The sequence below is a fragment of the Nannobrachium achirus genome (genome assembly GCF_963921795.1).
Source record: "Nannobrachium achirus genome assembly, chromosome: 16".
NCBI lineage: Eukaryota > Metazoa > Chordata > Actinopteri > Myctophiformes > Myctophidae > Nannobrachium > Nannobrachium achirus.
In genome coordinates this window covers 9237718-9352457 of record NC_137823.1, presented here as the reverse complement: position 1 = coordinate 9352457, position 114740 = coordinate 9237718, and the positions used below count along the sequence as shown (strand labels likewise).

Genomic DNA, 114740 nt, shown 5'->3' with positions numbered 1-114740 from the left:
CACCCACCTTGGTCTGCCATCAGAATAACCAGGGGCCCCAACACTGTTCAGGGATCTACTATTAGAATAACCAGGGGCCCAAACACTGTTCAGGGATCTACCATTAGAATAACCAGGGGCCCCAACACTGTTCAGGCCTCTGCCATCAGAATAACCAGGGGCCCCAACACTGTTCAGGGCTCTGCCATCAGAATAACCAGGGGCCCCAACACTGTTCAGGGGTCTGCCATTTGGATAACCAGGGTCCCCAAGGGGTCACAGTAGCACAGTGGCTCCAATACAAACCAAACTTGTGCAAACACTGTTCAGGGGACTGGCATGGTTTAATGCTTTCTTCTGTATTCATTTATTTTCATGCCATACGATGTTTGTATCTTCATCTCATGTTCTTAGTAAACACCTGTCATTCTTGAATGTATTCTCCTATCAAATAGATTTTCTTTCCAGCCAAGAATTAAGAGTCATGTGAAATGTGAGTTTCATACGCAGTACATGCTGTATGCTCTGTATCAGTTATATTGTGATGAAAGCTAAATAAACAAGTTAAATATCAATATCTTGTCATCCTTGATGCTTTTAGACATGATTTTTTTTTTCATAACAGTTTCCTGCTTGCTCCTCTGTGTCGTTCCAATTTAAACTTGCAAACTTTACTCTCAGGGTTGGACAGTAAAATATTACAATGTGATATTTTTATAGGAACTCACCAAACGCAGAAACTCAAACACCAGAACTCAAAGAGACATGGATGAGCTAGGCAAAGACTTTACTAAACAGATTATCGCCAGTGTCCAAAAAATACAAATCAAGTAAATACAAATTGATACACCATTGATACTGTCCACCACTGACTGACAGGTCATCATGCTGGCTTTAGGTGGACATTTTGGTCATCTTTTGGCCCGATGTACAAAATGAGTGGACAATAATATTACCATAAACACACAAAGAGATGCTGTAGCCCCGAATGACCTGTAACTGAAGGTCCATTCGGTTGAGCACTCTCATTTTTATTTTTTTACTAGTACTAATTGGTAATAAGTGTCATACACATTCTGATGAAAACCTGGTGAGTTAACATTCAGTAATTATAACAAACCAAACCGCCTGTTCTGTTGTATTGCTCAGCATGTTTCTTCACTATACTGTCCATGCCAAACAGAGACAAACTTGCTTCCAAGATCATCGGACTTCCCACAGATATGAACAATAAGGCTATCACACGCTTAGCAGCACTTAGCAGCACTCTCTCAATAATAAATGACACTGATCATCCTCTGTCTCGCTACTTCCACGTCATGCCATCAGGGTGAAGATACAGAACCTTGAAGTGGTTTCACAAGGTTGGTTTTAGCATAAAAGTTATGTTCAGTCTGTTCTGATAGAAGCGGAGATGTGCATGTTTGTGCGGCGCAATATTATTGATTGAGTGAAGACTTTATTGTCAGTTTGCATATAAAGGTACAGTAGAGTTCAGTACAGTAATAGGACAGTACAGTTCACTGGTACAAGGTCAACTAAAATAAAACTGCTCTGACGTCACTTTGACGTACACTCCGTCTCTATTTCTAGAGAGACAAACAAGAAGGCAGCACAAACTGACTTTCCACACATGCGGTACGGCCTGATTTAAACCTGCTGCTGTCAGGTCTATCTAAACAAGAACCAGTATTCCCGCATTTGCACCGAGGGCACCTTCTAGAGAGGAGAGGGTGTTCCCACTACCCACCCACAACAAACTGATTCCCCTGTCCCCAGTGTCTGCTAGCTTCTCCTGGACCGTTACACGATGGCTTCCGAGTCGTCTTTCCCAGAGGATCTCTGCTGTCCCGTGTGCCGCGGCCTCTTCCGGGACCCCCTGGTCCTGTCGTGCGGCCACAGCTTCTGCAGGGTCTGCCTGAAGGGGCGGTGGCGAGGGAAAGGGACCCCGGTGGCGAGGGAATGTCCCGTCTGCGCGACGGTCCAAGCGCCGGGCCTGCGCCCGGCCCGCAACCCGGCTCTGAAGAAGCTGTGCGTCGCGGCGAACCAGAAACTAAGTCCGAACGCGGATGCCGTCAAGGAGGAGGTCCAGAAATCACAGAGGAAGAGCTTGCGGGGGAAACTGAAGGCGGCGCTGAGCGCGTTGAGGTCCGGCTTGAGAGGATTCTTCGGTCTCGACGGGAGGGAGAGGAGGACGGAACCGCCGCCGCCTCCGAGAGAGGAAGAGGAGAAGAAGACGACGGAGGAGATCGAGCCGAGGATTCAGCTGACGGAGCAGAGCCGGGCGACGGAGAAGAGCCCGTTGGGGGTGGAGACCATCGAGGATCTGAACATGGAGATCTCCACCATTTCGCACAAAATCCGAGTCATGGAAGAGAAGTTGAGGGGCGAGAAGGCCTCGCCCGAGGACGGTGACGGAGGGATCCCGGCGATGGCCGACCCACCGGCGGTACCCGGCGACGGAGAGGATGAAACGACTCCGCCCGGGCAACAAGGCGACATCAAGAGCCAGGTGGTCGAGACGCTGTCTCGATTCCGCTCGCGCCGCCGACGAGAGCAACGAGCGGCTAAGCAGATGAGCGACGTTGATGGCGGCGGAAATCGAGCGGAGGCCGACGTGGAAGCCGCGAGATAAACGGGCACCGAGCACGAGAAGACAACTAGGAAGATGCAATTGGAAATTGCAAGCGTGGTTGCCGAACTCTAGTTCACCCAAACAGATAGGGGGAAAAGGATGACAGGATGCTGACCAGGCTGTTTTTGAGTGGTGAAAGGCGCTCCCACGTTTCACTTTGTGTGTATCAGCCAAAAACATTTATGAGCACAGACGCGTAGAGCAGAGCTCAGACGTGTGCTTTAATTCCTTCTTGATTAATCTGTGCTGTTTTTTTCCCACGCTTAATGAGATTAACTCAGAAATAGCACCGCTTACTTTGCACTAGGTGTGATTTTTATTTAATCTCTAGAGTAACCCCAAAACCCACAATAGTATAGAAACGTTTTCTGATTGGATAATATAATGAGGATTAGTCAAGCTTCATGTGACATCACAATATATCATTTACATAAACAACCACTTATTACATTGAACCAGCATTGCACCTTTTTCTAGTAGTTATTATTTAGGGCGACTTCACTGTACACAAAGCGCCGCTCTCACTATTAGACTCCAGGACTTTCCAAGTGCATATATATGTTTATTTTTCATTTTTCAGTGACGCACCACTTTCCTGATTTGTATTTGTTATAGACTGCCGTTTGATTATGCACGCACGAACGCACGGGCACGCATAGTCGCATACACACGTTTTCCTCCAGTTCTTTTTGTCGTTCAGTTTTAAGGAGTCTGGAATTGCTATTTAGCGTGTCGTTTTGTTTTATTAAATTTTTACTTTTGCTGATTAACATGCCTGCACATTTATAAAAAAAAGTTCCACAAAGCACTTTTGAAACGAGCCTCAACTGCAGATACAAACAATCCATCAGTACAAATACAATTTACATTTGTGTTGTTTATTGTTTGTGGGAGCTGGACTTTTGGTGCACATTCGTAACACCATTAGACAGAGAGAGGTTTTTTATTGGTGGGAACCAGTTTAAATAGACCGGGAACACAAATCTGTGTCATGTTAGATTTGAACCACTTTAACCCTTATTTTATGCTTTAGCTATTGAAAAATAGCACAGTGTGCAGCTTGTAGATCTGCTATTTTAGAAAAATCATAAAAAACTTGTGCATATCTTTGAATATAGGCCATACATGGGCAACTGGCGGTCTGGGGGCCACATGCGGCCCCCACCTTCACTTAATGCAGCCCGCAGGTTAATACCAGACTACTGATATATTATTGATTTCAGCTGTTACAATTCCTAACATGACCTGCTTTAATTACATCATATTAGTAGCTTAATGACTAGTATAGTAATATTAAATTACTTAATTGTATAATTAATTGTATTTTTGTATGTCCAATGTATTTGTATTTAAGTTCATGCAGTTAACATGAGTATATAACTAAATGTGTTTGAAATGAAATCAACATGTTACATTTCAGGATTCCAATAAAAAAAAATAACAAAACATTATTCAGGATTCCAATTCAAAAGAAGCAAAAAATAGCCAATCTACAAGCTCAAAACGCATCGCAACGTGATATGTTTTGAGCTTGTAGATCTGATATTTTTGCTTGCTTTGCTGTATGAGATATATGACAAAGTAGGATGTAGCAATATGCATTGTGGCCCTCTGCTTAATCCTGGTAATTGACATTATTGAAACGAAGCGGATAAAAGTGCCAAACTTTTTTTGAGGCTTCTTTAGGACCTAATGATGGATTTTAGCCTTGGGTACCAAACTTTATTTTGAAAATTACCCATATCCATATCAAGTTGGGCTCCCATCGACTATACAGGAGGAAAATACCCAGAAAGAAATCTGCTTTAAGTAGGAGGTGAGGGGTCTAACTAGGGGTTTGTCATGATTCTGAATCCATTGCAAGCATTTGTTTTGCACTAAAAACGTTCCTTGGGCTAGAAATTGCCCCCAAAAACACCCAAAAAACTGTGAAAAGTGATGACTCATCACTAAAACATCGTTTTGCGGGTCCCCATCCGGAATCAATGGGGGTAAATTTACTATAATACAATTTTTGTCTTTTGCCTTAGAATGCGACAAATACAAACAGAATATTATTGAACTCAAGTCTCCATGGCGTGAGTAATCAATACAAAAAAGGTCATTTTGGGGGTGAACTACTCCTTTAAATGCAGGGTTCACTCTATGAGACGCCAGCTGTCTGTGGTAGGCTAGATTGGTGCAAACTGCCATAGCTGGTGGCACAACACTAAAATAACATCATTGAGGATAGGCCTTCATTTTATGTTTAAACCACTCTATAAATCTATGAATGTCACAATTTATCTCAGCAGCATGTCTGCTAATTAAAAAAATATATAAATAAAATAAAAACACAAATGGGTCCCGACCATAGGTCCCTACCCACTGTTTGGGAAACAGTGATCTAGAGAACGGATAGCCCCGCCTCCTCCTGTTCATTCGCACGTGTGTACAAGCACCCGGAAGTACTCTCTTGTTCTGGGAGACTGTCGAGCAGGTGTTGTAGTTCGTTTGGATTTGGCTCCACACTGAAAGAAAACTACAAACATGGCGCTTCTTCTCCGTTCCCTGAGCAAGTATAACGTTTCTGGGTTTTGCAAGTAGCAACACTAGGTTTTCCGCTGGCCTTCAAAATAAGATGAAGAGAGACAACAGGCAAAACGTTGATCACAATAACAATTCTTCTACATTCTATAATTGTGTAGACTTCTGGTAAATTAAGTGATGCATACATTTATTAATAATTTAACTCTTGAGCGCGTAAAATGAAACCAAACTGACTCGGGCCGCTACCCATACCCAAGTAGACCTACCTGTCAAAATACTTTATAAACGTTAAGGATGTCCATAATTACAACACCAGAGGCAGCGCCACAGATCACTTTCAACCCAGAGTCAAAACCAACAAAGGGTCAAACTCGTTCTTTTGCTCTATAGGGTGGGCCAAATGTAGTTCTAAGAGCGGCCATTTCTTGGGTAAACACAGCCTTACACAGGTGTTCTGATTAGAGTATAGCATTAGTTCTATGCAATCAAACAATTGAAACACCTGTGTTTTGACCCAAGAAATGGCCGCTAAGGACTACAATGACGTAGCCGCTGGCACACACTATACCACCAAAATGTGGAAAGCCTTACCGAAGGCCATAAAGGAGTGTGGATCCCTATAGCATCCTTTAAAATTGCCCTGAAAAACCACTTACAAGCAGCAGCCGTTCGCAACTGGTAAAAAAACAAACCTAGCCCAGCCCTACCCTCCCCTGCCCCTTGTTTGATTGGTGTCAGGCATAATCGCCTATAACATTTTCGCCAGGTCTTTTCGCGGGGCACTTTTGCCGTGGAGGAGAGTCTTTTCACCTACCTGTCTGAGCCATTTCGCCTACCCTCAATTCTGCTGTCAGACTGTCCATGTTTTCATATTATCTCTTTGTCATTTAAATATTATAGTGACTGTGACAGTGGTGTTACATGTCAAACCTACACACGGCTATCCTATGCACTCCACACATAAATACAGAGCTATTGGAATCAGGTGCGCCCAAATAATTAATTAATCCATGTCCCGATACTATACATTCTTTTGGTGCAGTATTGAACAGTATTGTAAAATGAACAGTGTTGTAGGTCTATTATTGTTTTAACATTAGGCTGTACAAAATATATATGTAGGCTATTAGCCTATATAGGTCTATATAAGATATGCTACACCTAAATAGCCTATAGAATCAACCTTGCCTGTCAACAGGCATAAAAAACTATTTTGCCATTTTTTAGGAATAAAATGTGATGTAATTAATAAATGTCAAGTAAACTGTTAGATTCACTTGACACCACTGTCACAGTCACTATAATATTTAAATGACAAAGAGATAATTTGCAAACATGGACAGTCTGACAGCAGAATTGAGGGTAGGCGAAATGGCTCAGACAGGTAGGTGAAAAGACTCTCCTCCAAGGCGAAAATGCCAGGCGAAAGGACCAAATGCGTGTAGGCGAATATGTTATAGGCGAAAGTGCTGGTGACTTACTGTTTTCTTTTTTTTGTTCTTTAATTTTATTTTATTTACATATACTGCATAGTACTGTGTTCTATTCGTATGTCATTCAATGTTATATGAGATACTTAAATGGTTATGTGGAAATAAGCTTAGTCTTTTCTAGGATCTCCTTTTAGTAGACCTTGTACCAGTGAACTGTACCGTCATGAAACTGTACCTTTTCCTATGCAAACTTCTAATAAAGTCTTCAATCAATCAATCAAACGGGTCCGTTTGGTTTCATTTTACACTCTAGGGTTTAAGCTCTATAAGGGTCCATTTGGTTGTACCATTTAGCTGGGGACCACCTGGACCACCAGTGTGTGTATAGGCCTATTGTTATTAAAGGAGTTGTTCACCTCAATGTTTTTGTATTTGTCGCATTCCAAAGACATATGGCTTCGTTTAAAATCTAAACAAATCTGGATTTTAAATGCTTAATTTGTATTTTATTTTATTTTTGTCTTAGGAATGCGACATTTGGGGGTGAACTACTCTTTTAAAACATCTATTTTTACACAGAAACGTAGATAATTTGAGATGAATGGCTTCGTTTAAAATCTAAACAAATCTGGATTTTATGCTTAATTTGTATGTATATATATATACATATATATATATATATATATATATATTATTTTTTATTTTTTATTTTTAATGTGCAAATCATGTGAAAATCAATAGTTCAGGGACACTCTTATTCTGAAGAGACAGATCCGTTGCCCCCGACCGGAAGTCTTAGTGTTGCCAAGCGAACGCTGTTTGTTTAAGATAGATAAGAATTCTAACAGAGAGAAGAAACAAAGAACCATCATCACTATGTTTACTTTAATTCCATGTGTTTTAAAACCTCAACCGAACCGAGGAGGAGAAGAAGACCTTTGAGCTGAAAGATCTTCCAGAATGGAGGGTAAGTAAGTAGACCTTAAAGTTCAACCGTTATGCGTAAACTGCACAGTCATAGAGTAAAGCCTAGTGGTGGCGAGAGGTTAACTGTCGGTTATAACGGCTCAGAGAGAGGCTTAAACCTAAACCCGAACATTGAGTTAGAAGTTACAGCGGCCACAAACTCACAGCGCCTCGCTTGTAGATCAGTGTTAATTCACTCGTTACATCCTATAATGAAGACAATGGATATGGTGTCCAAACTGTCCACGTTGGAAACAGAACACTAATGTTATTTGGGGTTTTACAGTTGAGGTTGATGCGTTGATCATCTTTCAATATAGCTCGTTTTCAACTCTAAAACATGTTGATTCACTCATTACATTACATTACGAAGACAATGGATTGTGGTGGGACTGGGAGTGAACTTTTGTCCGTTACTGCGCGTGCTCCCAGTGGGAATGACGTATAGTGCACCCAGTGAGACACTTGGCCAGATAACAAATACACTGGCCTTATATAACCCCACATTCACACCTTTACCAAGCCAAGCCGACTCATGCATCATGTCATGCTCCATGTGTGAGTAGGCTATTGGTGTCTGTAGCCTAGATAAGCATCGGCATCTAGGCTACTGCATAAAACATTGAAAGACAGACGGATAGAGCAGAGCACTTTGCATAGGATTACATCAGTAACAAAAGCAGAAAAGAAAATAATAAAAAACAGGGCGATAAAAACAACAGACAGGGTCTTAGTCTATTTACAAGTCTTGAGTAGCACTAGCAGGCACCCGAAGGTGACTTTCAGACCAATTTTGAAGGAGCCTAGGGATTTGCTCTCCTTAATAAGGCTTGTAATGTGGAAGTTGGTCTATTGCAGGAGAACGAATTAGAGCCTAGTTTAATGTTAAATCTGGGTTGAACATGATTAGTGGAGCTGCCTCTGGTGTTCGTGAACATCCTTGACCTTTAAGAAGTAGTTTGTCAGGTACATGGGTATCTTGGAGGTGACTGTATCTTGTACACCAGACCCACTGCAAGATGCTGTACTCTGTCAGCTACTTTGAGCCACCCCACGCTTTCGTGGTGATGATCGGTGAGGTTGGTCCGAGGAGGAAGACCAAGCACGACCCTCAGTCTGCTTTATAATAATAATCACGTACAAGACATCTTATTCATAGGGCTGCCACGATTATGACATTTTACATGGCGATTAATTTTCACTCAAATAATTGCGATTAACGATTTAATTGCGTATTTGTCGTTGACAATTACATTTCTGTTTGGCTTGTAGGCTTTGAAGTTGCACATGGTAGATATGACACATAACCTACATATACAAAGAAATGACTGACATATTTGACAACTTTATACTTAAAAAAGAACATTGATAGTGGAAATAGCTGATCAACAAGCTCACAACGCGTCGCACCGCGACGCGTTGTGAGCTTGTAGATCTGCTATTTCCACTACTTTTTGAAAGTGTTTGAAACTATATTAACATGTCTCAACGATTATGACGATTATGCAAAATAATTGCGATAAATAATTGCGTTTAGACGATTGTGTAATAATTGTGACAGCATGCTATCCTTTTGTTTTGTGTAAAGACAAAAGGGATTTCCTCATCAAGAATCGGGGGACTTTGGTCAGAAACGTGAAGAACGTGGATGCCATCGTTGACGAGCTGGTCGGGTGCGGGGGCTTGAACGGCGAATCGGCCGCCATCGTCTGGGCACAGAAAACGGACCAGGATCGCATGAGGAGGATCCTGGACTTTGTGAGCAGCAAGGCCTTAGCAGAGCTGCTGTTCAACGCCCTGCTGAAGCATCAAAACGATGTCATGATGGAAATACCGACGCCTTCGTTTGACACCTTCTCTTGGTCAGGTAAAAAAATCACACTCGTGTGAACTGAGCGGTGGAGGCTGCGTGTGTGTGTGTGTGTGTGTGTGTGTGTGTGTGTGTGTGTGTGTGTGTGTGTGTGTGTGTGTGTGTGTGTGTGTGTGTGTGTGTGTGTGTGTGTGTGTGTGTGTGTGTGTGTGTGTGTGTGTGTGTGTGTGCGCGCATGCCTGTGTGTGTGTGTGTGCCTGACCTGAACAACAGCGCCCCTCCCTTAAAGGGATATTCCACTTTCAACAGGGAGCAGTGGTAGGGCTTCTCTCCACATACAAACCCATTGTAACTTCAAACTCCATTTTATCCATGATAGATTCATTAAAAACACACATTATTGTTTCTGTTGACTCATAATACCTTCCTAATACGTGAGCAGGTTTTTTCGATAACTTTTTTCATTTATTTTTAATAATTATTTGGAAAAATGGAAAAAATGAAATACAAAAAAATAATTATTAAAAATAAATGAAAAATGTTATCGAAAAAACACAGCCTGCTCACATATTAGGAGGGTAGTATGAGTCACCACAAAAAATAATGTGTGTTTTTAATGAATCTATCATGGTTAAAATGAAGTTTGAAGTTACAATGGGTGTTTGTGGGGAGAGGCCCTGGGCCTGGAGGGCCTGGTAACATTTACATCAAATATCTAAATATTCAATCAAGCTAATTAAAAACTGTTCAGGGTGTTCATAAAAGCCTGATTAGATGATAGAATTACCAAAAGTTTTTTTGAAAGTGAAATACCCCATTAACATGTGTGGTCAGAAAAGGTACTGCAGGCTACATACAGACAGACAGACACGGATGGACGGACGGACGGACGCATACCCACACACACGGCCACGTATAGGAGACGGTGTGACCACCGCTCAAAAAGAAAGTGCCGGGTGGGTGAAGGGGTGGGCAGTATAACCGATATGGCAATACATTGCGATGGTTTATTTGCCAATACTGTATCGATACTTCAGGCCGTAGTATCGCGATACTTTGAGGAAAATAAAATATGCTCCCATGCATAGGAACCAATGGTAGAAGTCCGGTCCTGAGCGGAGTGTACTATAGTAGCTACTTCCCCTTCCCACGGTTCTCGACAAAATGGCTGCGAACGACGAAAACAACATTAGAGCAGCGCTCTCAGCTTTTAAAGCTGATCGCAATAGTATCGCAATAGCATCGTATCGCAAAGATTCGCAATATATCGTGATACTATTGCATCGTGACCCAAGCATTGTGATACATCCCTTTCAGCAATTTAAGGGTTAAATCACGTTCATTTGACATCTTATCCGTAACCTGACGTCAGGTTTGAATGTGGTTTCCTGGGAGTCTAAATGATTTAACCCAGACGTTGTTTCTATGTGATTTAAACATCTTCATTTAGCCGTTAGCGGCCGGCGAAAGTAGTGAAAAATTATGGCAGCCAGCAGGGTTTAAAATAACTATTTCTTGCTTCTGAGAGCTGTATCCTACCTGGACCACCATAACCGATCGAATTTGTAATGCATTCAGCCGTTATTTTTTGACACAGTGAGTTGTCGGGGTTCGAACTTGGGAAGTCCTGTTAATGAAAATTGCGCGCTACCGCTGGACCACGGCAACTGCTTCAATTTGTAATGTTTTCCAGGACTATTAGTAGTTGACTGCCCCCCGCTGTTCGTTTTGGGTTAGTGCATGTTTGTTGATAGAGCAAACTAACCTCATGAATAGCTATTAAAATGATTTTATATTATTCAATATTCATTGAATAAGGGTGGGGGCAGTGCATGGTTTGGGGAGTGTGTGTTTGCACATCAAATATATGTAAAGTCTGATAGTGTGGATCACAATTATTTTTTATGTTTAAGGTACTGACCACCAGCCGAGCATCGCGGGATAAGTGCGAAATGCCTTTATTTAACACTTAGCCTTTTCAAAGGACTAAGGTCTATCAGACGTCTTTTAAACGAGTCTTAGACAGCAAACTGCTCAGTGGGTGCAAACTGCCATTATTAAGGTATAATCGAGAGATACACTCATTTCAACCTATAGCATCCAATAAAGAACAACAAGATAAAAATGGAAAAATACGTTATGGTCTAAAAATGGTTTTCATCAAAACGTTGATATATGGTTCAAGTGAAAACGCCAAATGACGGCTAAAACTAAACAAACTATTTTAATACCAATACCTCTTAAAAAGCATTTAGTCCAATATTTGACAATCAAGAGTGCAAATTAAAGCTGTTTTTTATAAGCAACAAGTATGGAATAATGCATATAATTCGATCAGCTAGAATTGGTCTAAAGAAAGACCAAAAATAGACCGGTGAAATTAGGTCTTGATATAGACTAGACGTATAAATCAGGTTTTGTGCTCAGTGGGATATTGCATCGCAAGATTCTTGCCAATATCCACCCCTAGGTGGTGCTTTGTTGGACTGCATGATTCATTGAAAGTATGAATAGTTTTGATTTGATGTCTCTCAGTTATGACATTGTCATGTTATTTGGTCAGCTGTTGCTTACAACATTACACACAGATTTTAATAAAGGACAACATTGTTTTTTTTTACAACAAGGGTTCATATTTTAGAAAAGAAAAGATGAGTGTTAAAATGTTTTCGTTTACTGTTTCCATCATTTTAGGAATTGTAACGATGTTGATTTCAGTGGGTGGGTGCATGCATAAGTAAATATGTATTTTTAGACACAATAAGCCCATTCCCAAGATGCACCACAATCTTTCATGGGCATATGTGACTTATGGGGGCTGGTAGTGTCACTGTGAATAGAAATAAAGAAACCGACATATTTGAAAAATACATATTTGGCCACTTGTACGCATGCCAACCACCCACTGAAATCAGAATTCTTCTTCTTTTCACTAATTACTATCTAAAACATGAACCCTTATTATAAAAAAAAAAGACAAAGTTGTCCTTTAAAAAACTCGTTGCCTGCCACAGGACGAGTTCCCAAACCTTTTTAGTTGAGACCCAAAAGAGACATTAATTTGACGTTTGCCCGGGACCCGAACTAGTGAAAACAGCAGATCTACAAGCTCACAACTCGTTGCTTTGTGTTGCGTTGTGAGCTTGTAGATCGGCTATTTTCCACTATCTCTTAAACATTTATTTTCTAATTTATGGAATTTCATAGATTTGGAAAAAGAAATAATTGCAGTTGTTTTTAATTCATGAAAGACTTTGCTTTTTTGGAAATGTTTTTCTGAAAATGTTTTGAAATGATAATAATTCCAAACAAAATTTAGGGCTAAAGGGACCCCATAACTTATGTGTCCGTGACCCACAAATGGGTCCCGACCCAATGCTTGGGAAACAGTTATTTCCTGATTCCCCTGCACATCACCTGACACCTCGTAACGGAACAACAAAAGCTTCTCCTTTTTTTTAGGAATTATGAAAATGTAAATGAGAACACTTTAATACAGGCGTTCACTTCTCTCTTCCACAGGACCTCCTGAACCAAGGGTCACATACAGCCTTTCAGTTCCAGGTACAGAACCACTCTCTTCTGCGTGTGCGGGTTTCCCAACTGGTCTGAGGCCCTAAGCTAGATGCAGAATAGATATTCTAGTTTAGGGCTTGACTCATATCTTTGCTTCTGGTGGTCCCTGGCTGGAACAAAATGTTTTGAGATGGGGGTCCGCGGCCAAATACATATCATTTTGGGGGTCCTTGACATGACAAAGTTTGAGAACCTTCTGATTAGAGTTCTCAAATTCTGCCCGAACCCGACCATACCCGAACCCGACCCGACATTTAGGGTAGGGTAGGGCCTAAAATGTATGCTAATTAGTCAGGCTGGGTAGGGCCTTGGGCTCAATGAAAACATATAATATTTTTTTATTATTATTTCATTACAAAATTCTTTCCAAACCCGACCATACCCGACCCGACCCACTGTTTTCGGGCCGGGTAGGGCCTAAAATGTATGCTAACTAGTCGTGGCCGGGTAGGGCATCGGGCCGGCCCAGTTAGGACCGGGCCTTAATTTTCAGGCCCCTTGAGAACTCTACCTCTGATATAGCAACATACATTTTATTCAGAAAACTGTTATGATTTAGAAGACATTTATAGAATCGGCCTATGTCAGTGGTTCTCAAACTTTGTCATGTCCGCGGACCCCCGGAATTATAGATATTTGTCCACGGACCCCCATCTCAAAATATGTTGTCCCAGGGACTCCCAGTAGCAAGGATTTGAGTTACAAAGGTTTGCTTTGAAAATTATATATTCTAAGATTTGCACACATTTCCATGGTTTTCCGCAACAAGCTTGTAGATCTGCTGTTTTTCAGTGTAAAATAATTCTGGGTCTTGGGTTAAAGATGGGGTGCCACGATTTTTTTTCTCTCCTAAAACATGATGATCAGGTATTATGATTATACTAGGAGGAAGATTTTTTTTCCAAAAAAGTGTACAGAACGAGTTAACTCATTTACCGTCTTTTAAACATTGACTGAAGGGGTGAATTGCCGCGTTGTCCTTAACGTGGGGACGTGCGTGCACATCGTGCACCATCTGTGCACGGATCATGTACCAGGCGAGTGTAGACCCGATCACAGCTTTCAAATTAAAAAAAAAATCCGATTGAAAAAAGACCTTTCCATCGCTGAGCTCTGTCTGCTACTGTTTACATTGAAGCTAATGCGTATCCGGTCAGGTGTCCCGCCCCCACCCCGGTGGTCCATTAGAGTAATTGTGGCGGAGAGAGTCGCAGCCCCAGCCTTGAAGCCTCAAAAAGTCTAGTATCTCCCCCGGACCAAAGAGATGAAGTGGTTAAGATATTGGACTTTCACACGAAGCCGGGTGGGAGGTTCGGATCACCTCTGTTACATTGGTGCCGTGACCCGGATCCGGGCTTCCCCGTAGGAGGAGGTCAAAGGGGGGTGAGTGTGGCAGAGAGAGTCGCAGCCCCAGCCTTGAAGCCTCAAAAAGTCTAGTATCTCCCCCGGACAGAAGAGATGTCTCTTCAGTCTAGTGGTTAAGATATTGGACTTTCACACGGGAGACCCGGGTTTGAAGCCGGGTGGGGAGGTTCGGATCACCTCCGTTACATAATATTAACATCAAAGACACATACAAAACAGTAAAAGTACAAAACTATGGCACCACCTCTTGAAAATGTAAATGAGAACATTTTAATACAGGGTTTCACTTCTCTCTTCCACAGGACCTCCTGAACCAAGGGTCACAGACAGCCTTTCTGTTGCAGGTACAGACCCTCTCTTCATAAGATATCCATAATTATTTTACAAAAACAGAGTATTTTTGTTGCCCTTGCACAGCTTGCAAGTGCAACGTCGAGGCAGAAGTCTGTACTAGCCCAATCAGGGACCAACATTTCTGGCAACGTCATCATTAACAGCCAATGAGGGACCAGCATTCCTGGTGATGCCAGTGGTGATGTCACTGGCATCGCCAGTGGTAATGCCATTGGTGAGCGTGCCTCACCACTTGAGCACAAGTACTTGTGCACAAGTCGCAAGTTGGCACCTCGACAGAGTGCAGTAGTTTAAATATGTAAATACAGGTAATATGCGAATATACATGTCCATTTTCATTCCCCTTATCTCCAGACTTCATTGACCGGCACTGGGCCACCTTGGTGGAGAGTGTGAGGATGGTGGAGTCCATCCTGGATCTTCTCCTTGACGAGGGGGTCATCACCACAGAGGCCTTCCAGAGGGTCCTGTCTAAGCGCACCTCTCAGGAGAAGATGAGGGAACTCCGTAGATACCTGAACTCCAGCGCATCCAGAGACATGTTCTACAAAGCCCTCCAGGAACTGGAGCCGTTCCTTTACGATGATCTGTAAGTAATTCAAAACATTTTCCGGTTTCAAAGGTTGGCTAAGGTTCAAAATAGTCTCACGTAGACAACTATTCCACAATCTGAATGCTATATAGAGTCTGGAACGACAGCTCCTGAACGGCGAGTATTGGAAGTAGCCACTGCTGCACGGAACTGTAGTCCCATTTTAAACATAATAACAGAAGCACACTAGCACACAGAGTCATTATAATGAACTGTAGTCCGATTGGAAACATAACAGAAGCACCCTAGCACAGATAGTCGTTCAAGCGGCATATTCCTGTTATGCGTTTATAGTTTAAGAAAACATTTGAAATAACCAGTGATACAGTATAATATTTAGGGTTGGTAGATTTTAGCATGAAAACTACTTGAGCTTGCAATAAGTTTACTGAGTGCAATAGTCAGGAGTACAAAATACACTGTGTCAACAAGAGGTCGCTTATTTGCATAACTCCCCTCCCCCTCCCTGGCCGACCTGTACAGCTTCCGCTGTCTCAGGAAGGCCAACAGCATCCTCAAAGACCTATCTTGTTTGTAACTTGTTTATGCAAAGATGACAAATACAGTTTCATTCATTCATTCATCCCTGGGTATTTCCCGGGCACACACATTATTGGGTCTCCCATGCCCGGGCATGGGAGACCCAATAATGTGTGTGCCCGTAAATGGTTCATGCCACTATGCCAGGTAGTGTAATAGCATTACACCACACTAGTACACACGGATAGTAAAACATATATTTCCTCTCTCAGCAGGTCTCCTCAGTCTTCTGCTCCACTCAGTGTATCATCACACAACAGACATCCTCAGTATTCTACACAACCAAGTGCAGCACAGCCCAGAGCAGCAGCTGAACCCATCCCAGGTCAGTGCGGGGTCCACCCTATGTTCCCCAGGTTCTATGTTCCCCACTTACCCTCCAAAAAGGTTCTATGTTCCTCAGGTTCTATGTTCCCCACCCACCCTCCCCACAAAAAAGGTTCTATATTCCCCTCTCAACCAAAAACAGGATCTACTGTATGTTCCCCACAAAAAAATGTATGTTGCCCACTCAAATTCAGGAAATGGTGGGACATCTTGCCCAGGTGTCCAGATATCTCCACCCCTAAGTTCCCACTCGTCTATGTGCCCACTCGTCCAAATGCCCACATCCCTATTGCCCAGATGTTCAGGTGCCCACTCGTCCAGATGCCCAGACATAACAAAAGTATGGTGTCCAGAAGTGCCCCCTGTCCCACTAGTATTCTAGAATGTTTCCTGCATTTTTGGATAAGTGGGGAACATAGAACCTTTTTTAAGTTGAGCGGGGAACATAGAACCTTTTTTGTGGGCTTAAGTGGGGAACATAGAACCTGGGGAACATAGGTACGGTCCCGTGAGTGCTGTTTGACTATAAATGGAGATTCACATTGAGTAATTTTTTTCAGTCACTGAACATTTATTTCTATTTAAAGGACAACTTTTTTTCTTCTTCATAGGGTTCATATTTTAGATTAGAGAAAAGAAAAGATGAGTGTTCAAATATTTTCATTTACTGCTTTCTATTGTTTTAGCGATTTTAACGAGTTTGATTTCAGTGGGTTGGCATGCATACAAGTGGCTACTGTAAATATGTATGTTTAGACACAACAAGCCCATTCCCAAGATGCAGCACAATCTTGTAGTGTTAGCGCTACTCAACCCGCGGCCCGCGGGCCGCATGCGGCCCTTTCCGCATGTCTGTGCGGCCCGTCATGATCTAATAAAAATATAGTTTTTCTATCGAGTGAACGCAGCATTTCTCAGTGTGTATCGGTACAAATTGACGGCTGAAATCATGATGTATCATTCGCTCATTTCGCTGAGTGTCTGGATCGGTAAACTCCACGGCTGTATCGTTTTTTTCATGTAGTATTTCATTCTATCCTATGTTTCCGAGGCACATTGAATGCACCATCTCAGCCCCCTCCCCAAAAGCCAATCTTTAACGCAGGTCGCCACAGTGACAGCACTCTCGGACATTCATTCTGCAGGCAGGCAGACAGTGCAGAAGTGCACACAGACGAACTAGCTATGCAGCAGCAGCCGCACAGGTTAAAAATGCAAGATTAGCAGTACAGTAATTAGCGTTATAATAACATCCATGATTGTCCGCTGCGCTGATTGTTGTCACAGAGTAGCACAGCTGAGTGTAATCAACGGCCGATTCTTGGCGAATCTCCGACGGTATTGATTGAGATCATTTTGTTAAAGAAAGCTTCTGCGCTATATCTGCACACACAAAACAACAATGTTGCTGGGTGTTGTAGGACTACTACTTGCGTTTAAAACAAAGTAGTTTTCACTGTTTTACAACTTTCCTGTTGAGTGTTGATGCAATGGTGCAACTCCCTCTTTCTCTGCTGCTGTTCTGTTCTGGGAAAGAAGCCTAATTTATACTTAGCAGTACAAGGGTGTCGCACCTAAAATAGGAGACCTACAAGCTCACAACGCGTCGTGGATGCGACGCACTGTGAGCTTGTAGGTCTATGTTTTTGGCTAAAATGGCATAATCTTGGATATTATTATAATATAACAAACCAGGGAGTTGTTTTTCAGGTGAAGGACCCCTTAGTTGAGAGAGATATAAAGCAGGGACCCTCACTGTAGGCTAGTTATTATAGCCTACTGTAGGCTATTATATAAAACTGTATCACACAAATATTTGGCAGCCCCCCCTGTAATAACCTGAGGATTGGGGTCCCTAACCCCCAGTTGAAGACATGTACTAATAATGATATAGGCCTACTATATGATTAGTAATCAAACAATTCTACAATAGCAGCAGTTGGGTTGTTAGACCCAAAATGTGGCTGTTTTCTGTCTGTTTCCTTAATTATTAGACAAATTATTAGACAAAATCATTGTAAACGTTCAAAATGGGACCGTCATTTTTAGCTTGCGGCCCTTTGACTTTTGGCATTTTGCTGAGTGGCCCCTGAGCCATCTTAAGTTGAGTAGCCCTGCTGTAAATAGTAATAAAGAAAATTGGTGGCTTATTGCGTCTTTAAAAAATATAGGTATACATTCAGAGAGTTGCACACATTTCCGATTAAGATTTTTCAAATTACAATCTAAAATATGAACCCTTGTTATTAAAAAGACAAAGTTGTCCTTTAAAAAACTTGCCACAGTACGAGTTCCCAAACCTTTTTAGCTCGAGACCCAAAAGAGAAATTAATTTGACGTTTGCCCGGCACCCAAACTAGTGAAAACAGCAGATCTACAAGCTCACAACTCTCTATCTCTTAAACATTTCTTTTCTAATTTATGGAATTTCATAGATTTGGAAAAATGAATTGCATTTGATTTTAATTAATGAAAGACTTTGCTTTTTTGGGAATGTTTTCTGAAAATGTTTTGAAATGATAATAATTCAAAACACAATTTAGGGATAAAGGGACCCATAACATTTTTTTTCCGTGACCCACAAATGGGTCCCGACCCAGTGCTTGGGAAACAATTATTTCCTGACTCCCCTGCACGTCAGAGAGGCAGCCGCTCTTTCTCCTCGTCCCCGTCCGGATGAGGCGACAGACGGTGGACGAGTGTTGTGCGCATGACACATATTGACTCGAATATTTAGCTCCCTGGATGGGAAGTGAACCCCGGCCGTAGTGATCATAGCCATGCTGCCCTACCGACGGAGCTAGCGAAACCTGTCTAACGAAGCCTACTTTTTTTTGTGCTTTTATCTTTGACAACGTGGATTCTAACGACCACCTAACCCTAACCTTAACCTCAGTAAAACTATGCCTAACCCAAACCCTAACCTTAACCTCAGTAAAACTATGCCTAACCCTAACCCAACCCCTAACCTTAACCTCAGTAAAACTATGCCTAACCCTAACCCAAACCCTAACCTTAACCTCAGTAAAACTATGCCTAACCCTAACCCAAACCCTAACCTTAACCTCAGTAACTGCGTGAGACGCAGTGGGGGTGAGAATGTCTTCCCGTCCGTTCGTCTTCCTCATAGCCCGTCCTCAATCACTAGCTTCCCGTCCTCACTCGCCAGCTCCCGCTCACTCATCAGCACTCTCACATCAGCTCTCGCCGCTCACACATCATCTCCGTCCGTGTCCACTTTGTCGTCCGGGACGAGACGAGTGAGCGGCTCTTACTGGCACGTCACCTGACACCTCGTAACGGAACAAAAAAAGCTTCTCCTTTTTTTTTAAAGCTAGATGCATAATAGATATTCTAGCTTAGGTCTTGTCTTTGCTTCTGGTGGTCCCTGGAACAAAATGCTTTGAGATGGGGGTCCGCGGCCAAATACATATCATGTTGGGGGTCCTTGACATGACAAAGTTTGAGAAACACTGACATAGCAACATAGGATCTTTTTTTCCAGAAAACTGTTAGTACAATCGGCCTATATGAATGATTCTCAAACTATTTGTCTTTAAGGACCCCCAAAATAATATGTATTTCGCCGCTGACCCCCATCTGCACACTGCCGGCTGTTTCGTATTTATTTTCGGATCAGGGTTGATTTTTCCCAACTTTTCGCAACTGTCACTCTCTTCTCTCTCTCCTTGGCCTGAAAAATGCTTTTGAAGATTTTGGATTTCCAAAACGCAATGAAAAATATTTCTGGCAAATGTCATCATTAACAGCCAATGAGGGACCAGTATTCCTGGTGATGCCAGTGGTGAGCGCACCTCATGGCGCGCTCTGCTGGCGCACAAGTAGGTCATACATGGCCTACTTGTGCACAAGGCGCAAGTTGGCACCTCGGCAGAGTGCAGTTCTAGTTTAAATATGTAAATCGTTGTTGTCGAGTGGAAACCTCATGTCTCCCAGTTTCAAATTCTGGGAGATATGAGACAAGTTCTTTCGTAAAGTAAAGCCCTGCTTCATCATACAAGGCGGTCGCACAAAAGTAGTGAAAACAGCAGATCTGCAAGCACACAACGCCTCGCGGTGCGAGGCGTTGTGTGCTTGTAGATCGGCTGTTTTCACTAGTTTAAATCATTTTTAAAATGATAAATGCAAAACAAACGGTTTTGGACATACAAGGTTTTCACCCGACAACGACAAAATACATGTAATATGCAAATATACATGTCCATTTTCATTCCCCTTATCTCCAGACTTTATTGACCGGCACTGGGCCACCTTGGTGGAGAGAGTGACGATGGTGGCACCCATCCTGGATCTTCTCCTTGAGAAGGGGGTCATCAACACAGAGGCCTTCCAGAGGGTCTCGTCTAAGCCCACCTCTCAGGAGAAGATGAGGGAACTCCGTAGACACCTGAACTCCAGCGCATCCAGAGACATGTTCTACAAAGCTCTCGAGGAACAGGAGCCGTTCCTTTGCAGTGATCTGTAAGTAATTCAAAACATTTTCCTGTTATGCGTTTATAGTTTAAGAAAACATTTGAAATAACGCCCCAAAAAATATTGAAAGGAGACATAATGCTTCCCTTCCAGTAGTACTTGTTATCGCTACTGCACCAAGGGAGCGTCACATCCGCTTTAACCGGTACTCAACAGTCTGGCCACGCAAGACTAGGTTCAAAATAATGTACCTTCTCAGGCCATGGTGCTTTAAGTATTAGCATTCTAATGTATCCCTTTTCTCAATTCCCAAGAGATCCACCACACTTTACAAAAATATATATTTTGTTCTCCCCTGGATTTTAATTATTATGACAGGGATGTAGTTTTTTTCTTTTCTTTTTTTTCTCATTTATTTGTAATTTTTTTAATGTATTCGTTTTTAGTTTTTCATGGTGTTAATTTCACGCAAGGTGATATTCAAGGGACAAACATGTCTTCTGGAGTTTGTATCTGTTTTCTTGTCATGTATTGTTCATAAGCTTTGAATAAGTTACTGACTAATGTTTGATCCTAAGCAGTAGTACAGTATAATATTTAGGGTTGGTAGATTTATTCACAGTGTTGTGTAATCACTTAGAGGCAATGAAAACTACTTGAGCTTACAATAGGACTGTTTACTGTCAGGAGTACAACATACAGCGTGTCAACAAGAGGTCGCTTATTTGCAACTCCCTGGGTATTTCCCAGGCACACACATTATTGGGTCTCCCATGCCCAGACCTCCCATCACATGACATTAACCCTCAACTCGTTCATGCCACTATGCCAGGTACTGTAAAAGCATTACACCACATAACACACATCAAACTTATATTTCCTCTCACAGCAGGCATCCTCAGTCTTCTACTCCACTCAGTGTATCATCACACAGCAGACATCCTCAGTATTCTACACGACCAAGTGCAGCACAGCCCAGAGCAGCAGCTGAACCCATCCCAAGTGAGTGCTGTTTGACTATAAATGGAGATTCACATTGAGTAATTGAACATTTATTTTAATTTAACGGACAACAAGGGTTCATATATTAGATTGTAAACAGAGAAAAGAAAAGATGAGTGTTAGAATGTTCTTATTTACTGCTTTCTATCGGTTTTAACGAGTTTGATCTCAGTGGGTGAGGGCATGCGTACAAGTGGCTAAATATGACTTTTTAGACAAAACAAGCCCATTCCCAAGATGCACCGCGATCTTTCATGGGCAGATATGACTAATGGGGGCTTGTACGTGTTATTGTAAATAGTAATAAAGTATTTGGTTAGGGTTAGGGTTAGGGCTTATTGTGTCTTTAACAATATAGGTATACATTCAAAGATTTTTCAAATAAATAGCAGATCTACAAGCTCGCTGTGAGCGTGTATGCTGTCTGCTAATAGCTTATACTGTAGGCAACCTTGCCTTGACCAAGCCCTGCAGTGTCATCCTTGAGGGAGTTCCACTCCAAAAATGGGGGTCCTCCCTATGTTCCCCAGGTTCTATGTTCCCCACTTACCACCTAAACCTAACCTTAACCCTCCCGGTAACATGTCATTAGGTCGAACACCCTTTGGATCGACCACCAAACTCTAACCCAAACCCTAATCCTAACCTCAGTAAAACTATGCCTAACTCTAACCCTAAACCTAACCTAAGTAACCGTGACGCGGGTGATTATCTAACCTGCCGAGGCTCGCGGATTATCTATCCTGCCGGCGCTGTTCGACCCAACAGGAGTTCGACCTAATCTCAGTCAAAGTAAAGGCTCTTTTCCACCGGCAGCGATAACGATGACGATAACTATTTAAAAAAGTGGGTTTTCAATTGAAGTGGATCGGCAGCATCCACCCAACACCGATAAAGACAACGATAGCCGACAACTACATCGTTAGGATCAACAACGATGTGGTTAAGATCACAGTGATATGGAACTGGGTCTCTGACAAACAGCTCGCGATGCGCTCTGCGCGAGCGGCTGTTAATTGGCGCCTCTTCACATTGATGTCCGATAACTTTATCGGACATCAATGTGAAGGCATAATTATCGCTGTGATATTTTATGGCTATCGTCATCGTTATCGCTGCCGGTGGAAAAGGGCCTTAACGCTGGTGAATGCTAACCTGGTGAAATGCTAACGTGCCGACGCTGGTGAATGCTAAAGTTAGTTACTCTAAGAATCCTCAAAGAAAATGAGAAGACTTTGATACAGGCTAAAGTTCACTTCTCTCTTCCACAGGACCTCCTGAACCAAGGGTCACGGACGGCATTTCTCTTCCAGGTACAGATCCACTCTCTTCACATGATATCCTTTATTCCATATCATATACACATTGTTTTTTTTTATCAACTTCACCATCTTCAGACATCTTATGTACTGCCGTGCGTTGTGCTTCGTTTTGCGTACAGACAAACGGGACTTCTTCAAAAAGAACCGGGGGGCGTTGGTCCAGAACGTCACCAACGTGCGGGCCATCGTGGCCGACCTGACCAGGCGCGGGGCGTTCCACGCTGAACTGGCCGCCAACGTCTGCGCTGAGACCACGGACCAGGCGCGCATGAGGAAGGTTCTGGACAGCGTGAGCAGCAAGGCGCTAGCAGAACTCCTTTTCAACGCCCTGCTGGAGCATCAACGTGACGTCATGATCAGATTACTGCCTGACCAGTTCAGAACCGGCCGACTGGCCGTATGACGAGGGATGGGACGATATGAACATTTCATGTCACGATGATTGTGACAAAAGAAATCGCGATTTACGATATTATCGCGATAATCAAAATCCATTATCCTGGGGTGGAACATTTGCCAAAAAAACAGCCGATCTGCAAGCTCACAACGCGTCGCCTTGCGACGTGTTGTATCAATTACGGATATTATAAGTACCTTTTACCAAAGGATTTAAGTGGTACCAGAATATGCAGCTTGGCAAATAAAAGGTAAGTTGGTCCCAGTGCATGACGGAGGACGATATCACGATAAATAAAATCTCCACGATCTAAACAATAAATATCGCTTATCGTCCCATCCCTACATAGGACCAGTGGTGGAAAGTAACTGAGTAGATTTACTTAACTACTGGACTTAAGTACAATCTGGAGGCATTTGTACTTTACTTGAGTATTTCCAATTTCCAATACTTTCACTTCTAGTCCACCACATTTCGGGTCCAAATATTGTACTTTTACTCCACTACAATTATTTCACTACAAGCTCACAATGTGTCGCATCGTGAGCTTGTAGATCTGCTATTTTCAAATATTTTGTACTTTTACTTTTAGTACATCAAGTACATTTTGATGCCAATACTCGTACTTTTACTTTCGTACTTTTACTTTCTTACTGTTTTAAGTACATCTTGAATTCTGGACATTTACTTGTAACAGAGTATTTCTATATTGACAGTATCGATACTTTTACTTAAGTACAACATGTGAGTACTTGTTCCACCTCTGGTGAGTACTTGTTCCACCTCTGGCAAAACATAAAACAAAGTTGAAAGAGAGCGAGTCGGGCGAGAGAGACGATAGGAGACGTCGATTTGAGCAGCAGTATGTGAGAAGTAGTCTGAGAGTTGATTGAGAGCAGGCACAAGCCCTTTTGGTGCCTGACTCACAACTGGCTGTTGGGGCCCCCCCAACTGCCAGTTGAAACATGACCATGTAAGGTTATATCCTGGGACATATCTGACTAGTTTTATATATAGTTTTTATATATTTATCTGGCCTCTATCGGACCCTCTCTGATTAATCCAGGGCGTCCGTTTTCGTGGGCAGGATTTATGATGGTTGAAATCAGGTGATATTCTAGGCCAGATCTGACTAGTCATGGTTGGACTTGATCTGGCCCCAATGGAGACTCACTGATTGGTCCAGGTCCTGACCATTGGTCCAGGTCCTGACCGTGGAGACGTTACTGATTGGTCGAGGTCCTGACCATGGAGACGTCACTGATGCGTTATTTGGAATTGCGAGGTCTGGGCGGAGCCGTTTGTTTTCACATCCGTCGGCAGGTTAGTTACTGAGTTAGTTTTACTGAGGTTAAGGTTAGGGTTAGTGTTAGCTAACTCCCTAGCACCAGTTCAGCCAATCAAAAGCTTCCATGGGCGGGGTTTGCCCAGAACTCGGGTGCAATTCCAAATAACGTGTCACTGATTTGTCCAGGTCCTGACCGTGGAGACGTCACTGATTGGTCCAGGTCCTGACCGTGGAGACGTCACTGATTGGTCCAGGTCCTGACCATGGAGACGTCACTGATTGGTCCAGGTCCTGACCGTGGAGACGTCACTGATTGGTCCAGGTCCTGACCGTGCTTGCTGGGGAGCAAAATATAAAGTTGAAAGAGAATTTGAGAGTTGATTGAGAGTTTAGATGGTTGATATAGACTCATTAGATAATATATAGACGGAGAGATAGAGCAGTGTTTCTCAACCACTGTGCCGCAGACCTTTGGTGTGCCCTTTGAAAATTGTCAGTGAAGTAACAATTTAAGGACTTTTAAACCCTTTTTAATATCTTCAGAAAGAAAAGAAAAATAATACTGCATCATAATTAATCAACAAACTATATAAAAAAATGGCAAAACATTGGCCAAATTGTAAAATAACATAAGAGGAAAACATTTAGAAAATAGCCACACACCATATATGTAGGTGTGCCCTCTTAGATAGAGAGTTTAGAATTTAGATCATTGAGATTCAGAGTAGAAGCGAGGAGGAAGAGGCTAGTAAGGAGAGGAGAGGAGGTGAGGAGGAGCGAGAGTAGAGATTGTTGTTAGTTGAGATCCACGTCGTCTGACTGCTAACCATGTGGTGGATCGTTTATTGGGCTCTGTGTGACGCTGCCATGGCATTGTTCCGAAATCATCCCATTAGTCAGAATCTGGTGATGTTAACCTGGTGAAAAATGTATGTAGTGCTGCCACCATTATTTTTTACATTTTACATGACGATTAATCCTCACTCAAATGATTGCGATTATCTATTTAATTGTGTTTTTGTCATTGAGAATTACATTTCTGTTTGGCTTTGTAGGCTTTGAAGTTGCACATGGCAGAAGCTAAATATACCAAGAAATGACTGACATGTTTGACAACTTTATAGAGAGAGGGCGAGTCGCCTTTACTGACTTTATCCTTTAAAAAAAGAACATTGATGGTGGAAATAGCCGATCTTGAGCTTGTACATCTGCTTTTCACTATTTTTGGAAAATGTGAATAATTAACATTTCAACATGGAAACGATTGACAATCATGTCAAATAATTGTGATTAGACGATTATGTAATATTTTATGACAGGCCTAGGCTAGCTGATTGGTGCTCATGAACTGGTCCATAATCCATCTCAAACACCCTCAAAACAGAAGCATCCACGCCAGAGATACACTGTGCCACACTCTGCCAAACTGTGCTACACAGGGCGCTTTTCGTCCGACAAAGAACCGGTTCGGGTTCTTTCTCCTGCCTATGGGATGAACCAGAGGTGAGCTTTTCCACGAGGGAACCACCAAATCCTTGGTTCCTCTGGTTCAATCTGGTGGAAATGCAAGCCGCTTCGCAAGAACAAACCAAAGTTGCAAGAAAGTTGAATGGCACTGGTTCTTGAACCATGGTTCCTTTAGTGGAAAAGGAATATTGGGAATGATACAACTATTCCCAATATTTCACACACATTGTATGTATGTACAATGGGGGAAATAAGTATTAGATACACTGACAATTTAGCAGGTTTTCCCACTTCCAAAGAATGGAGAGGTCTGCAATTGTTATCGTATGTATACTTCAACTATGAGAGACAGAATCTAAAAAGAAATTCCAGGATATCACATTGTATGATTTTTAAATAATCAATTTGCATTTCATTGCAAGAAATAAGTATTAGACACGCCTACCAATCAGCAAGAATTCTGGCTCTCACAGAACTGTCAAATATTTTTTAAGCAGTCCTCCTATTCTACACTCATTACCTGTATTAATTCATCCTATTGACCCACATTTTACGTTGTTACGTTGTAACAACATAAAATTAGATTCTGTCTCTCATAGTTGAAGTATACATACGATAAAAATTGCAGACCTCTCCATTCTTTGGAAGTGGGAAAACCTGCTAAATTTACAGTGTATCTAATACTTATTTCCCCCATTGTATGTTAGTTTTATTAATTTTATGTATTCATGTTTGTGAAAATGCTGTACGCAGGAAAACAAAGAAAAAAAGAAACGTGTCTGAGACATGCCACATTTGAGATTTTGTTTTTTTTTACACACACAAGACCCATTTACTGAATGTCAGGTCTCCAGGTTTCCTTCAGAAAATGTATTTATGACACTATGCATGGAACATTAGGAGTGCACTAGGGTAGTGCTTCTCAAACATTTTCATGTCAAGGACCCCCAAATTGCCGGCGGACCCCCATTTGAAAAGATATGCCAGGGACCCTCCCATAAGAGAAGATTTCTACCGCTCTAGCAGTGATTTCCAACCATTTTATTTTCACAAACCCCCAGTTTGACACGCATTAGGCTATGGACCCCCCATTTAATGGTATTTCTATCTCTGAGACCCCAATCTATTATTGTCAAATCAAAGTTAATGTAACTCAGATAGCGTAAAAATTGAACCCAATGTGTTTCCATTTGTACACTCTGAGTTACAGAACTGTAAGGGTCCATTTGCTTCCTAACTATCATATATCTAGGGACCCCCTGGAAATCCCTCAAAGACCCCTGGGGGTCACAATGAGAACCAATACACTAGGACCGCTGTTCTAATGCCTCATGTTCCCCCATAACTCAGAGTAGAAATAATTTGTGTTATATGAACTCATTGTGTATGTCGACGGCAAAAATGTCCACCACAAGCCAGCATGGCGATGACCAATTATATTATATTTATTTTGACTGATTTTGATTTATTATTTGATGTGGTTCGTTTATTATTTATTATAACTTTGAAAAGTTAAATTTAGAGTTTGAAATCATGAAGTAAGGTTGAAGTAATGATGAAATACGTTTTATTCACATGGCAGTGGAAAAAGGCTGCGTAAAAGTGTGTTCAAAGTATGTTTCTCTGTGTTTTTAGTTTGAAAACGTCTACTGTGCCTGATGCCTGATGTCAGTGATGTCACTGAAGGAAAATTTAATAAAATAATCAAATTGATGTTCTCTTTCACAAACATGCATTTATCTCTGTTTCTGTCCTCAGACAGCTGTTGTTGGTGAAACCAAGCTGTATTCATCTACCAGTAACTAAAGAACGGAACATGCTAGAGACGCCTGATCAAAGTTAGCTTTGCGTAACCTAGAAAGCCTGGTGTTCGTTCACAACAGGCCGTTTGGTTTCCGCCTAAAGCGGAAACCACTAGAAGAAGCAGCGTCGGTTTGATTTGGCTCCCCCCGTTTGTTTCCTCAATCCCTATTAAAATGCTTGAGTAGCCCAGTGTAGTCTTGCCAGTCGCTACGAGTTGGACTAAAAGATGCATATATACCAAACACATTTTTTAAAAGCAAAACTACTCTGCATCAAGGAGTTTATTAGGTAGGCCCTAAAAGTATGTCCTCGAGCGTAGGGGAATATTTTGGGTTAAACTGAATCCGGTTTGATCTTTCTGGCAAATTATAGTCCTTTGAGTAATACAACATGACGTGTTGTGGTTTCTGCTCCAGACCGGTTACAACCCCGAAAAGTATAGATTGTGTTCGTTCTTTTCAGATATTTGGTGTTTACATATTCATAGCACAAAATAGTCTGTTATATTGTGCCTTTATCCAAGGTGCTATACATAGATTTTGCTTTACATTCACCGATTCACTCACATACTCACACACCGATTGCAGAGGAAACCATGCAAGGCAACAACCTGCTCATCAGGAGCAGTTAGGGGTTCAGAGTCTTGCGGGAGCCCAGGATCGAACTGGGAACCTTCTGGTTGCCAAGCGGCCACTCTACTCCTGAGCCCACCGCCACCCCTTCAACCTCATGTCTGTTACTATGTGTATATCCTATTTAGCTGCTATTTTATCTGACTCATATAACATTGCCTTAAAGTGTTAATATTATCTAACCTGCTTGTATAAAAGTGTATATTTCACTGCAGTCATATCAGGAATATTTGAATGTTTTCTTGTTCTTTCCTTCCATTTATATTCTTCTTCCCTTGCCTGAAAACGAACATGATTCCACACAATGTTTCCATCTGTAAAGGCCCATTCCCACTTGGCCAGATAAACAGATACAAAATATCTGTCTCCATTCAAGTGGGTGGTAAGATACAGATACAAATGTCTGTCACAGATATTTTTTTATCTGTATCGTACCATCAACTTGAATGGAGACAGATATTTTGTATCTGTTTATCTGGCCCAGTGGTAATGGGCCGTAACCTCCAATCCCTTTTCAAATGTCCATGGCCACAAATAGCTGGTCTACAAGCTCACAACTGGCTGCGTTGTGAGCAGATCTACAAGGTCCACACACGTGTTGTGAGCTTGTAGATCTGCTGTTTTGTTTTTAATTTGAAGTAAATGGGATTTTGAAACCTGAGAAGCCAGATAGGCTACCGTTGAAAATGAAAGGGGGGAGACGAACATGGAAACCTAAAGAGAACAGGCTAGGTATGGTAGGCTATATTACTCATATATTTAAAATCACGTTTAATATCAACCAAATAAACAAACAAATAAATACAATAGCATTGTAATTAGGCAATATGATTGGGGTCTTCCACGTTTTCAGGCCGGGGACCCCCAAACTGATGGGGAGATGGAGCAGGGACCCCCTACCACCTCGTAGGTTGGGGGGGTCGGGGCTACGACATTTTTTAACATGTAGCCTACAAGTTATAGCGAGCAGGGTGGCCATACCACTACCATTTCTAAACATACTACTTATTAACTGAGATCCAATGTCAATAATATCAACAATCTGTCAATTGCATAGTAATCATGTATTCAAGCTATTCAAAATGGATAGAATCATGATTTATTTTTTAACAAATGTGGAAAATGGCAACAAAAAAAAACTTTTTTTTAGCAACAATTTCGCGGACCCCCTGCAGTACCTCCGCGGACCCCCTAGGGGTCGCGGACCCCTGTTGAAGACCTCTGTGATGTAACATAGCCTACAGCCTACAGATCCTTCTAAAACAGCAGAACAAATCATTTTCTTCTGTAATAGCTGTAATATAATTCAAAATCTAAAACTTTTATTCTAGATACACCTAAAGTGAGATATTCAAAACGTTTTAGTTTTTATGTAGATTGTTATTCTGGAAAACCAAAATTCCATATATCTCAAAATATTTGAATATTGAGACCACCTCTAAACAAGGATTTATAATAGAGAAATGTCAACTTTCTGAAGTCAGAGTAGCTTGAAGTCCAGTGTGAGGTTTTCCCAATGATTTGGGGTGCTATCAGTCTTTTATGGATTGAGTACAAAGGGACCACAATTTAAACAGCCCAAAATCATTCTTGTGGTTTAAATCATTTTAGGAGACCTTTACACATGAACTGTACTGTCCTACTTTTTTCTTATGCAAACTTCTAATAAAGTATTCAATCTATCAATCAATTAAAAAAATCTGTGGTGATTAGGGGTGCTATCTATTTTTTTTAGAGGTATCTCTATAGCATGCCCTACTTGGAACTGAGTTTTCTTTTTAAGAAAATATATTTGACTATGATTGGGGCCACATAAATGATCATAATGTAGTGGTTATTGGAAGTGGAACATATAACATAAGTCTAAACTCTAACCCAATCTTATATTCTATATTCTGTATATCCACTTAATCCGTAGAGAAGGGGGAAAAACGTACAGATGATGATTATAATTGGTGGTATGTTTTTTACTCTTTAATATCCTAAAATACAAAAAAATAATAATAAAAAAAAAAGAAAAGGTTTTCATTTGATATCACACTCACAGTCACATTATGGGTTGCATTATAGGACTAATGTAGGCCTGTCTGTGTGTGGTAGAGTGGTGCTGCCATCTGGTGGCACAACACTAACACTAAAACTACAACATCAGTGAGGATCCATTGTATGTTTAAACCACTCTATAAATCTATCAATATCACATTAATCTCAGCAGTATGTCTGTTACTTTGAAACAAGTTAATTAAAATAGTGTTCGTGTTGCGGGCTTGTGTTGTGGGCATCTGTTGTAGACGATAAGTTGTAGACAGTTTTGTGGTCTGTTTACTAAAGATCTATTGAAGACTTTATTAGAAGTTTGCATAGGAAAGGCAAGGGTACAGTTTCATGACGGTACAGTTCACTGGTACAAGGTCAACTAAAAGGAGATCCTAGAAAAGCACTTGGCTTAATATTTACACAGGAAATTATAAACATTGAATGACGGATAGAACACAGTACTATGCAGTAGATAGGCCTATATATATATATATATATATATACACACACACACACACACACACACACACACACACACACACACACACACACACACACACACACACACACACAGTACTAGGTAAAAACAAAGAAGGGTCAGGGCCAGGGGAGGGCTGCCGCCTGTAAGTGTCAGGGCGATTTTAAAGGATGCCAATAAGGATCCACACTCCACAATCTAGAGATAGAACGGCCGCACCAGCACCTACTAATTTCAAGTTGCTCAGGAGCATCCAGATTAAGTACACTGTTCAGTCAGTGTTTCCGGGGGGCTTGGTCTGTTGTAGTCTTCTTATTATAACTCTATGGTTGGTTGTAGTTCGTTTGGAGCGTTGGCTCCATAGAGTTATAGGTTGGCTCCACTGAAAGAAAACTACAACCACGACGCTGCTCTCCTATTGGCCCATGCCCTGCCCGGAAAAGTTCAGCAACCTTTGAGTCGTTGGATTCTGATTCTAGAGAGAGACAAGAAAGAACATAATGACGACGATGTTTACTTTTATTTCACGTTTTTTTAAACCCTCGAGCTGAGGAGGAGAAGACATTTGAGCTGAACAAGATCAAGTGTCTTTAAAGAATAGCGAAGCGGGTAGGCGAGTAAGTAGACCTTATTTCAACTATTAACTCTGTTAACTAAAAGTCTAAAAAAGTGAAACTACTGTCCAGTAAAACTTTTATTTCCTTTTTTTTTTTTTTTTTGTCTGGTTAAAATCAAGTTGTAGTTGTTTCTTTATCTAACCAGGATAAGAATGAGAAGTCTTTTTGTGATTTTGGAATGTTTCCTGAGCACGGAAGATCACCCGCCTATTTGAAGTGAGCAGCACTAAGCTATCAGCAATAAGACTTCCGGTGGCCGATCTGTTCAGAATAAGAGTACCCCTGAAGCCATTGAAAAATCGACTAATTTGCACATGATATGCACATTTAGAATATAAGTTAAGCATTTAAACACATTCAACTCAAACTATGTTTTAGTTTAAAAAAGAAACGTTTTAATAGCATAAGAAAATCTAAATGGATAGCCTAAATGCTGTTCTCTGGGTTACAAATTGGGCGCTGGCTGGACAGGAGACGGCTCTTTGCGTCGGCACTTTGGACACACGCACCTGGGTAGTGGAGGATGAGACCAACTTTCTATTGTACTGCCCATTTGATCATGATTTAAGAAAACATATACACCTCTCTGGCTTAGCAGAGAATAAAAGAATACAGACAAGGTTTTTAAAGAATATACCCTTTAATTAGGATACTCATTGCTCTAATAACAGTGTGCACTTTCACTGGAAAGGAAGACATTACCATTTGGTGGGGTTACTTTAGTTTAATAATCACAGTTTTTATCAATTTACTGTGTGTGTGTGTGTGTGTGTGTGTGTGTGTGTGTGTGTGTGTGTGTACACTAATAATAGCAAACATTATTCAAACAAATCATGCAAAACTGTTCAATTAGTGCAATTAAACAGTGCACACTTTCACTGGAAAAGAAAACATTACCATTTGTATGTAAGGTGCACTGAAAGGTTACTTTAGTAGTTAGATTGTTGGTATAGAACAAAGTTTTAAAACTATATTTTTTATAGTTATAGTGCTCAGTGTGGATGGCCCTTTAGCCATGCTTATGTAGTGATGCATTTTGCAGCATCAGTGATGCGTTTTGCATCATATGATGCAAAATGCATCACTAGTACATGCTGAAATACTAAAATATCTCAAAACACAGACTGAACACAAAAAATAACTAGGATTGTGTTGATCGTGTCCCAAACAACAATAAAATAAGATAGGGTTGTCCCAGAGGTGAAGTGGCCCTTTAATGTAGAAATTATACCAATTATATTTTTATTTGAATGAAATACAATCACTGAATATACCTTTAAGGTAATTAGTAATAGTAACTAGGCCAGGTGTTGTGTATCAACAGCCAATTGATAGCTCTTCTATGGGATTACAGTAGAACGAATGTAATTGGAATGTAATTAGTTATGTTAAGTGGCTTTTAATAGGTTGCATTCCATGAATTTCAATCTGAAAGAACCTGGAAAATGTTTGAGGACATTTAGAAGTACACTAGTATAGAGACATACATCATTCATGCATTTTATTATATACATTGTGTCTTTTACAAAAAAAAAACATTATTTACCACAATTTTATTTTGAAGGCTGGAGCCTGGCTTATTGCTGCAAGCTCCCAGCCCGGAAACGCTAGTGCTGCTAACATCACAGAGCTTTGGCACCCCATATGATGAAAACATAATAAAAATTGTGTTATTCTTTAGTACTGGATTTGTGCTGAAATGTGCCGTAAATGTTATAATTTGTGCTGGTATCATTCTTTTGTTATTCTACATACCACCACTGTTCTGCTCCTATGTTCTACTATTAAATACTGCTGCTCTACATCTTTGAATCTCTTTCCATCTTTACTTCAGTCAGTAAAACCATAGATTATTATAAAGCCTGGTAGTGACACGAAGTTAACGGCACAGACAGAGAGGCTTAACTCTAAACCAAGCCCCTTATGGAACCATCTTTTTAAAATGCATTATTTTTGTCATAAACCGCAGCTTATTTCCGGGTTGTGTCTGTGGTGTCTGGCAGATTTGCCAAAAACATATTCCCCAAATCTATCTAGGTCGTCCTCAGACGAGCCCTCCATCGTTGTTTCCAGTCATCTCGGTTCTCCATACATCTGGCCAGCTCATTGGTGTTCTGTGTCCCTACGTCTTCCTTGAGTATGTCCACGTATGTTTTTGTGGGACGTCCTCGCGGCCGGTGCCCGTGTGTTGGCTCCCACAGTACCAATTTGCTGGCTGGAAGCTCCTGGTGTCTTTGATAGAATAGAAATAGAATTTGAATTTACCCATATTTGTCTTATGGATTTGTATTTTCAGATCGTTGTGCACGCTCCCTCTGGTGTTGTGGCTGTGTGGGTGTCACTAACTTTTTTAAGCGGGTACTGAGGGGATTGAGGGCAGATTTGCATTGACTCATTTGAAATTCATTCACATTTTTAGTTGTTTAACCCTGTCTTCAATGCTGAGCCATCTTAGGCTAGCAAAATGTGTGGGAGAAACCAGGGTCCTGGGCTCCAGATCGAGAAGTAGTTGAATCAGTTTGTTTTGGGAGGTTTGGAGCTTAGTCTTTAGTGGCTTTTTGATGTTGGAGTACCAGGAGGTGCAAGCGTAGTCAAAGTGGGACTGAATGCGGGCCCCAGCAAGAGTCCCGAGGGCCCTTTTGTTGACAAAAGTGGAAATTCTGCCCTGGAATCTTGTTCTTTGATTTATTCATCATTGTTTGCCATGCTATCCCCAGACAGGTATTTGTCAAGAATACAGCCAAAATAGGTAATTTCTCCCTTGCTAGAGATTACTGTATCATCAACCTTGACCTTGAAATGTTTATCAAAATAGTAGACTGCATTCATTTAGGCTCCTTTGCGTCTTAAGTGCGGCTGAGCTGTAGGCACAGGCTCACATAAAGCCAGACCCTGTTTGGGAATACATCAAATCAAGCACGATGTCCTATGCACCATGGATGGACATCCCCTTTTCAAAATCATGCAGTAGCCTTGCATTATGGCTTTAACTAACAGTTTCAGGAAAGGCATGAAAATGTACTCACGTTGGCTCTTAACAGATAGGTGGGCTTTCCATTATGTCTCCACTGAAGTAACGCAGACTGTAGTGTATGCAGTACAGTATGTCTGTTCGCAGAGTGTACCCTTTTCATCATTATCATTAGTGGCCAAGGCCACGAAGTGGCAAATGGCCACTTATTGATATTGGACTTTCCCATTATTATTATTCTTCCGCCACTTTTTCTCTAGCGGCTAGACCGTGCAGTCGCTTTTTACAAAACTCGGCAGTATGGCAGAGGACTATGCCAAACGGCTAAAACGCGAAGCTCGCAACAATCGGCCAAAGGGTGGCGCTGTTGGAAGCCTTTGAAAAATTCCAACTTTGAACAGGTAAAGCTCATGCTCTGTTTCAGATCCAGCCATGAAACCTGTATACACTTATGCGTCTCCTCATGCCGAACAACTTTTACACTCTGACTTTTGACCTCTGACCTTTACCTCTCCCACAATTTTGAATTATATGAAAAACAGTCAAAATCTATCTCCTCCTGGGATTTTCGCGTAACGTGCGCAAAACTTTTTTTACATGAACTTTGGACCAATACGGTCATCGCACAGCGGCCGGATTTCTTTTAAAGCGAAACATTATTTTTTAATAATTCACTGTATAATGCCGTTTCATGCAAATTATTCTTCTGCCTCTAAATCATACATGCAAAGTGACACGTTCATGGCATTTGGCAAATATGTAGAGGGTTAGTCCAAATATCACTGAAAGCAATCTTACTCCAATTGGCCAAAGGGGGGCGCTATACGAAGCGTTTGAAAACTCAAACTTTAAAGGGGCTTAAGTCATGCCTCGTTTCGTTTGAAGACATGCAACTTGCTTACACGCGCGCCTTGACTCAAGCGGAAGACATCTGTGTCTTTGTTAAGTAAGCTCCGCCCTTAGATTTTCCGCCATTTTGAGCAGTTTGTAAAACACTTAAACCCGCTTTTATTCCGGAACTTTCGCGTCACGTGCACAGAACTTTTTTTACATGAACTTTGGACCGATATCGAAAGATCTGTCACATCGGATTTTTTAAAAATTGAAACATGCTTTTTTAATAATTCAATGCATATTGCGGTTTTATGCAAATTATTCTTCTGCTTCTAAAACAAACATTTAAAGTAATATTTTCTCACTGTGAAGAGCTGTGCATAGTTCACCTGGTATGGTCTTTGTCTATCATTCCAGAGGTCCCCTGTTCAAGCCTTACCTCACGCATTTAAAATGCATTTCATAAAATTCTGCCGTGAAAATCCTGGTATTGCATCCAAACATGGCAACCCAACCAAACATGGCAACCTTCTTAAGCAAGGGTATAAATAGTGGTTGAGTTGTTGCCACTCCGCCCCCTCTCAATTTGTTTGGAAGCCGCATGCTGCTGGTTGCTGACTACAATTCTACATTCTGTGCCCATCTACTCAGTGGTGAGTTGCGATGGTTTATTGTCAATGGCTTGAATGGTTGGTTTGGCTAGTTTGATCTAGCAAAAAGGCATGGGATTTCCTCATTGTGCTAAAATGCTAGCAGTGCAAACAAATGCAGATCCACTGCTTGAGTTTTGATTATTCACTTAAGTGAATGTATTGAGTTTGTTTTGAATTATCTGATTTGATTTTGAAGTAATGACTGAGTTTCTTTATAAAGTAATGATGTTTGAGTGCATTCATTTATTCATTTATTGTTTCAAACCATGCAGGGGAAGCTCAGCCTCACACCTGAAGCCCAGCTGACAATCAGCTGACAATCAGTACCAGCTCCCAGATTGCTTCTTTGGATCCAAAGAAAGGCAGTGTAAGTGAGTTCATTATTCTGAACTGTGTGGAACGGGCGGATTGAACACCTATTCTCTACCTTGTGGCTCAACTGTAATTATTCTGAAGCTCACCTCATTTTTCTCTCCCTCCCCCACCTAGGCTGGCTGGAAGATAAATAGATAAGCTGCTAAGTTGATTATTGATGTGTTTTGAGTTCAATGGCAAGCTTGTAGATCAGCAGATTTGTCGACTTTATTTTGTTTTAAGCTTGTAGATCGGCTGATTAGTTGATTTTTTTTGTTTTAGTTGTTTTGCCTGTGAACTGAATCTAATTGTTTGGTTTTCAGAAAAACTACATTTCCCAGAATGCAGCAGCTAAGATGGTTGCTTGTTGGGCGTCGGCCGATTGAATCCATCTGAACAGAACAGTTTGAGCAAAACAATGCTGAGTTGAGGAGGCTGTGTGCTGCTCTGTTAACCGGTAAGACTGTTTGCTTGTGTTTTGTATAGTCTCTTTTACCGTTTTACTGTGTTATTTTGGTTCTATGGTTTACAGTGAGAATGTGTTTTATATTGTCAGGAGTGTTTAGTTGTGGAGGATTGCCTGTGTCCACTATTGTTTGGGGTGTGGCCTCATCTCTTTCTTTAATGTAAGCATTTAACTAAAGAGATGTGAGTATTATTGCGACTGTTAGGTCGCAGTTACTATCGAAACCTCCACCGGCTGTCACTCTGTCCGTGTGACATCATACTTTTGCCCTATTCATATCTCCGCTACCATTGCCCCTATCCATGCCAAACTTTGCTCACACTCCTTGGCTGCCTGATTTCTCATATGGCCCTCCAGCGCCACCATGAGGCCGATTCTTGCAAAAAAAAAAATCAACGCTGCTCCTACAGATTTTGGCCTAAAATCACGCAAATTGGATGGCAAATCACAACCTCCAAATCAGCAGATCTGTTGACTTTATTTTGTTTTAACTTTTGTAGATCGGCTGATTAGTTGATTTTTCTTTTTCTTTTTTATATCCAGGCCCTGTTTTTTGCATGTGAACTGAATCTAACTGATGGCTTTGTTTGGTTTTCAGAAAAAACTACATTTCCCAGAATGCAGCAGCTAAGATGGCTGCTTGTTGCAATCAGTTTGATTTGTCAGCACCTGGCCGCAACACAGCTTCTCCGAGTCAGGCAATCCAAATGTTTTTGCTCTTAACCACCGAGCTCTGCTTCACTGTGTAGCTGCATGGCTCTCGAAGGGACTCTTCCATCGAGCAGTAAGCAAAACTCCACTATGTTCTCCTCTGTCGCACGTTTGCTCTGTATTTTGCCACATTGCTAATGGTGGTTCTATCTGTTCCCATTGTAGGCAAATTAGGAGCTGCATCTGAATCTTGGAAGAGAAATGGCATGTGTTAATGGAAGCAACGGCATACTGTGAAACATGTGTTTCGAATGTAACCCCTGTTTGTTAAGTTCTGGAAAGAAGCATGTTTTGAGTTAAAAGCCCCAGTTTTGGGAAGAACTTTATTTCATGTTTTAGGGGAACGCCCCATTGAATAAAACAACGCTTATTGCGTTTTCACCTTGAGAACTGTTTCCGTGTGCTGGTTTGGGTTCAGACTTCACAATACTTAATGTTTAAAAACTTTATTTGAAGAAGTTTACTACCTGTATTATTTGAAAACATTGTGATTTAAAAGACATGCCTGAAAATGGCTAGGTTGTTAACCCTCTGTTTTGAAGGTTTACAACCTGATGACCAACTCTTCAACAAAGACAACTAATGAAAAAGTTGGAAAATCAAAAAGATATTGAGTTAAAACCTTGAGGAGTTCTTTGGAACTATTTTATGTCTGTTGCATATAGTCTTTTGCATACATGTTGTGTAGAGGTCAATTTGTGCTTTTACCAATAACTATGCCGATTTGTGTAAAATCGGCAGAGTCTCTGTCATTTACAGCGCCACCAGAAGGCCGAAAACGCATTCTTCGATATTACTCCTTCAGATTTTATCCGATAATCACACAAATGGGCACACAGTATCTCTACAGTGATGTAATCATGACAGATTTGTCCAATATATTCTATCTAATTGGCTAACATTGAATTCCAAGGTTTGCAGGATTGCTCCTTTTTGAACAAAATGTCTCAAACGCAGCCTGCTGTGTGAGATTTTGCACGCACATTCCCACTAGGCCAAGGAACAGATGCCACCCTTCTCACATTGGCCTGTTATAGCGCCACCAGCGGGTCAATTTTTGCAAAACCCATTTTTGGAACAAAATGCCTCAAATCCTGCATGCAGCGTCCGATTGCCGTGAAAGGCCCAAGAACACGTGGTACCCTTTTGACTTTGGCCTATTATAGTCACCACTAGGCCAAAAAAAACACCTGACCTGCCGGAGACCTGTTCGGAAGAACACTGCTTCTAGTTTTTCTTTGATTTCTTCTTTGCTTTCCCTTGATGCTTTTTTGCTTTCCTGCTTTTTCTGCCTTGGCCACTTTATCGCTGCTTGCAGCTATATTTATCCCTCTTTCTGCAATGGTCCAAAACAGAGCTACAACTAAGTGACACGTTCTGACAACTGGAAACCTATATGATCTAATACTGTAGGTTTATTGTTTAGCCTACATCAATAAGCCTCTCAAAACCAATTATATAGATGGCTTGTTACGACGCATAACACGTGTGTGTTGCCTACGCAAAAGAAATCAGAGATACAAGTATGATAGAAATTAATTAATGTTCCACAAGGATGAAGGATTTGAAGAGTTGACAAAGATTTATTCAAAGAGGCAGAAGTTGAACAGAGTAACAGCAGTAGTAGATCCTTTGAGGAGCAGGCCTCCTGGCCTCTCCTGTCAGCCCCTCCGGGCACAAGCCTCTCCTGTACCATTCTCATACAGTTCTTATAGTCCATTCTGACAGAGATGCTATTATAAACATGTTCTTATAAGGATGTGTACTAAAGATAAAGACAACATACAGATAGTTACACAGGGTACAGATTTGCTGACAGAGTGAGAGAGCAAGCATAGGTGGGGGAGAGAACTCAGCTGTTAGATTGACAGCTGCAGGTACATCTAAAAGAGTAAGTAGCCTTGTGAGATTCTTTAGACCACATACACATATTACACATTTGTAATACATTTGTTACACTATAAATATTTCTACCACATTCCATCCTTTTTCTTTTGTGAATGAATAATCTATTCATTTACATACAACAGGATATTTATAGAGTGCCAAATCAATAGACATTTCAGACAATTACATGTTGATATAGCAATTTATCATTAATTCACTATTCCCGACTTACGTTAATAGTTAATACTTGTGCATGACTTTTACGTGGATTAAAATCGTCTGGCTACGTTAATAATCACTTCACAACTTTTACATGCATGGTCAATCACAGTTCAAACTTGACTTGTACTTGGTATCTTATGTTTTATATAACATTACCAACTGGCTTGCTTGTTTGCACTGAAATATGAGAAAGTTAGAATTTAGTAAATGTGAATCTATATTTGTTTGTACTTTGAAGCTCTGTTTTACAAAATCAAGAGCCTGCATGCACTCCCGTCTGACTCAAGTGTTTTCCTAGAGAATATATTCGCCTGGTTACGGTCAATATGGGGGCCAATATGGGGGCCAATATGGGGACCAGGGGGTCCCCGAGGGGTCCCCCACGCTCGGGGACCCCCGCGGACCCCCTCGCAGCCCGAAAAAACCCGGCCGAAACGGCCAAACCCAGCCCGTCCACCGCATCTATAGCGGATACCCAAGCTCGAAAACGCTAAAGGCGCCTGCTCAACCGCCGTTTGGGCCTCGGCCTCTGTACCCACGGGACCGGCTCGCCGCCCCGCACGCGATGACACCACCGGGGACCCCCGCGGACCCCCAGGGCCGGCCCCAGGCCCCGAAAACCGGGCCTGTGGACCACTCTGGCCGGCGCCTGGCGGGCCTCCGAGCGCCACTGCCCGGGGACCACCTCCAGGGACCCCCCGGGGCCACCAGGCTCTCCGTTGGGCCTGAACGTAATGAAGCTAGCGTTTGTTTAACATGAGTGGTCTGCCATGCAAGTGGAATCAAGTATCCCAAGCCAGCTCAGGAGGGGGCGGGGTGAACGCGGCGGGGCGGAGTGAACGCTGTCGCTCAACCGCCGCGTTAACCCCGCCCACCGCCGCGTTCACCCCGCCCCTGGCTGACAGCTGCAATCAGGTGTGTCTCGGCCAGGTCAGGCCACAGCTTTCTCAAGTAATGTCTGAACAACACGCACTGCGACTTCAAACACGCAGTGCGACTTCAAACACGCAGTGCGAGTTCAAACACGCAGTGCGTGTTCAAACACGCAGTGCGTGTTCAAACACGCAGTGCGACTTTGAAGTCGCACTGCGTGTTTGAAGTCGCACTGCGTGTTTCAAAGTGGCACTGCCACTTTGAAAAAAAAGACAATAACACCAAATTACAAAAATGTTCCTCAAAAAGACAAAGTAAAAAAAACAAAACAAAGTCAATACATAAAAAAACAAAAACGTTCCTGGAAAAAACAAAACTAACACCAAAATACAAACTGGTTGCTCAAAAACAAAAAGTCGATACACGTCCCTTAAGGGGCTCCGTAGAGTGTAAAGTAGTGCCAAATCGGGGCAAGCGATAGGTACATGAAGTTAAGGTTGTGAAAATTGTGCTGAATTTTAGATTTTTGTGTGTTAACAATCGTGACAAACTGTAAGAAACACATTCATTCATTCATTCATTCATTCATTTTTTTAACACTGTTCCTCTCTTCAGGTTCACCATGATGACAGCTAAAGAAACAATATCCATGAGATCAAATCTCCACGGGGTAAGTAATTGATAGAAGATTAGATGGGGTGAACTATCCCTTTAACGTGACTCCACCAGGTGGGGTGGTATTGAGTAGCATGAACTGTGGTCTGGTTAGTTCTGGAGCATGTATTGTAGTGTACCATTGTGTATATTAAGTGCAAAACCTTGAAATCTGTCTTTTTCTGCTTTTCAGGATGATCAGTACAAGTTGACCAGCAAACCTACAGGACTCTGCGTGATCATGAACAATGAGAACTTTCACAAATCTCAACTAGCTAGAGCTGGAGCAAACCAGGATGCTGGTATGAATGTTTTTTGGATGCCATGGCACTTACTCTCTGCTCTTACTGTTGGCTGTTTGTAATGTTGGTCATCTACACAGGAGTGATTCTCAATCTTTTCAGGCCGCGACCCAGCAACTTGAACTGGGACCTCCCCCCACCCCACTCCCCCACCCTGATGGAATGTGGGAGTTGAGGCATTACATTCTGTTTCACTCAGTTCCATGGATACATATAGTGAAAATACCAGATCTACTGGCTCACAATTTCCGATCAATTACACATCCCATTAAGCCTTGAATTCATGGAGATGTTTTTTGTTTTTGTTGCATTCCTGAGCCAATAATTGATAGGAAATAAGTCATATTTTGGGTGAACTACTCCTTGAACCAGTTTTATAGTAGGTTGTTGATTACTTTTGATGCCGCAATGGTCTTTTTCTTAGAAGTCCTTCACTGTCCCCCACCCCCCCATGACTACAGTGGTCATAAGATTAGGGTGACCAGACGTCCCCAACACCCCAACTTCACCACAAAAAATTAGAAGTAAATGCTATGCTCTAATGGTAGTGTTTCTTTGGAGGCTGAACTAACTATTGAGTTGTGTTTGTTTGCTTGTTTGTTTGTTTGTTTGTTTGTTTTCCTGCCCTGTAGTTGATTTGGCGCGTACATTCAGCTGGCTGGGCTTCAGAGTGCTGCTGTATAAAGACCATACCAAGATCCAAATGGAGGTGACTCTGAAACTCCTGTCGTCTCTGGAGAACCCCGGTGAGCTAGTGAGGTACAGGGAAGATATGATATGGGAATGGATCGGAGACGAGTTCACCAACACCAATATCAACGATGACGACCTTCCGCAGCACGGAGACGCCTTCGTCTGCTGCATCATGAGTCACGGGGACAAGGGTGGCGTCTTTGGGACAGACATGGGCCGCCTCTCCATCGATGACATCACTGCGACGTTCAGTGGGGATAAATGCCCGCTCCTCAACCAAAAGCCCAAGGTGTTCTTCATTGAAGCCTACCAGAAAGAGATGGAGGGTCAGCCTGGGGGTCAAGCAGGCAGCCTGGGGGTCAAGCAGGCAGAAGATGACGGCGTGCCTTCTTGTATGGTCGTGGAGGCGAAGGCAGATATCCTGGTCGCCATAGCCACCGTGGAGAATCATGTGGCGAGGAGACACGCGATAAACGGGGCCTGGTTCGTGCAGTGTCTGTGTAAACGACTACGAGAGCTTTGTCCCAGGTAACTGTCAAAAATGTCTAACTACTGAAAAAAAAAAGAAAAAAAAACATGTGTTTTTATGTGAGTGGTTCTCAAACCTTTCCATGTCAAGGACCCCCAAAATTACACGTATTTGGCTCAAGGCCATAGTATTCGGCTTGCAAGTTGAAGCGATATAGGAAGAGACTTGAAGAGAAGGTTCATATGACTAAACCCACACTTTCTAAGGAATGCTAAGTCAAACTTGATCAACAATAATTATGTTTACATTTTCATACTTGCCTTCATTGCTGCATGTACTACTAGTTTAAAGTTGTTGGAATGTTCTAAGTGTGTGTGTGTGTGTGTGTGTGTGTGTGTGTGTGTGTGTGTGTGTGTGTGTGTGTGTGTGTGTGTGTGTGCGTGCGTGCGTGCGTGCGTGCGTGCGTGCGTGCGTGTGTGCGTCACAGAGGTAAAGACCTCATGACCATTCTCTGTAAGGTCAATGACGACGTGGTCAAGAAGGGGCCGATGGTTGAAGCTAAGACCACACTCAGGAAGAATCTGGTGTTCGCGCCAGAGACTGTCTATGCAGGTTTGTTACTGTGGCCTGATACTACCTAACGCATTAGAAACTGGGGACGATTATAGACTCAGTTCCATGGATACATATTGTGAAAATACCAGATCTACTGGCTCACAATGCTTTTTGAGCTTTTGATCTGCTATTTACACACCTTTTCCCTCTTTAATTGACTATTTGGTCAATCTTTAAAAGAGTAGTTCACCAAAATAATAATAATAATAATAATAACAATAGTTAAGCCGTACACGATAGGGAGTTCCAATAGACAAATATAAGCCTCGTGTACAATATAGGCTCGAAGTACACGCAAGCGTACACGCCCCCATAGTTATAATGGGGCGTGTACGCTTGCAACAGGGTGTCGTGTACGGCACCTGTGCCGACTACAATTTCCCAATGGAGGGCAGCAGAGAGCCATTTGTTGAGATCTAATAGGCCAATCCACATGTTTTACAGATCTAATTGGCCCATCCACATGATTTGTAGATCTAATTCCATCAGCAGTTCCATACCATGATTTGTAGCTCTAAATCCATCACCTGTCACATCCACATGATTTGTAGATCTAATTCTAAAACCAGTCACATCCACATGATTTGTAGATCTAATTCTAAAACCAGTCACATCCACATGATTTGTAGATCTAAACCATACCACAATTTGTAGCTCTAAATCTATCACCTGTCACATCCACATGATTTGTAGATCTAATTCTAAAACTAGTCGCATCCCCATGATTTGTAGATCTAATTCCATCGGCAGTTCCATACCATAATTTGTAGCTCTAAATCCATCACCTGTCACATCCACATGATTTGTAGCTCTAAATCCATCACCTGTCACATCCACATGATTTGTAGATCTAATTCTAAAACCAGTCACATCCACATGATTTGTAGATCTAATTCTAAAACCAGTCACATCCACATGATTTGTAGATCTAAACCATACCACAATTTGTAGCTCTAAATCTATCACCTGTCACATCCACATGATTTGTAGATCTAATTCTAAAACTAGTCGCATCCCCATGATTTGTAGATCTAATTCCATCGGCAGTTCCATACCATAATTTGTAGCTCTAAATCCATCACCTGTCACATCCACATGATTTGCAGATCTAATTCTAAAACCAGTCACATCCACATGATTTGTAGATCTAATTCTAAAACCATTCACATCCCCATGATTTGTAGATCTAATTCCATCGGCAGTTCCATACCATGATTTGTAGCTCTAAATCCATCACCTGTCACATCCACATGATTTGTAGATCTAATTCTAAAACCAGTCACATCCACATGATTTGTAGATCTAATTCTAAAACCATTCACATCCATATGATTTGTAGATCTAATCCATACCATAATTTGTAGCTCTAAATCTATCACCTGTCACATCCACATGATTTGTAGATCTAATTCTAAAACTAGTCGCATCCCCATGATTTGTAGATCTAATTCCATCGGCAGTTCCATACCATAATTTGTAGCTCTAAATCTATCACCTGTCACATCCACATGATTTGTAGATCTAATTCTAAAACCATTCGCATCCACATGATTTGTAGATCTAAATCCAACGGCAGTTCCATACCATAATTTGTAGCCCTAAATCCATCACTTGTCACATCCACATGATTTGTAGATCTAATTCTCAAACCAGTCACATCCACATGATTTGTAGATCTAATTCTAAAACCATTCCAATCCCCATGATTTGTAGATCTAATCCATACCATAAGTTGTAGCTCTAAATCTATCACCTTTCACATCCACATGATTTGTAGATCTAATTCTAAAACTAGTCGCATCCCCATGATTTGTAGATCTAATTCCATCGGCAGTTCCATACCATAACTTGTAGCTCTAAATCTATCACCTGTCACAAAGGCTCTGGTGGGCTGTTTTGGGCTCTGGTGGGCTGTGCTGGGCTCTGGTAGGCTATACAGGGCAGTACTGTAGTATAGCCTAGACATGTTCATGTAAAACTATTGGCCGTGTACACTAAGGCATGTAGAAACTAGGGCCCGTGTACACAGTGGATAATCACATCAACGAGGAGCTACAGGACTGGCGGGAGCCTTGAGCAGCCCGGTGGAGACTGCTGGAGTCTGGTGCAGTCCTGTGCACCCTGGTCTGGCCTATAATAGCCGGATCAAGCCTACTGTAGGCTAGTGAAGCCATCTAAGCTCTCCACTTCCCTAATCTATTCTCCCACTGTGCTGGACTTGGATGTGCTGGGCTGTGCTGGACTCTATCAGGCTCTGGTGGGCTGTTTTGGGCTCTGGTGGGCTGTGCTGGGCTCTGGAAGGCTATAATAATGGGCTCTGGTGGGAATTAGATCTACAAATCATGGGGATGTGAATGGTTTTAGAATTAGATCTACAAATCATGTGGATGTGACTGGTTTTAGAATTAGATCTGCAAATCATGTGGATGTGACAGGTGATAGATTTAGAGCTACAAATTGTGGTATGGTTTAGATCTACAAATCATGTGGATGTGACTGGTTTTAGAATTAGATCTACAAATCATGTGGATGTGACTGGTTTTAGAATTAGATCTACAAATCATGTGGATGTGACAGGTGATGGATTTAGAGCTACAAATCATGGTATGGAACTGCTGATGGAATTAGATCTACAAATCATGTGGATGGGCCAATTAGATCTGTAAAACATGTGGATGGGCCTATTAGATCTCAACAAATGGCTCTCTGCTGCCCTCCATTGGGAAATTGTAGTCGGCACAGGTGCCGTACACGACACCCTGTTGCAAGCGTACACGCCCCATTATAACTATGGGGGCGTGTACGCTCGCGTGTACTTCGAGCCTATATTGTACACGAGGCTTATATTTTTCTATTGGAACTCCCTATCGTGTACGACTTAACTATTATTATTATCACAGTGGCTTTTTCCTTGACCTTTCGAGTTAGGAGTGTCGTAGAGACACGAGACCGGGTTTGTTGGATTCAGCGTCAAAAAGTAAGTCAGAATAAGTGTATTTTATCCGAAAGAATGTGTAATCGTGTTGGTGGCGTGCAAATTTCGTGTCTTTTTCGCAATCGTAAAGGGTTCAAATTGTCGGAGAGACACGAAACCCATTCCATCGGATCAGGCATCCTTCAAATATGAAAAGTGTTTCCTGCGTGAAACAAACGTTTTTTTTTAGATTTTTTTATTGATTTTAAGGACAAAAATCCGGGTTTCGGTGTCTTTTTCGCAATCGTAAAGGGTTCAAAGTGTCGGAGAGACACGAAACCCATTCCATCGGATCAGGCATGCTTCAAATATGAAAAGTGTGTCCGGCCTAAAACAAAACATATTTTTTAGATTTTTTTGTTCATTTTAAGGACAAAGGGCCCGTTTTGACGCCTAAAACGACCCTTTCCCTTGACCGTTCGAGTTAGGAGTGCCGTGTACACAGGATCTACAGAGCTGGCTGGAGTATGGAGCAGCCTGGTGGAGTCTGGTGCAGTCCTGTGCACCCTGGTCTGGCCTATTCAAGCCGGATCCAGCCTACTGTAGGCTAGTGAAGCCATCCAACCTCTCCACTTCCCTAATCTATTCTCCCACTGTGCTGGACTTGGATGTGCTGGGCTGTGCTGGACTGGACTCTATCAGGCTCTGGTGGGCTGTTTTGGGCTCTGGTGGGCTGTTTTGGGCTCTGGTGGGCTGGGCTGGGCTCTGGTAGGCTATACAGGGCAGTACTGTAGTATAGCCTAGGCATGTTCATGTAAAACTATTGGCCGTGTACACTAAGGCATGACTTCTATGTAAACCATACTATATGGACAGTTTTTTTCTGCATGTCACTATGATGGAAAGCATCTTCAGCCTCACAATAACCATATTGAGTTACCACATGATTTTGTGTGCACGCCACAGCCAATAGTTTTACATGAATATTTCTAAGCTATAGTACAGTACTGCCCCATACAGCCTAACAGAGCCCAGCAAAGCACAGCACAGCCCACCAGAGCCCAATACAGCCCACAGGAGCCCAATAGAGCTCCAGCACACCTAAGTCCAGCCCAGTCCTGCCAAGTAGGAGTATAGACCAGGGAAGGGGGGTAGTTAGATGTCTCCACCAGGCCATTACAGGCTGGACCTGGCTTGAATAGGCCAGACCAGGGTGCACAGCACTACACCAGACACATCACTGTGACATCACAGGTGATATCATAGGTGACATCACCTATGTAAAAGTCCATATATGGGTATTCCCAGAATCCCTTTTATGCCCATGTATGAAGATCCCTGATGTCATTGATATATACTATATCACTGGCCAGATGGCCAAGACATGGCCCATATCTGTGTGGCTGGTTCAGACAGGGATCTCCATGTATGGGCATAAAAGGGATGTACTATATACAGTACATGGATCTCCATATACAGTATATGGGTAACTGGTCCGATATACATCACTGGCCAAATGGCCAAGAATTGGCGCGACCTTGGCAAGGTCGCATGTCGCCCTGAGGCGTCTTACTAGTAATAAACATTATTTGTAGAGCACCTTTCATGACATGAAATGCTTAACAAGGCTGTACTTGGTCTCCACTTATGTTTTACTTCTACATCAAACCTCTTTGCCTAAAATAGCCGGACTGCAAGCTCAAGCTTTTAGATCTGCTATTTCCCTCAGAATAGGGGTGTAATGTACACCGTTCCCGTCACACAAAGATTCTGTTACAACAGAACTAAAGACGTTCCTATCACACATTCTGTTACAACAGGGCCCCCTGCAGTAGCTCTGAGGACCCCCTAGGGGTGCCGGACCCCCTATTGAAGACCCCTGACCTATCCCATAAATGGTAAATGGTGCATTTATATAGCACTTTTATCCAAGGCACTTTACATAGATTGTGCACTACATTCACCCATTCACACACACATTCATTACATTCACCCATTCACACACACACATTCATACAGCGATGGCAGAGGAAACCATGCTTGGCACCAACCTGCTCATCAGGAGCAGTTAGGGGTTCAGAGTCTTGCTCAAGGACTTAACTCAGGGGGAGCCCGGGATCGAACTGGGAACCCTTCGTGTTCTAAAGACGGACCAACATACTATTATGAGTGTGGGCAGATGTAAACAGGCATACAAGACAACACTATGTGGTGTTTCTAGTTCATGGCAGGGCCGCTCCATTTGGTTCCATTAGTACACTCTGAGTTACATATACCCATATTAGGGTCCATTTGGTTCCATTAGTACACTCTGAGTTACATATACCCATATTAGGGTCCATTTGGTTCCATTAGTAGGGTCCATTTGGTTCCATTAGTACACTCTGAGTTACTTATACCCATATTAGTGTCCATCTACACCAGAACATGCCTAGGCTATACTACAGTACTGCCCTGTATAGCCTACCAGAGCCCAGCCCAGCCCACCAGAGCCAAAAACAGCCCACCAGAGCCTGATAGAGTCCAGCACAGCCCAGCACATCCAAGTCCAGCACAGTGGGAGAATAGATTAGGGAAGTGGAGAGTTTAGATGGCTTCACTAGCCTACAGTAGGCTGGATCCGGAGCAATAGCTTGTAGATCGGCTAATTGAGTATTTTCCATATTTCTTTTCCCGGTGGCGCTGGGGTCCCTGGGGGTCCCTGGAGCTCCAGGGGTCCCTCGGGCCCAGGCGGTGGCCCTGCCGCCGGGGACCCCCTGGGTGCCGTCCCCGTCTCTCCCGGTCGCTCCGGGGCCGAGTTAAAGCCTTTTTAGCGGACTGCAGTTGCAGGGGTCTGCCACTAGGTGGCGCTCTATGAACGGCCGTCTCCGGGCCGCCGAGGCGGACGCGTGGGTACCGGCCCCAGCTCTCCCGGTCGTTCCTAGATCGAGTTACAGCATTTTATTTGCGCTGCAGTGGCGGGGGGTCCTCCACTAGGGGCGCGACCTGGTGCGTCGTTCCGGAGCACCAGGAGTCGTGGTCCCGGGGAATTCCCTGTGAGCAGCCCCTTTGGGGGGATCATTTGGTCATTTTTTAGCTTTTTGGCGGTGGTCCCCGGGGATCCCCGGAACTCCAGGGGGTCCCTGGCTACTCTGCAGTCCCAGGCCGAGGCCCCAAAGTCGGACAGGAGCGGAGGTGGTCCCTGATCGGTAGTCCCCGGACTCTGCAGTCCGAGGCCCCAGAAACCCCTCAGGGACCCAGAGAGGTCCCCGAACCACACTTTGGGAACCAGCCAAGGACCCCTTTGAAACCCTGTAGGGCCCCCCAGAGGTCCCCGAACCACACTTTGGGAACCAGCCATGAATGTACTAGGCAGTTGTGAACCAGCCATGGAAACCCTGGGGGTCCCCAAACCACACTTTGGGAACCAGCCAGGGACCCCCTGGAAACCCGGGGTCCCCACCAGGCTGCTCAAGGCTCCCGCCAGTCCTGTAGCTCCTCGTTGATGGGATTATCCACTGTGTACACGGGCCCTAGTTTTTAGTCATGAACATGCCTAGGCTATACTACAGTACTGCCCTGTAAGTTAGGCGATGAGCATATGCTATTCCTTTGGTCTTGGTTGCAAACACACCAACAAAACACAGTAAGTCCAAATGGAAAACAAACACACTTTGCTCTGAGCTCAAACATGCTTCTCTCCTAGTGAACTCCAAAGAAAGACTGAGGCCACTTGGCAGGAGGCACTGATCAAAAGACAGGCACTAATTGACCACACCTGGCTTGGTGACCTGATTGGTAGGCAGGTGATGGTTGGTGTAGTAGTGTGTTGACAGCAAGGCTTATACAGGCCAACCAAACTGTGTCCCTGGCAGGTGCTTGTAGATCTGCGAGGTGCTTGTAGATCTGCTGTATTGGGTTGAGCCCCCCTCACCCAAAAAATATTTATGGAATAAATACATTAAATATATATGAATACGTGAAGGACAACTGCCTACATGCGGCTTACTTTGAATATGGATGGACAGAAGTTTTAGATTTTTACAATATGTTTGGAGCAATTTATTACAGATTTTATGCCCCTCACAAGTTTGGATCATGCACTGTACACGGGCAATAGATTGTGATTCTGTCTGTACACGGTGGGCTGTTCCAATAGCTTTGAAAATAGCCTGCCACACTGTGGAAATGTGCTTGAACTGCAAGATTCCTAGCAGTTATAATAAGGAACACATAAAAAGGAATAAAAGATCATCCAGACGGCTGATGGGCGATCAAGTGGCGTCCATACGTAGATGGGGTCCCAGAGAACATGCAAAGCCCACCCCCTTATTTTTCACGCCCACAGGATCCATATGGTGGGCCATGGAAATTTGGTGCCGTACACCAGCAATAGCACTGGTTGTCGTGTACGCAAATAACGATAGGGGTAATAACTAGAAAAGAAAATTTCGAAGAAATTTTAAGTGTGCCTGCAGCTCGCTAAGTGTGTGCAACCTTGTGTAGCGATTGGTGTTAGCATTAGCGTTAGATTTTTTAACATTAGCATTTTTTGCATTAGCTTTAACATTATCGTTTTTAGCATTAACCATTTTAGAATTTGTATTAACATTAGCTTTAGTCAAGTCATATGACACCACCCACGTGTCGACAACCGGTTCATGAGATACAGAGGCACTTCCTGTTTGGCGAAGGGCACTTCCTGTTTGGCGAAGAAAGCACCAATTAAGGTTAAGGACTCTTAATCAAGTCATATGACACCACCCATGAGTCTGTACGACAAACGGTTCATGAGATATAGCGGCACTTCCTGTTTGGTGAGGGGCACTTCCTGTTTGGCGAAATAGGCCCCAATTAAGGTTAAGGACTCTTAATCAAGTCATTTGACGCTACTCACAAGTCTGTACGACAAGCGGTTCACGAGATATAGAATCACTTCCTGTTTGGCGAGGGGCACTTCCTGTTTGGCGAAATGGGCCCCAATTAAGGTTAAGGACTCTTAATGAAGTCATTTGACGCCACCCACAAGTCTGTACGACAAACGGTTCACGAGATATAGGGTCACTTCCTGTTTGGCGAGGGGCACTTCCTGTTTGGCGAAATAGGCCCCAATTAAGGTTAACCCACAAGTCTGTCCGACAAACTGTTCACGAGATATAGGGTCACTTCCTGTTTGGCGAGGGGCACTTCCTGTTTGGCGAAATAGGCCCCAATTAAGGTTAAGGACTCTTAATCAAGTCATTTGACGCCTCCCACAAGTCTGTACGAGAAACGGTTCACGAGATATAGGGTCACTTCCTGTTTGGTGAGGGGCACTTCCTGTTTGGCAAAATAGGCCCCAATTAAGGTTAAAGCTGTACTGTGGAAGCTGCTCAACTAGTGGTCAGTAGCGGTATTGCTTTTTTCGTCCGTTCCGGGGGTCCGCGGACCACTGCGGCCACCGCGACCCCCGCGACCGCCTCCACCTCGCCGATACGAATCCATAGAGCCGAGTGGGGGTTCTAAAACTTTAGCGATTTAACAGTTAGGACAATTTTAAGATTTGTTTTATAAAAAAAGTTACATAGTATAACTTTAAGGACTCTTAATCAAGTCATTTGACGCCTCCCACAAGTCTTTATGACAAACGGTTCATAACGTAAAGCCAAATAAAGTTTCGGCCAATCAGGAGAGGGGGCGGGGCTAAGTTAAACCAATTAAGGTGAAGAACGAATAGAAAGACTGTGTGTGTGTGTGTGTGTGTGTGTGTGTGTGTGTGTGTGTGTGTGTGTGTGTGTGTGTGTGTGTGTTAATACATGCGTGCGTGAACCACACTTTGAGAACCATATAAATAGCCGATCTACAAGCTCACAAAGTTACACATTGCAACTTGTTGTGAGCTTGTAAATCATGTGAGACCACTGACTCAGCACTGTAATTTAAGTTAATAAGGAGCAGCTGGAGCACCTTTGCTTGTGAGCTATAGAACTAACTGTTTGTTCAAGCTATGGGCCATATCCATTGGTTTGAATAGGGAGCGCAAATGACGAACTGATCGCTTTAGCGGAAACACGAAAAGTCAAAAGCACATAGTCTCTGTCCCATGAGTGGCTGGAGACATTACCCTATGACTAACGATTTTGGTGTTAAAACGATCAATAATTAGCGCATGAGAGCGATTTATAAACGTTTGGGGGAAAATAAAAAAAATGGAAGGGAATGGGACCGTCTGAGGTCGCGCCCGGCACTCCGAGGGCCATAGATGAAATTCTGTAATTCTCTGTTTTATTTTAGTGGCACTGTACGAAACACGACGAGCGTGGCTACAAACGTGCCAAAAAACATGCATAAATGTTGAATATTTTGGCCGTGAGGACAATATATTCACAGAAAATCTGGGAACAAGAAAAAATCTCCTCCACTCTAGCAACACTCTAGGACTGGTTTTCCTGCCAAAAATACCCCCAAAATACCCCAAACCACTCTACCTTTGAGCTGCGATTGTGAATAAACCGTACAAAATTTTCGAATACCGTTTGAACCAGAGAAGTCCAAAAGCGTGTGAGCGTTTTTCAACTTTAAATCATGTTCCTACGTAAATGTATGCCAGAGTAATGAAGCTATAAAGTTTAGTGAAAAAGTGAAAATTTGAAAGTCAGATCCCATTCATTTTCTATGGGATGAAAGATTTATGAATAAAGTTAAATATTTCAAACAGTATAAACTTAAAAAAATTCTAAAAGAACAATGAAACTTCAAACCTCGCTGAACATTTCAAAGTTGGAAGAACTATAAGAGCACAAAGAATGTGCGCCAGAAAAGTGGGCACTTTTCTACATCCCCCGTACACTCCCGTTATAAGGAGGAAAAGTAAAAGTTTAAAAGTTAAATATTTCCAAAAATATGAAATATTTTAAAAAGAAAATTACAAGCACACATCACTGTAGAAAGCTGAACATGTTGAAGTTGGAACGAAGTTTCTAGCGCAAAGTGTGTTGAAGTAGTAGGAGGACGAAGAAAGTGGGGGGAACCTTGGAAGAATAAAGTTGGAATAACTAGAAAAGCAGTTCCTGCAGAAACTGCGTGGGCTCGCTCGAAACTGCCGCAAATGTTATGTAATAGTAGAAAATGCATTTAAGCGCAAGGGTGTAAAGTACACAAGTCTGTGTCTATGGTATGAAGTAGTTATGTATAAATAGCATAACAAGTTCAAATGGAAATGTACTTAGAGTATCAAAAGCAAAAGTACTCTTTAAGAATTGAAAATGACTCATTATGAACTAGAAATCTATTTGAGTAGAAGTACTCAAAATACCAAGAGTAAAAGTATTATTAAAGTATCGAAAGTAAAAGTACTAAGAATTAAGAATTAAAAGTACTTATGAAGTAAATTCATATTTGAGTAAAAGTACTAAAAGTACTTATAATACAAAAGAGTAAAAATAAGTATATAAAGTAAAAGTACTCATTATGAAGTAAAACCTATTTAAGTACTCAAAATACCAAAGAGTAAAATATTGTTAAAGTATTGAAAGTAAAAGTACTTGTTAAGAAATGAAAAGTACTCATTATGAAGTAAAATCATATTTGAGTAAAATTACTCAAAGAGTAAAAATACTCAAAATACCACAGGGCAAAAAGTATCAATAAAGTATCAAAAGTAAAAGTACTCATTAAGAATTGAACAGTACTCATTATGAAGTAAAACATATTTGAGTAAAAGTACTCAACATACCAAAGAGTAAAAGTATTGTTTAAGTATCGAAAGTAATCATTATGAAGTAAAAGTATATTTGAGTAAATGTACTCAAAATACCAAAGAGTAAAACATTATCATTAAAGTATCGAAGTAAAAGTACTCGTTAAGATTTGAAAAGTACTCATTATGAAGTAAAAATATATTTGCGTAAAAGTACTCAAAATACCAAAGAGTACAAAATTATCATTAAAGTATCGAAGTAAAAGTACTCGTTAAGAATTGAAAATTACACATTATGAAGTAAAACTATATTTGAGTAAAAGCACTCAAAATACAAAAGAGTAAACATACTCAAAATACCTAAGGGTGCCCTCACACCAAAATACCCATGAGACTGGAATCCGCGTTCCGCCAATGCATTTCAATGAGAAGGGAGTGTTTTTTGAAGAAATCCTCTGCTGGCATGAAACCGCTTTCAGATTCAGATTTCTTTATTCAGATTTCTTTATTTACCATTGTGTAATACACATAGGAATTTGCTTTGGCATACTACATTTTTGCATTCAAATCAATTTTTTCACAAAAACACCGACAGAACGCAACACACGTAGTCACCACAGCAGCCATGGGCGGCGCTATCTTGGAATTCACTCTCATTGAAATGCATTGGCGGAACGCGGATTCCACTCTCATGGGTATTTTGGTGTGAGGGCACCCTACGAGGATTTCTTCAAAAAAACGCTCCCTTCTCATTGAAATGCATTGGCGGAACGCGGATTCCACTCTCATGGGTATTTTGGTGTGAGAGCACCCTAAGAGTGAAAAGTATTGTTAAAGTATCTAAAGTAAAAGTACTCGCTTACTGGAGTTCTGTGTGGAAGCAGTCACTGGCACAGACAGAGACACACACACACGCCGCGACCATGCGTCGAGATCACTCGCGCGCACACTCGCACAAATGTCCCTCCCCCAGAAATCGTTCACAGTTTCAGACTAAAGTGTGAGCTGAGTCTGAAATCAGACTAAGTTATTGCAGTAAGAAAACTTTTTTTTTTAAATACATTTATTTGACTTTTTCATACTTTCTTTGATATCTTTCACAGAAATGCAGCTTTCGCAGGTCTGGTCTGCATTCCAACAGAAGGTATCAGCCCCAGTTCTCATAGATCTCATTGTCGATCTATTGGAGGATGGAACCTGGACTAAAGAAGACAGGCGTAGGATGTTGAAGACTTGCACAACCCCATCACAAAGGGCACGCATGCTTATTGACACAGTGCTGAAGAAAGGAGAAAAGGCCTGCTTCAAAATGATCATTCACTTGAAGATCAGAGACTATGAACTTTACTCAGACCTGGGACTATCTTCTGACCTACCTGCCATGACAGGTGAGTGTATGATCATTTACTGAGACAGTTGATTTTCCATGTACTTACTCATGAGATACTGTACATGCTTTAGTATAAGTCTGTCGCACGATTACCACTTTTACTTAATATAATCCAGTTCAATTGACTAATTCCACAGCACCCAATGGACTTGCTATGCATACCACGTGTAGGACTTTAATGCATTATTATTATGATCTGCGTATCACTCTTTATGATTATCGTTATAAGAACTCATAAATATTTACAGTGTGCTTCATAGCAATAATCACACATTATAAAGCATTGTATAATGACTTATAAGGAAGGTCAAGTGAGTCTGTAGTTCTAATGGAAGCTAGGGAGTGAGTCTGTTGTTCTAATGGAAGTTAGGGATTGAGTCTGTAATTGTAATGGAAGCTAGGGAGTGAGTCTGTAGTTGTAATGGAAGCTAGGGAGTGAGTCTGTTGTTCTAATGGAAGCTAGGGAGTGAGTCTGTAGTTCTAATGGAAGCTAGGGAGTGAGTGTAGTTCTAATGGCAGCTAGGGAGTGAGTCTGTAGTTCTAATGGAAGCTAGGGAGCGAGTCTTAATTTTATTTTAACACCTTGGCCTGTTTTTGGAGACAAATTAACAATAAAATAAGCTAAGAAGGCCATTTAGTGCACATGCCGGGAGGCTAGTGAGGAGAGAATTGCATTAGTCGAGTTTTGATATGTCTGATGTTGATGTTATGTCTGAATTAGGGATGTCACTAACGGTTAATTTAGCAACTGGTTAGCCGTCAGCATTAACTGGTTAATTAACGGTTTATAAGTATTATTATTTGTATTAATTTTTTAACACAAAATTGTACATGCAAGAACACAGAATTAATGTTGGTAGACGAATGGTAGACATTTAGTTATGTTCCTTTGAAAGACAAACAAAAAAAGCCAAATTTAACAATAAAAATAATAAATTGCTATAGGCTTAAAGGGGGAGTTCAGTCAAATAAAGATGATAACAAGTGTATTCCCAGTTTGTCACACAACAGAGTAATGTATTATTAACCAACAGACACATTTTTAATCATGAAAAAAATCTAAAAGTTTAAAAAATTATGTTTCAAAATGTGTCAAATCCAATACATATTTTTCTGGCCTCTCTGGCCAAAGACTGTAGGGGCGTGGCCTATGTGCAGTATGAAGCCACACCCACTCACAGAGGTGTCTGCTTTGGTTTTCAGTTATGTAAAAAAAGGGCTTGTAGATCTGATTTCAAAATATTTTCATACATTTGAAAACTTGAAATGAGACATAGCCTATTGCATAATAAGTATTTTTAAAAACGTTTTAGGATACCAATACTTTTTCCAATACCAATACCAATACAATTCCTTTCCTCAAATAAATGGAATTGAATCCCAGACTTTTACTTGTAGAGTACTTCTAAATTACAGTAGTGATACTTTTACTCAAGTAAAACATTTGAGTACGTTTTCACCACTCTGTCACACACACACACGTTGGTATTGGCTAGTGAGAGTGGGGCTGCAGCGCTGCACACAGTAGCTCGCACGTGCGCACCCACCCAGCCACCCACCCACACACACACACACCCACCCACACACACACACACACACACACACACACACACACACACACACACACACACACACGGCACGGCAGCGGCACACGCTAGACAGAGAGAGTGAAAGAGAGAGAGAGAGAGAGAGGGAGACAGTGGATGGGATAGCTTGCTAGCAGTTAGCATACAGTAGCTAGGCTATGTTAGGCTATGCTATTGCTAACCAAACTCTGTGGAGTGTGGATCATTGGTGTGGATCCGTGGATTAATGCACGCACACACACACGCACACACGCACGCACGCACGCACAGCGCGCGTGTGTGTGTGCGTGTGTGTGTGTATAAAAGGACGGTGTGGGTAGAACACAGTCTCAGCACACTGAGCACAGGTTAGCTTAGCAACCGGGTTAGAACGTTGGCGTAGCTGTATCTGATATGAGGCTGATACCGTAGCCAATTAAAAGTACACTGAAAATATGCTACCCCAGACTTGATTAAAAAATGTAAAGTGGTCTTATTCTACCAGTAAGACTCCCTAATCGGGAGATAAGCGACCGTAGGTCACTTATCTCCACAAATAGGGCAAAAATGTGTTTTTCCAAAATCTTCCTGATCCATGTTGATGACATGAGTGTAGACATACTGTGTAGTGATTTTCGTGATTTTAGGGCAAAATCTGTAGGAGCAGTGTCCAAAAATGTGTTTTTAAAAATCGGCCTGGAGGTGGCGCTATATGGGACAGATTCATGTTGATGGGATGAGTGTAGACATACTGTGTACCGATTTGCGTGATTTTAGGGCAAAGATTTTAGGAGCAGTGTCCAAAAATGTGTTTTGCAAGAATCGGCCTCATGGTGGCGCTAGAAGAGGGCCATGTGAGAAATGAGGGGTGGGGTCTCCGCGCCGCCAAGGCGGACGAATAGGTACCGGCCCCGGCTGTCCCGGTCGCTCCTAGCCGGAGTTACGGCATTTTATGTCAGCTGCAGTGTAGGGGGTCCTCCACTGGGGGCGCCACCACTTTTGCATCCGTTCTGGAGCACCAGGAGTCGGTGGTCCCCGGGAATTCCCCGTGAGCAGCCCCGTTGGGGTGGTCATTTGGTCAATTTAGCACATTTTTTACATCTGGGGGTCCCCCAGAGACCTGGGGGTCCCTGGAGCTCGGGGGGTCCTTGGAGGTTGTAGTTTGGCAGGTAAGGAGTGTGTGTGCAAAATTTGGCATGGATCGGGGCAACGGTTGCGGAGATATGAGCAGGGCAAGAGTGTGACGTGTGACTGACTGACGGACTGACTGACGGACAGCCTGTGGAGGTTTTGGTAGTAAATGCGACCTACGGTCGCAACAATGCTGTAAGATACAGTTCCAATTTTTTTTAACAGAGGTCCAGAAACGACTATTCTACATGTTTAATATGTCTATAAACAAATAGCTTAATTCCCTGAACTGGGTCTTTAATCATCTAATAAACAACAAGCATCCTAATCTGCGCGTTTCAACAAGTGGTCAGCGGCAGTGCCTATATACTGCCTGTCTAACAAACGAGCCCTAGCCATACAGCAGTTGCTCATGCCACTACTGTATTCGAGAAAAATACTGCAAACAACATTGTCGTCTACACTCCTCTCTTTTTGAAATGGTCCCAGACAGAAATACCTCTGTTGGCTAAAGTGTTCTGTTTGTTTTGTGTACTGTCTGATGCTCGTCGTCTCACCTCGCTGCTAAAGCTCCCCCAGACCCTGGTGCGTAACACCAAAACAGCTGTCTCTCATTCAACTGTTCTATTGGACATGATATAAGACTACTCTCTTGCGCCTCCCAGAGTCTATTTAACAAAATCACATCCCCATAGTCAAACAACAGTATACAGGTCCAGGACAATGCGATCATATTATTGTGAAAATGAACCGCAAAATTAACTGAGTTGAGGAAGGCCACAGGCCAAAACTGGTCTGTTTGTTGGTGAGACTGCTGCTGCAAATGAATAAAAAAAAAAAAAATACTCCAGAGATTTCGGATATTCCCTTTAATTTAACATAATGCATCACTAGCCATGTTTCCATAAACGTATTCGAATTAGGGAAGCGAATTATCAGAAATATGCATTAAGACAAAGCGAATTTAGCATGTTTCCATTTGCGGGTGTCATTCGAATTAGCGACGGTCGGAAGAGTTGATCGGGCTGATTTCTTTCAGACCGAACCTGAGCACTGCACCGTCTGCACGTCTGACTGCTGTGACTCGGTCGCTGTCTAGTAGTGGGAAGAAGGGGTTATCAGTCATCATCATGCCCCCAAATAACTTTTAAATATATCACAATTGGCGACGAGTCTCTTACGAAATTGGCAAGAGTTCCTCTCAATACATAAAGCTATCGGTTCACCGGGAAAACCGCGGTCGCGTCGCTGCACAGTGCAGCGTCCTCTGGAAGGTCAGGTGGACGATCTGCAAGCTCACAACGCGGCGCGGAGACGTGGATGCAAGCTGCTGTGAGCTTGTAGATTGGGCACTTCAGGCACGCCGCACGCAACACCGTGGGATGAGGAAGGGTTCGCCACCAATGGCTTGAGGTGAAAACGGGAGGAATTTACACACGGTCCGTGTCACTGTTACGTGTGTAACAAACAACCGGTTTGTTTTGTGGGCTAACGCTATACCATGCAGGGGTAGACATTAAGGGAAATTTACTAGTGGCCCTCAGGGCCAGTGGATTTTGATGATCACTGGCCCTGACACGTGCGCACTCGCAGATCGCGAGCCCTCGTTCATCCTCGATACCAGTCTTTTTTTTTTTCATTAAGTGTTTATTAGATTATTATTAGCTGATATAACTGATGTCAATATGATCTCATTGGATTTTAAATAATAATAATGTTTTCCATTGTCTGAAAAATACATGTAACAGGACATCTGCAGGTCTAGGCAAGACAGATTTAAGACCAATTTATCATTAACAAAAAGGCACAATATCTCAGATAGATTTAGGGGAAATGTTGTACCCATGTTTAACAAGTCCCACTTTAAATCCTTTTCTATTGTTGGTAGTTGTTGGCTAATTTGGCAAAGATTTGTGTTGAAATGTACATTTTAGGCTATTAACCCGTTTAATCCCGAATTTTTCCCAGACATAAAAATATTCAAATATCGTGTCATTAGTAACCCTTTGAAATAATCAATCATATTTTTTTTTAATTTTCATGAAAAAGTAGGTGAAAAGGTGTGTTTTATGACCGGTCACAATTGTGACCGGTGGGATAATGTGTTGTATCAACCTTTTAAAGAGTATATAGTAAATATAGTTATCCTAGAAAGTGAAAATCTTACACCAAAGGCCATAACTACCTACCTACCACCATACTGCATCCCTCATTAAACTACCTACCAGTAAGACACCTAAGGGTGAAAAGCGACCTCGCCCTTGGTCATCTGGCCAGTGATATATATCGGACCAGTTACCTATATATAGAGACCCCTGGTACCCATAGATATTCACAGATATGGGCTTAATATTGATGATGTCATCAATATTGATGATGTCATCAATATTGATGACATCATCAATAAAAGGGATTTGGTTCCCCTGGCATCACAGTGATCTCCATATCTCCATATATGGGCATAAAAGGGATTTGGTTCCCCTGACATCACAGTGATGTCAGAGTGTGCTGTCAGAGTGTGAGAGTCAGCATGATGTCAGAGCGGCAAACCCATAGACTGTAAAAAAGCGTGACGGACGGACAGACACGGACATGATCTGCCGTTTCTCATAATAAACTGCAGTTTCAACCATCCACCATCTAACTATCTACATACCATGATAGTGCATCCTTCATGTAAAGACCTACAGTATCTACCACCATACTGGGTCCCTTATCTAACTACCGGTACCTACCTACCACCATACTGCAGCCCTCATACAACTACCTACCTACCACCATACAGCATCCCTTCATCTAACCACCTACATACGAATCACCATATTGCATCCCTCATCTAACTATACCACACCATACTGCATCGCTCATCTAACTACCCTCTTACCGACATATAGCATCCATCATCTAACTACCTACCTACCTACCACCATAATGAATCCCTCATCTACCTACTGTACATACCTACCTACCACCAAACTGCATCCATCATCTAACTACCTACCTACCTACCTACCACCATAATGAATCCCTCATCTACCTACTGTACATACCTACCTACCACCAAACTGCATCCATCATCTAACTACCTACCTACCTACCACCATAATGAATCCCTCATCTACCTACTGTACATACCTACCTACCACCAAACTGCATCCATCATCTACATACCTACCACCTTACAGCATCTATCATCTACCTACCTACCTACCTACCTACCTACCTACCTACCTACCTACCTAACATACTGCATCCATCATCTAACTACCTACCTACCACCTTACTGCATCCATCATCTAACTATGTACCTCCATACTGCATCCCTAATCTAACTATCTATCTACCTACCTACCAACCACCACAGCAGTATGGTCTATACCTACCTACTACCATCATCCCTCATCTAACTATCTACAGTACCTTCCCACCAACATATTGCATCCCTCATCTACTACCTACCTACCACCATACCGTGTCCTTCATCTACTAACTAACTACCAACCACCATACAGCATCCATCATCTAACTACCTACAGTACTTACCATCCACCATACTGCATCCCTCATCGTACTACTTACCTACCACCATCTGTGTGGCTGGTTCTACAGACAGGGCTCTCCATATATGGGCACATAAGGGATTGTATGTATGATGTCAAATGTCATAGTCATCATAGGACTTTTACATAACAAATAACTGAGTATAAGCATGTTTGGGGTCTCACAGCATATACAGTACAAGGATCTCCATATATGGGTATATCTTGGTCCAATATACGTACATAACTGGTCAGATGGCCAAGACATGGCATGACCTCACCCTTCATGGCAAGGTCGCTTGTCGCCCTTAGGCGTTTTACTAGTAAGTCATCGTTCCACTCATCTACTTGCATACATTCAGCACGTGCGTTCAAAAGCCTGGCTTGCCCCTAATAACCTGTTTGCCCCTAATAGTCCATGTCTGACACATCACTATCACAATCACTGAGGACAGTTTCTCACTTTGAGACACTGCAATGTTGCATGCCTTGTCTGGGAGCTAATTTTCATCCAACATACCAGTAAGACTCAATAATTGGGAGATAAGCGACCTTTAGGTGGCTCGGGGGGAGAGTTACAGCCTTTTTAGCGGGCTGCAGTGGCGGGGGTCGGCCGCAAGGTGGCGCTCTACGCACGGCTGTCTCTGCGCCGCCGAGGCGGACGTGTGGGTACCGGCCCCAGCTCTCCCGTTCGCTCCTAGCCTGAGTTACGGCATTTTATGTGCGCTGCCGGCATTTTATGTGCACTGCAGTGGCGGGGGTCCTCCACTAGACCATTTTTGCATCCGTTCTGGAGCACCAGGAGTCGGTGGTCCCCGGGAATTCCCCAGTTAAAGTAAAAGAAAACAGCAGAAAGAGAATAATTTGCTATGTGCATTAGTATGTGTATAGCTACAGTAGTTGCTAATGTATTATCCCACCGGTCACTATTGTTGCCGTCGATATATTTGTTCGTTTTATGACCACACTGAACACATTTGAGTAATTGCAAAGACATACACCAATACTAGACATCTTAAAGAAGATGTGTACCAAAAATCATGGACCTATCTTTATGTTAAGATACTACTAACATTTTCTTTTGGGGCTTTGATGCTTCCATCCTCTCCTCTTGGTGCAGACAGGAAGTAAACAGCTCTGGTCATGTGACAATTTAAAGTTAACATGTGACACTGCACATATTTGATTGGGAACCTTTAAACTTTTCAATAATTGCTGGAAATGCATGAATGAATCATTCAATAACATTTTAAAGCCTCATAAATGAAGAAAATAGTTACGGTCACTATTGTGACCGGTAAACTAATTAATAAACTTAGGCATTAGAATTTCCAAATGTTTGTCAAGCTGACAGAAGGCAATGTGTGTACTGTCCCTTTAAAAGCCTATAGAGTGTTGCCATGTCTGCTTATTACAAGCTACTTTGGGCTTGTTCTTTTTAAACCTGAACTTGCTTTAAGATATTGGAGGTCCTTTACAAGAAAATGCTTGAGAACCACTACTCTTGACAATATTCGACAATAACGTTTGACTGAACTGCCTCAGTTGCCTAATTTGGACTTATTATTTTCATAGACCTGGTTGCTTGTTTCTCTCTCAAAAAGAGAACATGGCAACGCACGTACATACATCGTTGTTTTGTTTGGAAAGTTAGCATGAACGCTAGCTGGCTGCACCACCATGGGCTGCACAGTGCACACATGTTGCTGTCACTATTAAATGCATTATCTAGCCGCTAGCGCAATGTTCTGTCCAACAACCTGTGGATATGTTTTTGGCTGCCACATCAAATACAGCAGTGCAGTGAAACATTGGAAAAGCACTGTTGAGCAGGGACTCACACAGTGTTGCATTGATTGATTGATTGAAGACTTTATTAGAAGTTTGCATAGGAAAAGGTACAGTTTCATGACGGTACAGTTCACTGGTACAAGGTCTACTAAAAGGAGATCCATGAAAAGACTAAGCTTATTTCCACTGGAAACCATTGAAGTATCTCATATAACATTGAATGACAGACAGATAGAACACAGTACTATGCAGTAGATATGTGAAGAAAAACAAAAAAGAAGACAGTAATTCTTAAACAAACAGTATATACAAAGAAGGGGCAGGGGAGGGTAGGGTTGGGCTAGGTTCATTTTTACCAGTTGCGAACGGCTGCTGCCTGTAAGTGGTTTTTCAGGGCAATTTTAAAGGATGCAAGTGATCCACACTCCTTTATGGCCTTCGGTAAGGCTTTCCACATTTTGGTTGTATAGCAGAAAAAAGAGTGTGACCCTTTGTTGGTTTTGACTCTGGGTTGAAAGTGATCTGTGGCGCTGCCTCTGGTGTTGTAATTATGGACATCCTTAATGTTTATAAAGTATTTTGACAGGTACTTGGGTATCATAGTGGTGTAGTGTATCTTGTACACCAGGCCCATTGCAAGCTGCTGTACTCTGTCATCTACTCTGAGCCACCCCACTCTTAACTGGTGAGTAGCGGTGAGGTGAGTCTGATAGGGAAGGCTAAGCAGGACCCTAATTAGTTTATTTTGGGCTGTTTGGAGTTTAGTTTTCAGGGCTTGTGGGGCGTCACGATACCATACGTGGACTCCGTAGTCAAAGAGGGGCTGGATTATTGCACCAGCTATGGTCTTCAGTGTGTTGAAATTGACCATCGGGGCGATCCTCTGTAGGAAACGCGTTTGTTGGTTGATTTTATTTATTACTTTAGAAGTCATCTTTTCACTGGAAAGATTAGCTTCAAGGATACTTCCTAAGTAAGAGATTTAGTTTTTTCGTGTTATGACCTTGTCACCCACTTTGATTGTGAAGTTATCGACTTTTTTGAGGTTATGATTTGTTCCAAAGAGGATGGACTCCGTTTTTCCCAGGTGAATTGATAATTTGTTGTCGTTAAGCCATGTGCAGATCTTACTTAGTTCAGAGTTAAGTGTCTTCTCAACCTGCAAGTGGTCCTTGCCCGAGACTAGGAGAGCCGAGTCATCCGCGAACAGGAACAGGTTGCAGTCACAAGCAGATGCCATGTCGTTCACGTATATTAGGAACAACAGAGGCCCCAGTATGCTACCTTGAGGAACACCACAGCTTACTGGGAGGGGGGGGGGGGACAGGGTACCGTTAATCTCCACCACCTGTTCCCTCCCCACCAGGTAAGATTGCATCCAACTCACTGCTGCGCTGTCAAGACCGATGGCTTTTAGTTTCTCAATCAGAATAGAATGATTTACGGTATCAAATGCCTTCTGGAGGTCCATCATGACCATGCCGTTATATTTGCCGTCATCCGCTTCGCGTTTGATTTGGTCAGTCAAATAGAGAAGGCATGTGTCGGTGGAATGAGATTTTCTGAATCCAGATTGGAACTCGTAAATCAGATTATTCTCATCGAGATATCTTGCAATCTGTTCGTAGACTATTTTCTCCATGACTTTGGATATGGAGCTAAGAATGGAAACGGGACGGTAGTTTCCAGGGTCTAGTTTGCTACCTTTTTTATGCAGGGGGGTTACTTTTGCTAGTTTGAAGTCCTGTGGGACATGACCCTGTTCGATGGAAAGGTTAATTATGTGGGTAATGATTGTAGCAATGGTGGCGGCTGAATCTCTGAGAAATCTAGCTGGAATTTTATCAAGGCCAGTGGCCTTGTGCTGAGGTAGGGCGCTCAGTTTTTTAAACACTTCATCAGTTGTCACTGTGGCAAGTTTAAAACTGTCTTTTCTGACGCCCAGTATATTGTAGAATTTCTTAACAAATTTGACACCATACCGCCCAGATGGGGCGACCAGTCTTTCAACCAGTGAATGGGCCATGGTGGTAAAGGTTTTGTAAGATGGGTAGCCACTTCACATTTGTCAGAAATGAGAGCGGCGTCCGTTTTGATGTTTATGCTGTGGCATATGTTTTTAGATTTTAAGCCTAATTGGTTGTTAAGCAACTTCCATAGGTCTCGTGGTTTATTTTTGTATTCGTCGATTTTGCTGTCGATGTAGTCTTTTTGGGCGGATCTACATAGGGCGATCGTCTGGTTTCTGAGTTTTTAAGTTTGGGCGTCCGCGGTTTTAACACCTACATTGCAGGCGTTAACAGGTTCAGACAATGGTGTATTGATATGCATATTGGCTCATCTCTTTGTTAGGTAGTCAGATAAGTCGACCTCTTTCAAAGTCGACCTCGCTCGTTTCCCAACGGGTCTGAGGCCTTAAACTAGATTCAGATTAGACTAAAATCAAATCTGTGCTTCTGGGGGTCCCTGGAACAAAAAGGTTTGCAATAGGGGTCCATCCGTGGAACAAACTATTTTGAGATGGGGGTCCACGGCCAAAAATACATTTTGGGGGTCCTTAACCACTGATAGGCACATTCTACAAATGTCTTCTAAATCATAACAATTTTCTGAAAAAAACTTATGTGACCATCAGTGTTTCTCAAGCTTTGTCATGTGAAGGACCCCCAGAATGATATGTATTTGGCTACGGACCCCCATCACAAAATATTTTGTTCCAGGGACCCCCAGAAGCAAATATTTGATTTTTGTCTATTCTGCATCAAGCTAAGGCCTCAGACCCGTTGGGAAACGAGTTTGGGGTCGACTTTGAAAGAGGTCGACTTTTCTGGCATTCCTTTGTTAAATCACCCGGCGTGCGGTGACACTAAACGTGTCTTTTCTATTCTCAAACTCCCTCTAAATCTCTCTAAAACTCCTCCGGTGACTTTTTCTTTTCATTGTGTTTTTTTGCCTGGCGTTTGGTCGGGATTAGGGTTTTTTAGAAACATTTATTTAATCTAAAAGATCGGACATGACAGAAATGGTCGGTGAGAGAGAGAAACATGTGCTCTTCTCCTGAGAATCAACAGCACTGACTGACTGTGAACGTGAGCGAGCGTTCCGCTGCGTTGCGTGTGAACTGCAGCTGCTGTCCTACTATGGGCACACAGTGCTTGCTGCGCGCAGAAGGAAAATTGGCTGCGTCTTTGATCGGGATCACATAACGCTATGTTTTAGCGATAATTACAGAAACGATTCCACAGAAATAATTACAAAACACAGTACCACATGGAATTCATGTGAAATTAGATATAAACGTTTTTACTTATTATTATTATTTCATTTTCAAGGCATTATGTTCACTGGCCCCAACGGGCAAGTGGTTGATGCATTCTGGTGGCCCTGACGGCTTTAAAAGTACAAACGGGCCAGCGGGCCAATTATAATGTCGAGTGCTGCCATGGACGTAAAGCGGCAGGGGAAATGGACCTAGAACGTCATAATCTATTCGCATTTATTGTCTGACCCGTTTCCATTCACTTATGCGCATTTAGTTTATTCGATAAAGGCTAAAAATCCTCCTCCTCCAAGCGGATAACTTTTTTTGCGGATAATGAAAGTTTATTCGCATTTTGAAGTGTTTCCATAAAAACATTTTGTGAATAAGCCGTTAATGCGCAAAAAGTGGCTTTATGGAAACTTGAAGCTTTTCATGTGGGGTGTTTTGCATGTTCAGAGGAAGCTCAAATGGCCCCGTCCCTTGGCCAGGACATCACGGAGAAGCAGCTGCTCCAGGTTGCCAGACAGCTGGGGAAGGAATGGAGGCCACTGGGCGTCCATCTTGGTCTGAGCTCCAGCGACCTGAAGGAGATTGACAAAGAGCATGACCCCACCATGCAGCACCTGATGGTGTTGTTGAAGTGGAGGGACCGGCAACGGTCAGAAGAGGCGACATCCCATCACTTATGGAAGCTTCTGAAAGATCTGGATGACCTGCCGAGTGAGGTCCTGCAGACCCTGGAAGGTATCCGAGTTGACATCTGTCAATGAAAAGTGACTAGACTGATTACATTAGAGCAGGGGTCTTCAACAGGGGGTCCGGGACCCCTAGGGGGTCCTCAGAGTTACTACAGGGGTATAAGTATTTTTTAGCAAAGAGCTTTAGTGGGAAGGGGAAAAGGAGCAGACTACACAGTGAAAGGTCAAGTTTATTAAGTATTGACGGTTCAAGTGGTTAAATATCTGAAAACACAAATTGACATGAATCCCGAAATACACTGATGATTGTGCTGTCAAACAATGAAACTATGGAATCTATGATAAGGTTGTGAGGGTCCCTGCTTCATGTCTCTCTCAGCTAAGGGGTCCTTGGCCTGAAAATGTTGAAGGCCCCTGATTTAGAGCTAAGAGTATGATCCAACTTTGACGTAATCATGTGGTCATGTACAAGAGAAAACAATTGTGAACACTAAATTGTTTGTATTTAACAAATCAGCAAACAAAGCAAGTATTGTGACATTACAGTAGTGACATTGACAGACATTTTAACCTATATTTACCATTATTTGATCTATCTTTCATAGGCATCAAGCTTTCCCAGGTTTGGTCTCCATTCATACAGACATTATCAGCACCAGTTCTCATAGATCTCATGGATGACCTGTCAAAGGTTGAAATCTTCACGGACGAAGAGAAATGTAACAAGAACTGGATACTTGGGACTAGGACAAAGACATCAGAAATAGCATGCATGCTTGTAGAAATATTGCAGAGTAAAGGAGAAAAAGCCAGTAGACAAATGATGTCATACCTCAATATCAAAGACCCCGAACGTTACTCAAAACTGGGACTGTCTTCTGACCTACCTGCCATACCAGGTGAGTTTGGCTCTCACACTAGAAGGCAATGTATGTATTTATTTTAAACTTTTGAACACAAGCACTCCAATTCAGACATAATTACAGGCTATAGCTGAGTCTTTCACTACACAAACAACATGGTTTTGCACAGCATTCATACCACTGTCCTCCTCTCGTTTGTCAGGTAGTTCATCGTTCCCCCAGGAGGGGCAGACTGGAGCAACCACCTCTGTTCTCCCTGATGCAACCAAGGAAGAGAAAGCCATGAAGACAGAGGTAAATCATTCTGAAGTCCATGACATACCTGTCAGACATCTTATTTTTTTACGAATCTACGTTGAGTGATTTACCTAATTATAAATATTATTTATGTGGTTCTACACAGGACCTTCAAAGAATTTGTATGGTGCATAATAGGGGTGTAACGATACATTTATAAGCGATACGATACGCATCACGATACATGGTTGACAATACGATACATGGACGATATTGGGTCATTCATGGCGATACGATTCGATTCAATGATCGAAATCGATATAGTAACTAGAAAAGAAAATTTCTACGAAATTTTAAGTGTGCCTGCAGCTCGCTAAGTCTGTGCAACCTTGTGTAGCGGTTGGTGTTAGCATTGGCGTTACATTTTTTAACATTAGCATTTTTTGCATAAGCTTTAACATTATGGTTCTTCATATGACACCACCCACATGTCTGTATGACAAACGGTTCACGAGATAAAGGGTCACTTCCTGTTTGGTGAGGGGCACTTCCTGTTTGGCGAAATAGGCCCCAATTAAGTTTAAGGACTCTTAATCAAGTCATTTGATGCCACCCACGCGTCTGTACGACAAACAATTCACGAGATATAGGGTGACTTCCTGTTTGGTGAGGGCACTTCCTGTTTGGCGAAATAGGCCCCAATTAAGGTTAAGGACTCTTAATCAAGTAATTTGACGCCACCCACGCGTATGTACGACAAACGGTTCACGAGATAAAGGGTCACTTCCTGTTTGGTGAGGGGCACTTCCTGTTTGGCGAAATAGGCCCCAATTAAGTTTAAGGACTCTTAATCAAGTCATTTGATGCCACCCACGCGTCTGTATGACAAACAATTCACGAGATATAGGGTGACTTCCTGTTTGGTGAGGGGCACTTCCTGTATGGCGAAATAGGCCCCAATTAAGGTTAAGGACTCTTAATCAAGTCATTTCACACCACCCACGCGTCTGCACAACAAACGGTTCACGAGATAAAGGGTCACTTCCTGTTTGGTGAGGGGCACTTCCTGTTTGGCGAAATAGGCCCCAATTAAGGTTAAGGACTCTTAATCTTGTCATTTGATGCAACCCGCGCGTCTGTACGACAAACGGTTCACGAGATCAAGGGTCACTTCTTGTTTGGTGAGGGGCACTTCCTGTTTGACGAAATAGGCCCTAATTAAGGTTAAGGACTCTTAATCTTGTCATTTGACGCAACCCGCGCGTCTGTATGACAAACGGTTCACGAGATCAAGGGTCACTTCCTGTTTGGTGAGGGGCACTTCCTGTTTGGCGAAATAGGCCCCAATTAAGGTTAAGGACTCTTAATCAAGTCATTTGATGCCATCCACGCGTCTGTACGACAAACGGTTCACGAGGTAAAGGGTCACTTCCTGTTTGGTGAGGGGCACTTCCTGTTTGGCGAAATAGGCCCCAATTAAGGACTCTTAATCAAGTCATCTGAAACCATCCACGCATCTGTACGACAAACGGTTCATGAGATGTAGAGGCACTTCCTGTTTGGCGAAGGGCACTTCCTGTTACAGAAGGGGCGGGGCTTAATCAATTACAGCTCATCCCTATTGGCCGGAAAAAGACCAAAGTTGTGTGTGCATTTTAAAGTTTAAATCATGTTGCTAGGCGAAAGTATGGCAGAGTTATGTGGCGCCAAAGTTTCTGGGCTTTTTTCGGAGTCCCCCATTCAAAGTCAATGGGGGTTTTTTAGCGTAGTTTTTTGCGAATTACGTTGCCATGGTAACGCGGATCGGAAAGAAAAGTAATAGCACACCATTCCCGGCCGAGCCGCACATTTTGATGTATATATTGTGGGGGTGGCGTAAATCGTGCGGCAGTTATTACGTGCCAAAATTTCCCCCATTCTAAGTCAATGGGGTTTTTTTGGCGTAGTTTTTTGCGAATTACGTCGCCATGGTAATGCGGATCGGAAAGAAAAGTAATAGCACCCCATTCCCGGCCGAGCCGCACGTTTTGATGTATATATTGCGGGGGTGGCGTAAATTGTGCGGCAGTTATTACGTGCCGAATTTTGTGGCGACATTATGTATGTACTTACTTAAGTATGGCGGATTACAACTAGAAAATGTGCAATTTGGGAAATTGCGAGTGTGGTTGCTGCCCCGCCCCGGCGCGAGCCGCGGGGATGCGCCGCCGGGACCCCGAGGATAACGCCGGGGCCCGAGGGAGACGACGTCGGGACGGATACCGTCGGGGCCGCGCGGCGCGCGATTCGAAAAGGTGCCGTTTGGATCCTGCGTTCGTGATGTAAGGATACGCCGTCTTGTTTTTAAGAAATAGGCTCCTCCCACGAGTTTAGCCAAGCGATTACGTTGTTACGTCGCTACCGATATCGTTTGTGTTTCGTTTTGAGAGGGTCGTTCCCCCCGAAAAAAAGGGTTTTGGCACGGAATGGTTATGTTTTGCGCGTTTGTGGCGCCCCCTATGGGTCGAAATGGAAATGCTTTTGGGGATTTGTTGAGTATACCACCCCCGACTAGTGGTTAAAATGTGGTGTTGACTGGATGTTTCGTTCGTGATTTATGGCTATTTCTTGCGAAACGGGCCCTCCCGCTAACTTTGGAAGCCTGTTACGGACGAACGGTATGGACTATCGAAATATCGCTTGAATATGTTCATCGCATGGGTCCAGAGATCATGTGTACTGCGTTTTGTGACATTTGGAGTAAATATGTAGGAAAAGGAGCAAAAAGTGTGTTTTGAAGAAAATTCAAAATGGCAGAAAATCTATCCTGACGCAAATGGGCGTGGCCTATATGAGGAGATGCGTCATCCAGGGAAAAAGGAATTTTAATTTTCCGACCTACGGTTCAAGAGTTATAGGGCAAAACGTAAAGTGGGGTGTTATAGCGCCACCATGTGGCCGACTGATGTAATTATTTTTTTATTAATTTTTACAATTATTATGAATCTCCTCTCCAAGTTTTGAAACTGTAGACCCTATGGTTTGCGAGAGATAAATACATGAATGTGAGTTTTTGTGATTCCCATTATAAGTCAATGGGGAAATTAATTCACTAATAAATTAATATCAATTAAACGATACAACCTTTCTCTTAGAAAAGTAATAGCACACGATTCCCGATTAAGCCGGTCGATTTGACATATGGCGCGAGTGTGTGGCGCAAAAACTGTGGGAGGAGTAGCGCGCCAAACTTTTGGTTACATTGAAAGAATAATAAAGTTTCCCTAGAACTATAGTGTGTTGCCCTGTAAGGGCAACCACACTAATAAGTGTTTTGCCATTGCATTGCATGCTATTTAGCAAAGAAATAAAATCTGTGTAAAACGTGTAAACGCTGTGATTATCTAGCAAATACATGGACATTATATTTCATCACATATGGACAAACCCGCACCTTGACACAGAGATTACATACATTTATCAATAGACCAAGAGTAGCTATATGGAATGGAAAGGTAATTAGACCCCTATTTTTCATTTTCCCCTTAAAATTGCTAAATACAAGGCACAAATACTACTATAAAAAACGATACGATACTGATTACCGTATTTTAAAACGATACAATACGATACAAAGCCAAAACAGTATGATATTTTGCTTTTGCAAACGATATAGTAGATCATTGCAAATGATCGATTTTTCGATTCAGTTACTATATCGTTACACCCGTAGTGCATAACGTTTTGCATTCTTTGACTGCCTGAATCCAAAATCTTGAAATGATTCGAAAAGTAAGTGTTGCTTAATTTTGCTTCATCATTGCTTCATTAGATGCAGTCGGTAAAAGGCTCATCAAATGAAGAGGAGGAAGAGGATTCTGGTGAGAGTCATGGATCATAATCCTTTTTATGCAGAAAGCCTCCAAGCTGCCTGTGATCCACTAACTGTGCACTGTCTTTACTCTCCACAGAACACTGGATGCTAGAGATGATGGATATGCTGAAGATAGAAAGCGATGAGGAAGGTAACGAATGAAACTGCTTTAAGCCCTTTGCACACAGGCGCGTTTATCCGCACGGATAAAACGGACAATTTTTTTTTTAAAGAAAACATTGATTCTCTACGACCTCATGCACACCGGATCCGAATTAGCCGTGCGACGAGTGGCTGCGGCCGTTCGTTTTTTTCTCGATCGAACCCAGTTCGATTTGTGCGTCTTGTCGCATGCTGTAAAAAACTCATCACTCCTTTTATGACTCCTTTTGGGATCCGCAGCGCCGATTCCGCACAGCCTTGCACAACAAATCCAATGCGTTTTATTCATGCAGCAAACAAAAAAAAAAAAAAAAACGCAACCGTCCTGTGTGCAAAGGGCTTTATTGTCACATCACAGGTTTACAGAAGTAAAACGAGATGGGCGAAATTAGTTTTCGTGCATCTTTCCCATCTTATTGTTATTAAAAAAGAAAGGTGGGGAAAGTATCTACATATCTACACATACAGTAGTACATGAGATAAGATATAAAGGTGTGTGAGCATAGCAGTAGATGTATAAAGAAAAACAGTCAGTGCATTGTACATGGGATTAAGGTGCAAAATGTCAGTGAGTGTCAAACGCCTATTCCACATGAGGTAGATTTATTATGTCTAAGCTAGAAGTATCCACTAGAATGGATAACACTACATGATCCCACATGTCTATAATGCATTACTAAACATGCTTACTGTAAGACAATCTGCATACAACACTGTGTAATCATAAGCACCATCATGCACACACATATTCCGCTTAACTTATAATAAGAACCATAGCAGATTTTAAAGCACATAAGTGCAAGTTATAAGGTCTATATACTTCATCATTTCTGGTCACTGTACTTTTCTTTTGGCCAGGATCATAGTGTAACCATCATATGTTGCATGTAAGTTTATCTCAAGTACCCTTAATTGCTGGACTATAAGCCGCGCCTGAATATAAGCCGCACCAGCTAAATTTAGAACAAAAAACTAATGTTTACATATATAAGCCGCACCGGACTATAAGCTGCAGGTGTCCTTCCTGCTTCATGTTAGAGTGCCCCTGGTGGCCGTTAGCTGTAAAAATCTATATATAAATCCTTGTCAAAGACCATTGTAAAACTAACTGGCCGTTAGATGTAAAAAGCTTTATATAAGCTGCACCGTTGTCTAAGCCGCAGGGTTCAAAACATGGAAAAAAAGCCACAGTTTATAGTCCGGCAATTACAGTATGTGTATATATACAGATAGTAAGGGCTTATATTTGCGTGACATAAGTGGCGGATGGAGACTCCATTTCTTCTAGTTTTTTACAATTTTGGCGTCGCCATCACAGCACCAACTCACTACTGCCGTGCAGGTCAGAGGACCGAAATGCACCGCATTAACAGAGCATTAGTCTCGTTTGGTGTTATTCAGCTCTGTGACGTTGAAGGCGCTGTTTCGTAAAAAACGTCTTCAACCAGGAAGAGTGTCTCCGTCAGCTGGATTATTTTTCATTTCGCCCTATAAATGTATTTTAAGCGTGTGGTGGGGGGCTCAGACTGCGTCCACTAAGTAGAGTAAGCTTTCAACTGTCCACTGATACCTTTGGTTTGGTGAGGGGCGAAACTGTTTTTGTTATTTTCGGACCAAACGGTGGGGTTTTCCGGTTTTGCCAAGGAATACGGAGGTAGAGGAATATAGCGTTAGGGAGAACTCTATGCAATTCTCCCTAACGCTATGCAGCCCTATATTTATTCTCTATAATGTCTTCCTGCAGAGCTCATGGAACCTGACCCAGATGATTCTGATAATGGTAGGTAATGAATGAATGAATTGATTGATGGATTAATGGATGAATGAATGACAACATTCTTTCTTTCCCAGGCCCAGGTTTTCAGTGGGACATTGTATAATAATTTCACCATTATCTATGCTTTCCAGATGAGGTGTACAGAAGATCATGCTGTGAGAGATGTCAACACGTTCAACAGGTCAGTTTATTCAACCCGATTCTCCTCTTGAATGATCGTAGTTGATATCATGTGTGTATGCAGCCCTACAGGCTTATGCAAAGGCTAAAATGTAATTTAGATAGCATATAGCATACCGGTATGTATACGGACCAATGCCTGGCAATTTTTCAACTTTGCATCCTATCGTAGATCGAAGCTATAGTTTGTATAGCTTCAATGTACAGATTATTGAGGTTACATTTTGTGTGTGTGTGTGTGTGTGTGTGCGTGCGTGCGTGTGCGTGTGCGTGTGCGTGTGCGTGCGCGTGCGCGTGTGCGCGCGCGCGCGTGTGTGTGTGTCTCTTTGTTTGACAGAGCTATGGCAGTAAGAAGATCACTCCTAAGAAACTCTCCAGAGGACGCTATCAGTGAGTCTGAACATCACTTTGACATCATCTGCTTCAATTATAGATTCATCATCACATGAACACAACCCAAAATGTATTTCCATCACATTGGAGCTGCGTTATTTCTGGAAGAACAGGACACATGATATTGTTTTTGAGTATTCCAAGTATATTATTTTGTTACATAGCTAATATTCTGGACACTTTATTTTATGTTAGTACTGCCAGAAGTGGCCAAAAAAATACTTTTGAATATTCCTTTTAAAACACCACTTGGGTTCAATCCATTTGAACCTATTTTATGCAGTAAAACATAATTCCAACACAGCAGAAGTCTATTAATTTCTCTATATGCAGCGAGATCTTGCAACTTGAGATTAATGATTCATACTTATTTTATTCTATAGCCTTTTAGCCAATTTTAATAAAGCTGTATGATTTCATACAAGCCCGGAAGAACAGGGACGCATCACTCCAACGATGTGCTCATTGTTCTGTGATGGAAGTTGGAACAATATTTACCACAACATGAAATGGGCAATTATAATCAATGGTTTATTTTTTGTTTAAATCAAATTAAAGTAGTCTACAAGATAAATGTGACTTGGAGGAAGTTTTACCGTAAGAGACAAGAACCCATGCATAGTTTTTACATTGTGTTTTTGGCGGTCGAGTGTCGTTGTAAACAGTCTGCCTTCACTACCAGATGAATCGCCCTTTTCAGCTTGAACAAATTATCATTTTAGAATCAATTAAAGTTACATTGTGTGATTAAACGTGTCTGCTTTCTAAATTTTTTTATCCCAAATTTTGTAACCCAATGTGCCACCGTGCCCCTCCACAACATGTGTCCTTTCAAATACCGAGCAACTGCAAGTCAAAAGCCTACTGACTCCATGGCAGCTGCAGGTCTGCGGTCATTGTGAAGTTAAAGGTGGGCAGGGATTCAGCGGAATTATTCTTCGTTGAAAGATGAGGTCTTCACGGGTCCAATTTTTACTACACGAACCCAAAGGGACCCGGGGGAAATGGAGCTGGACCCATATGGCCCCTGCTATAATTTGGAATTTCAGAATCGTTACCCGAACAGCCCCGAAACGTGACGGACTCGGTCCGACGGCCCCGTACTGTTATTAGGCAAATTAGATCCGATACCCGCGCAGAACGAGAGGTCCGAGACCCGAACCTGTGGCCCCGAAATGAAAGAATGCCAATGTTGTTATATTAAGAGTTGTATGAGACGTCTTTCTTACCTAAACGTCGCCATGGTAATGGTTGCAGCAGCTGCTGCTGCTGTCAGCGGCACTGTGTCTCTCGTCACAACATGATCTTTTCCCAGACCAGTAAGTCAATCAATGCGGACAGTTTGTAAATACAAATAAATCCAAGTTTTCTTTATTCCTTATTCTTTGGCTAGCCAATGATAATGCTATCGTTTTCTGTCGCATGTGTTGTTTACTATATCTGTCTGCTTTGAGTTTCCATTATGCTTTGCAGAGCATGACAACACGCAATGACAACTCCATTGTAAACCATTAACCAAAACGTTACGTTAATATCAACAATCTTTGATAATAATAATAACAATCCAACTGCCCCATACAGTGTCTGTGAGTGAGTTCTAAACAAACAACTTTTCACAACCAATACATCAGATTACATGCTGCATCGTTTAGTGCCATCTTGTGGCGTGATCTTTTTGGTGCAGTTGGTGCGTTCTCTTTCATTCAATCTCAGCTGACTCGGCTCCACTCGGGTAACAGGAACCGGCGATTTCACTATCAGATACCCGGGAACCGGGGCAGACGGTAATGGGCCCGCCCCGCCGTTACCCGGCTCGGGGCAGGTAATTTCGGATCGTGGGCAGGTCCGAAGACCTCTAGTTGAAAGGCGGTGTTGCGTGGCAAACCACAGCTAATCTACAAACTCACAATGTGTTGCATCAGTGGCACATTGTGGACCTGTATATCGGCTCGCGTTTGCAAACAGCACCGTCAAAGCCTTGAGGGGATACTTCACCTTTCAGCCTGACAGCTCTGTGAACTTGCGAGACCAGCCGCCGTATAACGCTAGTCTCCTGAGAACTTGTGCGGCAGATTAAGATCGAACCTTAATTCTTTATAGTCAATATAATCTAAGGAATACTTTAATATGGAATATTCGTTTGCAGCTCTATTTTATTGTGTAATATCGATATACTATACATTCTAACCATTATACTGCTCTACGTGTTTGTTTTGTGTGTATGTCTGTCTGTGTGTGCACATTTTCAGGGCACAGCTGGAACCAGAAGGGACATATGAGTGTGTGTTGACAGGCTTGATATTTGATGCGTCGGAGCGAGTTGTGGTTCGTTATTCTGTCCTGCCCTGGTCCAAGTTCGTCAGGTTCCTCCAGAACCCCTGGATGATCGCTGGTCCCACATTCAACGTGGAGACGGTCCCTAAGAATGACTCTGCCATCAAGTTTATCCAGTTCCCCCACTCCCTCTGCCTGGCTGGTGAGAACATATCGTTCTTTTCAGGTGGAAACCTTGAACCCAAATCACAGCAGCCTATGCTACATTTATATTTTTTGTTTCTTGGCTTCCCATAATGCAACAGGAGATAACTCAATCGGGTAATCCTGTTTTGCATACAGGCCATTGTTATGAAACCCCGAGTTTCCCGAGTTTGTATTGGTACTAGTGCTGTGCCAACCCCGAGTTTCCCGAGTTTGGGCCGTTTTTGAAAAAAAAAAAAAAAAAAAAAAATCAAAATTTTTTTTTTCAAAAATTTTTTTTGGACCTCCAGAAATGTATTAGGCATGATCGCGATCGCGAAATTGCATGTTTAACCCCCATACCAACCCATTCTTTCAAACATGGCAGCCATGTTTGTTTACATCTGAAGAAAACATAATGGCCTATAAATCATGAATGCCTGAACGGATTTCCAAGCGGATTTTTTTGTTTGAAAGCTGTGAACAGCCTGCACACACGTGGTGCATCATCTAGGCATGGGCGTGCACTTTTTACACAATTGCGCAATTACATGGAAGTCTATGGTAACCATGGCAACGTGGCCCATTGAAGAGAAAAAATCATGGCTACATAAGTGTTAAAACGAGCCCTTCTCTATAACCGTAACAAAAGCATGGATGGCTGCGGTTGTCATTGTTTATTATCCTATTATTTTGTAAACTGCTTTATTCTCATTACACAAGGGAGCATTACGTTCAGCTAATCCATCGTGCAATGGGCGGGACTTGCTTCCAGGCAGACATATGTAATTGTAGCATACACATTGTCAAGGCGATTCAACGCCGATCTGTCTTTTTTTAGACAAAGTTGAAGCACAGTCAAGACACGTTTCTGTATAAGTTTATGGTGTCAGGTTCCAAGAGCAGACTTAATTTACAGACAGACTAATGAATTGTCTCTAAAAAATGTCTTCCTCCTTCTTTCACTGTCTCCAACCAGGCCTAGTGGATGAGGAGAATGGTGAGAGGGTATTTGGTGTCCTACACATCACTGGCAACGCTCCTGTCATTGAGCCTTCAGTGGAGTTCTCTGGTAGCCATGTAAAGTGGTCGGTGTCCTCCCTGACACCTCTCGTTCCCACCGTCCAGAAGAAAGGTGTACCGGTGGTATGCCACGGAGACGTGCTGCTCTACAAGGATCTGAACTGTGATGATGATATTCTAATCTTGCGCATCTACCTCACCCCCAACAACAGCCCGTCACATGTTGAGGTGAACATTGCCCCAAGGTGGAAACAGAAAGATTGCAAATGTACAGTTTAACATTGGGCCAAGAGTAAAGGCCCATTCCCACTGGGCCAGAATATCTGTATCCTTCTCTGCCCCTTCTCTTCCCTCCCAAACCACCATCACCTTTTCCTCCTATTCTCCTTGTGTGTGGCAGGCCATTCAGAAGGATTTGCTCCGCTGTACTGCAAAGCGTTTTGGTAGAGTGGAGAAGAATGCCCGCACTAGTTGTCAACTGGTAGAGAGCACCGCGTACTTTCTCACGAGTGACCAAACTGGAGTCGAAATTTTCCCTGAGGTGTGCTTGTCTCAAAGCTCATTCAGCTTACCATATGCATGCTGGTTCCATGTTTTGTTTGTAAAGGTGTAAAGAGTTGTACTCGTTTAGCTTTTAGTTAATTCTTATTATTATGTGCATGTACAGGACCACATGTTCACCCTGAAAGTGAACCTAGGCTGCTTTGAAGTGCAGTACGAGGATCCACCCTGCAACAAGTTTAAACTTCAACTTCAACTCAAAGCGAGTGTTACAGACGATAAGGCAGCATGGTGTACAAAGCTTCTAAAAGGTACTTAAATACTGTGTGTGTGTCCGCCATTGTTTAAGTCTGTGAGCAGCTAATCTCCGGCACCATTTCACCGATCAGTGTTAGACTTTGCGCTCCCTTCAGGCTAAGCAAATCATGGCGTCATGGTGGCACTATAACAGGGCCCTTCACGTTTTGGCCTATGACTCTTGTACAATCAAAATCCTTTCCTCCCTTGAATCATGATACAAACAACCCATGTAAGCTCCGGCCATTTGTGTCAATTTGTAATTTAGCTTTTTCTTCAGAACACACTTGAGTCCTTTCATTAAGATGCAGATGTATTCACATTATTCAAATTCTACTCCAATTGACTATGACTGCCTTCCAATTCCCTGGGTATGCTGTTCTAGTTTGTGTTGGCTTGGATGCTTGTAACTTGCAGTACACTTACTGTATTTCCGAATGACATTTTCCTAATGGCCCTGACTTTTGTCCCTATGTCAGGCGACCTGGACCAGTACACAGAGATACAGCCAAGCAAACGGAACACGGGTAAGCATCTGGTCACTGTTGCAGTGAACCTTAGTTTGAAATCCTGAATTTGAAGGAATCTAATTAGCCTGTTATTAGCTACATTCCACATCCATGAATGTAATTCTTATAATGGTAAAACTCACTTTTGCTGTGTTCTATAGGAAACTTGAACTAATAATCCTCGAACTAGAACATATTCAAAATGTAAAGCTGTACAGTATGTATTTACACAGCGACATGTCTACTAGTAAACCTTGTATGTGTAAAACCTTTACTTTTTAGTCAGGGGACATATAATAATACAATAATAATTATACAACTGGTAGTTTTGAGAAAGAAGTCTGATTGGTTGAAACAATCATGTGACTGGTACGATATCTAGCATTATGAACCGCTCTCATCAAGCAAAGAAATCAGCTGTGTGCTTGTCACAAAAGAGCTGAAGCGCTTCCCTCTCCCCACACCATGCTAGCGGCTAGATGTGGCATTAAAAAATTACACATTTCTATCAAATATCTTAATTACAATGAAACGAAGTTGACGTGTTTTTTTAAGGGCAACAGTTGTATAATCGCAATATTACACTCGAGGGTCTGCCACTTCTGCGTTACCTCAGGAACTCACCCCTCGGGCTCGTTCCTGAGGCAACGCAGCCGTGATGATATCTGATGATAAAGCACACCTTCTCGTGTAATATTGCTTAATAATCTGTGTTGCATTGAATCCAGTGCAGTTATTGTTTAGTCACAAGCTCCTGTTTATACTTAGGTTAAATATGTATTAAACCCACAGAGAGACTTTATGCCTTACCTCTGGTACGTGCATTTGTACCATGTAGATCATTTCTTATGTTTTTTTTATTGCATTCTCTCTTACCCCTTGTCCCCACTTCTTCCTCTCCCCTTTCTCTTATGGAAAATAGCAAAAATCTGATTCTGATTCTTAATGAAACCCTGGCTTTCTTTGTGAATATCGGCACACATCCAATAGTCGTTCATGCCTTCCTATTATATCGTGTCAGTTTTCCACGTTCCTACTTCACGTTCCTAATGTCTACTTGAATGTTTACTCTGTTTATTTGTGCTATATGCTGTAGGCCTATATGATGATGTAACTTGGGCATTTCCGAATAAGGAGGCCTATCTTTTGTTCTCTTGTCAGATGACTTGGTTCCCAGCACAAAGACAAGGCCAAGCAAAAGGACGCGTAAGCATGTTTCAGTAGATTTGTTTTGTGTTCTGTAATATAATAGTATGTTCAGCATTGTATAACCACAGTGTAATGTCCATCTCTCTTACAGACACATCAGAGGAAGTAATTCCCAGTAAGAGATCTTGTCTACTACAGGATCCAGGTGATTTTACACATTTCCTTACTACATGAGATCAATTAATTTTGGACAACTGTAACCTTTGATAAAACAGTTCATTAGAAGTGTTGTGTTGTGAATCCCTCCCCAAGATTTTGCACAGATGTAATTTGCATTTATTTATTGTTTGGTTAAAATGTTTCATGAGCAATGAAAATGCCTTGTTATCCCTTCTCTTTCAGGGATGACAGCTAAACAGCTGATCAAGACACACAAGACAAGACTTCAAGAAATCCTGGCAGCAGAAATTACCTATGTCATCCAGTGGGTATTTGAAGCAAAGCTAGTGGTGGAATTTCAGTATGACGACCTGAAAAACATATCTCCCCCATCCAAGGCAGCTATTGGACTTGTGGACAAAATACTTTCAAAGGGAGAAACAACTTGCAGGGCGTTCCTGTCTCTGCTACAAGAAGACAAACTGACCGAGTTGTTTCCTGACCTGAAGACATTGCCCTTGTACATCCCTCCGGCCGTGGTGTCAACGGAGGCAACCACAAGTTATTCTGAGGTCAGAGAGATGGACATGGAGGAGGGTGAAGACTGAATGTCTGCCGCACCGTCGCTGAGGCAAAGAAATGAGTCAGAGATGGACCGATGCCATTGTTTCCTCCGTGATTCTAATACCCGTAACTTGCGTATCATTCCATATTCCGATGCCAGTGTGTAATTGATAACTGAGAGTGTACACATGGAACCAAATGGACCCTTACGGCTCTGTAACTCTGAGAGTGTACAAATGGAACCAAATGGACCCTTACGGCTCTGTAACTCTGAGAGTGTACAAATGGAACCAATTGGACCCTTACGGCTCTGTAACTCTGGGAGTGTACACATGGAACCAAATGGACCCTTACGGCAGGGTTAGGGTTAGGGTTAGACACAATTCACCCTTTGTCAAGTCCGGCCTCTCTTCGCACCCATTGGTTGCTGTGTCTTGGTGGGACACTACCATTGAAATTCAGTTGCTTCTTATTGTTGTTTTGTGTGTTCAATTCGCATTTTAAACTTGGTTTCAGTAAAAAAGGAACCTCTCAGGTGCAGTATAGTGATTGGGCATGTTTTTAAATGTTTTTATTTCTGCAGAAATTATGTTTTACTGAACAAACACAATAAAGCAATGATTACTCTAACAATATAGAAACAAGAGATCACGTACTGCACCTTTTTAATGCATCAGCCTAAGCTGAATCCTCAACCTCTGTAGAATATTTTCGGACAATAGAATAGTGAAGTGTGACGTAATTTACACATCCTACGTGGTTCGCGGTTTTCTTCCCCCATTCTGAATTCCCATAGACCTTTTTCATATGGCGTCATATAAGAACTGTGTTCCAATTATAAACAAATTATCTCAGCGGTTTGACTCATATGGATATGAAGAAGCAACTGATGGTGAAAAAAACGCTAATGTTACTGTCGCCGAATTAGTTACATTTTCGCTAGAAACAGGCTTTATCACTTATGAGTGACTGACTATCATAAACCATACAGAGCCACCTCGCCGATAATTTCGCAAAGGCCGTTTGTTTATTTTTGGACCACAATGCTTATATGAGACGATTTAAGATGACCCAATGTTATTCTCCATAGATAATTACTTCCGTGGAACCACGGGATGAGCGAGTCACGTCATGACTTCGCTATTCTATTATGTTACTTTTATACATCACTATATTATGTGTACTGTATATATGTTTTGGATTTACTTCCTCTAAAGGACCATCTCAGTGGATTTTTTAATGTGATTTTGGATACAAACATACTGTATATTTTTCTATTGTGAACCTATGAGGAATTGAATTTTCTTCCTATTTTATATATATTTTGTACAGTTTTTATATAATTCACAATTTTCTATTGCTTCCTGTGGAAGTGTTCAATGGTCTGCATGCACTGTATATCCAGCCCACTTGTATCTGAAATCCTTTAAAATGTGACAGAGACATTATAAGGCTTTAAATAAATTACAGTAGGCCTATACAGTACGGACTTGTGCATTTTTTGGGGGGCCCTTTACATTACTTCTATAATGTGTGTAGTGGGGTTATTGTTTTAACATTGAACTATGCATTCTACATTAAGGCTGGGCTATATTAGGAAAACCTTTGATATTCAACAACGTTGTTGAATACCTCGATATCAATATTACTCACGGTATTAGTAAAAACAATTGCATTATATAGCTTTTACTGTTTTTCTGCTTTAGGTCCACTGCCTGCATGCCTAACCCAGATGATGAATAGCATATCCATGCATGCACACTGCACAGCACACAGAATATGCTTTTTTGCATGTGCTACATGCATGCATAGTGTGTCCTTGTTATAGAAAAATATTAATGTTCCACAAGGATGAAGGATTTGAAGAGTTGACAAAGATGTATTCCAAAGGCATAAAGTTGAACAGAGTAACAGCATTCACAAAAGACAGAGCTCTGACCTCCATGGCCAGAGCTTGGGCCCCGTGGGGCAGAAGCCTCCTGAAATGTCATATGGGACACCTCTTATACACCAAGGTGCTCTCCCTAGATGGAGAATCTCCATGTTTAGATTCTATCTCCATTGGAATCTTTGGAGATAGAATCTAAACATCTATACTAAGTACCATACAGTATATAATAAGGCTGACTGGTTAAGTTGCAATGACCATGTATAGCTTCACTTAGTACAGGTTTTATGCTGACACAGAGGAGAAGTAGAAGTCACAGACAGTCCATGGATGTCAGCTGTTGGATTGACAGCTGCAGGCACATCCAAAGTAGTACTTTGGCACATATTTGTTACTATATCAATATTTCTACCATATTCCATAATTTTTTTTGTGAATGAATAATCTATTCATTTACATACGACAGGATATTTATAGTGCCAAATCAATAGACATTTCAGACAATTACACTTCTCCAACGAACCGTCACCTTATCGTGGTGGAGAGGTTTGCGTGCCTCAGTGAACCCGAGAGCTGTGCTGTCTGGAGCCTAGTGCTCCTGGAAGGGTCTCCCATGACAGAGTGGTCTCGGGGGAGGGGTCAGACAAAGTATGGTTCAAAAACACCCCATGAAAAAGCTAAAACGAAAATGTGTGACCCGGCCCGGAGGAAGCCCGGGGCCCTCCTCTGGAGCCAGGCCCGGAGGTAGGGCTCGACAGCGAGCGCTTGGTGGCCGGGCTTACCACGGAGCCCGGTCGGGCTCAGCCCGAAGAAGCTACGTGGAAACATTTTCGCCGCCACGTGGGCCCACCACCCGCGGTCGTAAACAGTGGGGTCGGGTGCGCTGCCAGACGGGTGGCAGTGACAACAGGGTTTTTAGGAGGACCGGACCTGGGCAGCAGAGGCTGACCCTGGGGACGTGGAACCTAACAACGCTGATGGGGAAGGAGCCTGAGCTTGTGCGTGAGATGGAGCGCTACCAATTAGACCTGGTAGGGCTCACCTCCACACATAGCAAAGGCTCTGGAACCAAACTCTTGGACAAGGGGTGGAACTTGTTCTACTCTGGAGTTGCCCAGGGTGTGAGGGCTCAAGCGGGTGTGGGGATACTCACAAGTCCCCGGCTGAGCTCTGCTACGTTGGAGTTTACCCCAGTGGACGAGAGGGTCGCCTCCCTCCGCCTTAGGGTTGGAGGGGGGAAAACTCTGACTGTTGTTTGTGCATATGCTCCGAACAGCAGCTCAGAGTTTTCAGCCTTCTTGGATACCCTGCAGGGGGTCCTGCATGGGGCACCTGTGGGGGATTCCGTAGTCTTACTGGGGGACTTCAACGCACACGTGGGCAATGACAGAGATACTTGGAGTGGCGTGATTGGGAGGAACGGTCTCCCCGATCAGAACCCGAGTGGTGAGTTGTTGTTGGACTTCTGTGCTAGCCATGGAATGACCATAACAAACACCATGTTCAAACATAAGGATGCTCATAAGTGTACTTGGTACCGGAGCACCCTAGGCCAAAGGTCAATGATCGATTTTGTAATCGTGTCAGCTGATCTGAGGCCGTATGTATTGGACACTCGGGTGAAGAGAGGGGCTGAACTGTCAACTGATCACCATCTGGTGGTGAGTTGGTTCCGATGGCGGGGCAAACCTCTGGACAGACCCGGCAAACCCAAGCGGGTAGTGCGGGTGAACTGGGAATGTCTGGAGGAGAACTCTGTCCGGGAGGAATTTAACTCTCACCTCCGGCGGGACTTCTCTGACATCCCTGTGGAGGTTGGGGACATGGAACAGGAATGGGCCTCTATGGCTTCGGCTGCAGCTGTGAGCTGTGGTCTGAAGGTCTTAGGTGCCTCAAGGGGCGGTAACCCTCGAACACCCTGGTGGACAGCGGTGGTCAGGGAAGCCGTCCGACTGAAGAAGGAGGCCTATCGGGATATGTTATCCCAAGGGACTCCGGAGGCAGTTGCAGGGTACCGACAGGCCCGAAGGGCAGCAGCCACAGCTGTGTCTGAGGCTAAGCAGCGGGTGTGGGAGGAGTTTGGGGAGTCCATGGAGAAGGACTTTCGGGCGGCACCAAAGTTGTTCTGGAAGACCATACGACACCTCAGGAGGGGAAAGCGAGGAACCATCCAAGCTGTGTACAGCAAGGATGGGGATCTGCTAACTTCAAATGAGGAAGTCGTAGGGCGTTGGAAGGAACACTTTGAGGAACTCCTAAACCCAATCACACCAGACCCATCCTCCTTGACAGGAGCAGAGCCTGAGGATGATGGAGGGTTGACGTCAATCTCCGGGAAGGAAGTCACTGAGGTAGTTAAACAACTCCACAGTGGCAAAGCCCCTGTGGTGAGATTCGTCCAGAAATGCTGAAGGCTCTGGATGTTGAGGGGCTGTCTTGGTTGATACGTCTTTTCAACATTGCGTGGAAGTCTGGGACAGTGCCGAGGGAGTGGCAGACCGGGGTGGTGGTTCCACTTTTTAAAAAGGGGGACCAGAGGGTGTGTGCCAATTATAGAGGTATCACATTGCTCAGCCTCCCCGGGAAAGTTTACGCCAAGGTACTGGAAAGGAGGGTCCGGCCGATAGTCGAACCTCAGATACAAGAGGAACAATGTGGATTCCGTCCTGGTCGTGGAACAACTGACCAGCTCTTCACTCTGGCAGGGATCCTGGAGAAGGCCTGGGAGTATGCATATCCGGTCTACATGTGTTTTGTGGATTTGGAGAAGGCATATGACCGGGTCCCCCGGGAGGTTCTGTGGGAGGTGTTGCGGGAATATGGAGTGAGGGGATCCTTGTTGAGGGCCATCCAATCTCTGTATGCCCAAAGCGAGAGCTGTGTCCGTGTGCTCGGTAATAAGTCGGATTCTTTTCCAGTGGGGGTTGGCCTCCGCCAGGGCTGCGCCTTGTCACCTATCCTGTTTTTCATGGACAGGATCTCGAGGCGAAGTGGTGGTGGAGAAGGTATAAGGCTTGGTGAGCTAAAGGTTGAGTCACTGCTTTTTGCGGATGACTTGGTCCTGATGGCACCATCGGTCCAAGACCTTCAGCTCTCACTGGATCGGTTCGCAGCCGAGTGTACAGCGGCCGGAATGAGGATCAGCATCTCTAAGTCTGAGGCCATGGTTCTGATGGATTGTGCAGTCCAAGTAGGGAATGAGACGTTACCCCAGGTGAAGGAGTTTAAGTATCTTGGGGTCTTGTTCACAAGTGAGAGAAAGGGGAAGACGGAGAAGGAGATCAGCCGGAGAATCGGAGCAGCAGGAGCGGTTTTGCAGTCGCTTAATCGCACTGTTGTGAAGAAAAAAGAGTTAAGCCGTAAGGCAAAGCTCTCTGTCTTTCGAGCAATCTTCGTTCCCACTCTCACCTATGGTCATGAAGTGTGGGTCATGACCGAAAGTATAAGGTCTCGGGTACAAGCGGCCGAAATTAGTTTTCTCAGAAGGGTGGCTGGTATCTCCCTTAGAGATAGGGTGAGAAGTTCAATCACCCGAGAGAGACTTGGAGTAGAACCGCTGCTCCTTAACTTGGAAAGGAGTCAGCTTAGGTGGTTCGGGCATCTAGTACGGATGCCCCCCGAGCGCCTTCCTAGGAAGGTCCTCGATGCACGTCCCACTGGGAGGGGACCCCGTGGCAGACCTAAGACCAGATGGAAGGATTATATCTCCAGACTGGCATGGGAACGCCTTGGTATACTCCCAGAGGGAGTGGAGGAAGTTGCGCAGGATAAGGAAATCTGGAAGTCTCAGTTGGAGCTGTTACCCCCGCGACCCGATTCCGGATAAGCGGTTGAAGATGGATGGATGGATGGATGGATGGACAATTACATGTTGATATAGCAATTTAAATAATTAATTGAATCCCCGCATGTCTCCCATCTGACTCAAGTGTTTTCCTTGAGTTTTACGTTTCCGGAGCTGCCCGACAACTCTTCAATGTTGGAATACCAGAGTTACTTTAGAACATAAAACCAAATATTCTCACATTAGTGGCAAATGCCTTGTTGACTCATATTTTAGATATCAACTTTTAGCTAATATTCTGTTTAACCTGAATTTCTCAGGTGAAACCGTTTACAACAATTATGCTCTTATTCATGACAGAGATAAAAGGAACAAATCCCAAGACGTCTTACATCTGCTGCGTAACTCCGTCTGACGTCAGAAGGCAATTCTATAGGACTTGTTAGATGCCTAATAATTTTGTCTAAAAGAGAACTTAAAGGAGCTATGGTCAACTTTTTCATTGTAGGGCCGACACTTTGTTTACATCCTAGTCTATAGACTAGAATGTAAACAAAGTGTCGGCCCTACAATGGCCAAAATTATTATTTTATCATTATTTTACACTTTTTGTGGTCAATTTTGAATTGAAACACATATATGAAGCTTATTTTTTTATAAAATATTTTCGAAACATTATTTTTATTTTAGCATCCATTTTTCAAGAAAAAGTTGACTATAGCTCCTTTAATTGTGGTCCTATTTTTTACATTTCATTCCTATATAAATTACTCGGCTTAATATCAAACATATAGTTGTTGTAGTCTTCATGGCTCTTCTCTCCGTCTTCATTTGGCTTATGGCATGTGGCGGTTAATGTCTCTGCTTCAGCGATCTCCACTGGGCTGGTGGGATCCAGTTCAGTGGCTCTCTGACGTGCCAGCATGTGTCTCTGTGGCTAGTTCTCCTGCTGTAGCAAAAGTCTATTGTTGTTCGACGTGGTGTCGATTCTGTCACCTCCACTGTCAACCTGTGTTGTTTCTTGGTGCCCGACTTGCTCTCCATGTTGGTGAATAGCAATCTGCCCTCCTTGTCACCACAGGCTGCAGTCATCACAAGATTATTGTTAATCTGTGAGGTCTTGACCTTGTAGATCTGCTTGAAAGTCAGTTCTTGTTGATTTTTGCATAGCTTGCAAGTTGCTTCTGTAGTGGTCTCCTCTTTGTTCTCCATATATCAATATTTCTACCACAACCTCGCATGTTGATACCTCGATATCGATATATTTTGTATATATTGCACAGCCTTATTCTACATACAGGATCAGAACATGTATAGCAGTAGCTCATGGGTTCCCCAACGTGGGTGCCGTGATGCCAGTCCAGGGGTGTCTCAGAATACTTAGATGATATTTAGAATTCATCAATATCACTTCAGTTTAACCTCTATAGACCCTCTATGCTTAGTAAAACAGACCCATGTTCAAGTGTACTTGGAGCGTTCTTTCTCAACCTACAGTAGGCCCACACCAAGTCTTGTCACCAAAAATAGCAGATCTACAAGTGTTGTGATGCTTTGTGAGCTTGCCTTGTAGAATAGGGACGCTGGGGATTAAGTGGTTAAAAGTATAAAAGTTATTTTCGATCTGTCCTAATAATGAAACAGAGATATTCTCTTCAGATTTCCTTGTGACATATTGTATCGTTGGGGGGAAGATTGACATATTTGACAAACCTGTAGATGTAGGGCTAATATACTGTAAAGTGATGTGAGGATGAAAAGGGTGATTTACAGGGGTGACCTGAGAAAAACATTATTTGAGAACCACTGCTCAATGACCTAAAGTAGGGGTCTTCAACGTTTTTCAGCCAAGGACCCCTACGTTGACAGAGAGATGAAGCAGGGACCTGGGACCCACACTACATACTGTATAAACTAGGTTGCTGATTAAACTTTTACATAGATTTCATGGATAGTTTCATAGACTTGTCACTATCATGTTGTATTCATGTTAATGTGTATTTTCAGACATTTAACCACTTAAACCGTCAACGTCAATACTTAGTAAACTTGACCTTTCACTCTTTACATGGTCTGCTCCTTTTCCCCTCTACACCAAACCTCTTTTCCCGAAAATAGCCGATCTACACTACAGGGTCACAACGCCTTGCAGTGAGGCGTTGTGAGCTTAGTTGTAGATCTGCTATTTTGGGCTAAAGTTCTCCAAATAGGGATGCTAAGGTTAACATGAAAAAATAAAGAAAAAAGGTTCCAATCAACCAAAGATGTGACCCCCTATAGGGGTCCAGGGCCCCCTGTTGAAGACCCCTGCTGTAGACTACAGTGGGATACAAATCGATATTGTCTTGGCTTCCACGGACTGATACACAGTAGGCCTATGTAGTACTCCTTTAAAGAGACACTGATACAGTAGGACTATAGTGCTCCTTTAAAGAGACACTGATACAGTAGGACTATTATAGTGCTCCTTTAAAGAGACACTGATACACAGTGGGTCTATGTAGTGCTCCTTTAAAAGTGTGGATTTGTTAAAGCCCCAGTGAAATGCCAATCAGAAGGGACCAGCCCTTCAGGCAGGGATGTAAAATCTGAGTCATGTGATGCCTTTTTGTTTGTAGCCCACAGCAAGGCAAAGAGACACGACCCGGCTGCCTCTTGTAATAATAATAATATCTCAAATGTATATAGCGCTTTTCTGAGTACCCAAAGACGCTTTACATGGGGCAAAAAAGAACAAAATAAACAACTTTATTAAAGAATAAAAAACACTAAGACTAATAAGAAAAGCAATTAAAAACAATTAAGCATAAGGTAGATTAGCTGGGGAAAGCAATATGAAAGAGGTATGTTTTGAGACCGGTTTTGAAGGTTTGGATGGTCGGGGCGTCTCTGAGGGTTTTGGGGAGTGCATTCCAAAGGGTTGGGGCAGCAAAAGCAAAAGCTCTGTCGCCCCAGGTACGTTTATTAGTCGTGGGGACAACAAGGAGGTTTGTGTCACCAGACCTGAGGGAGCGGGATGGGGTATAGGGTTCCAGGAGATCACAGAGGTATGGAGGAACGAGGTGGTTTACAGAATGTGTGTTACCAACTTGCTTATTATTCTAACCTATAATGTGTATAGATACAGATTTTATTGTGCTCATTAAGTTTACAATGAGTAATACGTAGTTTGGAAGTCATCTTGAATGAGATTCAAAACGGAGTAGCTCTGTAATAAAAAAAAAAAGAAAAACAGCTGTGTTTGGAGGAATGCCAGCAATGGGAAACAAACAGGTGAATGTAATCAAAGGTTCATTTATATGCAAGCAGACCTGTCTATGTCATCACGCAGCACATTTCTGTTCACAGGCCTATTTAGGGACCTTGATATAAAAATACACAAAAATTATATTTTTTTGCATCTAGTACGTGTCAGGAATGCCCATATGATTACCACGGATAAGCTCTAAAAGTGTGAAAAACTTTTATTTCACTAGGTATTTAAACATTAGCCACTGAATTAAAACACTACTGGGCCAGAGAGGTTTCACAGAATAAGTGCCAGTCAGACTGGGCACTATAACTTTTATAGTCTGTGTGCCATCCACTAGCTTGACTGCATGACTTAGAACGATGTTTAAAACTATATTTGTATAGTTATAGTTTTAGTTCTGCTCAGTGTGAATGGCCCTTTTAGAAATATATCCTGTATTCAGTTCTACAAAGACAAAGTTGATGGCTTGGCTTTCAATGTATTCAGTATACTGTACTTCTACTGCCACCTTGTGGATGAAGAGTACAGTTGCACCCCTCATATCAGCAGAGGAGGTTAATCCATGCATGAGAGCTCTGTTGCAAAACGTATTATGTATATGTGCACTCGTCACATCCCGCATCGACTACTGTAATTCCCTTCTCTCTGGCCCTCCAAACTACGAGTCAATAAACTACAAATCAATCAAAACTCAGCTGCCCGAATCATCACCCACACTAAACTATCCGCCCACATCACCCCCATCCTCATCCAACTCCACTGGCTCCCCATTCATTACCGTATAAATTACACATCACCCCCATCCTCATCCAACTCTACTGGCTCCCCATTCATTACCGTATAAATTACACATCACCCCCATCCTCATCTAAATCAGCTGGCTCCCCAATTAACTACCGTATCGACTACAAAAACCTCCTCCTCACCTAAGCTCTCGATAACCTCACCCCCACCTAGGGGAGAGCGGGGTAAACTGAGACTCCGGGTAAACTGAGACACCCCCTGTATCTAGGCAATGGAACACATTTGTGGTCATGTGCAGTGACCATTATATTTTCAAGCCCCTTGAATTTCCCACTTGTCATGAAAAGAGAGACCTGATAGTGCTGTAGAAAACATGCTTTTTTTCACAAAAATGTGTTTTTTGCATGTAAAAGTAAATTGTCTTGCTGTCAACATAATCAGCTGTTGTGTCAAAGCAAATTGATGCAGGGAGAACATTTTATATCATATATGTTGATGAACTACCAACTTATAAATCCATGTGAAAGATGCTAGCTGGAGATTACCCTGAATTGATAAAAAATATCTCTTTTCCCAAAATGTGGCTGTGGGGTAAAGTGAGACAATTGCTTCGGGGTAAAGTGAGACACACATTATCCCAACATAAAAACCTGATTAAAGGGTGTACCAAACTAGTCTCAGTTGATTCTTGTGTATTTTCCCCTATAGAATCCATTTCTGATATATATTTCTTTGTATTGTGCATAATTAATTAGATATTTAGCATATTTGACTAAATATGATAATTATCTCATTAGTTATGCACAATACAACAATATACTTTGCAGAAATAGATTATACAGGAAAAAATACATAAGGATTAACTGAGGAAAGTTTGGTAAACCCTTCTATAATTTCTTTATAGGGTTTTGAATTTTTCCTTATGCCCATGTGTCACATTATTTGGCAAATGGGTGGAAATGACAGGACAAAGCCTATTAAAAGAATGTCTGCTATGTACATTGTTGTATTGTGCATAATTATGTAACCTGGTTAACCAGGTTTTTGTGGTTTTATGGTAGTTTTAAAGTGAAAAAAGTGAGTGGATCACTTTACCCCGTTGATTTCTCTGGTCTGTCTCAGTTTACCCCGGTGCTGGGGTAAACTGAGACACAAGACCACTTTTTTTTAAAACAATCATATTTTCTCTGCCTTTTGTCTTGAATATGTTCTGATATCTTCCATTGTTAGGAAACATCCCAAATTACTGGGAAATGTGTAAATCTTTACTGATATATATTTTAGTTCGCCTAGAGGGGAGCAAATGTAAAAAGTGTCTCAGTTTATCCCGCTCTCCCCTACATCTCCGACCTTCTCCATGGCCATGTCCCCTCCTGTTCCCTGCGTTCCACATCAACTTGCACAGGCAACTTATGCACAGGATACAGTTCTCCAAAAGCCATGACAGTAGGCCTAAGGGCGAGTGCCAAAGTGTGGCCGCCTCGGCACCATGGATGCCCGGGCTTTTAGCTGCACTGCACCTAGACTCCCATTTTCAAATCCCAACTCAAAACACACCTGTTCAAACTAGCCTACTCACTCTAACATACTCACGTCACCTTTTATCTGTATACCTACCCTTGCTCCTATTTTTACCATTGATTCTTCTTGATATTGTGTATTTTGTTGTTGATATCTCAATTTAGGTCTATGCTTTGTCTGTTTTTGAAGCGGTGAAAGCCGCTTCCAAGGAGTGGCTTTGTGTGTCCCCTTACCATATATGGTCATTTCAGTCCAGAATGAACAGGTTTTTTCTGTCCGTAAATGTGTGTCCCCCATGTCCATATATGGTCATTTCAGTCCAGAATGAACAGGATTTATCTGTCCGTAAATGTGTGTCCCATGTGTGTCCCCCATGTCCATATATGGTCAGTTCAGTCCAGAATGAACAGGTTATATCTTTCCCGTACGTCCAGAATATGTGTGTAGTGTCCGTCCCGGTGATTAAAAATGTCCAATGAGACCATAGTTTGAGGATTGGTCAAGCTTCACATGACAATCCGGCCCTCCAGATAAAATCATTCATTCATTCAGAATTCTGTAGCTCTGGACAATTTTATACTCAGATTCACAGCTTCACTTCGAACCGAGGTTTGATTTTTAATGAAACAACTTGCGTTGTCAACGTAAATGTATGTTTTCTCATGACAATAAAGCTGCTTTGAATTAATTGAATGAACTATATAGGCCTACAACCTGTTTCTGGTCTCCTAATAAGGCGCTCCTCCCACATCACGCAGATACAGGAAGTAGACTACACTGGGGATGGTGAGTCTTTTGCTATTCACGTCTTGGATTGTGTAGGCTATCGATTATTTTGGGGGTCTTTGACCTAAACTATGGTGTGATGAGTCATCACTTTTCACAGTTTGTTTTTGTTTTTGGTGCAAAACAAATGCTTGCATTTGATTCAGGATCATGAAAACCCCTAGTTTGACCCCTCACATTCTACTAAGCAGATGTATTATTGTATTATTTTTATTTTTGGGACCCCAACCTTTTTTGAAAAATGGTGGCCATATTGCATATTTTGAGTGGCTGACGTGCTTTTTTGGGGGAAAAAAGTAGGTCCAGAGGAAACTTTGTGTGAAATGTGGTGCTTGTATCACAAACTGAACGATTTTTCAAAAACAAATTGACTTAAAACTCCTCCTCTGTCAGGTGATAAGAAGCGGCCTGCTCACTCCTCATGCATTGAAGGAAGCATGAGCTCAGTTCGGGGCTCTCCCAGGTTGGCAGAGGGAGGGCAGCGCCCAGGATTCTAGCTTAGGCAACTGGCACCGGGTGGAAAATGGGTAACAAAATTGTGGGATAAAATGTAGGGAAAAAAAGAACGAAAAAAACTGTAATCTGCTAAATATGAAGTATTATTGAAAGTTATTTCACTCCCAAATATGGAGACTCCTTCTTTCGTGTATCATTGTCCTTGATGATTGGTTGGCGACATTTTATTTCACAAGATTTCTTTTGTTTTGTACGGCACCATGACGCCTTGGAGTTGTGCAAGCTTTCCCCACAAGGCTGTCGATGCAGCAAGGCTGTCGATGCAGCAAGTCATGTTGAAGGTCATTTTCACCACAAAGCCTTGTCAACTTTGTCTCAGAAAGAAAAGATGAAAAAAGAAGAGAAAATAGGAAACCAAGAAAGTCCAAAATCACGTGCAGTTCGGTGGAATTACAGTTTTGTGATGCTTGAGCGGATGCATGAGCAAAGGATTGTGTGCAGTCTTCTGCTGGCAGATGAAACAGTCACAAAGGATCCTGTGCAGCAGTGTTGCATTGGTCATTGCACGGTACCACGCCTTCCCAAGTCTTTTTGAGCAGGAGCTCTCCATTCCTGCCCCAAGTACCCTGGTTACTTTGCATAACAGTAGCTCAGGTTGTAAGTACAGTATAAATGGAGCATCTTGGCAACAGACAGTACTGCTACACTATCCTACTGGCATGCAACAAAGATGCCTCAGGCAGCGTCAAAAATGTTGTTACTGGGGCACCCGCTGGCCTAGTGGTCCAGGTGCATAGAGCCTCTAATGCCTGACAGCGTGTCACAGGTTCGATTTCCGTTCCTGACGACCTTGGCGGCAAGTCACTCCCCATCTCTCTCCCCTTTTCCTGTCAGCCTACTGTCCCATCAGTGAAGGCATAAAAGCCCCCAAAAGAAATCTTAAAAAAAAGAAGTGACTCGTTCAAAACAAACTCTTATTTTGCAATGACGTGTACGCCTCCTAGACCTAAACCAGCAGCAGTTACATGCCTGCAAGTGACGTGTGTGCCAAGTGCGTGTCCCACCAGACATTGAATCACCAATGCAACACTGCTGTGCAGTCTGTCCTGGCAGATGAAACAGTCACAAAGCCAAGTGTTCTCGAGTGCGAGCGTCACACTGGGAGCCGATAGAACCACTGATTCCTGTGTTAGCTCCCCTGGCAAAGGCTACTGAAGTGCAGTGTGGAGAGTTACACGTTGGCCCGTCTTTCATCTATCCTGTGATTTTCAACACCATCAACCCCAGCAGGGAACTGCAAAGAAGGAGGAACTCTCCATTACAGACTGTTAATTAACTTCCAGCGTTAAAGCGTCAGTTGCAAAACGTTTAAATATTATTGAAAGTTATTTCACTCCCAAATATGGAGATGACTGATTGGTCACACTTCGTGGTGTAGATATGAGCTCCATTGAGCGTGTGCCACTTGTTTATTTGTTATGTTTATTTTAGTCTTCGAGTTCCATCAGTCATGGCTGTCAGTTCTAGGGATGGAGCTCGTTAATTTTTATTGATAATGAGCACCTTATCGATCATGCTTATCGAGCCGGGCTTTTATCGAGCCCACTATTGAGCATTTTCTGTTATTTTGTGGAAAGACATGAGACATTTTTTAAATATATTATATATATATATTATAGGCCTATGTGTATAGTATAGTTATACAGTACTATTCATAAATTATTAATAATAGCCTACTGTAGAATTATACTATAAATTGTATATTTAGGTATATAATATAAGCTATAGGCTAACTTTTCCATGTCTCTCTCTTTTTTTTCTTTTTTTTTTACAGTAATGCATATCAATTTTTTCCATTATCTTTTCTTTGTTTTAAGCAACAACAAAAATCTATATTTGCACTACATTTGACTAGGGCCTTCAAATACAGTACTTTAACTTAACAGAAAGAAGGCAAGTATCCTTTTTATTTTTGGAAAATATTTGAAGAAACTAAATGTGTACTGTTTCTTTAAAAGTGTAATTTATAACGCATAGTAGCCTACGACGGTGTCACGCAACAAAAAAATACCCAATCAACAAGCTCACACAGCATCTGCTTGCACCGCGTTGTGAGCTTGTAGATCTGCTATTTTCGGTAGACTGAGAAGAAGTCACGCTGGCGACGCTTTAGCGTCTGCTCGCACCGCGTTGTGAGCTTGTAGATCTGCTATTTTTGATAGACTGAGAAGAAGTCACGCTGGCAACGCTACGCTACGGATTCATTCGCACGGAGCGATATATTATAACTCTATGGCAGGGATTTTGAGTATCCCAAACGGATTATTATCAATGGAATCATTCATATTTTCAAGCACCACATACTTTGGGTGGAAGAGAACGGTTGTCGCGCTGCTGCAACAGCCGACACTGAGTGGACACTGGTGTTGTTTCAACTCGTCGCAGACATGCAAAGTTATTGCACTATGGACAATTAGTGCCTCCGCATTGTCGAAGTGTTCCCTCCCGAGCATGTAACCGTGGCCGTGCTGCATATAGCCCATTGCATTTAGCTCTCCCCTTGTCTTTTCTAAAATGTAACCAAACTTTTTAGTGTTTCACGCGTTCCACCATTGTTCCGCGGCACGCACTTCCAAAGCACACAACCATCAATGACGCAATGTACCTCCCGGCCCCTATGATAGCGGCCATGAAGTGACGTTGTGACGCTTACCCGATAACAGGCTCGACAAGCCAAAAGCTTATTGATACTCGGGTCTCGATAAATTCAGAACCGGGTTTGTAATGGACCCGGTTTTCGGGCTCCATCCCTAGTCAGTTCCCACCTGATGTTGTGTGGGAGTTCAGACTGCTCCAGACTGTACTGAATAACTGCCAGCTTACATAATGTCTTCAGACTAGGACTCAAGTCTAAGATAAACAGCTCATCTTTGTATCCTCCAAAGAGGATGACACGATCTCCCATCATGCAACAGCAGCCATAAATCATCCTTAATGGACCGTTCCCCTTGGGCTTCACCTCCTTCCAGGAGAAGGTCTCTGGATTGAATTTCCACAGATCATTGAGAGACTTCTCACCACCAGAGTTCTCACCACCAAATATGTACAGCTCTCCATTGTAGGTAAAGGATGAATGACTGATGCGCGCTTCTGGAAGAAGCTTTGAAGATGTTTTCATCCAGCAGTTGGTCTCTGTTTCAAACACTCTGATAGTGTTGTAGTACTGGTCCCCCCAGCCTCCAAATACAAACATCTTTGTCCCGATGATGGTGGCAGAGTGCCATGATGAAGCAGGTGGAGGTGGTCCTCTGGTGTTGATTAAAGACCAGACCATTGTGGTGGTGTCCAACTTGTAGATGTCATTAATCCATTCAGTCAGATCGTTGAATCCTCCATGGATAAACATGACCTTCCGAAAGGCACAGGCTGAGTGGTCCTCCCTCCCCTCTGGAACAGTTCCAGATATCCTGGGTTTGAACCATGTGTGGGCGTCACAATCAAATGCATAAAGCAGGTTGCAGTGACCTGGGTTAGTCCAACCTCCCCAGACGTAGATGGTATCTTCTACCAGCACAGCAGTGTGGTAACGGCGCCAGCAGGGAACTTCATGGTGACGTTCTTCTCTCTTCCTCTTCTTTGCCACTGGGGGCAGCGTCCTCCATCTCAGAGACACTGTGTTGAATATGTACACATTGATGTGATCCCTAGCGTTACCTCCAAATGAGTACAGCTTGTTCCCCACAGTCACTGCAGCCTGACGACCTGCACTATTTGGTGCTTTTCTCAGATTCACTGTCCAGTGCAACATTTGACTCACCAGCAACACTCCTAATATAAGAACTGATCCAAAGCGTCTCTGTAAAAGAATGTGCTTTTATAATGTGCTCCACCATTTATATAGGATGCCAGTCTATGAGGTCAGTCATCTATGACGCCATTATTGTGACATCATATCTAACCATATTTGGGCAAAGTTTCATCCCAAGCCTCCTAGATAGATGGATGCATGCTTATCATTTGCTCCAGCAGAGTGTGCAAGTACTGTGTTCTGTGTTTCTGTTGTGTCCTGTGTCTGTGTTTATGTCATCCAATGGGAAAACCTATGAACATTTTTTATTTACGTTGCGTCCTGGGTTTGTGTTTACGCCCGTAGCCAATCAGGGACCAGCATTCTTGGCAATGTCACCATCAACAAGTGCGACCTGATATAAATAATAAGGTGCAAGTTGGCACATCGACAGAGTGGCAAGGTGCTCACCCACATACACACAGACAGCACTGAACACAGTACTTGCACACTCTGCTGGCACACAAGTAGACCATATATGGCCACGAGTGCACAAGGGGCAAGTTGGCACCTCGACAGAGTGCAGCTCTAGTTCCTTGCGCCAGCAGAGAATGCAAGTACTGTAATCGGCTGGGTATATATGTTTAAGCCTGTAGCCCAATCAGAGACCAGCATTTCTGGCAACGTCATCATTAACAGCCAATGAGGGACCAGCATTCTTGGTGATGCCAGTGGTGATGTCACTGCCATCGCCAGCGGTGATGCCAGTGGTGAGCGCACCTCAAGGTTCAAGTTGCCACCTCTCATGTACATAACGTTTTTGGATGGATATGCTGTGTGAAAATTATGTAGAATCCGTCCTTTTATTCCTATTATAAGATGGATTGTTCTGCAGGTCTTGCAATGCACCAAGACATAATGTAGGTCATTTTACTCTCAGAAACTCCAAAATGATGTGGAAAAAATAAAATAAAATAAAAAACTCACAAGTGGAACTAGAACGCTTGGGACCTACAGGTGTTTTGTACGGCATCATGACTTCTTGGAGATTCACGAGATTTCCCCACAAGACCTAGGAGATGCATCGGAGAAAAAAAAAGAAAAAAGAACCACTGGATTGGTCCTATCTGATATCAGCAAGGCTGTCGATGCAGCAAGAAGTGTTGAAGGTCATTTTCACCACTCAGCCTTGGCAACTTGGGCTATGAGAGAAAAGAGGAAAAAATAAGAGAAAACAGGAACCCAAGAAAGTCCAAAATTACATGTGGTTTGGTGTAATTACAGTTTTGTGATGCTTGAGCGGCTGCATGAGCAAAGGATCCTGTGCAGTCTGTGCTGGCAGATGAAACAGTCACAAAGCAGCAGAACGTCTTGGAGCATCTTGGCAACAGACAGTACTGCTACAGTATCCTACTGGCATGCAACAAAGATGCCTCAGCCAGCGTCGAAGAAGAAGTTACTGGGGCCCCCGCTGGCCTACTGGTCCAGGCGCATACCACATAGAGGCTCTAATGTATGACAGTGTGTCACAGGTTTGATTTCCGTTCCTGACAACCTTTGCCCTTGTCCCTCTCCACATTTCCTGTCAGTCTAGCTGTTCTATCAATAAATGCAAAAAAGCCCAAAAAACAATCAAAAAAAAAAAAAAAAAAAAAAGAAGTTACTCGTTCAAAGCAAACTTTTATTTGCTCGGACGTGTATGGCTCCTAGACCTAAACCAGCAGCAGGAAGAATGCATTGCAGCATGTCTGGCCGACATCTCACACTGGATGTTAGCCCACCACCTCAAGCTGAACCCGGACAAGACAGAGCTTCTCTTCTTCCCAGCTAAGTCTTGCCCCATGGAAGATCTCACTATTTCCATAGATAACGCATTGGTGACCTTGGTGTAGTACTGGACAGCCAGCTATCATTCATGGCACACATTGCATCAGTCACCCGGGACTGATGCAATGACGCTATAACATCCGTAAAATCAGACCCTTCCTCACCCAGGAGTCAGCCCAGCTCCTCATCCAGACATCTGTCATTTCTAAACTTGACTATTGTAACTCTCCCCTCACTGGCCTCCTGGCATGTGCACTTAAACCTCTCCAACTGATCCAAAATGCCACGGCACGACTGGTCTTCAACCAGCCAAAATGCTCACATGTCCCCCCACCCCCTTCTCCGCTCCCTCCACTGGCTCCCGGTTGCGTCTCGCATGAATACAAAACACTGATGCTGACCTTAAAAGCAGCCAAAGGACGTCTCCTCCATACCTCCAAAACCTGATCAACCCCTACAACCCCACCCGTTCGTTCAGATCATCCAACACAGGGATGCTGACAGAACCCTCGCTAAAAGCTCCAGGACAAAAGTCCACTCATCCTCGACAATTTGCCCTCCAGCCCCCCAAACTGTGGAATAAACTCCCTTTCGCACTTAAAACAACAGACTCACTCCCTAGCTTCTGCCGTGGACTGAAGACTCACCTTTTCAGACTCCACCTAAACCCATAGCACTACTGAAACACTCAATGACCATACATGAAGCTAGTTAGCATCTTGTTTATTATAGTGAAGTATTACCTGCTTATTTTAAGTCGCTTTGGATTAAAAGCGTCTGCTAAATGCCTAAACTGTAAACTGTTAGCTCCCCTGGCAAAGGCTACTGAAGTGGAGTGTGGAGAGTTGCACGTTGGCCTGTCTTTCATCTATCCTGAGATTTTAACACCATCGACCCCAGCACGGAGCTTCAAAGAAGGACGAACTCTCCATTACAGACTGTTAATTAACTTCCAGTGTCAACGTGTCAGTTGCAAAACGCTTAAATGTTATATAAAGCTGTTTCACTCCCAAATATGGAGATGACTGATTGGTCACACTTCCTGGCGGAGATATGAGCTCCACTGAGCGTGTGCCACATTGTTTAGTTTTGTATGTTTATTTTAGTCTTCGAGTTCCACCAGTCATGGCTCCCATTTCCCACCGGGTGTTGTGTGGGAGTTCAGACTGCTCCAGACCGTACTGAATAACTGCCAGCTTACATAATGTCTTCAGACTAGGACTGAAGTCTAAGATAAACAGCTCATCTGATCCATATCCTCCTCCAAAGAGGATGACACGATCTCCCATCATGCAACAGCAGTCATCCTTAAAGGGCCGTTCCCCTTCGGCTTCACCTCCTTCCACGAGAAGGTTTCTGGACTGAATTTCCACAGATCTTTGAGAGTGCTACGGTACACACCACCAAATATGTACAGCTCTCCATTGTAGGCAAAGGCTGAATGACTGATCCGTCCTTCTAGAAGAAGCTGTGCAGAAGGTGTTTTCATCCAGCAGTTGGTCTCTGTGTCAAACACTCGGATGGTGTTGTAGTAGTGGAACCTCCCCTCCTCATTATTGTGACATCATTGCGACCGTAGGTCGCAGTTTAGTATAAAAACCTCCACCGGCCGTCCGTCCGTCGGTCGGTCACACGTCCCACCTTTGCCCTGCTCATATCTCCGCATCAGTATGACATCACACTGCTGACATCAGTATGACATCTCACTAAGTCTGACCTCACAAGCCCCATATTTGGACACAAACAACATATAACTCCATATGTTAAACAGTTGGTTGCTAGGGTAAAAAACATGGTTGCTAGGGTAAACAGTTGGTTGCTAGGGTAAAAAACATGGTTGCTATGGTAAACAGTTGGTTGCTAAGGTAAAAAAAACATGTAGGGCTCATTTGTGTATTGTATGACATCACGCCACATCATCGGCTGAGGACTGTGTGATGTCATCATATCTCCATATATGGAGACATAAGTTGCTCATGCCCAAATATGGGCTGGTGAGGTCAGACTTAGTGTGATGCGTAGGTTATCTCCATATATGGAGATTCAACTTCAATGAGTATATAAGACCGGCATTATCTACCGACAGCTGCTATAAGCCAACCCTGGCGATAAGGTCTGAGTCGAAGAAATGCTTCTTTCCTGGTAATACCAAAACCTCCACCGGCTGTCTGTGAGTGAGTCAGTCAGTCAGTGAGTCCGTCACACTTTTGCCCTGCTCATATCTCCACAACCGTTGCCCCCATCCATGCCAAATTTTGCACACACACTCCTTTACTGCCAAACTACAACCTCCAAGGACCCCCGGAGCCCCAGGGACCCCCAGGTCCCTGGGGCACCCCCAGATGTAAAAAATGACCAAATGTGCAAAAATGACCAAATGACCACCCCAACGGGGCTGCTCACGGGGAATTCCCGGGGACCACCGACTCCTGGTGCTCCAGAACGGATGCAAAAGTGGTGGCGCCCCCAGTGGAGGACCCCCTGCCACTGCAGCGCACATAAAATGCCGTAACTCGGCTAGGAGCGTCCGGGAGAGCCGGGGCCGGTACCTATTCGTCCGCCAAGGCAACGCGGAGACCCCACCCCTCATTTCTCACATGGCCCTATTCTAGCGCCACCTTCAGGCCGATTTTTAAAACACATTTTTGGACACTGCTCCTACAGTTTTTGCCCTAAAATCACGAATATCACTATACAGCATGTCTACACTCATGTCATCAACATGGATCAGGAAGATTTTGGAAAAACAAATTTTAGCCCTATTTGTGGAGATAAGCCACCTACGGTCGCTTATCTCCCAATTAGGGAGTCTTACTGGTAAATAATCATATTTGGGCAAAGTTTCATCCCAAGCCTCCTAGATAGATGGATGTATATATTACTTGCTCCAGCAGAGTGAGCAAGCACTGCGTTCTGTGTTTCTGTCGTGTCCTGTGTCTGTGTTTATGTCATCCAATGGGAAAACCTTTGAAAAAAAAACATTTCTTTACGTCGCATCCTGTGTTTGTGTGTAACTCTTTTTCCGCTTCAGACGTTCCCGTTCGCCCCAATTTTCAACCCAGCTCTTTGCCAATACGGCTCGTTCTCTTTACCTCTTCTGATGACTATAAGCTGATGGGGGGTCGCGCCGCCGTGTACTGTAAAAACATCTCCCGTAATGCTTCTCTCAAAAATCCACCGAACGTTAGCAATAATGGAGTCCCAAATCACTTCCTGGCTGTTTTCTGTGGATCTGTTCTAGAAAATGCATTTCTGTGCTCTGAATGGATGGCAAGCGAAACAGCCCAATTCACATGAATTCTTTGTATAAGGCTGCCCTCTGCCGCCAGCTAGGCCAAAGTACACATATGGTACACATATGAGCGTTGTATTGTAAAAATAATTAGTTTGAAAATATCAATAGATCATTTTCTATAACATTGCAAAGGTAAGCTGCTGCTTTTTGCTGGCACCAGCCCCAATAAATACATTACAACATCTGGCAGTAGGACAGTACGTGGTTTTTGGGGGAGGAGAGATAGCGCTCTGAAAAGTAATTGTCTCGTATTTCACGCTTTGAGCACCGCCCATACAGTGGTGCATCTGGGTCTCTAGTGTGTAAACACATCTCAGTGACTAACTTCATCTCGCTAATGTTATTGGTTTGCAGAAGACAGTATTCTGGAAGGATTTATTTTTTGATTTATACGTTGTGATCTGACTCTCCGAGTCGCTATCGGGCACACAGAGACGCAGCGATGATGTCTTCTCGTAATGGAACAGCCGGCGCTAATGGGAAGCTAACGTTAGCTACACGCTAACGCTGGCTGTTTATTATGAGAAGCAGTGGCTAACGGCAAACGCTAACGTTAGCTAGCGCTAACTGCAGGCATGAAGGCATCGTATACACAACTGGAATTGTTGCTCTTCTACAAGCTCACAACGCGAGGAGTTTAAGTCTGTCAGAACCATCAGATGATCGTTCTGACTGAAGTTACACAAACACTGATTATGCTACATTTGGCACAGTTAGCCCGACCAATTTAGATAGGGCTCGAGCCTGGTGTGGAGCAGTTAATCCTATTTGCTACGTACGTCTACAAAAACGTTCATATTTCAAAGATAAAGTGCTTACTGAAGTCTCACAGATGTCACAGTATGGTATGCTCAAGCAGAATTACCCGTATCTTTCGTATTGTTTAATAAACAGCATTTTAATCCGATCAGATGCCATTTTCTGTTGTTTTTCAGCCATGCGACCCCATCGGTTGCGAGGTGTACTGCACTTAGATACATTAATACCTTTTTAAGGAAACGCCGACCGATCGGATTAAAATGCTCCTCGTTAAATAATACGATCATTACGGGACATTCTGCTGGAGCGTACCCTATGGTGACATCCGTGAGCCTTCACTAAGCAATTTATCTTTGTAATCTGACCGTTTGTGTAGACGTACGTAGCAAATTGGTTAAACTGCTCAACAGCAGATTGTGTTGAATTCACGGTTGGCGCAGCGTAGCGTCTTTACATTTAGCCCAATAATGCTAAATCACAATAACTAAAGTTTAAAACATACATGAACCACTTTAGCCCTATGTTATACCAAGGCTATTTGAAAATAGCCAATCTACAAGCTCACAACGCATTGCGGTGCGACGCGTTGTGAGCTTGTAGATCTGCTATTTTCAAACATTTTTGTACTTTTACTTTTGGTACTTTAAGTACATTTGGATACCAATACTTTTGTACTTTTACTCAAGTACATTTTTTAATTCTGGACTTTTACTTGTAACAGAGTGATTCTACATTGCAGTATTGATACTTTTACTTAATTATAAAATGTAGGTACTTTTGTAATACACTATTTTAGTGAAAAATAAAAACTACAAAAAGAAGAAAATGACAGGATGAGCATATAAGGAGGGGAGGAGGTAGAAAAGACCACTGGCCACTATTTCTGACATGGCTGCAAGCACTATAGCACAATATATTACCACAGGTCTACTACTAAATAGTAGTTTTAAATAATTGTAGTGGAATAAAAGTACATTTGAAGTTGACAGCTATACCACTGTGGGTGTGGTTTGACTTGGGGGGAGTTATTTAGGGGTGTAGGTAAGTACCTATTGTCCCTCCCATTGTCACACCCACTTCTGGCTACTTAGAGGTGTAAAAATGTTCCTTGGATTCAAATGGCCTTTTAAGCACTTTGGGGTTTATGGTGCAACAAGTTTAAAATGTCCATAACTTCTTCAAATATGCTCCAATTTCAACAAATGATACATCATATGAAAGCTTAGACCCTGTACTTGGATAATCTGTACAAAAAAGAAAAATGACCAATGCAGACATAAGGAACAAAGTACCAGACCTAGTCACAATTATCAAGACATACGGGCAGTTGACAGTTTGCCATGGTTACTCATTGAAGTTGAATCTCCATATATGGAGATAACCTACGCATCACACTAAGTCTGACCTCACCAGCCCATATTTGGGCATGAGCAACTTATGTCTCCATATATGGAGATATGATGACATCACACAGTCCTCAGCCGATGATGTGGCGTGATGTCATACAATACACAAACGAGCCCTACAGTATAAAGGGGCAATTCTTGCCAGGAAAGAAGCATTTCTTCGACTCAGACCTTATCGCCAGGGTTGGCTTATAGCAGCTGTCGGTAGGACCATATATGGATTCTGTTAGTGTGGATCTCCTAACAGGGCATCATCTGGGATACAATCCCTTTTATGCCCATATATGGAGATCCCTAACATAATCCCTTTCATGCCCATATATGGAGATCCCTAACAGAATCCCTTTTAAGCCCATATATGGAGATCCCTAACAGCATCCCTTTTATGCCCATATATGGAGATCACTAACAGCTAACAGAATCCCTTTTATGCCCATATATGGAGATCCCTAACAGAATCCCTTTTATGCCCATATATGGAGATCCCTAACAGAATCCCTTTTATGCCCATATATGGAGATCCCTAACAGAATCCCTTTTATGCCCATATATGGAGATCCCTAACAGAATCCCTTTTATGCCCAGTTGGTTGCTAGGGTAAAAAAACATGGTTGCTATGGTAAACAGTTGGTTGCTAGGGTAAACAGTTGGTTGCTAGGGTAAAACCATGGTTGCTAAGGTGGTTGCTAACGTACACTAACAGACCAGCAACAACAGACTGTTGCCCCAGCAACGTACACAAAGGTTTGTGTAAACATGTGGTGTGATGTCATACTGACGATATATGACATCACACCGTACACAAACAAAGGTGTGACGTGTGACGGACGGACGGACGGACGGACGGACGGACGGCCGGTGGAGGTTTTGGTAGTAAACTGCTCCCTAACGGTTGCAATAACAAGGTGCAAGTTGGCACATCGACATCGAGTGCCAACTTGCCCACCCACATACACACAGACAGCTCTGAACGCAGTACTTGCGCACTCTGCTGGCTCACAAGTAGTCCATATATGGCCACGAGTGCACAAGACGCAAGTTGGCACCTCGACAGAGTGCAGCTCTAGTTACTTGCGCCAGCTGAGAATGCAAGTACTAGGATCGGCTGGGTATGTATGTCGGTGTCCTTTTTTGTTTAAGCCCGTAGCCCAATCAAGGACCAGCATTTCTGGTAACGTCATCATTAACAGCCAAGGAGGGACCGGCATTCCTGGTGATGCCATTCTTGATGTCACAGGCATCGCCAGCAGTGGTGATGCCAGTGGTGAGCGTACCTCAAGGCACAAGTTGGCACCTCACATGTACATAACGTTTGGATGGATATGCTGTGTGAAAATTATGTAGAATCCATCATTGTCTCCTTTCATTCCTAAAAAGGATGGATTGTTCCTATCTGATATCTACATGTCTTTCGATGCATCAAGATGTGATGTAGGTCATTTTAACCTGGGACACTCCAAAATGTTATGTGCAAATAAAAAAGACAAAAAAAAAGTGGAACAGGAAATCCTGAGGCCTACAGTTGTTTTGTACAGCACCATGACTCTTGGAGATGTGCGAGCTTTCCCCACAAGACCTAGGATGTCTCGAGAGAGAGAGAGAGAGGAGAAAAAAAGGCTGGTCCTATCTGATATCAGCAAGGCTGTCGATGCTGCAAGACATGTTGAAGGTAATGTTCATCACTCGGCCTTGGCAACTTGGGCTCCGAAAGAAAAGAGGAAAAAAGAAAAAATGAAAACAGGAACCCAAGAAAGTCCAAGATGAAGTGTTGTTTCTGTGGAATTACAGTTTTGTGATGCTTGAGCGCCTGCATGAGCAAAGGATCCTGTTCAGTCTGTGCTGGCAGATGAAACAGTCACAGAGGATCCTGTGCAGCAGTGTTGCAATTGGTCATTGCACACGGTACCAAACCTTCCCAAGTCTTTTTGGGCAGAATTACTCCATTCGTACTCCAAGTACCCTGGTTACTTTGCATAACAGTAGCTTAGGTAAGTACTCACATACAGTATACATGGAGCATCTTGTCAACAGACAGTGCCGCTACAGTATCCTACTTCCATTCAACAAAGATGCCTCAGCCAGCGTTGAAGAAAAGTTTACTGGGGCACCTGCTGGCCTAGTGGTCCAGGCACATACCACATATAGGCTCTAATGCCTGACAGCCTGTTGCAGGTTTGATTCCTGTAATCCTGTGACCTTTGCTGCGTTTCCCTCTCCCCATGTCCTGTCAGTCTACTGTCCTATCACTAAAGGCAAAAAAGCCCCCACATCAATCTTGAAAAAGGAGAAGTTAATTGTTCAAAGCAAAATTGTATTTGCTATGACGTGTATGCCTCCTAGACCTAAACCAGCAGCATTGATGTCGTGCCACGCGCACGTGGCACAACGCGTGCCAAGTGCACATCTTTAAATTAGCGTCCCACCAGACATTAAATCACCAATGTAACACTGCTGTGTCTGTCCTGGCAGATGAAACAGTCACAAAGCCAAGTGTTTTCGAGTCACTCACAATGCAAGCGGCACACTGTGAGCTGATAGAACCACTGATTGGTGATTGGAATGACTGATTGGTCACACTTCCTGGCGGAGAAATGAACTCCACTGAGCAAGTGCCACTTTGTTTAGATTTTATATTTATTTTAGTCTTCGAGTTCCATCAGGTATGGCTGCCAGTTCCAACCTGATGTCATGTCGGAGTTCAGACTGCTCCAGACCGTACTGAATAACTGCCAGCTTACATAATGTCTTCAGACTAGGACTCAAGTCTAAGATCGAAAGGCCATCACTGCATCCTCCAAAGAGGATGACACAATCTCCCATCATGCAACAGCAGCCACAAATCATCCTTAATGGGCCTTCCTGCTTGGGCTTCATCTCCTTCCAGGAGAAGTTCTCTGGATTGAATTTCCACAGATCATTGAAGACATCATTGAAGGGCTGGTTATTGTTGTAGCCTCCAAATATGTACAGATCTCCATTGTAGGTAAAGGCTGAATGACTCCTGCGTCCCTCTGGAAGAAGCTGTGCAGAAGGTGTTTTCAGCCAGCAGTTGGTCTCTGTGTCAAACACTCTGATGGTGTTGAGGGCCCTATAGCCCTCCAAGCCCCCAAACACAAACATCTTTGTCCCGATTATGGTGGCAGAGTGATATGCTGAAGCAGGTGGAGGAGTTCCCTGGTGTTAATTAAAGCCCAGACCATTGTTTTGGTGTCCAACTTGTAGATGTCATTAGTGTCTCCAGTCAGCCGTTTGCATCCTCCATGAATAATCATGACCTTTCCAAACACACAGGCGGCGGAGTGGCCCTCCCTCCCATCTGGAACAGTCCCAGAAATATTAGGTTTGAACCATGAGTGGGCGTTGACATCATATGCATAAAGCACTTTGCTGTAACCTGAGTTAGACCAACCACCCCAGATGTAGATGGTATCTTCTACCAGCACAGCGGTATGGTAACAGCGCCAGCAGGGAACTTCAAGGTGACGTTCTCCTCTTCTTGTTTCCACTGGGGCAGCGTCCTCCATCTGAGAGACACTGTGTTGAAGACGCACACATTGATGTGACCCCTAGAGGAACCTCCAAATGAGTACAGCTTGTTCCCCACAGTCACTGCAGCCTGACGACCTCCATTATTTGGCGCTTCTCTCAGATTTACCGTCCAGCGCAACATTTGACTCACCAGCAACACTCCGAATAAGAACCGATCCTTATTGTCTTCCTCTGTAAAATAATTGCTTTTATAACGTGCTCCACCATTTATATAGGATGCCAGTCTATGAGGTCAGTCATCTATGATGTCATTATTGTGATTATTGTGATCATAAATAACCATATTTGGGCAAAGTTTCAGCTCAAGCTGAATAGATAGATGGATGCATAAATGACTTGCTCCAGCAGAGTTGAGCAAGTACTGCGTTCAGTGTTTCTGTCGTGTCCTGTGTGTGTGTTTATGTCATCCAATGGGAAAACCCTTGAAAAAAAAGAAAAAAGAAAAAAAAAATATGTATATATATATATATGTATCTTTATGTCGCGTCCTGGGTTTGTGTTCATGCCCGTAGCCAATCAGCGACCAGAATTCTTGGTGACGTCACCATCAACAAGTGTGACCTAATATAAATAACAAGGCGAGTTCTGCTGGTGCACAAGTAGGCCTTGGCAACTTCGGCTATGAAAGAAAAGAGGAAAAAGGAAGAGAAAACAGATATCCAAGAGAAAGTCCAAAATTACGTGCGGTTTGGTGGAATTACAGTTTTGTGATGCTTGAGCGGCTGCCTGAGGCCCTGAGCAAAGGATTCTGTGCAGTCTGTGCTGGCAGAAGAAACAGTCACAAAGGATCCTGTGCAGCAGTGTTGCATGGTCATTGCACGGTACCACAAGCTCTCCATTCCTGCCCCAAGACCTGGTTACTTTGCATAACAGTAGCTCAGGACAGGTTGTAAGTCCTCACATACAGTATAAATGGAGCATCTTGGCAACAAACAGTACTGCTACAGTATCCTACTGGCATGCAACAAAGATGCTTCAGCCAGCGTCAAAGACGTTGTTACTGGGGGCGCCCGCTGGCCTAGTGGTCCAGGGCGGCGCATACCACATGGAGGCTCTAATACCTGACAACGTGTCACAGGTTTGATTTCCATTCCTGACGACCTTTGCCCATGTCCCTCTCCCCATTTCCTGTCAGTCTACTGTCATATCAATACACAAAAAAATAATAATATATATATATCTTAAAAAAAATAAGTTACTTATTTACTCAGACGCGTACGCCTCCTAAACCAGCAGCGAAAAAACAAACAAACATGTCTTCTCGGATTTATTGATGTATTAACTCATAACATGTCTATGCTGGGTTTTTATTAAACAAACACTTTGCAGATAAGTGGATACTCTAAGCTTTCCATACAGCCCCAATGTTGGTGAGTGAGTTTTGATGCATTGGCTGCCTATGGGAGGTATTATTGCAACCCTAGATTCAACATATTAAAACAAATCTAGTGTTGCAATTTGCGGCTAGCTTATAATAAGCAGACATGGCAACACTGGTTGGTCCAGGGGGGAAAATAAAAGTTACTTTTAAATAAAGCCATGGATGTCTCTTTGTCTATCTGCACTGGTTATTATGTTGTTAAATTACAGTAAAATAACTACAAATGCAAAATGTTACAAAATGGTCACTTTAACAGGGTATTATAATTATATTCTCCATACTTTTATTCTCCCCATTTTGACAAAATGGTATAGGCCTATTCCAAGGTTTGGCATGCAGGTCAGCTGCACAGTCATGTTGCCATACCTTAGCTTTTTCTGAACTGACGCCACTGCGTGCCCTCCCCCAAACAGACAGACAGACAGGCAGACAGACAGACAGACAGACAGACAGACAGACATGTTTGACACACAAGCAGGTGTTTGCCAGTGAAACGGTGACATAAACACAGCATATGATGTAAGACTGTGCTCACGTGGAAGCAGACTGGAGTTGTTTACATCAGGAAGTGAAAGCCTGCTGGAAGAACATCACCAGTGGAGGCTGAAGAAACACTTTAAATCCCTGCTGGTTGACTGAGAGAGAGATATTGTCCAGGTGAGCTAGCTGTTAGCATATGCCTTACATCAGTGGTTCTCAACCTTTTCAGTAATAATCCTATTTTAACTGGGGGGACCCCCAACATAATCTTATTTTAACTGGGGAACCCCAACATAATCCTATATTAAGTGGGGACCCCCAACATAATCCTATTTTAACTTGGGGTCCCCCAACATAATCCTATGTTAACTGGGGACCCCCAACATAATCCTATTTTAAGTTGGGGACCCCCAACATAATTCTATTTAAACTGAGGGGACCCCCACCCTGACGAGCGTTAAGAATTGAGGCATTGTTCTATTGTGAAAATGCAAAATAGCAGATCTATCTGCCTCAATATTTGACAATTTGGCCAATGTTTAATTTCAGAGGCATTAAAAAGTTCTTAAATTGTTACTTTAGAAATGTGCAGATGTCCTCTGTACACCCGGCCCACAGGTTGAGAACCACTGCCTTAGGTGATGCAATGCAGAGATGCATTATGTGAATATGTTGTGTTGAGCAGTGTTTGACTGTAATGTTGATGTTGCAACACGCAAGCCTAAATAACATGAAGGTTAAAGGAGCTATAGTCAACTTTTTCATTGTAGGGCCGACACTTTGTTTACATCCTAGAGCTAGACTATAGACTAGAATGTAAACAATGTGTCGGTCTGACAATGGCCAACATGAACTCTTATTTTATCATTACTTTACACTTTTTGTGGTCATTTTTGAATAGAAACACATATATTAAGCTTATTTTTTTATAATATATTTTCGAAACATTATTTTTATTTTAGTATCCATTTTTTCAAGAAAAAGTTGACTATAGCTCCTTTGGGTGACTGAAAATAAAAAACTACCACTCTGACTGCATTTATAGGTCAAATTGACAGGTAAATTCTCTCCCTTTTTGCCCAGGAGAGCAACACCCTCCTCCCCTGCTGCCAGCGGGGGTTCTATTGTCTGTTGTTCTATTGACAATAGAACCCCTGCTGGCAGCAGGGAGGAGGTGTTGCTCTCCTGGGCAAAAAAATTAAAGAATTTACCTGGTCAATTTGACCTATAAATGCAGTCAGAGTGGTATAAATGAATATTATTTCATACTTAGGAAATGTTTCAGAAGGGGGGAAAAAAACGAGAACATATATCTTGAGTATTTAGGAAAAGTCATGGAAGGGGAAATTTCTGAGACCTTCACGGGGAGAGTTATTGCACTTTGCAATCTCAAAATCGGCCAAAATGACCTGTTAGTCACCCATGTGTTAACTTATGGGTGTGTGTTTTTCAGGCCAAGGACCCTTGATTGGATATTTTATTAGGGGTGTAACGATACATTTTAATAGCGATTCGATACATACATGTATCCCGATCCATGGTTGACGATACGATACATGGACAATATTGGTTAATTCATGGCGATACGATTCGAGTCAATGATTTAAAATCGATATAACTATTTAGCAAAGACATTAAATCTGTGTGAAAGGTGTGGATAGTGCAGGTTTTTAAGGGAAACATGTATTATTATGGAATATGGATATAAACCTGCACCTTGACATGAACCCAGAGATTACACACGTTTATCGTTAGACCACTGTAGCTATATGGAAAGGAAAAGTAATTAAACCCCTCCTTTTAATGTTTTCTTCTTAAAACTGCTAAATACAATGCTCAAGTAGGTAATATCGATACAATCGATTCTTTGCACTGCCGATTCGAAAATAAAACGATTCGACTTTAGCTGTTTTCATTTAGATATACTTCGATTTTTTAAGTTAAAAACGATATTTCGATATAGTTACTATATCGTTACACCCCTATATTTTATTTTTGTTGTGAGCTTGTAGATTGGATGTTTTGTATTGCATTGTGAGCTTGTAGAGTGGATGTTTTATATTGCGTTGTGAGCTTGTAGATTGGATGTTTTATATTTAATACAGTATCTGACTTAAAGTCCTGCTCGCAATTTGGTGTTAGGGGAGTTTCTCACCTGAACTGAGTCAGTGGGTCCCTAGACATGAAAAATCACTGAGGTGCTCGTCCACCATAGTGGCACGAATGGCGCAATGGCCATATCAAATATGGCTGCCATCGGCTATGATGAAAATCCAACTTTTCTGTTTCTGGGTGTATATGCACATGTAATACCTCTATTTGGACTAATTGTGGTGTGGAGAATTCATTTCTGATATTGTTTTGACCATTTTGGGTGATTTGGACCTCAAAAGGTCATGGTCAAGGTCATTTTGCTATTCCGAAGACCGTGGGCCATAACTTGGCCATTGTTAGGAGTAAAAACAGGTGCAGTAGGTCTAAATCAACTAATGCTGACATGTATAATTCATTTCTGACATTGTTTTGACCATTAAGGATCATCTTGTCTTTGAAATATCAATGTCAATGCCATTTTACAAAAACGATTTTGTTCATTACTTGCACTTTTATAGTATTTTTTGTAAGTTTGTTACTATTTTTGTTTTCTTTATAACAAAAGACATACTAGCGAGAAATACAACAAGTAAACATCAACATTTAACTTTAAAGGGGGGTTTTAAATGCGTGTTTAAATGAGCAAATAAGACTATTTACGAATAAAAGTAACAAATACAATTACACAACAAAATCACTCACAAAATTAAATAACAATTTCCCTTCCCACCATATTGTGATTGTGTGCATGCAAGTATAGTATGAGGTGTTTTTACAGGATGGATTTGTCATTGTTCCATGGCAAAATATGATGCACAGAACTCCATCAGTGTCGAGTGTCTTGCTTCAGACATGGCAGGAGTGAAGTGCTCCTTCCATCCATCAGAGCTTGACATTGACTTTTTGAGGCAGTTGTCCTTTGGACAAGTATATTTCCCATTCACTTGTCTGGGGACAAAAGTCACTTGTCCGGATAAAAATGTCATACATTGAAATACTAACAAAAGGACGGCTAAAATGAACCCCCTTGCTCCCTCCACTCCATAGTATGGGCACTTGTCCCAGACAACAGGACAAGCCTTTATGTCATGTCCTGTTCCATGTTCCATTGGTTCTAGTCTTTCCTCAGGTTCCTTGGCTGTTGCAAGCAGGTGGCAAGAAATGCGCTAGAAAGGTGCCTCGTTGGTCTCAGCAGTTGTTCTTCTCTGCTACCAATACTGTGTCTTGTTCTGTCAAGGTCTTTGCCTCTCCAAAGTTTGTTAGATATTGTACTCGGTCAGAAGCCATAACTACATGTTTAATCCTCACCTGGCCCATGCAGTCATCTCCTGTCTCCAAGGCATACAGTATGTACCTTGATCACTGTCTTGGCTAGTGGTGCTCCAAGATGAGACTGCTTGATGCAGTGGAAGTGAGTCTCACCAGTGCCATACTGCTGCCAGATCTCCTTCATCCCCAGTGCTTGGAAATATGGGGTGTAGTATAGCAGTAATGTGAAGGAGACTGGGGTCCGCTCATAGTTCCGACATCCCATTATTCTGACCATTAGGTTAGTGAAGGTTATAATGGAGGCTGTACATGCACCAGGTGTCAGCCTCCTCAATCCTATTCAAGATGTCTGGGATCTCTTCTCCACTAGCGACATCATCAACAGAGACAACAGAGGTGATAATGGTAAATGGACTGCATTTACAGTATATAGTACTCTTCTCCAAAGCGCTGTACAATGTATTTCACAACACACATTCACACATACATTCACACCATGAAACCATGCAAGGTGCTTATCGGGAGCAGTTAGGGGTTCAGTGTCTTGCTTAAGGACACTTCGACAAATAAGCAGGAGGCAGCCGTTCTACCTACATCGCCACAAGCTTGAATGGACACCATATTCCGAACACACAGCTGGAGAGCTGTTTGTTCTCCTCAGACACCCAGAATTTGTAAAGTTGATGAGGGATGGGTCTGTCGACTCTGTTATCTCTGATGATGAGTGGCTCCCTGCAAAAGGGGCTGGAGGTGAAGAGATCCCAAAGATTGAACTAGGTTGAGGAGGCTGTCACCAAGCTGCTGGTACATGTGGAGTCAACTGGCCCTATTATAACTAAACCTACCCATAACCCTAACCTAATGGAGGGAATAATGGGTCGCCAGGATTATGAGTGGACCCCAGAGAGTTGTCGTAGTGATACTTCCAAGCACTGGGGATTAAGTAGATCTGGTAGCAGTATGGCACTAGGTGTGCAGCGGCACATGCTTCTACAGCATCAAGCAGTCTCTCATCTTGGAGCACCACTAGCCAAGACAGTGATCAGGGGACATATGCCTTGGAAACTGGAGATGACTGCATGGGCCAGGTGGGGACTAAGCAT

The 114740-nt window shown here is 42.7% G+C and overlaps 3 protein-coding genes across 7 annotated transcripts; all 3 read left to right on the top strand.

Annotated features, from left to right (window-relative positions):
* Nucleotides 1-7403: 7403 nt before the first annotated feature.
* Nucleotides 7404-27745, top strand: LOC308300610 (uncharacterized protein). Of its 4 annotated transcripts, XR_013962842.1 has the most exons (11): nt 7404-7543; nt 9131-9409; nt 12875-12916; nt 14596-14637; nt 15002-15236; nt 15992-16104; nt 20354-20588; nt 21430-21542; nt 22814-22855; nt 22984-24134; nt 24915-27745. XR_013962842.1 is itself a non-coding variant. In XM_080744482.1 (10 exons), exons 1-10 carry the CDS (start codon nt 7537-7539, stop codon nt 23265-23267), a joined length of 1389 nt encoding a protein of 462 aa, XP_080600608.1. In that variant the 5' UTR covers nt 7404-7536; the 3' UTR covers nt 23268-27745. The 4 variants fall into 4 exon arrangements, 3 of the variants coding, with proteins under 3 accessions (XP_080600608.1, XP_080600607.1, XP_080600606.1); XM_080744482.1 differs by having other exon boundaries at nt 15995-16104; nt 22984-27745; XM_080744481.1 differs by having other exon boundaries at nt 21433-21542; nt 22984-27745.
* Nucleotides 27746-31461: 3716 nt separating this feature from the next.
* Nucleotides 31462-42735, top strand: LOC308300774 (caspase-8-like; the record flags this gene model as incomplete). Its single annotated transcript, XM_080744675.1, has 4 exons — nt 31462-31583; nt 41170-41224; nt 41402-41510; nt 42143-42735. The coding sequence occupies exons 2-4, from the start codon at nt 41177-41179 to the stop codon at nt 42733-42735; spliced, it is 750 nt and encodes a 249-aa protein (XP_080600801.1). The 5' UTR covers nt 31462-31583; nt 41170-41176.
* On the top strand, nt 42621-82788 carry LOC308300737 (uncharacterized protein). Of its 2 annotated transcripts, none has more exons than XM_080744631.1 (19): nt 42621-42731; nt 43160-43284; nt 54962-55246; nt 66993-67280; nt 67840-68133; nt 68300-68391; nt 72146-72194; nt 72285-72338; nt 74094-74129; nt 74258-74307; nt 74644-74696; nt 76949-77175; nt 78136-78407; nt 78580-78720; nt 78847-78991; nt 79457-79504; nt 80648-80692; nt 80787-80840; nt 81038-82788. In XM_080744631.1, exons 2-19 carry the CDS (start codon nt 43173-43175, stop codon nt 81400-81402), a joined length of 2610 nt encoding a protein of 869 aa, XP_080600757.1. In that variant the 5' UTR covers nt 42621-42731; nt 43160-43172; the 3' UTR covers nt 81403-82788. The 2 variants fall into 2 exon arrangements, with proteins under 2 accessions (XP_080600757.1, XP_080600758.1); XM_080744632.1 differs by having other exon boundaries at nt 80583-80692; nt 81038-81167.
* Nucleotides 82789-114740: the final 31952 nt, after the last annotated feature.

What these genes read in the sequence shown, in the direction of transcription:
- LOC308300610 (XM_080744480.1), top strand. An exon ending in TGACACCTTCTCTTGGTCAG is followed by an intron (nt 9,410 to 12,874) that starts GTAAAAAAATCA and finishes TCTCTTCCACAG; the next exon opens with GACCTCCTGAACCAAGGGTC. An exon ending in AGCAGCTGAACCCATCCCAG is followed by an intron (nt 16,105 to 20,353) that starts GTCAGTGCGGGG and finishes CCTTATCTCCAG; the next exon opens with ACTTTATTGACCGGCACTGG.
- LOC308300737 (XM_080744631.1), top strand. Translation starts at nt 43,173, where the DNA reads ATGACCATTCTCTGTAAGGTCAATGACGACGTGGTCAAGAAGGGGCCG. An exon ending in GATAGAAAGCGATGAGGAAG is followed by an intron (nt 72,339 to 74,093) that starts GTAACGAATGAA and finishes GTCTTCCTGCAG; the next exon opens with AGCTCATGGAACCTGACCCA. An exon ending in GTGTACAAAGCTTCTAAAAG is followed by an intron (nt 78,992 to 79,456) that starts GTACTTAAATAC and finishes TCCCTATGTCAG; the next exon opens with GCGACCTGGACCAGTACACA.